General features: G+C 41.2%; 1 protein-coding gene across 1 annotated transcript; it reads right to left on the reverse strand.

Moving 5' to 3' along the window:
• Positions 1-29517: 29517 nt before the first annotated feature.
• Positions 29518-81188, reverse strand: LOC127652528 (heparan sulfate glucosamine 3-O-sulfotransferase 2-like). The gene is made up of 2 exons (XM_052138703.1): positions 80154-81188; positions 29518-30850 (listed from the first exon to the last, which is right to left on the reverse strand). The coding sequence occupies exons 1-2, from the start codon at positions 80687-80689 to the stop codon at positions 30232-30234; spliced, it is 1155 nt and encodes a 384-aa protein (XP_051994663.1). The 5' UTR covers positions 80690-81188; the 3' UTR covers positions 29518-30231.
• Positions 81189-144179: the final 62991 nt, after the last annotated feature.

A 144179-nucleotide genomic window follows, 5' to 3' on the forward strand; every position in this document is an offset into this window, starting at 1 on the left:
TTTATGACAGCTGAGGTTGACATGCACATTACGGTTCACACTACTGTTGCAATCAAGGAAATGGGGGATAACTAATGGCAGGATTTCTTGTGCACTTAGTGGTTTTACCCTCCCACATGCGGAGTGCATGGCTCTGAGTGATTTTTCAAGTGATAAGTCTGTTACTCTGTGAGATAAGCATTTTCAGTCAGTGGGAAAGTGTGATCATTGAATCTTGATATGGTCACAAAATGCCCAGGGCTGTTAAATATGAGGCTATTAGCTTGAATGATGTATATGAATGTTGGTTCTTGTGGCTATGTGGGTGGAAGGCCCTATTTTTACCCTATTCCAAATGGCAGGAGCCTGTTATTGCAACTGGTGTTCTAGCACACGTTTATTTTTGTATGTTTGGATTGCCACTGATTATTTCTGTCTGGGTCACAGGTCAGGGTCATTCTGTTAATGGCAATGTGGTTTTCCGGCTCTGACTAGCTGACTCATAATTTCATAAAGATTTTGCATCTCGTAAGTTACGTTAAAATACGTTGATATTCAAATTCATCACATGATCAACATGATATTCAACATGATCGTAAGGCACATGTTGTTTCTGAGAGTTCCGGTACAGGGAACTATCAGACATTTTTCAACATATTTACCTTCCCCTGTGGTGCTACCAGAAGTGAGTTGCATTAGCAGCATGGGAGACCCAGGTTCTAATCCTGTACTGAAACCAGGAATTCAACATGTTCACATAATCAGTGGCAGGCATTCGGAGAAACAGAACAAAACTGACGCAGTGTTGAAGTGAACTACGAAATGGAGACATACTTATGTATGGATTTATGAATGATTTACACACAAATGTGAAAAGTGTTCTGCTCATGTTATAGGAATTAGGCCCACTGTGTGAAAATACTTACAGATACGAACAAAACCACCCTAGTTTTTACAGATGGTCAGATGGATGAAACTTGTTGATCCCAAATGGAGAATTTCAAGTGCTGAATAGCAAAAGTGCACAAATACACAAATTTAGTAAAACAAAACGTAGTGTAAAAGCAATTACAGAAGAAAGTGTAAACCATGACAGAGTGCAAAAAACTGTCCTGAGCAAAGTTGTTATGCCTGGCTTGTATAACAGCCTAGAGCTCTTTTTCAGATGTGAAAATTTTTTCTAATAAAAAGTTTGGAATATCATGTCAAAAGTTTAGCAGAGGCTAATACTGAGCTGCAAGTCTTAATTCCCTCTGCAGGAATGCACTCTGCCACAATAGTGTGATCAATGTCCTTTATTGTAAGCAATTATTCTGTGATTGAATTATTTCAGTCATTTCGGTGAAGCTGGGGTGATGAAGAAATGTGTCAACAAGCTGGTGGGTGCAATGCATTGTTATCCAAATTCGCCTGGGCACATTTGCAATTAAGCGATCTGCTAATATGTCATTCATGCTTTTTAATGCATTCAAAATGTCATGAGAGTTCCATTCTGAAGCCGTCCCAAGGAGCCGGTGATCTGGTGTATTAGATTTGTAATGTAATTGAAACAGAAACATAATCAAAGTTTCATCACAGCATTTGTTTATCTAATCATCAGCGAAATTAACCGCTAATGGAATTGCAGTGTATCACTAGATACAATGGTAATGGCCTCTATTAAAAAGCTATCACATGCATTTTGTGTAAATAAATAGATTTATTCCTAAGTCTTACCAAATCGCTTATCACTTTTGTGTAAGTATCGCTGGAAGGAGTTCAGAATTTAAATTTATAAATAGAATAATGCTAATAACCGTAGCAGCAGCTAATTTAAACAGGAAGGAGAGCAGCCTGCATCAAAACATTTAGTGTCAAACGCCCCAGCTCCTCCTAATGTGACTTATATCAGCATGTTTTGTCGTTTTAAATAATTAATGCGGCCATTAGGTCAGAGTACACAGACTAAATAGTGAAGAGAGATGCACTCAAGGATGCGTGCTATTATTTTTTCACCACTACAAGCATTTGCAATCTTAAATCTTAGCTATGCTAGATAACCAGTGTGAAAACGTCATGGTTACTGTCGTAACCTCGAGACGTTGTGTCGGTGTAGTGACACTAGGGGTCGCTATTGAGAGCCCCGAAAACCTTCCATTCTTTGAGAAAAGGCCAATGAGAATTGATGAGTAGAATTTGCATGCCACTCCCCTGGACATATGGGTATAAAAGGAGCTGGAATGCAATTCCATTCAGGTTTTGTGCTGATTTCAGCGGCTAGTACAGTGTTGTGGCAAGAGGGACACAACGTCTCATTCTCTCCATCAGGGAATGGAGGTTATGACAGTAACCATGATGTTCCCCTTCTGTCACTCACTCGACGTTGTGTCGATGACACTAGGGGTCCCTATAGAAAAATGCCACAACAGCTGAACCGTTTTACGTGAGCTGATGCAAGCAGGCTGCTGCGTGCGTAATAGCAGGTGCATCAGACTGCATGTAACCTCCCCCAATGCCCCAAAAGACATCATGTAGTTCCCCACATCCCTGAGGGGGGAAGCGATGTATCTAGCATGGGAGCAGGCCATGCCAGCCGCTGCCTTTTCTCTCTATGTTTTCTCTCCACATAGTATTAGATTCAGCTGGGGCCATCTAACACTCATAGGGATTGGGGAAGATGTTATTTTCCTTTCCTATACTTTCAGGGGAAAAACACCCTGCGGAGACAACATCCTGCCCAAAAGGGGAGGTCAACATCTAGCAACAAGGGCACAGCAGCCGCACATGGATGAGGCACGGTGGTAGGTCCCACCACTCTACAAACACAGCGACTGGGGCAGACAGAGCTCTGCCCAATGGAGACGCGGGTCTGCCGACAGGGAGAACATACATCACAAGGGGTTACCGGAGTAATCGGCACCTGTGGTGAACCTATCCCAATACAGGGCATATTAGACCCCGTAGTGGGACTGACTGCAAACTCCTAGCGAACCATAGGGCTAGGGAGGACACCCAGGGTCCACGACTCTGTGAACTCGAATTGGTGTAAAAGCACACGTTTTCACCTCAAGGGAGGGCTGTTCCATATTACTGAACTCTACCTGTTCGTACCTGAAAGAACACAGTATGAAACCGGCTCAACCCGGAGACTGTAAAACCTCGCAAATGTATTGGGTGTTGCTCAGCCCGCTGCTCTGCAGATGTCTGCTAGAGAGGTTCCATTGGCCAGTGCCCACGAGGACGCCACACTCCTTGTTGAGTGTACTCGAAGATGGAGGGCATGGCCTGGGTCTGGTATGCAATGGCATCCACTATCCTGTGGGCAAGCCTCTGTTTAGAGACACCGTTCCCTTTCTGCTGTCCAACAAAGTAGACAAAGAGCTGCTCAGAGCATCTAAAGCTCTTCATGCTTGCAGGTTCACCACCTGATCCCTGAAGTGGGTCATGGGAACTTTGGGCACATAGCCCGGTTGGGATCTCAGGATCACATGAGAATCTGCTTGACCAAACTCCAGACAAGAGTCACTGATAGAGAACGCTTGTAGTTCCCCCACCCTCTTGATGGAGGTGAGCGTAATCAGGAGGGCCGTCTTTAAGGTTATGGCTTTCAGCTTGACTGACTCTAGGGCTCAAATGGGGCTCTCCGAAGGCCCAAGAGGACCACAGAGATATCCCATTAGGGGAAGAGGCATGGTCTGGGAGGATTCAGCCTCCGGGTGCCTCTGAGGAACCTGATTATTAAGTCGTGTTTCCCTAGGGACTGCGGCTATAGCGGCTACATATACCTTCAAGGTGGAGAGGTACAGATGCCCCTCTAGCCTCTCCTGCTGGAAGGAAAGCACTGACCTGACTGCGCATCTCTGGAGGCTTGGGAAAAATACCAATTTGCAAACAAATGCCATTTCAGGGCATAAAGCTGCCTGGTAGAGAACCAAGTCTGGGTGGGACAGTATGGGGCCACGAGGGTGACTTGTTCCTCGTCCTCCCTGACTTTGCACAGGCATGTGCAAGAAGGCTCACTGGGGGTAATGAGCATTTGTGCAACCCCGGGGCCAGCTGTGTGCCAGCGCATCTGTCCCGAGGTGTGCTCCTGTCAGGGAATACCAGAGTGGACAATTGGAGGATCAGCTGGACCACCTCTCCACTTTCCGCTGAGCGTTGCCTCTTTCCGCTGTGGCCTGGAACTGCCCAGGATATGAGTGGCCTGCAGCGACCTCAGCCGCTGCTGACTCCAGAGTGCCCGCTACACGCGGCGCCCCAGCCCAATTTGCAGGCATCTGTGATGACCACAACACATCTGGTCACTTGCTGTAGGGGAACTCCTGCCTGTAGAAACGCAAGGTCTGTCCAAGGGCTGAATAAGTGGCGGCAGAGCGGCGTGATAGCTACGCGATGTGTGCCATGGCACCATGCCCATTTCGGGACTCAAGTATGAAGCCAGTGCTGAAGTGGTCTCATATGCATCAACCCGAGCTGCGTGACTGCCGCTGAGGAAGCCATATGCCCCAGGAGCCTCTGAAAGGGTTTCAGTGGACCCGCTGTCCTCTGCCTGAATTACACGCTTGTGAGGCGCTATCATTGAGACTGAGTCTAAATCCTTGCCAATATAAGAGATGCTCTGAACCGGGGAGAGCTTGCTCTTTTCCCAGTTGGCTGAGGTGCCTGAGCACCAAATCCCTGTGCGCGCACAGCAACTCTCGAGCGTGTGATATAATCAGCCAGTTGTCGAGGTAGTTGAGTATGTGGATGCCCACTTCCCTTAACGGAGCAAGAGCTGCCTCTGCGACTTTCCTGATGACGCGAGTTGACAGGGACAGGCCAAAGGGTAGGACCTTGTACTGATAAGCCTGGTCGTCGAAGGCAAACCGTAGGAAGGGTCCGTGTCGAGGTAAAACCGATACGTGAAAGTAAGCATCCTTCATGTCTACCTTGATGCCGAACACACTTCAAAATGTGTTTCTGCATCAGCATTTTGAACGGGAGCCTGTGTAAGGCCCGGTTCAGAACTCGCAGGTCCAAGATTGGCGTAAGGTCTGTAATGAAGTAAGGGCTGTAGAATCTTTTCCCCATCTCGGCTGGAGGGACAGGCTTTATCGCACCCATGCGAAGAAGGGTCGCGATCTCTGCACGCAAAGTGATTCAGCGAACTGAATCATGTAGCCAAGCCGGATGGTCCTGGTCAGCTACTGCGATGGGCTGGAAAGTGTTAGCCATGCGTCCAAGCTCCAGGCGAGGGGCACTAAGGGGACGATCGCGTCTGACATACCTGGGGGTGGGGCCTCACGGCGGGGGGAGCAGGCGACATCGCCTCGGAGAGTGTTGTTTCGACCCGTGGTGGCTATGCTGAGGGGGAACTCAAAGCACTTACCTTGCTCTGCGAAATCGGCATGGTGCGGGTTAGCGACTGAGGAGGAGGGCCTCTTGGGCTGTCCTTGAGACTCGTCAAAAACGGTAGGCATTCGCTGGGCCCTGGCTGTGGGTGCTCGGTACCGCAGCCCGTCCCGGGTGTGGTGAACAATAGAAAAAAGGAAACAAAAGATTTATTTTTATTTCTTACCATGTTTATCCATATAAACCATCATGTACAAGTCAGAGATGTGGCATAGTAGGTAGTGCATATGCTGCACAATATCTTTTGCAGTTTTGCTCACGTACAGGCAGGTTCAGATCCAACCTGTGTTATGTCATTATCCAATATTCCCACTCTATCCCTTCACTTTCCTTCACTGTCATATAACAAATGGTAAAATATGAATTAAAATTAACATCATGCTCATGCTAAGAAATATTGATGGTTAGCGGACCAGTTGAATGAAACTGCTTTAAGTGGTCATATCATAAGGAATTACATTTCCATTGATCTTTTAATATAATAGAGCTCATTGTACTGTCAACATACTTTCAGCACTTAAAACCTCCTTCACGGCGAGAATAGAATATTTATAAAAACAACTTACACAACTTGCTGATATCAGACAGATAAATATATTTGAACATATGCACACATTACCGCCTCATTTACACAGTGTCCTAACCAAGATTTTAGAGACACAATCATACACATTCATAGGGCAAAGTTACAGTAACACTTTACTATAACAGTACATGAATAATCATGAATTAATACCTGAATTAATAGCTACTTCTTAATAAATTTATGAAGAGTTAAGGAATGGACTAATCAGGAACTAATAAAGAGCTAACATTAACTACAGCATGAGTCATCTGAAATCATGCATAAATAACAGCTACCTTAATGACAAGTTAGTACATGTTTGATAGTTAATGCATTAATTAACATTAGGGAATAAATCACTATAAGAAAGAATGTGAAGTATTTCAACCTAAAAAATGAAACTTGCATATTTAATGTTCTCATAATTTAATTATTTTATACATTTAGCTGTCTGCAATTTTGCCACAAACACCATTGAATGATGCAGAATAATTCCGCCATTTTTTAACTGGACATAATTGTCACGAACGCCGGTGAAGGCGCCTCCCCGATCGGCCACCGGAGATCTGACTCACCTGAGTTCTAACAATTTCCTGCAGTTCTACTATCTGGTTTGATTAGCACACAGCTGTTCTCCATTTAGTCCCTCTCTATTTATACCACGCTCAGTCATTGAAACACTGCGAAGTCTTGTTTGCCCCGGCTACATTTCTGAGCGTTTCCAGTCATTATACTTGATCTCCTGTTTACCGAACCTAGTTCTGCCTAACCCGACCAGGCTTGTTTGCCACCTGCCTACTTAGAACCTACGCCTGTCTCCCTCGTACTGAAGTCTGCTGCCTGCCCTGACTTTCTGCCTGTTTACGTTTACTCTGCCTGCCTGCCTTCGTTGGCCCTGTTTGCCCATTGCCTGACTCTTGCCTGTTACACCTGAGTACCTCAATAAAGAAGCTGCTAATGGATCCCAACTTACCTGAGTCCTTGTTACAGTAATAATAATAATTATTTTGTATTTATTTAGAAAAACACAAACAATAATGATCACCAATAATTTGACCTCAACCCATTTTTTGTTATTCTCCATCCCTTTCATTTCATACTCAACCACTCAATGCACTTGCCAACCATTCCATAGAAATAGGAAGGTTGTCTTTATGTTGCTGGATCAATATTTGTTTTTGTTATTGGCTGGCACCTTGCCACTTTTCCTATGGTAATTCTGACATTTTTAATCTTAAATTATTGGTTGTTTTGTTGGACTGAATTAAGGATTTAATTCAGAGTGTTCATTATATACATTTTGATGACGTTATGGGAAGTATTTGAATACATTTTGTTATTTGAACTTATTAAGTGCTAACATTAGCATTTTTAACATTTCCGATTTGACATCAGGAGAGATAGAGACAAAACACACCTTATAAATCATTTAAAGGCTAAGGTATTCAATGAAACAACAAGGGTGGTGCTTGAACTGAAAATTTGACTGAATATCTATGGACGAAAAAAATATTCAGATTATCATAAGATTATAAACACATACATTAATATTTATGAATAATTGGAGTCTTTTTTATTTTTATTTGGGCAGTTCTCTGAAAAATTTGACCAATTTTTTGCAATTAGTCCATAGTATGTGTGAATAGTGAGTTTTTAAATTTGAGTGTTAAAAATTGCAGGCGGCAGCCCAAAAATGCACCAGAGATTAAGGGATTAAATTATTTGTTAATGCAGCATAATGTCATGACTTTACTTGAAGGGGCACATCATTACTAACTCATTATTAACTACCCATGAATCCATGACTTGTTAATGCATCATCATGTCTTTACTTAGAGGGGCAAATCATTATTATCTCATTGTTAACTACTCATGAACTATCATGAACTGATGGCTTGTTAATGAATCATCATGTCATGACTTTACTTGGTGGAGCTCATCATTATAAACTTACTATCAAGTACACATGTACTACACTAGTATTCATCCCAGTTAAATAACATATTGTTTAGCATAATTCAGTTTGTTTGTCATGATGTAAAAGCTGAGATGCAAACATGGCCTGCATTTGGAAGACAAGAGATCTGAGTGGTAGGAACCACAGTGGTAGGGTGATTGTGAAGGGAAAGGAATGGAGAATCACACAGAACGGTTTGAGATCAGTTATTACTATTATTAATAATTATTGGCAGCAATCATTAAAGGTAAAGTTCACCTAAAACTGAAACTTCTCTTATCATTTACTTCACTCCTGCAATTCCAGATGTGTTTGACATCTTCTGCAGAATGAATAATATCTCAGCTCTTTGGGTATCTCGAAAAATATCTCAGCTCTTTGGGTCCATTGAATTGTTACCAAAATATTGACGCTCCACAAAGCACATAAATGCAGCAGAAAGGTAATCCATTCGACTCCAGTGGTTTAATCCATGTCTCCTGAAGTTGTAAAATCACTTTTCGGTGAGATCAGACCAAAATATTACTCCTTTTTCACAATAAATTTCCTTGGCCATCATGATTTCAAACTCGATTACACTTGCACCATCTAGCCTCTAACCGAGCTTGAAATCATGATTATGCCTAGAGACTGCAATGGCAAGATGTACAGTGAAAAATGTGTTACATTTTGGTTTATTTAAATTTTTCGCAGCCAAAACCGATAGCAGCACTTCAGAGGACATGTATTTTTATGCTGTTTTATGTGCTGTTTGGAACTTAAAAAACATGGTCCCCATTCACTTGCATCATGCATTGTATGGGCCTACAGAGCTGAGATATTCTTCAAAAATCTTAATTGTGTTCTGCAGACAAAATAAATTCATACACAGCTGGAATGGTATGAGGGTGGGTAAATTATGGGAGAACTATTCCTTTATGTTAAACATTTAATAAGGATGATCCAAAGATAAATTATGCAGAATAATCCTGCGTCATCCAGTGATGTTTGTAGTGAAACTGAAGACATCAAATGTTCAATATATTTTTTATTTATGTCCAGGTTGAAGTTCTTTACATTATTTCATAAAAAGCCTGTTTGATTTAGTTTATTAATGTTAGTTTATGCATTAACTATCAAAAATGTAATAACATGTAATTAAGGTGATTGTTATTAAAGCATGAATTCAAATGACTTGTGCTGTTGTTCTTGATTAGTTCCTAATCATTCTATTACTTAACTCATCATTAATATATACTGACGTAACTATTCATTTAGGTATTAATTCATGATTTATCATGTACTGTTATTATAAAGTGTTACCAAAGTTATTCTATGAGTCACATCCTAATTTAGTGTATAACAATTGTTTACGCTGCACTCCTGTTGTTATTTCACTGAACTCAGTATGTCTGGCAACTGTCCTCTATTCTGAATCATCTGAAGAGATGGTTTTAGCAAAACAGTCAGTAGGTGGGACAACCTTGGCCAAGATAAATTCTGAATTACTGAAAAAAAAAAAAAACGTACTAAAATAAGTGGACATCAGTGAAATTAAAATATAATAATAATAATCATAATAATAAAAATGATAATACATATTACAATAGTACAACTCCTATTATGTTATAGTATTGCATTGGTGAATACTACAGCAATCCATTTTGGTAACATATGATACAATTGTAGTAACAAAGTTCCATTTCCATTTTTATTCTAAGCTCATTGATGAGGGTCTTGACAATGTTTTTACAGGTGAAATTTGAGATGGGGCCAACAGTTCTTTGGAAAATCCACAAACATCCACAAATGTGACAAAGGCTCTCTGTGGAGCAGGGGGTGCTAATTATGCTCTCTGCAGTGACACTGATAACACAATCACATTGCAGTTGTAAGAAAAGCCTGCATCAAGCTCCCGAGTATAAATGTGGCAAGTATAAATGTTCTTAGAAGCCGTAAGATCAGTTGTCTTGTATGATCAAAAAACTACAGCGCAGGACTGATTCACTTTGAAGCTAACAACCCTTCTGTTGAAGCCTCGTGACTCAAGTCCAATGCGTTTTTCATAAAGCAGAAAAAAGACCTCCTGCTACGAAATGGTGTTTAGAGGTGAGGGGTCCTTTGGATCATATTCATGTTTTACCTCCTGCTTTAAAAGTGCTTTTGTCTGATTGTTGAAGACTGTGGTCAGGATTTGTTATTTGCAACGAAATGGATGTTTTAAAGAAATAAAAAAGTATTCAATTAGTCATGCCGAAATCTCCAAACCCTATTTATATATTAGATCTGTTGCTCTATACTGTAGGTATAGGAATACATTGCAAGGTAAGAATTTGGAATTGGTTCGTGGTATAATGGCTCATCCAATTGGTTGCAGTACAATGATAACCTTTTTAGCATTCAGAGTGTCTGCAAACTGCGGAATGGCAATGTCAGCACTCTAACATGAGACACAATGCTAAGCAATATCACTCTCAGGTACTATCGGTACTTTTTGGCAGGCTGGATCAAGCAATCCCAAAAGCAGTACAATGTGTTACAGTTTCCCAGACAGCTTTAGCCTTCTTGTATGAAATATTTGCAGAATAAAGCCCCACCGAACCTGCCGAGCCAGAGGAATGGAAGCAGGTGATATAGAGGAAATTTCAGCCATGATTTCAGATGAACTAAAATTCCATTTGCAGTGACAGCAGCCACACTGCATTGCAAGTGGTGGCCCATATCTCTCCATAGACTGTCAGTGGACTCATGTCAGCAGCTCTTTACGGTTTTGCCGGTGACCTTTACATGATGAAGCACTGAGAGTCTCAAGGCTGACATGTCTCTCAGTCTTACCAATGTGTGGCAGGAAGTTGTTATGACCCTCCCCGGTGCAAGGATGCATGCCAGAAAACGGGCATCACAAAGGCCACTATTTATCTTTGTTACACCTTTTCAGATTAGAAATGGTTCCAATTCCGCATGAACATAACATCTCTGCCTCTTAAGCCAAGCGCACTACAAGACTGAAGATTGCCGCCCTTTCATGTTTGAAGTCCCTGACCATTGCCAACTCCCTCTTCTAGTGTGTGAATAGGTGTAGATAAGAATACAAAATAAGAATACAACACTTTTACTTTTGTTCATACACCACCCACTTGCTGGACTTTTCTAACATAAATTAAACTGAAAATGTGTGTAGCGATACTCCTGTTCAACTAGTCAGATCACCCAGTTCACCACATTGTTATTGCACAGTTCTTGAGTCAAAGGTTTGACTGCAAACCCTTCCTATATGGTCTTTGAAGACATATTATTAAGAATCAACTTGAGAAGCTATCTGCGTGAATTTGTGTGAGGATGGAAGTTTGGTATTGCAACTACAGCCAATGATCTAAGAATTAGTACACCTATTCTGTGATTAGTCAATTATTATACAGATTAAGCAACAGTGCAAACACACCCACAAAATCACTGCTGAACTGCAATTCCAATCTAGGGAAGGAGGCAGCAGACCACCTTGATCTATCCACTATTGTGATCTAGACACCTGAATCATCACTTGTACATGCCGGAAGCGTGCTTGACTACACCACATATCTGGATATTTGCCAGGTAACATTCCCTTTCATTTATTTGATCAAGAAATCAAGAAATTCCACAATTTGAGTCCCGGCTCACTCAGGGCATTTCTGTGTGGAGTTTGCATGTTCACTCCATGTTCCTGTCTGTTTCCTTTCCTCCGGGTTCACCGGTTTTTCCCACAGTCCAAATACATGCAGATTAAGTGAATTGGAAACTCTAAATCGCCTGTAGGTGAGAGCGAGAGTGTGAATGTGTACATCTGTGTGTGTTAGCCCTGTGATGGCTTGGTCACCTGTCCAGGGTGTTTCCCTGCCTTCGGCCAGAGACAGCTATGATAGGCTCAAGCCCTACCCGTGACCCTACATAGGACAAGTGGCTACATAAGATGGATGGATGGATAATCGATTAAAAATGTACACATACATCTTTTAAGTAAAATTAATTTTACCACCTGCTTTCATCTAGCACAATGTAAATTGCACCGGGCAATTTTTGTGAGTGAAGGGCAATATAAAATTTGGTTTATTTAAATAAAGGAGGCGTGTTTGTGCAGAAAGGAATTAAAATTAGTTAAATTAAATACTCAAGATGCAGCTCAAATCCAGTGCTGATTGCAACTGCTTAAACTAGTTTGAGGGAGGTTAGTGAATATGATGCAGGATTTTATGCTGAAATACCATGTGCAAAAGTGGCGCAAATGTTTAGTGGATTCGCCTCTGAGTATTTTATCGTTTAAGGATTGGCCCCATTAATTCCCATTATACAGTAAGTGTCTCTTTTGGTTTTTTATTTATTTTTTAAGAAGGGATGAGTCAATATAATTTTTTGTGTTAATCAACATTATGCTGTTGGTTGGGCTCAACTTGTATTGAACCTGGAATATTCCTTTTAAGTTGAATTTTCTTCCCACTTTTGTGCAGTGGTAAATGTGAAATGAATAACATATCAACCAAAACCTCACAGCTTTCTAAAGCATAAGCTCTTCCTCTGAACCTTAAAGCACTTCCAAGGAGTTTTAGCCTACAATATATTTTTTTGTTGTACTCCTTACTGTCTGAAGTGTCCTTGAAGTAAAGGAGTGGGGAAAGAAAATAGGATACGGGATCTTTACAATATGGATATTCTGTATTCTTAGACATTATATGAGCCTTGCAGTCACTGGACCAGTTTCTATAAGTTCCTCTGATTAAATGCATCTATGTGAACAACACTCTAGCACTAGATATTTCAGCTGAGAGGCCTGTTTATTTCTATATTTCTGTTTATAACTTATTTATCCTGCTTTTCATATTTCAGTGGTTGCTGGCAAAACTGACGTCTGCTTTGCTTTCAAGCCCCTTGAAATGCTCAGATCATTTTTGAATGCTTCATTAATGGAACAGTGTTGATCAAGTTTATCTGTGAGGGCGCACTTTGATCTTCCTTTAATTTTCATGATGCACACATTGTTGACACACATGACACACAATAGCCTGATATGCTTTCAAGTTATTTTTACATCCCTAGTAATTAAAAATTTCCTCTTCTAAGACTGCTTGTTTGTATTCAACCCTGTCAGCAGAAAGTGACAACACCTCTTTTGAGTGTTTACAAGCCTTCTTTAGATAACAAAGCAGCTAGATTTTAGGTAAAACTGTGTGTGAACAAAACGTTATGGTCTCTTCAAGTAATGATCAGGTCTTATTTTACTCATAATACGAAACCACTATTCTTAAAAACTATTGGAAATTTTAAAGGAACCCAATGCTTGAAAATGCTGATTCTCTTCTGGGTTTTAGGGTCGCAAACTTCTTTATAATAGGCTAAAATAATCTCCTTTGTAAACTGATATACATTGCAGGAGATACAGATTTACAGCAAACTGTGATGTAGCTCTATAAAAACAAAGCCTAAAATGACCTTGTGTGGAAGTCAACAGTGCTGAAGGGCTGAGACCAGATCTGAGGGCCAGCCTGTATGTCTCTTGCTGTATCGACCTCTCCTTGGGCCCTTTGTGTGGATCCCCTGCAACATAGCCAGGACTCTAGTGTCCCCACAGGGGTTATTTTTCAAAGACTTCACAAGAGCGATATGGACTTCCTTGCCCAGCATGCCACTAGCAGTGTATCTCAAATGTTTCCCTCTCTATCAACAAGGCAATTACTCTGAATGATTCCTCTTTGCGTTATCTGATACATTTACTGTGTGACACTTTCAAACATAGGATGTCAATTTATAAAGGAAAATTGCTCAATCGAAGAAAACAGGTCTTTCGGCAACATTTAATCTCACCTTTTAAAGGCAACGCTATACAATGTTCACCACCCATTTTACCTCTTGAACTCACTGCCGTATTTCCAAGTGAAATAGTATATTCAGTGAGACAGAAAGTAAGGCAATAATTGATTTTATCCATTGGAAATTGATTGAATCATGAAAAGTGGCCTCTAAGGCATCTGGTTGGATGGGAGGGGTTAAAAAGTATAGCGGGTCACACACCGCACATCCCTAACATTTGTGCCCCCATTAAAGTTTTGCTCCCTTCAATGTTTTGCTGCTGAATCAATAGTGCTATACATTACATATGGTGCATACTCTGTTTTTGCTTCACAGTTTACATATACTGCATTATTGGTAGTCCAAAACAGTGAATTTAATAACTGTACAAAGTTACATACCTAAATGTTTGCAATTAAAGAATGAACAAAGTGGTGATGAGAATGCAGGTTGGTGTATGATTACTGTTTATTGTGTTATGGTGAAAACCAGTGCAAACTAAAAGAATAAAAAGGGTGACATTTATTAATTAGACATTTATTGAACATCCAAGGCATTATTCAAACTGTCCAACCAATAAAAAGACAAACTTGTTATTGATTAAGTGCCTATACACTATATATCTTCTTGCCTAGGCTATAGTCAATTGTAGATTTTTTTTTTCTTCAAATGAACTATTATGGGTCTGTCACAAAACTTAGTGAGCTGCCTTGCTGTTGTCTGCCTACATAAGCAGCTCTCTTCTATGGCAGCATACTAACTGAAATGGAGCCTCATAATGGAACGATTTGGAATGCTCTACAAAGGCGGCAGCTCCGCACACCATTCAAATAGCGCTCCTCACGTGGATCGCACAGGAGACTTACCTCACAACTGATTTAAATACAGGTGACACAAGAGAAACGAGAGGTGAAAAAAAAGAAGAAGAATCACTATTCTTCTAGGTTTACTGATGCTGTATGAATAAAAACTTGGTCACATTATAAAAGTGCCTTTATAAAATGTACTATAAGGCCTCATACAGATATGCATCATGGATCTGTTCCTTTTGTATTCAGCTTGATTAGATTTTTGTCAATTGTTTTCAAATATTTAAGAATTGTGGATGCTGTTACACACAATCATGCATAATGGTCAAAGAGATAACCAGCCAGGAAGTTACTTCTCAACATACTCTATAAAATATTTTCTTGTTGTTTTAGCATCTAGCTTTAGCATTTAGAGTAGTTTAATGAAAACATTTTTGAGGTTGAGGGTTTCATAATATCCACATGTGCTTAAGTTCAGCAGTTAGCTCATTTGGTGCATCTTCAGCATTCTGCTCACTGGAATGTGAAGGACGCAAAGTGTATATGGCTGTTTGAGGGTGTGAATTTGTGAAAATGAATATCTCTCTCCACAGGAATGTTCATAATGCAGGCCTAGTCGCTGTAGCTCATTTACATCTGAGAATATCATCTGCACAGACTCTCACCCTTGCACTGGACCCAAGAATTAGCTAATGTGCTGGCATTATAATCATTGTTGTGTAATGACTTGATGCATCATTCCACGCAGAGCTGTCTGCGATCTCGCCCACGGTAATAGCTTCATGAGAATGTATTTAATGCTGAACTGAGAGCACGGTAAATGGCATGGAATTGCTCCAATTATGTAAAGCGCAAAGACTTATGAAAGAGACACAATCAACGTATAAGGCCTTTTAAAGTACACAAGTCAAGTAAACACACTGAGAAAATAGAACAGGCAGTGCTTTGAGATTAATACAGCCAGACCTTCATTTTAGTGTCTAGTTTGGTGAGCGTCCCGAATGTGGAGTCTTGACAGAAAACATTCACACCTTCATTCATCAAGCAGTTTTTGCTCAGAGCATCTCGAATTCCTCTCTACTTTCCCGTCATAGAAATGTTCTAACTTACCATAGATGTTCCTGAGGGATTTTATCGTGCATTGACTACAATGGAATGCAAATGACAAACACAAGCATGAATCTGGGACAAGATGGCCATGACCTGCCGAGGTCTCCTCTCTGAGCTGGGTGTCTGGGGATTCAGAATCCTCCACTCTCGGAGCTTAATTAGCCCAACTCTGTTGCCTGGAGAAGTGTTCAGCGGTTGACCTTTCTTAAAGGTAAGCGACCAGCGCGTGTTCAACAGGCCACAGGAAAATCAGCTCGAAGGAGGTTTCTGACAAGCCAAACTCGGAGAGGAGGAGGAGATTGCAGAGACACCTAGACAGCATCTTGTTTAAAAATTCCCTGAAAAAGAAACTTTGTTACTGCTTCTTATCATCAACGATAGCAGACATCTAATGGTGAGCAGAATCTGCCTCGATCAGGAGTGGGTTTAATAACAAGCAAACCCCACTTAAAAGGCCAGCTTAAGCCTATGGTAAAGGTAGTGGATCAGCATAGCCATGTGTTTGACCTGCAAAACTTTGCATGTGAAGCTGGTTGACCAGTGTGGTTTTTATGGTAATACTGGTTAACAAGTCTTCCATGTTTTTGTCAAAAAGCCTTGTTGCAACACCAGCACAGCAGTATCCTGTCTTGTAGACTGGTAATCAAAACACAACATATTTTGGTGACCAGCTATTCTGTTTTTTTGGAGAAAAAAAAAATAAAACAAAAAAACCCATGCACAAATATAAGCAAATTGTAGCCATACATACAGGGTACAGCTTACCCAACTACACATTTTTACTTGCTGATTAGTTGTCCAGAAAAGAAGTCCACTACTCGACTAGTCGGCAGATCTACCTTACCAACAGTAAATAACCCACTGTACAATTTGCAACATTGGCAGTCTTTTCTATTTAAAAGGCCGCAGGGAGCAGGATGGCAGACAAGGCAAGATCATTGATTATAAATAAACCAATACAGAACTTCAATACTGAAAAGCATCAATAAAAATGCATTAGTGTAATTAAAAATAGATTATTTTACCCAATATTTTTGTTAGTTGTATGTTTTTACGCTTGTTAGATTAATGTGTCATTAGCTTAGCAACATGCTAAAACTCTATTCTGATCGGTTGTGAATCAAGTCTATTGTGCGGAGTGCTATTTCTGTGGCATGCATTTAATGTCTATGTAGTTCCAAAATTAGTAGTCTGTTATAAGTTTTGGAATGGGATTATGGTCAATGCAAATTTGGTTGTTTATTGTGCAGTTTAACGAACAATGTTCAGAATTCAGTGTATCGTAGAAATAAGTTATGAAATATATGCACATGGGCTTGTGTGTGTGATTTTCATTCTCTTGCTGCAATGATATATTGAGACCTTGACTTCATCAATGTTGCTAAATGTGTGCGCTGCAGCTCTAATAGCTTGGTTTTCATTAGTGTGGCACAGGAGCTGTCAGGTTTAGTATGTCAAGCATAAAGAATCAGAAAAGCTTTTTTAAGGTCTTACAATTACACACACTCATCAGCCATTTCTACCACTGCTTTTAAACCAAACCACTCCTGTCATAGGTTTCTTTATATCCATTTTCTTTAGAAAAATTACTGACGAAAATGTTCAATGACAAAAAGGCAATAATTTGTTTATTAAAACTTGCTGTTGACGAAAATATGACAAGAAGAAAATAATACAGTAAGATGATTACACTAACAAAGTTTTTACAAGAAGAAAAATCTAGAAAGAATATGGCTAATTCAAATAATCCAATAATAGTATAGTATGTTAGAGATTTCCCCGCTTGACCTGGGCAGCATGGCCCAAAAGCATCCTAAGCCTTTTTAGATCGTAGAAACCATTGGTGCAGTTGTCTCTACGATCAACTTAAGCTTGCAATGCTTTTAGGAAACGCAGCCCTGGTTGGTTGGTCAGGTTAATTAGCTCACTACAAAACATTCTATAAATATGAAGATAATCAACTACATCTACAACATAAACATAATATAGCAATATTTTAGTTTTTTGTCAATTTGCACATTATCGACAGCAAGATTTATTTTTGTTAACTAACATTACTTTATATGCCATTTAAGTTAAATGGGCTAGAATTAAAATGACATGACTACATTTAAAGGGCATTTTTTTCAAAAGATAAAATTTATGACTAGAACAAAAGACTGTAAAAATAAAATTGTTATGACATAAACCCCACTTTTTCAAAATTGTGTGGGAGAGCTGATGGCTCCTATGAATTTAATGCCATCCTTGCCCTGAAGCAGGAAAAGGTTTGCTCACGTGATCTTCCTGCAAATAATAAGAAATCCTTTGAGGGTGGGACATGCCTGTCATCCTATAAATCATCCATAGGCAAGTATTCCTCTCTTGGAGTGTAGCCAGGCATCGTTCTCATTATCCTGTGTGGGCTTGCCTCTCTGAGAAGAGAGCTGAGGTGAGGTGCTTTGATAAAAATACTTCATAAAGTCGCTGTTGCCATTAACGGCTCTCGTTCGCATGTGAATATGATGAGGAGAGCACGGAAAAAAACACTGTGATTTTAATGGCAATAAAAACTGATTTAAAGCCACATGAAAACATGATGAGCATTTTTATAAGTGTCATGTACTTTTACAGGGAGGGTACCATTTTCCAGGTCTTTGCTTTGCACATCAGTTTGCTGTGCACACTGCAGAGCAGAGGTGATTACTTTAGAAAATTAGATCTAATCACTTAAAATGCTGAGGGAACCATTCTGGGGCCATACGAGTGGTCGAAGAGTTTGCTTTGTTTATCCCCATTGGATTTTGTTTAATGAGATTTAATGTTATGAGATACTTTTTATGTTCAAGCATATATTATAAAAACCCTATTAAAAATCTGTCTATACTGACTATCACCCCTGGAATCGCAAGTTCGAATCCAGGGTGTGCTGAATGATTCCAGCCAGGCTTTCAAAGCAACCAATTGGCCTGGTTGCTAGGGTGGGTAGAGTCATGTGGGCTACCTTCCTCATGGTCACTATAAGGTGGTTCTCGCTTTCAGTGGGGTACATGATAAGTTGTGCGTGGATGCCACAGTGTATAGCGTGAAGCTTGTATCGTTCGAAATTCCAGCATCTCCAACTCCATTGTTGCAATGCACAGCATTCCTTCCAGTCACCATCTCCATCTCTTACAGGCTTGTTGCGTAAACGAAAATGGTACACAGTAGACGCTGTAACATTCACCTTGTCTCGTTTTGCCCTTACCTCTTCTGTGCCCATTTCGTCCCGTATTTAACTCCACAGTCCCTTTGTTAGCGTGCACGTTCCCTGTTATTAGTTTCACCTGCACCCGCGCCCTCTGGCTCTCGCGCTCGCTCACATTCATCAGAGTATTAGTTTCACCCGCACTCGTCCCAATCACCTGGTTATTCGTTTCACCTGCACCGCTCGGTTTTTCCCCTATATATATCACAACCCTTTCGTTTCACTCTTGTTGGTTATTGTTTAGTTTACCCCTTCGCTTTGCCAGCACTAGTTTTCCCCTAGCTTCCCCTGTCTTTTCCTCTCGCTAGTCTCGTCTAGTTGTTTACCGATTTCCCGGCTTCGACCTAACGCTCCCCCCGACTACTCTTCCGTGGATTTGCGCTCTGTTCTATTTTGATTCCCCGGCTTCGACCTCACGCCCCCCCTTGACTCCTCTTCACTGGATTTGCCCTTTTGTACTGTTGCCTGCTTTGTGGAATAAAGCAGTTTACTCCGACATTGTGACTGTCTCGTCTTGTGTGTGTGCGTGACAGACGCCCTGCTGGAGATAATGGACAAGCTGGACCAGGAGAGGGAAATTGCCATGCAGCTGGACAAGGAAGTCTACAGATTTGCTGTAGTTATGGCTGACATTCTGGCGAAAGTGGACCCAAAGAAGAAGTCTTATGTGAAGTTCAAGGTGCTTTTTGAGGCTTTTGAGGGACGACAAAGTATAGACTCTTTATCCGACACTTTTTACATACTTTTTAAAAGTTTTTTTTATATGGAAAGTTTATTAGTTATAATAAGAATGAATTTAAATAGGATTTAAAAATGATTGGTTAGATTTGTTTTGTACATACTATTGGAAGTGGAATAAAACCAAAAGCTGAAGTTTTCATTCATCAGTGTCTTCACAAATATACACAGACACTACACTTCACTGATGGATTGATTTTTCTTAGAGGCATAAATATGGCATTTATTTTCATAGATCTTCCAACCAAAAATATGGCATTTATGCCTCTAATGCTTAGAGGCATAAATGCCATATTTTTGGTTGGAAGATCTATGAAAAGTAGCTAGTTTTAAACATATCAGATCGCCCAACAACTAAATTGATGCATCAATAGAATAATTTTGACAGTTCATTGAATTGACATTCAAGTAATTGCAGTAAGAAACTCTTTTTTCATTTTAATGACCATCAATTTAATATTGTGCATGCAGCCCTGTTACTGTATGAGCTGTAATACTGGTTAACAAAGGAAGTCTTGCTTGTTAAGATAGTCAACAAGCTTAACTTTTGACAACTTTCTTTATCTACAACTTTCAAAACAGCCTTTCTACAACATATCATAAGGAAACTAATTTATTGCATGAAATATTTTGAAAAAACTAAATATTTTTCTTTAATATATACTTGTGAGACCACATCGCTATACGCAATGCATAATTTAAATGAATTTAACCTGTTAACCTGCACCAGTGCGCAGTCGCACCGAAGAGTCCCCCTCCCCCCAGTTTAATGTTTATGAATAGATTTAACGTGAAAGAACATCATTAATCTTGGCAAACTATATATAATTTTAAAGGTGTAAGCCTCAAGCATCGATGATAGAGCTCTGTTTTTCGATGAAAAGCTTATAACGAATGTATTTCTTGCATTTATGTAAGCAGTACAGATCAAAACACACGTAATCAAAAACGGAGTACATACCAGTAGTGTCGTAATAACGAGCCACACACGCATCCACTGCTAAAAGTTCCAGATTGGATGGAAAGGTGAGGGTCCACTGAATAACATCCCATAGAGCATTTTTAGTCCAAAGAAACAATAACGTTGTAACATTGATGGTTATTCCTTTGTTTACATCGAGTTTCTTCAGGGTGAAGTATCATACTTGTCGGTTATGCAATAAAATTATGCATAAAAACAGACTCCCGGTAGCCGAACGTTATATGGGTGTGTTACTTAGAGTGTAATGAACAAATTAAGACCGCACACACACACACAAATACAAAGATAGGCAATATATAGGTCAAAATATCCAAACACTGCGGTCAGTTTTTTTGACGTCATGATATGCTGATCCTATTGTTTTGTCTTTACAACGAAAGCCAATTAAATAATTGAAATGATATGACTGATAGAAAATGTAGCCAAGCAGTGCACGATTCCAACGATACCCGGGAAGTTTAAATTCCTCGCGAATTTAACAAGATGTTTTTTTATTTATTTGAATCAGCCACTCTAACCTGCGAATTAGGCTGTGACCACACCCCCGTCATTTGACAACAAACAAGCCATAGTAAAAAGACGGCTCCCCAGTCAACATCTGTTTTCGCGTCTTACTTACTGGACGGATTATCTCATCAAATGGATCGTCAAAATAAGTTTTTTTTCTGCTGAAGATGTTTTATTTGAGATCACTCGAAGCAGCGATGACGAAATTGAGGAGAGCGAAGGCAGCGACGAGGGTGATATACTTGAGGACGGAAAAGATGGTCCAATTTTACATCGGTGAGTTGGTATGTAACATGCACACATTATACGTGTGTGTGAGTGAGAGAGAGAGCGTGTGTGTGTGTGTGTGTGTGTGTTTGTTTGTTTTCCCATTTGATTTATATGGTAAATGCATTGTGGTCTGAAATGACCAAATATAAAACCAAATGGCTTGTCTGATGGCTGGCCATCAGTGTGATTGTTGGTTCTATGTCTGACCATCCATATGAATGCTGTCTGTATCACTGGCCATCACCAGCCATTGAATGTTGAATGGGCTGACTATCGGTATGAATAGTGTATATGACTAAAATAGCTTGCAGTACCCTTCATAACATTTGATCATTAGGTTGCTTTTTGAGGTATCCAAGGAGGCTTCTTGGTACCTGGACATAGTCTTGGAAAAAATATTGCAGAAATCTCATTTTTCATAATATCTTCCTCAAATGTGAAATATAAACTGATGAGACTTGTGGCTTTCAATCAATTGCCTAACTGGATTCATCCAGGTTTGTTTTCATTGATTTTTCCATAAAATAATGAAATGTTACTTGCAGTACAAATTATCTTCAAGACACTTTAAATTTTATAAATTTTTGTCTGTGTAAGTTTTTTCAACTTTTACATTTGGGTAATAAACTCCAAAGTGTCTTCTTTTTAAATATGTCTAAATTGTGCATGTAGAGCAAATTGTTCAGTAACTACAATTATTTTAGTTTGGGGATGTCATTTCTGGGAATGTGCCTCAGGCAGGGGGAGGTAGAAAGGGAACCAACATAGTCTTGGAAAAAAGCTTGCAGGAACCCCATTTTTCATTATATCTTCCTCAAATTTGAAATATAAACTGATGAGACTTGTGGCTTTCAATCCTTTACGTAATTGGATTCCTCCAGGTCTATTTTTATATATTTGTACATGAAATAATAAAACATTTTTTGAAGTTCACATTATTTATGAGGCACTTCAACTTTTATAACTTTTTATTTGTTTGAGCATTATCAACTCTGATTTGTTGTTAGTAGAGTGCCAAGTGTCTTCTTTCCAAAGAGACCTTAATTGTGCCTGTGGTACACTGTTCTCAGGAGCTATATTTATTTTAATTCAGGTATGTCATTTTCAGCTGTGAGCCCCTGAGTGGGGGTGCAGGTTAACAGGTTAAACCCACTATTCTCAGTTCAAGAGGCTCAATGCTGTCAGTAAAGGATTAAACATTTGATGCAGAGTTACATGACAAAACAACACAGCGTCAAACAGATTAGCACAGATATTCCTTAGAAATGCTATATTTACTGTGCATTATCACATGGCTTTATATGGAGTTGAAAATAAGGTGCATTTCGAACAGTTCTGAGACCAGTGCAGACAGACACCACACTGGAGGTTAAGTTATTCACTAAATAAGGAGCCAGGGAGGATCCAGCTCTCTATGCAGCAAAGTGCATTCACTTCTAAAATCCGACCAAAAGTTCAGTTTCAGACTGCAGATGATGTTTGGACCACTCAGCAGGTTTGGCAGGCCTGGGACAACAGTAATAAATACATAGATTCAGAATTTATAATATATAATTAACATGGTTGGCAAGGAATTGGATGATGCTATTTGTGTGGAATGTACACTGGCTATTACTTTACATCTGAAATTAGCATACATAATTCTTATGTAATGTCTGTTATGTCTCAAAAACATGAATAACCAACACTCCTGTAAACACATACAATTTGATGAAATCAGACTTAATATAGCTTGGTTTTATTTAAAATTCACAAATGAATATTTTGGCATACATTTTTAGGAAAATTATTTGCTTCTTTTTTGTTGTTGTTACATGTTTATAAGGTGCTACTAGTTACAAATCAAAATGGGAAATGGAAATTGCACACAGAATTCACGCTCGGGTCTCAGAAAGATATGGGTAATATAAGTTTAATAATAACTATAAACCAACATTTGGACTAAAAGTGGGACTCACTGCTTTTTAAAGAGGTTCAAGCCCTATTTTTTGTATCTTATTCATGGAATGTGAAATTCACAAGGCTTATAAAAGGACCCAAATAAAGGGTTCCATTTCACCATTTGAATGAGGTTGCAAACATCCTTGGTTTTGAGGCAATAAATGTGACCACATTCAGTGCAAAACCAGCAATTTCTTTTCTTTTAACAATGATGGACTAATACTACATTAAGACAGACAGTTCTGGCATGCTGTTCAGTAGGTGAGACAGTGTGGTGACACTCATAGCCCTCTGATGGCCTCGCTCGTTCTACATGCCAGTATGAGCTCTAAATGTTAAAACTGCTGCAGGACACAAAACCGTCTCTGACTTGACAGCTGTGACAGGGGGTTGGCCAATCAAACAAAGATGGAATACTAATTGAGAGGCTTTTCACAGAAAATTGTGGTGCTTTTGCACAGACATATCTAACAAACAGTTTTGCTTTACAGGAGATGACTTCTTTTATGTGTCATTCACAAAAATCTTACTTGAACAGATATTATAGAAACCCCACTTTCCCCTCGGTGCACTGACTTTTGAACAGCTCTCAGCTGATATTTCCGTCCAATGACATCTGGGCAATTTTTACTTTTTTCTTTTGACTTGGGAGATTGTTTTTTTCCATACAGTAGTACATCACAGACAAATTGCTTTTCCACTATGAATTGTATGGCCTATCTGGGCCAGTTCCCTTTTTGCCAAGTCTTTTGTAGAGTTGGGTGAATTATTCGTTTTTTATACCTGACAATACTGTTTTGATCCTCTAAAGCCAAGAATCAATATTTTTTACATTAATATTTAGGCTATAGAAACTTTATTGTGTATGTGAAAATTGTATTCAGCTTCACCATAAATGTGTTATAAACAAGCCACAAGCAAACTTGTTTTATATCCTCTGTATACAGCTAGACTTCAAGGATTTTTTTCTAATGATAAATACATTGAAATTTAGGTAGGCCACGATATTACCTCACACATTTTTTTGTGACACAGATGTGCCTATAACCTACACTACTCTATGGCTCTATAATGAAGTAAAGCAGAATGTTCAGCTCTTTTTGTGCAAAGATGAATATAATATGAGAAATAAGCAAGTAAATTACTCACAGATCACAATATATAAAATATTTGAATGGCAATACACTAAACATTAAGAGTCAATCACATTATTCTTATATCACGACTCAGATATACTCAGTATATAGCCAGGTCCCTGCTGATTCCCACCACTAGTATTTTGTACCGTAATATTGAAATACACTATTTTGAAATGGAGCGTCTTCTTTTTCATGATGGTTGTTGAGCTGAATTGTGAAATTTAGCAGATGGATGATGACTCTAGCATCTCAAATGTTACCTCAAGTGTGGAGCAATATGCTTTCTTTTGCTCATTAACACTTCTATTTTTGATTAATGTAATGGTTCAACACATTGCTGCAATCCACCTCTTTACCCTTATTGAGCTACTGTTCCTGTCTCTATCAGCATAACATGTCTAACATCTGTTGTGTTATCCCAGAATACGAGGTTATATCAGTCAATTACAGCTACTTGCCATTTAAAGTTTGATATCTTAAAGCTTGATGTGGATTGTCAAATTGGTTTTCATTAAAGCAGTTATGGTGAGACTAATCTTTCACAGTATCTTACATTGTGTTGGAGGTGTGAACATTATGACAATAATCAGCTGGAGTGCACACATTTTTTTTTTGCAACATTTTCTGACATTTGTCCAGTTTTGCTTCTTAGGCAAATGTGTGGTTGGAAAGGATTGATAGTCACAATCACACATCTGAATAAAATCTAATTTAAAAGAGTTGTCTTCAATTGTCCTCCAATCTGGTGAACTATGTGTTCTTGTGTGCTATTTTAGGAAGTATACATTTGGTAAGTGATTTAGTTGTGTCTGCTAGGCCAACAGTCTAGTAAAAATGTAGTCAAGGATTTGTATATTTAAGTTCATTTTTCATGTTGAGTAAATACTATTTTAAACAATTGTACATTAAGTTGTTTGGCAATATTCATTTGTTATCATTATAATTTAGAATCGTAGAAGACTGATATATCAACCAGGGGTGTTTCCCATACAATGAAGTAACCCACTGCATAACCACCATAGGATGATGCATTGAAATGGGCTAGTCACGACAGTTTCCCAAAAACTATGAAGAACATCCATCGTTCAAACCACATTAGTTCAGCAACATAGAGATGTAGTTGATGATGTTACAAAGAGGGTGGAGTAATAACTTCTGAAAAATGTCATTATAATAGCTCATTTACACATACACCAGTAAGAAATGTTAATGCGAAAAAGCTGCTGAAGACACAAAATCGGCATGCACCGTGTAAATGGAAAGATGCATTGCTCTGCAATAGTGGGGTTTCCCTCTACAACAGTCTCCGAGGTTCCCCGACACACTTGAACACATACGCACATGTGCACTCTTCAAATGGATGTGTTCCATCAGAAGTGATCTTCCCTATGCCCTATTCCTTTCATAGTCTTTACCATACAATGTGGAGTGGAGGGCTGAAATTTCTTTCAAAGCTATTTTAAAGCATACCTATTAGGATTGTTCTCACTCTGAAGTGCCCTTCGGAGGCTGATTTATCCCATTTGGAAAGTAGCCAAAAAAGCTATTTGTATGTTAACACGGACACATAAGCTGTGTTCTCCAACAGAAATTGCTTGTGTTAAAGTGCTTTATCTTAACAGCCTTTTATCCCGAAAGACGTTCCAGAACAGCCCTTTTTGCAAATCCCAGAAATAAGACATATCTTAAATGCATGTAAACATGTTCAAAATCTTGACAGAATTAAAGATATATTTGGAATAAAAGATATAGAAGCCTAAGTGAAGTGAAATGATGCCCTGATATATTAACTGAGAATTTCTTCTTCGTTCTTCATTCAGATGTAAAAAGAAGTTCTCAACAGCCGAGCAACTGTTAATTATCTGCAAACATTCAGACATCTGCCATACTGCTGAGGGAGGCATTACATTTTTAGATTTAAATATGAGGATGCTCAGTAAAACCTTAACAAATGTGACATGAAAATGTGTTATCAATGACTTTATGCCTCATTCTATGAGTCGAAATCACATGAGGTCAGTAAAAGAAGCAGTTTTACCCAACTCGATCATGATTTAAAGTAATATGTATATGCAGTAGAAAATTGTTTAGTTTTTCTTGTTTAGATTCTAAATTCAAGACTCCAGTGATCTAACATCTAATGACAATGATCCTACTGACAGTTTATAAAAGTGTGTATATATTCAGAATAAAGACAAAAGAATGGTGATTGAGCCATATTTTGGCTTTTGTTGCAGACGGCATATCTGAACAGTGAATGGGCACTTGAGAGAATTTTAATAGATTGTATTCGTTTTGTAAAAAATGCATTACATGTTCTTGGAAAATATCTCTATGCAAATGATCGTACTGCTGGTGTGTTCATGTTGAATACTGACTGAAAAACTTAAACAAAGCAGTAGGTGGAGCTCCAGGTCACACCTGCCGATGAAATGGCCCAGCGGCAGTAAGAAGGTGTTTAGCAAAGGTTCGAAGTTTTCCTATAATTTCGCCCAGGCGAGCTGTTAGAAACTACCAAAACAAATGCAAAAACACCTTTTTGGCCAGATTTTGCTCTAAATGATGTCATGTGTGTTTCGGGAAACACCAAATCGTTGAACTAAGATTTTATTCGAAACAATTGCTAATATTTTAGTGAATACTAGATAGATATTGTGTAAATAGCATTTATATCATTTCAGCATATGCTGTATGTATTGCTACTGTATAATAAAATTGAATTAGTCCATATCCTGCTCTCAAGTTATCGAGTTATCTGCATCGACCACTAATATAGAATATATTGCATCATATGTGGCCTCAGCCACCCTGATCTCTAGACACTCTAGATAGCATCCATTACATGTGATGCTTTCATATGTCTTTCAGAACCCACAACAATAGCATCCTAATGCACTTTCACACTCTCCAGCCATCCCCGAGGCAGTGAGAACATGACAAGGTATTCCTGACTTTGTTGACATTACTTATTTAAGCCGAAGTACAAGATGCTTCTGATCAGCTCAAAGGTCATGGCATTTTCAGCACTGTCTGTTTATTTTGTGGTATTTACTTTGAAGGTTAAACTGGCCTCTACCTGTAATTGTGCTGTTGCCTCCCTCATGATCATACAAAATCAATGATAGACCTTTTCAGAGCACAATGATGTGTTTTAAAAGACTAATGTTTGATTCAGCTTTCTGACAGGTGGATTTAAGCACTGCTTCCATCAAAGTGATGCAAATACTACATAATAAAGGACATCACTGTTGCACATAAAAGATAAACTGCCATTAGATAAGAAAACCCAATACATGTGCTCAATGATTGATTTTAACAAAGGGACTGCAGCTTTAAACATTTTTACAGCTATTTTTAAGGGGCTATATATATGCAACACTTTTGTGTCCATTTATAATTTCATTTAAGGTTTCTTGCACCAAAAGCAGTTCCATGTATCTTTAAGACCTTTATATGTGAATTACTTCTGTTAACACTGGCTAACCTTTTTGCATGTGAAAACAAGCAGCATAGTTTACACTTTCATTCATGAGAGCAGGCCAAGTTGCTAAATACTGAGTACAGGCATTAATTTGTAAATGTGGATGGTTATACAGTATGTTTATAGTTCTGATTATAGTGCTCATAGTTCTGATGTCAATATCATTATGATTTCTGAATGACCCTACAACTTAATATGTGTAAATGGTGAACTTGGGGAGGAAGCTTTGCATTGTGAATGTTAGAGTATGCCTAGAACATCAAACTCAAAAATATGGATACAATTGTGTTATTTCAGGATTAGTCGTTTACTTATGACACCTCAAATGCTGAAAAATTTAAGTGTACATTAAACCCAACATATTTTACAACTGTTTACAATGATAGTTAGCCTGCTGATGTCAGGTAGTTTAAAAGGATGGAAAATTCATGCACAACCAAAACTGCATGTTTCAGTAGACTATCTTTCAAACTACGTCCTTAATTATCCTTTATGTTTTGTACCCTTTGAGTAAACAATGTTTGCAGATCAATATGTCTGAAGATTGGCTGTTCTTGAGGGGCCTGGGTAGCTCAGCGATTAAAGACGCTGACTACCACTCCTGGAGTCGCAAGTTCGAATCCAGGGCATGCTGAGTGACTCCAGCCAGGTCTCCTAGGCTAACAAATTGGCCCAGTTGCTAGGGAGGGTAGAGTCACATTGGGCTAACCTCCTCGTGGTTGCTATAATGTGGTTCTCGCTCTCGGTGGGCACTTGGTGGGTTGTGTGTGGATGCCGTGGAGAATAGCGTGAAGCCTCCACACGCGCTATGTCTCTACAACAAACCACTTGATAATATGCGCAGATTGACGTCTCAGACGTGGAGGCAACTGAGAGTCGTTCTCCACCACCCGGATTGAGGCATGTCACTACGCCACCACGAGGACTTAGAGCGTATTGGGAATTCCAAATTGGGGAGAAAAGGGGAGGAAAATGTATAAAAGATTGGCTGTTCTTCTCGGAGAAACAAAACATCATGTACTGCAATGAGGATGAAAGTGAATGTGGTTTCTTTGGATTTGTTTAATTTGTTTTCCTGTTTTACATTTTGTGAGATAAACGTAATGACACACCCCAGCAGTCACTGTATTCTTTACGGTTTTCCATTTCATATCAAGATGACTGACTTGGTTGAGGTTTTAAATAATAACAGGAGGACAGTGAATGAAATAAACAGTGTGTATACCAAACACTCTACAAGACTGGATGAAATATTCTTGGTTATACATTTATTTAATGGCCTTGAACAAGTTCGAGATGTATTAAAACATTTCACGTGAAAGGCAAAGTCTCTTGAGCTGCAGTACATACAACTTTGTATTTTAGAATGTTTAAGAGCATTTTTAATATATTAGGAGCATCAGGTCTTAATTGACCCTTCACCAAGCCCGCCTTAAAAATGTTAGTGACCAATACTTACTAAGCAACTGTTGCTGGCTGCAATATTACTAGACAAGCTTTTGCACTTTTCTAATGTAAGTCTATGTAAGTCACATATGCTGGGATAGTTTTAACTGAAATAAAAAAAGAAATGACCCAAAAAAATATGGTAAACGGTATACAAAAATGTGTATTGTAGAAACATAAATTAATAATTGTATCAGTTGTAATCACTTTCATATGAGGCCTTTCTCCTTTCAGTTTACAATAGTCTTGTTTCCATCCAAGTTACAAAATTAAGTTATGTAAAAGAAATTGGAGCAAAATAGAAATTAAAATGAAAGTTGAAGCCACTGTGACTATTATTTAATGTAAAAAAGTTGCGTGCAGACAAAACACTCTAATGAAGCATTCAGTGGCAGATGTCATATAGTTTATGTTTGTTACACAGTTTTGGGCATGTAATAGTAGCCCATCATTTTGATTACAGGTTTTGGCACTCTCAATTACGAAAGCAACATCTGAGATGCCTTGAGAATATTTTGAAGATGTTCTCTGAACTAATTATGTGTTCACATGGCTTGTTGAGGCAAAGTCATATGACTTTTTTGATGTGCATCTATATTCCTGTAAAATTGCTATACATAGGAATGTATTCAGCAAATGTGTTTCCCTCGTACTTTTTGCACATGTCTTCTTATCGTATAAAAATGTAAGCAAGCATGTTTTCCTTAAGACTGCACTGTTCGTGGACATCTCCAATTCATTCCAATGGGATATACTGTAAAGCTGATCTGCACAAGCAACAATAACCAAGTGGGTTGGAGCTTAGCAAAGGGTCAATTGGTCTGATGTTTTCCATGTCTTTTCGTCCCACTAACAAATGGACAAACTGATTTTATTCAATGGCTCACACGTCATTCACCAAAGGCCTTCACTTTAGTCCCATCTGAAGTCATGACCCACCATTTCATAAAATTTCTCATTGAATGGCCTATAAAATTCTCTAAGCTGCTCAATGACCTCCTGGTCTATCTGCACGTGAGTTCTGCCCTTAGATTTGCCCAGGCAGCGAGGCTGGCTGCTGCTCTCTGGCTTCTTTAGGCATGGGAAGCCTTTTGTTCGGTTAAAGTAGAAGTGCTTGTCTGTGATGATGCGTTTGAGCCCCAGGAAGTCCTGCACACGGCCGAGCTCTCCGGCCGGATCCGTGATAAGGCGCTCCCCGCTAACAAAATGGATTTGCGAGAGACGGAAAAATTGCAGCCAGTTCTCCAGGTGTAGGATGTACATTCCTATGCGGATGGCGTTCCATGAGGTGTCCACGATGCCTACGCTCTTGTTCTTGAAAGCTAGTTCCTCAAAGGAGGGGATGTCGGGGTTCTTTGACAGGGTCTGCGTGTAGTCGGAGATTGCCCTCGTGATGGGGTTTCGCACCACAACGATCAGTTTTGTTTCATGGGACATGTTTGAGATGCGCCGTGGTGCCTCCCGTGTCACAAAGTAACTTGGTGTTTTCTCCATGGTTATTTGGCTGTCCAGAGTCCGTGGCATAAGGCCTCTGAAAAAGAAAAATGGATAGATTAATGAAATTGTAAAAAATATTTTAATTGAAAAGCGAATAACGAATAACAAACGAAAAACTATTAATCATTAACATGAAGGAACTATTTGAAATGTATGTAATGCCCCTATAACCAGCAATGTATATCTATAATGTAAATAGGTAGCTGACATGAAATAATTTTGGAGAGTTGTCTTGCGCTTTGAAATGCCATACCCTGAACCATTTAAACCAGTGAAGGCAAAAGGTGATTGAAAATGGTGAAAACTTGAAATACATGATGAAACAAGATATACACTTTCCTTCGTTGATAAGTAATAGGTCAATGACACAAATTATATCACTATAATTTGAAAATGTTTGTTTGTACACTTTTTGACAAGTACATTTTCATGACTTTTCATTAGGGCTGGGTATTGATAAAGATTTCCAAATTTGATTTGATTCCAATTCTCAAGCTCTCAATCGATTTGATTCCTATTCATATGATTATATTTCAGTTCTAATGCCCATTTTGCTTACATATGAAATGCAAAAGTATTCATTTTACAATTTTTTTTTTTATCCATATACTGAATTTCATCAATAAATGTAATTTATAAAGTCTTGATGTCTGAATTTCAAAAAAATTCCTAAAAAAGTGCAAGATGTGGTCTTCTGCTGTTGTAGCCCATATGCCTCAATGTTTGACGTGTTGTGCATTCTGAGATGCTATTCCGCTCTCTTCAATTACGCAGAGTGGTTATCTGAGTTACAGTAGCCATTCTGTCAGCTCAAACCAGTCTGACCATTCTCTGTTGACCTCTCTCATCAACAAGGTGTTTTGAGCACTGCTGCTCACTGGATGTTTTTTTTTTTTTTTGCACCATTAGAGTAAACTCTAAAAACTGTTGTGTTTGAAAATCCCAGAATATCAGCAGTTACAAACATACTCAAACCAGCCCTTCTGGCAACAATCATCCAACAATCATGCCACAGTCAAAATAAAAAAAAAATTCCCCATTCTGATGGTTGACGTGAACATTAACTGAAGCGCCTAATCCGTACCTACATGATTTTATTCATTGCACTGCTGCCACATGATTAGCTGATTAGATATTTGCATGAATATGTAGTTGTACAGGTGTTCCTAATAAAGTGGTCGGTGAGTGTAAATACTGCGTATGCAGTATACAGTGCATCAGAAAGTATTCAGACACCTTGACGTTTCACATTTTGTTATGTTGCAGCCTTTTGCTAAAATGCTTTAAATAATTTCAGAAAAAAAAAAATGAAATATCACATTGATATAAGTATTCAGACCCTTTGCTCTAACACTTGAAATTTTGCTCAGGTGCATACCGTTTCTCTGGATCATCTTTGAGATGTTTCTACACTTTGACTGGAGTCCACTTGTGGCAAATTCAATTGATTGGACATGATATGGAAAGGCACACACCTGTCTATATAAGGTCTCACAGCTGAAAATGGATATGAGGAACTGTCTGCAGAGCTCAGAGACAGGATTGTGTTGAGGCACAGATCTGGGGCACAGACCATTTTTTTTTTTTCGGTTGCATTGAAGGGTCCAAAGGTCACAGTGGCCTCCATAATTCTTAAATGGAAGAAGTTTGGAACAACAAGGACTCTTCCTAGAGCTGGCCCCCCGGCCAAACTGAGCAATCGGGGGAGAAGAGAGGTGACCAAGAACCCGATATCACTCTGATTTAGCTCCAGAGATCATGTTTGGAGAAGGGAGAAACTTGTGGAAGGAGAACCATCACTGCAACACTGATCTGGACTTAATGGCAGAGTTGCCAGATGGAAGCCTCTCCTCAGTGCAAGATACATAAAAACCTAAAGGACTCTCAGACTGTGAGAAACAAGATTCTCTGCTCTGATGAAATAAAAATGAAATGAAGATTGAATTCTGAAGATTGAGAGCCTCAATTCCAAGCATCATATCTTGTCACTTGAGCAACACCACAACGGTGAAGCATGGTGGTGATAGCGTCATGCTGTGGGGGTATTTTTCAGTGGCAGGACTGGGGGACTGGTCAGGATTGAAGGAAATCTGAACACAGCAAAATATAAAGATATCCTTAATGAAAACCTGGTCCAGAGCGCTCAGGTCCTCAGACTGGAACGAAGGTTCATCTTCCAACAGGACAACGACCCTAAGCACACAGCCAAGACAACGCAAGATTGGCTTATAGGGACAACTTTGAGAATGCCAGAGCCCGGACTTGAACCCAATCGAACATCAGAGACCTGAAAATGGCTGTCCTAGCATAATGGTTCCTATTCAATTCAACTGCAAGTTATCAAAAATCAGGTTTTTGCTTTGTCATTATGGTGTATGGAGTATAGATTGATGTCGGAAAAAAAAGAATTTAAAGGATTTTAGCATAAGGCTGCAACATCAAATTTGACAAAAATGAATGGGTCTGGATACTTTCTGAATGCATTGTATATATTATTACTTTTTCATTGTTTACATGTAGAATAGGGACAGTTCAGCGAGCGTCTCATCTAGACATGTTTTGGTTGACATATATTTATTTAAAGCTTATTCACTGCATCATATGCATCATCACTACATTATGTGTGATTATAATTAAATTTTTTTTGTTTTATTTTTGATACACAACTGACTGAAAAGAAAATTATACTAAAAGAGATATTATTCAATGACAAATTGGCTGCGTGGAAATGTAAGCGCAGCGAAGTTCTAGCGGGAAGACTAGCAGCTGTACATCATCGCACCATTAGCTAGGTAATTCCAAGCCAATCGCATGTAAGCCATTCCTTTATAAGTCTGCTCACAATCTATCACATTGCTGTTTCAGTGTGCTAACACTGCAACCTCCACCACCCCACCACCACCAGTTGAGCCCTGTCCTGCACGGGGTAGTCATATCCTGCCACATATCTCCGGCAGGATATGACGGTTCCAAGTACAACTCCCTTGGACCGCCAGACGGGGCCAACGCCAAAGAGAGACATTACTTTTCTGCTTTACATTCATCAAATAAATGGCATCTTAAACCTCACTCAAGCATGCGTGTCTTCCAGATAGAAATGTCTTTCTCATTAAATGGAATGAGTTAAATTAAACTTTTCTCTCTACATGCAGTAAAAGAATCTCCATGCTGGACTTCTTTGCTACTATACTACTCAATTGCTGGTGAATGAAATCTGAACATTTACCAGCCAGTGGCTAATCACAGACATTTTTAGTGTAATTTGGTTGCATACGCGAGTCATTTACCTGCATTATAGAGTATTGCGCATAGATCGATATTGGGATTTAAGAATCAATATTATGATCGTTCTAATAAATATTGCGATGCACCCGAAAATCTATATTTTTACCCAGCCCTATTTTCCATGACCTTTCATTCATATGAGGTTGCTAGATTTTTACAAAAACTTTTATTCAGACCAATTCATTAATGACTAATTTGACAGATTCACTAAAAAAAGAAAAACTCAGAACAATGATTAATTTACAAATAGAAAATTACTATGGCATGTGAGCAAGTTTTACACTAGGCTACAAAAGCTCTACACAAGAAATATCTAGCCAATGTAATATTTTTATAGAGCAGAGCAAATCTAATACAATTTGGACTTTTAAGATTGTTTTTTATTTATTTACATAACTTTTCCAAGCCTGGAAAACACAATAATATATAAACATCATAATATGAATAGTTTGCTAGTTCCAGGTTTTCAATGATCGTGGGAAGCCTGGTTCTATCAAAAATATCCAAAAGTCTAGTTTTATAATATAATACGTTTTTTCACAAACGCTGTACTCTATTGAAATACTGTATTTAGAGGAACCTTTCCAGTTCTAATAAAAAAAAAAAAGATTGGACCATTTAGTATAAAAGTATTTTATTTATTATTATTATGAAACTATAAAGCAACATTGCTATTTCTTTTTCACATCCTGTGAAGTGAGATTGATCCAAAAAAATGTGTAGGTCATTGTACTATAAAAATATACTGTAAGTTTCAGAACTGTACATTTCCTTAATAGAAATTAATTTGGAATTAGTGGAGCTTGTGACGTCATGATAACCAAATACATCTCCATATGCAAAGACAATTTTTCCGTCATTGCAAACTTGTCCCCGCCCACTGGTTCTCAGTCAGTCACACAGTTTAAGTGGAGAGGGATGGTGTCACATATTCCCTGTTGTCTTTTGTTTTGTGCTTTTCCTGTGTTAGTTTTGTAGTCCTTGTAGTTTTATTCCTTGATTGATTCTCCCTGATTATTTCTCATTCCCAGATTGTTTCCCCAGGTGTTCCTCCTTTTCCCTTGTATATTTAAGCCCTTGTTTCCCCCGGTTAGTTCCTCAGTTTTTGCATGTTTTGTCGTGTTCTGTGCCTGGTTTCCTGCATTTTGTGATATTCTGAGTTACTTTGTTCATCTTTTGTTTGCATTAAAGCTGCACTTAGATCCTCATTCTTTGCCTGCCTCGTCACAGATGGGGCCTGTCATGGGAGATTAATTCTAAATGGACTTACACTGGACACCTTCATGTGCCTGTCTGGATTTAAATGTTTTTCAACATAAACATTACTGTACAGACAAATGTCTTTGACCATTTAAACATATCTCGGACCACTTTTAAAAGGCGTGTTACAACTCTGAATAGGAGAAGCTCTCTGTCATGGATGCGCTCTTTCTCCCATCTGCGCTAATTTTAGTTGTTGGTGTATGAAAACATGATGTGGATGTGGATGTGTCTTTAGTGTATTTTAGAATGGATTGTATGTTCGGCTCATACCAATATGATTCAATATTTGCAAAGGAACTGTTATAAAGGATGGAGCAGTTCAAACACTTGGACGTGATCGCAAAAACCGTCAGTATACAGTTTCATTCATGAATATTTCATATGTTATGACTCTGAGATAGTTTATAGTGCTGACATCCTGTTACACCGGGAGTGTTCGTTGATGTGACGCAAGGGCTTGAGGCTGTCTACACTGGGACACAAATTTTCTAAACTGTTTATTTGTGTTGTTGGCAGTAGTAGTGCCACCGCGTGCAGTGCAAAATGGAACGGCCCATCTGTTTACTTTCGCCGCAATCCGCTGCAACGGTAGACAGCAACATTGATTATAATGGGTTCTATTGCTTTTGAAGTGACTCTCGCATCTGGTGTAGACATGGTTTGAGTGTTAACTGTTATGCTTGAGATGAACAGTTTAATATATTCGGATGCAATGTGTTGGATGTGTGTTATGTGTAAACCCTGACATGTTGTTGAGCTGGTTCATTCTCTTCTGATTGAGTTTCAAAAATGGAAATGGTTCTATTCGAGGGACTACACATGTTAGCCAATCATAACAGTGGGCATTTACGTTGAAGTTTTAAAGAGGCGCTTATACCCAAACCGAGCGTTTCAGACAGCGGGCCAAAAACTATGGAGGACAAAACCTAAAATAATAAATAAATACATCAATAAATAAATGTAATAACAAGAAAATAAATAAAGGAATACATGTTTTGATAAAACAAATATAATTAGTTTTTAATTAAAGTTTTTTCTGAATTTATTTTTGTTTATTTTATTTATTAATTAATTTATTTTCTCTTTTTATTTGAATTCTTTAAAACTTTTTTAATTCTTTCATTTTCTTTATTATTATTTATTTATGCATTCATTTATTTTTATATTTATTTATTCCCACCTGTATTTATTTCCATATTTAAATATTCCTACATGTATTTATTTTTATATTTATTCTTACATTTCTGTCTCTTGTATGATAATTATGTGGGCTGGTCCTGCTTACCATTGGTTTATTGTAGATTGAAGCGTGTGCTCGATTACTCTTGACCTGTTTTTACATGGCGTTAGGTCATAGCCATATCCTATAAACTATAGCTATTTGTGGGGCTAAAAACCTAAGAGCATAAGTCAATCCAAGATTTATTGGTTATACTACAATCACAAAATAAATGGGGAGCTGTTTCTTCAACAAAACCACAAAATGAGCAAGTTTCATAAATTATATGATTTAACATTATGCTTTTGTTTTTTTGTTTTTCTGTGTATATAACTTCATATTTTGATGTCCGCAAATCCATAATATTGATTTCTGTTGTTATGATTGTTCAATGAAAAAGATACAACCATGCTTCATTTCCCTTATCGTTTATGTATGTTTGTATATATAAGTTCTGCAATAAAAAAAAATCTATAGCTGACGCTTCACATATATCTAGAGAGTTGTGCAACTTAGCGAATGAAGTCGATAACCATGCATCAAATGACTATGTTTCATGAGTAGAGGTGCGTATTGATGGTTTAGGAGAGCTGTAGGCCACATCCTGGATTGTTAGACACTCTACAAAACGTTTCCCTGCATATTCTAAATCTGTGCGAGTCAGGGAGTGCTAAGGTGGGAAGTCCATCTTATTTGCTTTCGAGAAGTACTACTGAGCTCTCAACCAATGATGCACTGGAGCTACGCAAGGACCGCCTCCCTCATTTCCATGTTGCACACAGAAAAGTAAAAATAAATACATGTATAAATAAATAAATATATATGGGAATATATAAATATGGAAATAAATATATGTGGGAATAAATAAATATAAAAAATAAATGAACACATAAATACATTTTTTTAAAACAATACAAAATAAATGAATAAATAAAAAAAAGTTAAAAATAAATATAGAAAATAATAAAGGAATAAAGTCATACAATAATAAATTCAGGACTACATTTAATTAAAAACTAATTATATTTGTTTTATCAAGACATTTATTCATTTTTTTTTTTTTTTTTATTATTACATTTATTTATTTATTTATTTTTGCAGGTTTGGGCCTCCACAAAAAACAGGGTGGAAAATTAAAATGTATTACTAAATTATGTCTGTTTTAATGCAAAAAATTTTTTTTTATCAGTGGACCTCAGGGAAGATAATAAAACTATATAAAAAGACCAATTCATGACCCCTTTAATACTTTCAGCCAATATTTCTAGTCTCTTATCTCCTGGGTGAGCTGAAGGGTGTGGGGAAATCTCAAATCTCAGCCACATCCTTTTCTCTTGTTCATAAATCACTATCACCTGCATTACATATGCACTGTAGAGAGAAAGGCATCAACAAATCTGGGACATGTGAAATAGGTCATTATTTTCACAACTTTCTTGAAGAAAACCTAATGTCCAACTTTAGAGTTGTTATGACTTGAACTGATGAACTACTTAATGAGATATGCGTTCTGCAGGGTTGGGAGGGTTACTTTTGAAATGCAATCCACTACAGATTAAAGAATACATGCAGTAAAATTAAAATGTTATCGTATTCCGTTAGATTACTCAAGGTCAGTAACCGAATATATAATTTCTTTACTAGTAAAAAGAAATTCTGGTCTAACGTGAATTTTCTTGGTAAAGAAATTTGATCATGTCTGGTAACTTGTGCATGTAAAATGGCTAGAAATAGCATTTTAGCTTAGCGTAAAGCTGACAATTTACACAAGGTTTATTTCTATTTCTTCTACTCCAAACTTACTTCAAACGTACTTCTCTGTCTGCTCGTATGAATGTAACACATCATAAGAAAGTGTTTCACCGCTGTTCAAATGCACTTTGGATTGCATCATTTATATGTATTAATGTTGCCCCTCTTCTCATCGTTTTCTGTACTCTCTCCACCATTCCCTGGTGAAAAAATTATACTTTATTGTATTTGAAATATATTCTTTTTTTCAATTGTATATTGCAAATATACTAACAAAAACTGAACTATCTTTAAATATATTTAAAGTATTAACATCATGCTTTTACCAATTTTCACAATACAACTTTTAACACACGTTAAAATAATTGTACTTTAGTATGTTTTCTAAAAATATATTTTAGAAAAATATACTTGAAGTGAAAATTCTGTTTATTTTTTAAAAGTGTATTTATTTGCACTTTACTTAATCAGGCGCAAGTGTAACAATGAGCATTTCAGCAAGAAAAAATAACAATGCGTAGTTTGTGTGTGGCCACTGTTTTTTTTTTCAGCGGTCTTTTAATTTAAAAGCATGGTTCGTGTAACTGTTACTTATAGCTGTTTAAATTATAGCCGTTTATCCTGCAATTTTTTGGTACTTATAGTAATAGTAGTTTGGAGGCAGAACTATTCTAGGCGCTAGTGTTCTGCCCGTAACTAATTAAGAAAACACCTGTTGAGGGAAGCGCCAAAAAAGACGACAGAAAATAAATCAGCGACAGGAACACAAAATAATAAACATGTAAGCAGACAAACCTAGAAGAAAGAAAACGATGATAAAAATAAAGGAAGATTTAGCCCCTCATAAGAGACAGGCAACATTTGAGGTCTTTAAACCATGACCTCGTGCTTCATGTCTGTCATTGGAGGGAGCTACAGTTGGTACATTTTGTTATGTTTACAATTATAAAACCATGTGAGATTTAAATAAACACTGTCTGTTAATGAAGTTATATGAATTTATTGTAATGGCCTTGAAAACAAGTGCATTCAGCATTGGGTAAAAAAGTCCCCCAAGAAATTCAGCCTTCAGTATGCAGGTAACACATTTAAAATACTGTCTTGTGTAAGACGATATAATGTTTAAAGTATATTGTACAAATAATAGCTAAGTAATAACAGTTTGTTATTGAAGACAAAGTGTGCAATTTGTAGTATTTGGAATAAGCCAAAGGTGTTACTGAGCATATACCTTTTACTCAAATATAACACACTGGTATATTGCTTGTACGTTTCGAAGACACTCGCAATTCATTTGTATAGTACTTGTAACACAAATAAAGTACACTTTAATATCACTAATCAAGCATGTATTTACCCTTCACAGGCATATACTTAAAGTATACTAAGTATACTTGAAGTTGTTCCAATTTAGCACACAAAAGTACACTAAATACACTTAAAGTTATGCTTTACTACAATTTAATTACAACAAAAATATGCTTAGTACAAAATTAGTTGTTCGAAAATAGCACACTTCAAGTTAACTAATCATTAACACTTGAAGCATACTGATAATTAGTCTGGCTTCAAGTATACTTAGCATATTTTTCATATTGGTTGTAATAATAAAAGTGGCAAAAAACAACAACAATATATATATATATATATATATATATATATATATATATATATATATATATATATATATATATACAAAAGCTCAAACGTCTGTAGTTCCATAGACATTTGCTAAGAATAAATTAAATAACCTGGTGTGCACTTGTGTGATATAAATATTAGTTAATTAATGAGAGCTTTGCTACATTTACTAAACCCTCAAATCTTTTATCCTGAGACAGTATTAAAACCATAACTATAATTTATTTTATTTTTTAAAGTGATTGTATCAGTGTCCATCCATTGAATTGAGAATTACTGCTATAAGACAGGATTAGTGAGGGTTTAAAAATGTAAATCTTAGTTAAACACTGAAATAAAGATTAAATATTATATTGACCATCTTATTGTTTGGAGCACTGGGGTCAGAGTATAACCTCACGTTTCCACCAGTTGTGACTCATCCCCAATTCATAATGGGCTTTCGTAAACAGGAGTTGCTATACTTTACATCCACAGTCCTGGAAATATTGATCCATTTAGCTTGATTTATAAATGTGTGCTGCTGGCCGGGGTGTCTCTGTTAGCCTTAGCAGTTCAGGGTCAGAAGCAGCCATTAATCTTACATATGGAGCAATAGAACTTCTCCCCACTAAACAACTTTACTATGTGTTTGAATGCATACACCAATAATAGCCTCGTACTGATTCAATGCATGCTTAAGTTACATAATCAAACATGTATTTCTTTCTGGACATCCATGAAAAAGGCACCCTTCAAAATTTGTCCCGACGCTGTCAAATTAAAGCTGGTTTACAGTGGAATTTTTGTCTTCATTTTTCTCTCAAATATTATTATCCCATGCATCAGTAAGGGAGAATTTATGGTTTATTCAACTAAACTCAAGTGCATCATAATACCCCCAATGAATAGTGATTTCATGTAAATATATTTGCCTGTAATCAACAGAAATAACAGTAAAATTATTATTAATTTGCATGGAGAAATGCATTTGAATAGACCTTCTTAATAAGAAAGCAAACCCTGCAAGTGTTTGTTTTGCAACAAGGATCGGCTTGCTATACATTATCCTGCCTATTACACACCTACTTCACATATAAAGTCAGGAGCTTCAGTTAATTTTCACATCAACCATCAGAATTGAAAATAAAAATTAGCTCAGTGATTTCGACCGTGGCATGGTTGTTGTTGCCAGAAGGGCTGGTTTGAATGTTTTTGTAACTGCTGATCTCCTGGGATTTTCACGCACAACAGTCTCTAAAATTTCCAGCACAAAATGACCAGCCAACATCGTGAAAGTGTGAACGAGTACTAGTCAGGTGAAATCACTCTATCATTCTGATTGGATTATAAGTGCAGACTGTTTGCTATAAAAGGAGGGAATAATTGCTTCAAATAATTGTGTTCTTGTTAGCAATGTTTACCCCTAAAGAAAGATGTGCAGCCATCATCGCCTTGCATCAAAATGGCCTCACATGCAAGGAAATTGCTGCAAAGAATATTGCACCTGAAAGAACCATTTACTGGATCATCATGAACTTCAAGGAGAGAGGTTCAACTGCAGTGAAGAAGGCTTCAGGACTTCCCAGAATGTCCAGCAAGCGACTGGACCATCTCCTCCTGAGGAATCAGCTACGGAATTGTGTCATCACCAGTGCAGAGCTTGCTCAATATTGACAGCAGGTTGGTGTGAATACATCTGCACACAAAGTGAGGTGAAGACTTTTGGATAATGGCCTGGTGTCATGAAGGCCAACAAAGAAGCCACTTCTCTCCAAGAAAAACATCAAGGACAGGCTGAAATTCTGCAGGAATGACAAGGATTGGACAGCAGAAAACTGGTGCAAAGATATTTTCTCTGATGAAGCTCCCTTCCGACTGTTCGGAATATAGTCTGGAGAAATAATGGTGAGCGCTACCATGAGTGCTGTGTCATGCCAACAGCGAAGCATCCTGCGACCATCCATGTGTGGGGTTGCTTTTCATCCAAGGGAGTGGGCTCTCTCACAATTCTGCCCAAAACACTGCCATGAATAAAGAATGGTATCAAAATGTCCAGGAAGAGCAACTTCTCCCAACGATCCAGGAGCAATCTGTTGATGATCCATGCATTTTCCAGTATGATGGAGCACCATGTCACAAGGCAAGAGTGATAATGAAGTGGCTTGGAGATCATTACATTGAAAATTTGGATTTGTGGCCAAGCAACTCACCGGATCTTAATCCCATAGAGAACCTGTGGTCAATCCTCAAAAAGGCGAGTGGACAAGCAGAAGCCCACAAATTGTGATCAACTCTGAGCACTAATAAGGCAAGAATGGATCGCCATCAGTCAAGATTTGACCCATAAGTTGATATCCAGCATGCCAGAGTGAATTGCAGAGGTTATGAAGAACAAGGGTCAACAGTGTAAATATCGATTCTTTGCATAAATTGAGTGTTTTTGCCAATAAAAGCCTTTAAAACATATGACACGCTTATCATTGTTTTCCAGTATACCATAGAAGCATGTGAAAAGATTATCTACAAATACTGAAGCAGCAAACTTTGCAAAAACATTTATGTCACTGCCAATACTTTTGGCCACAGCTGTATATTGTCCACATGATCGTTCATTTATACACTGTTACCATGGACAAAACTCATTATTCAGGAATATATTTGTATATAGAAACACTTCGGTCCAAGCTCCATTTTATTTATTCCTGCACCCATCTCTGCACTCACAGTTCTCAAATTAATTGTGTTTGCAAGAATCAAAAGATTCCAAGAATCTTCCAGTCTGCCTGTTATCACATTATGGATATGCCTCTCATCTGCTGTTCTGAGACGGGGGCTGGCAAGTGCTCTGTTGCTTACATAAGTGTCTGGTCTTTCAGAATAAAATCATTTTAGTGTGAAGAGTGAAGGCTAACTTCGCCGAAAGCAGGAATAGAAAGGTGCTAATTGCATAGTGGTGCACAAAAACATACTATGGGATTTATAGTGAGAAATAGACAGTGAAATAGCCATAAGTGGAATAAGTTCCAGGCCCTTTGTAAAACATCTTTAAAAAGCTTTTATTTTTGTGACTAATTCAAAGATAACAATTTTTAAACTGGTGGTTGATGGCAGAAAATTAAGTATGCAAAATCAGTAAAAGCAGAGGCTTGTTAGGGCACAGTAAAGGTAAAAACTTTTTTTTTTTTATTCAGCCAATCTGACTGGAAACAGGTCATGTTTAAAAGGTGCTGGTTTAGTACAATGAGCACTTATTGTAACACTTGGGACATTTGTCCTAGCGACCTCTAGTGGCAGCTAAGGCAAATGTCCCAAGTGTTAAACTTACATTTACATTTATGCATTTGGTAGACGCTTTTATCCAAAGTGACTTACAGTGCATTTATTACAGGTACAATTCTTCCGGAGCAACCTGGAGTTAAGTGCCTTGCTCAAGGTCACAATGGTGGTGGCTGTGGGGATCGAACAGCAACCTTCTGACTACCAATTATATGCTTTAGCCCACTATGCCACCACCACTCCACTTATTAGGATCATTGTTGGGTAAATTACTCAAGGTAAGTATTCCACTACAAATTACTTATCTAAAAATGTAATCAGATTATTTTAATGATTACTTAATTACTTAAAAGTAATAACATTACTAATTTCTAAATGTCTAGATGTATTAACCACTTTATCAGAAACACATGCACACCTACTTAATCATGCAATTATCTAATCAGCCAATCATGTGCAGCAGTGCAATGAATACAATTATTCAGATGGGTCAGGAGCTTCAGTTAATGCTCACATAAACCATCAGAATGGGGAAAACATTGTGATCTCAGTGATTTCGAACATGGCATAATTGCTATTGCCAGACGTGCTGGTTTGACTATTTCTGTAACTGCTGATACCTGGGATTTTCATGCAAAACAGTCTCTAGAATTTACTTTGAATGGTGCCAAAAACAAAAAACATTCAGTGAACGGCAGTTCTGTGGATGGAAATGCCTTGATGAGAGAGTTCAACAGAAAATGGCCAGACCTACAACAGCAGAAGACAACATCTAGCACTTTATTAGGATCACAGTGTTCCTAATAAAGTGTTCAGTGAGTGTATTTCCTCATTCATTATCACAATTTTAAATGTATTACACATTCTACTTCAGCACAAGTAATGTACTTAAAAGTACTTTAATTAATTTAATTCAAAGTCGGAAACTGTAATCTGATTACAAGAAGTTAAAATGTAATGCATTACACTACTTTTTTAACTAAAAAGAAATTCGATCACAGTAACTAGTTACTTTGTAATCGGATACATCCAATACTGATTAGGATGAAGTAATGCCTAAGTTTTACAGGTTAGTGACATTAATTCCTTTTCACAAATTCAATGGTTCAGTCCAGGAGCATTTAAGGTAAATGGATTTGGTGTGCTGTCTATAATGGAGGGGCTCGAGCACAGAACTAGGCTTGAGCTCAATGATCTTGAACTTGCTGGGACACTGTATTAGACACGATTTTAATAAAATCAACATGCATGCCAAAACTGTAAACATATTTCTCACTGTATAATTCCTCTGCAATCACATAATTAATATGCTTATCATGGTGCAGCACAGGAAACATTTTATCTTCTCCCATTGAATTAACTTTGAAATCTGTCTCTTGCAGAATTAAAGAGAATTAATTCCTAATTTAATTTCTATCATAAACAAGACATAAAACAATTACTGCCTGTTTAGTTCCCATTGGGACCGTTCCTCTGTAACATTTACACCAGCATTCTTTACAAGCCATGCCTTTATTAGATCTTTGTATGTGTTGAAATAGGTCTACATAATAGAGGATATCCTGATGTCTGGTATCACTGGCTTTCACTTTTAATGCAGATTGACATTCAAATTCATCAGGGGGCTTAGTCACTACTTATTGTCGACACATCCACCATGTCAATGTAATGAGAAATGGCATCAGGCAAAGGTCTGATATTATGTCTGAAAGTTAAAGTTCTGTTGATTGTCTGCCAGCTCACTATGTATTCCTGTTATCTTTTTTGGTGAAGCTTTCAGAGAGCTGGGCAGCTCTTATGATATGTCTGGGATGTGCTGACAAGATCGTGATATCTCTAGAGAACTGGCTCAGCTAGTGTCTCACAAATATCACCTGCTGAACGTTATCCCCTCAAATTAAATGTCTCCTACATACCTTTTGTGAGCCCAAGCATGTTTTTTCTAGGACCACATTGTGAGCCAGATGATAAATGCAAAAATCAAAAACTTCAGACTAAAATTCCTGATGAGTCTGCATGCCGTGCTAAGTGCAAACCAATATGCCATTCCTACTGAGGACATTGATTCTGATTAAAAGGCTTTTGGCCAACCTGCATGCTGAGATGACTTTCCTGAGCACTGCACCTTTATTGTACCATACATTGTGAAATGTTTCACTAACAGATGCACATTTGCAATACAGCTGAAAAAGAAAGCAGTGATGTAACATTTCCTAGAAATATCCAGTGTCATTTTGGTACAGACAACATTAAATGCATTTTTTCATTCTTTCCTCAATATATGTGAGTTCTTTCTTTCTTCCTTTAGTTCTATGTAATGCAATTGCCTTGGTTTTATCTATGTTTATAAGCCTTGTGATCTGCCTCAGGAGGCAGCATTTTAAGCCACTCCTGATGCAAATGCAAAGACAGGTACCTTAATTATACTTTAATTTGATCAAATTAAGGATATCATCATATGTATCATTTCTGAGGAATGATGATATTTACAATAAGTGTAAATAACGTCAAAAAGATTCTTCTTTGCACTAAGTGCAAATAATGTTAGATGCTATTTGCAATCCTTATTAAATACTAACATATAGTAAAGGGGCATCACTTCAGTGTATTTATTGTGTTTATTTAGAGTCCCACAGACACCCTACACCAACCCCTAAACTTAACCCAAACATTCCCTTACAAAAATTAACCATGGTTTAATACAGTAACCAAAGTATCACCATGTTATTTTGAAGCAAAATCACAGTAATCACAACATTAAATGTGGTTACAACTGTATATTAACACCATATTACTGCAGTAATACCATGGTTAATTGCAATAATAATATGGCTTCTGACAAAAAAGAACAAAACATAGTTACTACAACATTACTTTAATAAAAACCATGGTTAATTTGACCTGGATCAACCTTTCTCTCAACTCTCCGAGCTTCACTATGACCAAATCACTGCAAGGAAATCAATCTTCGTATTCAATTTGATGTATTACTAGAAGTAGAATTAAAGGAAATATTAAGATTGGAGACAAGAAACAGGATGGGAAAAAGTTGGAAAAAAGGTGAATTAGAACCCTGGTCATCCACAAGAAAAGAAGCACAGCGATACTGTCGTTAGCACCTACACCATTGCAGCACCTCAAGGAGGTGCAGTTTTTCCTCAATTTGTATGTTTTTACCAGACTATTGGAGTGCAAATAGCCATGCTGTTTGGCAGGTAATACTTACACCTAGTGCAAATAGTAACCTGTTAAAAAATACATATAATCCCTTCAATACTGAAAAGTTAAATATTCTAAAACTATATAAAACTGTTTTCCCCAAAATATGTGTGTGCTGTCCTTGTTAGAGTATTGCCAAAGTCCCTGTAGCTCTCTTCACAACAACGCAAGACACAGGTCGGTTCCTTGAAACAGGCGTTTATTAATTGGGCACGTATCTGATGCATCCACTCGTTGCTCACACTTTAGACACCCTTCGTTCACGCCGTGAGAACTACATTTGCAAATAAACATAATACAAAACACATCAACAAGTTATACAATACATGCATGAAGTAAACAAAATACAAAATGAGCGCTTAGCGCCATTATGGACACTTTCATTCACGTCTACATGTAAAACAAATACCTCGTTGGCTGCTTGTCATGAAAAGAGGTCCTTGAGTCTCTAAAGTTTCCGAAAGTCCCTTTTTAATGTCTGCTTAACTTCAGACATCATTAATTATGAGCTTACGTCCAATATTTCCTCGTGAAGCGTCTGCTTATACGCAATCCATCGGGAACTTTTCTTTTTACTTCCGCTAAATGCAGTGACGCCTTATTTAAATGTATCTGTTAACAATGAATTTATTATACATCAAATAACCTCAGATTTGAACCCCAAACATCAAGTAGATTATTACATGAAATTATGGAATGAATTATGAATCAATTATCAATTGTGCATTATAAACAAAATATTTATGCAACAGCATTTACAGTCCCTTTAAAGCCATACACACATGCAGCGACTTTATTGCTTGATGTCCCTAGTCTCTGTACTGTGATGTCACTAGTTGGTGTACCTACTGCTGTCACTCTCACATTATTGGTGGACTGCACCTCTGGCCATGGCTTTTGAAAATATGATCACAGATGAGAAATTTTGCTAGTAAAATTATGATTTCATTGTTGCTAAAAATGCCCATTTTGCATGGAAGAGTGTTTTTATATGAACTGCAGCAGTGCTCATTGCATCATATAATTAATAACATGAACAAACAAACTATCAATGTACAAATCAATCTCACTGAGACTACGGACAGTTTCTTTTCCATGTATGTGGTTACAGACGAATCATATAGACCAGTGAAATCACTCACAGAAACTCAAAAAGAGACAGATGTGTGAGCTCCACTGACACATCTTCACTCCTATTGGTTGTCGCTCCCGAAAGTCGCTCCTAATTGTCTTTAAGTTAAACTTTTCTCAACTTTGTCGTGTCATTCATTACATCCACATCTATTTGCTAGAGGTAACTGTTGCTTGTGTTGCATAAAGTTGCCAGCTCTCATTGACAATGAATGAGATAAAGTCCCTTTGTCACTGGAAGTTGCTGTATGTGTGTAAGGGGCTTAAGGCAGAGGTGTCCAAAAAAATAAAGGATAAAAAAATAAATAGGCTGTAGCGGGCCGTATCATTGTAAAAATAATTAAAAAAAGGCATGGATGCTCCTACTAGATTGCCACTATTGCATCATCTTTATATTGCATGCTCAATATTATCCAAGTTTTAACCATGCTTTGTGTTATTAAAGGATATTACTCTCACCAAGAACACTTGTAATGGAAATTGTTGTTTCTTTATTATTTTTTCATAGGCTTACAGTGTAACATTTTATACAAACTACTTTACTGCATAAGATTTTTTCTTTTTTAACGTCTATTCAGTGTCACTGCAAAGCACAAACAGAGCTGCTACTGAGCAATGTTGTGTGTAACGCATCACAATAATTATAACCTGATTACATTTTCAGAGCTATGAAGTAAATCAAGAAATCAACTTATTTGCAAAGAAATTAATTTTTAATCCAAGTATAGTTTCTGTTCTGTTGTTGTTTGTGTTACAAATAGAATTTTAAATTGATCAAAATGATTGTGATCCCTTTCATTTGGTTGACGCACATGTGCTAAACTGTAAGCGGAGCGAGCACAGTACAGGCACAGATGTTTATAGAGTGCAACAGTGCCCATCCACTTTTTCAGCTGTCTGGGTTCCTGAAGCATTTTTCTCATAAATTTCTTCCATAAACTTTTCATAAAATCCTCCATTAAAGAGTTGTAAAACATGAACCAAACCAACCACTTCCGAGGTAAATCACAGCATTACATTGCAACTTTGTTTTAAGGTGAAAAAGTATTTGTAAACCCAACAAAAAGACAAAGGCTGAAGTCTGTGTACTAACCGTCTTTCATAAGGGCATGGATTAAAATCCCATGAAGCATTAAAAATTATTTAATCGAATATAAACTATGGAAAAATATAAAACCTATTCATTTTAAGTTGTTTATTATAAGTATAGAGACAATGTATTTTAAGTTAAATTATCCTGATATAAACAAGTATAAGTTGTTTGAGAGTGCAGCGAGAACCAGACTGGTGCACTCTGTTGAGCACTCTTAATGTCCTCAATCTCAAGTGGCACTGGGAAGCCCATGAATAATTTTTCTTGTTTCAATTAAAAATCAAAATGAACCATCCATCCATCCATCCATCCATCCATCCATCCATCTTCTATAGATGCTTGTCCTATGCAGGGTCGCGTTTCAAAACTAACCAATTCAATACAATTAAATAAACTTCCCAGCGCTACAGAGGACATTCTTGGAGCGTGTGCTTGGCTCACGTTCATGTTTGTAACACCTCTAGCAACCATGTGGGACACTATTTTCTATGAACACAAGTACAGCACATATCTACTTGAAGAGGGAAACACAAAATCTCAAACGGTTGGTCAAGATTAAGAGCAAATTATATATTTCTTATTATTACAAATTATATATATCAGCAATAAAATCTGTTAACAATTGTATCATAAACTGGGCTTCTTCATCACACAGTTTTTCAGGCTGGTCCAGCTAATGTGCACATACATTCTCGATGAAGACTCACAGGTGATGTCTTTATCAAAAAGTGATTGGCTTTTTAACTGTAAGGTGGGACTTTCATTCCTAGAGACACTATATTCAGCATTGGGGTTTGTCCCATTCATTAGTAGGTCTATACCAGTTACCCATCTCATTCTGTGCAGTCTCTGGTATTGTGTGGCTCCTCTTTCGTCACCTGAATTGAAATCAACTGCATGTCGAGGCTGCCCTGAAGTTCATGTGTGGAGCGCTATTTGTATTGTGCACTGAGTTGCTGCCTATGTAGAGCGTTCCAAATTTGTCATTGATGAGGCATTTCAGTTAGGTAGGATGTTGCCATAGAAAGAAGTTGCCTTCTTAGGCATGAGGCCTCTTGGTTTTGGAACAGACCCATGTTCCAAAACCATGCAGCGAGCACATCTCACTGCCTACTGCCGACATAGGCAGCTAAATCCAAGGGCAGCATCTGAAATGTCATGGAACCTTATAAATGACTGATTTGGTATGCACCACACAAAAAAAGCTCAGCAGGGGAGACTTATTAATAAGCACACACAAATATTGGGAAAAACAATACATTTTTAATTACACTGAACTATTTGTTGATACTTTTTAGTACTGAATGAAATCGAAGTTTATTTATAATCAATATTTCTCTTTCCTTGTCCACCATCTTGGATTTATTTTTATTTCATATTTCAATACATTCTGGAATTGCATTTACTGGAAATGACACATGTGATGCTGCCTTAGAATTTGGCTAAAATTAGGTATATTAAAAGGCAGCATAAATTTGCTGACCTTTTTGTTACAGCCTCTGGGCACATCTAAAATTAACTTAAATTGTTGCTTTCATTGGCAGCTCATTAACTTTTGGAACAGATCATGGGAAAGTGACTTTGACTGACTTTGCAGTGCTCCATGTTGCAGCATATACTGTGTATATATACATATACAATTGCTACCATTATACACTATTCTGATGCGTCCTCATGAGGATTTTTTTAAAGTTCTGAGAGCTTTGATTGTTGCAAGCCACAATGTATTATACCATGTTCTTTTCATCTTGTACTCCTGAACTTTTGCTTCAATTTGGAACTTGTAAGAATTCAAGACCACCACTTGAACATCACAAATGCCTTTCTAAAGTCTTATGAAAAGGTCAGTTTAGATGCTCGATCAATATGATATACTAAATGCCCTCCTGACGCTGTTTGAGCAAGGGTGGGAATAAAGTTCATGTTTTCCCCTAGTGTGTGCTCTGTGTTTTTATGCTCGTTAGTACACTTGACCTGTCTAACAATTCTGTACATATAAAATCCCAGGATTAATTAAGGCTTTTTGTGATTCATACTTTAATGCACTCTTTTGTGTGGTAGTATTTTAGTAAATTAATGTGTGACGGCTTATTCAGTTTGCTTTCAGCTTATTCTTTTAAACATACTGTCCACTCTGTCTATAGCACCCACTATACAAATCTAATGACTCATTCTCAGGGTATTAAGTTTAACCTGGGCATATTTAGATAATATAGATTATATGTTGACTGTGTTGTCTCAAATGCCCAAAACAAATTTCAATAAAGCCTAAATCCAATCTAATCTAATCTAATCTAATCTAATCTAATCTAATCTAATCTAATGCAATATGCTCAGAGACTCATACTGCATTAGCTAAAGTCTTGTTCAAACTAGCATACGTAATTTCTGTCTGGGCTGTTGTGTTGGTTTCTCTATATAGTTGAATCTAAGTCTCATTTTGCTAATTAAACTGCCTTAGGATGAGACAGTTGATTGGACAGTAATGTTGGTGCTGATTTGATTGGTATTTAAATTGGAAAGCATCAATCACTATGGCAAAGCTGCAGGGACATACACAGCGATTTAGACAGTGAGGCTCATTTCCTGTCTGAGTTCAGATTCTTGCCATCGCTGACACTTATTGAGCCCAGTTCGTTCAACAATATCCTGAACACAGGTCTTCCGAGGGATGAGGCAAGCATCAGTGGATTCATAGTTTATTCTGGAGTTTGGCTGGACAACACAAGATTTTTAAGTGCTATCAATGAGGAATTGTCACTGTTGTTAAAATTGATAACTTTGAAGCCCGTCTCTCAGAAATTGTGTGGAAGTATGCTTTTTTACATGATTTGCAACACGGACTCTACAAAGACAGTGCGGCCACTACATATGATTGGAGAGATTTGAGTTTTTAAAAGTGAAAGGGGTAGTGACAATTTTAATAAAGCAAAGAAGCAGCACAGCGCTAAAAGCGGTGGTCCACAGAGAGAAAAACCTGCATTATTGGCTTTACTTGTGGCTGGAACAGAACGTTAAACACTGTGACATCACCCTAAACTAAATAATTATTTAACAATGTCGCACATAGTTTAAACGGCAGCTTTGTTCACCTAGGGTGCTTTAGTTCGTCCAGGAGAAAAAAGTTTGGCTTCTTCCAAAGTATAAACCAGACTTTAGGGGCCCTTCCACCCTAAATGTTTTTGCATTAATTTGCACTGTTTTTTAATCAGTCTTCTATGTAAACATGCGCTAGATGGAGGCCTTTGACAGTTGCGCCTGAAGGTGATTTGTGCCACGTTAATGGAACTTCAACCTTTAAAAACACATCTCAAGACACCTGCATTCTGTTCAATTTGTTGTGCTGCAATACAATTACTAATTCGTTCTTAACGGCCCTTAAAATCTTTAAAAAAATAAAAATTGTTTTTTTGCATCGGCATATATGCTCAATAAGAGTTGATCAGACTTGTATATGTGGCATGACATTTATATCTGTTGCAGTGTGCTTCCTATGAATCTCGTTGTGTCCATGGGTAAAGGTTTTTCTCGTGTTTGTATTGAATAAATAATCAATAGACTACTCTTGCATTAAGCAGAGTAAAGAATGGTTGTGTATGATATATAAAATCACTTTATTGTCACTCAACCATATACACAAGTGCAACAGTGGGACAAAGTCTTGGGTACAGTTCTGAGCAACATAGTAGTCATGACAGTGATGAGACATATACCAGTTTACAATAAACATCAGATTTACACATCACAATTAACATACCTAATATACACATAATTACATACACAGCACAATATACAAATAATAGTAAGTCATGGCATCCGCTCATGTTATTTCTTCCTGCATTGCATGTCACATGTTTAAAACAGCCTCTTCAGTCAGCAGTGAGGGATTCACATGCGATAAATGTAAGGAATTAGTCGGGCTGACGGAGAAGATTAATGAGTTAGAGACACGCATCCAAATGTTAGTGGAGGTCAGTGAGAAAGAGAAGCCAGTAGATACTGTTTCGGATGCGGGCAGCACAGAGAGCAACACACACACTCTGATTCCATCTGTAGAGCTCCGCAACATGGCGTTTGAGTGACATCTTGGCACCATACTCGCTCAGCAAAGCGACACCACTCTCCCGTTCCTGTTAGGGTTTCCAATTGATTCTCCTCACTCAGTGATGCACCCACTGAGAATCATGTTGAAAGTGCCCTTGTTATTGGTGATTCTATTGAAAGGAATGTGGAAATAGAGACTACAGTCACTATTGTTAAATGCATTTCGGGTACCAGAGCATTTGACATCAGATCAAATTTACAAGTGCTGTCTAATGCTAAATGTAGATATTCTAAAATTCTTATTCATGTCAGCACTAATGATGTCCAGCTTCGCCAGCCGGAAAACACTAGAGGCAGGCCCGGACTGGCCATCGGGAGCACCGGGACAATTCCCGCTGGCCTGGCGACTAAGTTGGCCTGCTGCCAGCCAGCGGTTTTTTTAAAAAATTTAAAATTATTATTATTTTATATTACTACCTTTACCAGTGATCATTTTTGAATTCGTCATTCAATAAAATTATTATTAATATTAATATTAATAACAATAATAAAAAAAAAATCATGAATCTGTTGATTGAATCTGTCTTGACTGGCAAGGCTACGATTCGACTTTACGCCTCAGACAAACAGTTAAACAGAACATGCGAGCAGCACCCATCTAACGTTACATTCGTGGAGAAATCAAAACAAATGAGTGCGCACAGAAAACTCACAGAAAAAATGTACTGAGGTAAAAATTCAAATTGTTGTTTTTTTTATTTATAACATATGATTTAGTTTAACATAACACAACTAAGGGAGCTGTTTTGCAGAATATTATCACGATTTAAAATGTTACATTGAATTTATTGTTCAATAAACAAGTAGCATAGTTAATATTTATTATTAAGTTACTTACATTTTAGACACAAACCATATTAACTGTTTTTGTTCTATTTCACCGACTAAAATAGTTCCAAAGGAAAGCTACAGCAGTGTTTTGTTACTGAATGATTCAGCGTTTTGAACGAATCTTTTGTATGAATGACTCACTAATTAAGACGGTCACTTGCCGCCACCTATTGGCGGTTTAGTTTAATGTTTAAGTATTGCATTTTTTTTTATATTCAAACATTTATTTAAAACATCAATCTCATAACATTATTTATTGCAGTTGTAATTGCAGTGCACAGGACGTTATGTGCAGACCCATTTGATATTAGGACTGCTTTACTTCTAGGTTGGTTGTTTATGTTTTTATGTTATGGTCATACTGTGAAATAAATGTAATTTAGGGGGGAAAAAAAACAAGGTTGTCCATGTTTCTAAATTTTATTTGGGTGCATAGGATGGCCTGGATGGGTGTAGGATTTCCCGGCCTGAAATTGTGTCCCAGTCCGGCCCTGACTAGAGGTAATGTTACAGAGGTGTGTGAATTAACAAAAACTATGTCAGACACTGTAATATGCTCTGGCCCCCTCCCATATCGTCATGGTGATGAGGTTTATAGTTGATTAGTGTCACTAAATAGATGGATGTATGAGTGGTGTCTGAAGAATAATATAGGATTTATAGACAATTGGAAGAGTTTTTGGTGTAGACCTGACCTGCTAAAGAGAGACAGACTCCATCCCTCCAGGGAAGGTTCTGCTCTCCTCTCTAGTAATTTGGCTCATAGTCTTAATAATGATAGTATTTGACTAACTGGCACCCAGGTCAGGAAGCAGACAAACTGGTTAATCTGAACATCTGCTAGCTAACTTGAGATGGCACACAGGTCACATAAACTACAACACATAGAAACTGTATCACCTAGATATCTCATAGAGACTGTGTCTTTTCCCCAAACTACCAAACACAAAAACACAAACTTGAACAAAACAAACAAATTAAAGATAAACATCATATAAAGATAGGCCAACAAAACATTAGATCTCTTTCTACAAAGCACTAATTGTAAATGAAATTATTACAGATCATAGTTTGGATGCACTCTGTTTGACTGAAACCTGGCTTAAAACAGATGAATATATTAGTTTAAATTAATCTACTCCCCCAGGTTATTATTATAAACATGAGACTCATCTGAAGGGTCAAGGAGGTGTTGCTAAAATTAAAAGTGAAGTATTTGGTGTTACTCAGAGGACAGGATATAAATGTAAGTCTTTTGAACTAAAAATGCTTAATTTGACACATTCAAATATAAATAAAAAAAAACTCTATATCCCCCAGGCCTTTCCATGGTGAATTTGCTAATATTTTATCAGATCTTGTAGTAACTGAACAGTCACAGAGATAATGAAAATGACACATTGGGATTAGTATTTATTGATATTCTCAACTCTCTTGGAGTCAGACAAAATGTAAAAGGACCAACTCATCGCCATAATTACACGCTAGATTTAATTCTGTCATATGGAGTTGATGTTGATACAATAGAAATTCTGCCGCAGAGCGATGACATCTCAGATCATTACCTTGTATCTTGTATGCTGCAATCAGCAAATGTTACTCAATCTACAGTACGCTATCGTTCAGGTAGAACTATTCTTTCGACCACTAAAATAGCTTCATTAATAATCTTCCAGATCTATCTCATACACTCAGTAAACCCCAAAGCCTAGAAGAACTAGATGAAATAACATAAAATATAAATACAGTCATATCTAGCACTCTTGATAGTGTAGCCCCCATTCGATTAAAGAAAAAACCCTTGCACTATGGTAAAATGATCTCACTCATGCTCTCAAGAGAGCAGATCTGAAAATGGAGCGCAAGTGGAAGAATTATTTTAGAGGTATTTTGTGGTCATGGAAGGATAGAGTCTGTAGCTACAGACAGGCACTAAAAGCTGCCAGGTCAGCATATTTTTAGTAAACTCATAGAAAATAACCACAACAATCCTAGGTGTTTATTCAGTACTGTGGTTAAATTGGTTATGAATAAAGCCTCAACAGAAACAGATATTACGTTGCAGCACATGTGTCACGATTCCCTTGTTGTCTGCCCTGTGTTTTCTGTTTCACTCCTCACTGATCACATTCCATGTCATGTTTTCCTTGTTGTCTGCCCCGTGTTTCACTTGTCTGTCTAAAAACTACACATCCCACAATTCCCTGATCTCATCACTGCCATCATTGCATCATTGTTCTCACCTGTGTCTCGTTTTGTCATCATCATGTCTCCTGTGTATTTAAACTAGGGATGTCCCGATACCACTTTTTCCACTTCCGATCAGATTCCGATATCGGAAATCTCAGTATTGGCCGATACCGATCCCGATCCGATACAGTGTTGTTTTTTTACATAATCAGTTTATAATATCTTTACAGTATTGTGTGGAAATAATTGGGTGTACTCTTTAATAGGCCATGTAAAGAAACACAAACTGTTAACTACACATTATTTCAATATAAATGTATAGCTTAAGAAACACTTTATTATTAACTAGCATACTGGCACTCCCTGAGTTCTGATTACACGCACCTGCATATCATTAGTGGCTAATCAATGACTGCATAAATAAATACCCCGCTTTCGCACCCGCTCATCACACACACACACACACACACACTCACACACTCACACTCACACACTCACACACTCACACACACACACACTTTCTCACTCTGTGCCTGTTCTCATCGATAGTATTTCTGAGACTCCAGAACTTTCTACTATGTCAATCATGTGTCTTCATTATTGCCTGCATGTATCATAAAATTGTTTTGAGTTATCTCTTTCATCATATCTATACACTGTCTGGATATTACTTACCTGCTGTTTGCCACTCTGCTTAACTGAATTTACTCACAATGTTTACATCACTGTTTCAATCCTCTGCTCAATAAACCCTGCTACTGAGTTCATATCTCTGCCTCTCCGTGAGTCTCCCGTGACAGCTTTAACTTTTAAACCCTCACCCTTTTTATTCACAGTTTAATTCGCTTCTTATTTAAATTCTGGTTAAATGCACCTCCAGTGCCTTTCTAAGTCCATATTATAAGTGAACCGAACTGCTGAGCATCTACATCTGAGATGTTCGTTTGTAGCGCACAAATATTGTGCACGGGTGAAGGCTATAAATAGCCATGCGCGTGTGTGTAAAAGCACCATTCACTACCACGCTGAAGCTGCGCGTGCAAGAGCATATATGTTTACTTATTAAACACAGCCTATTGCAATTCACAGAGCTATCACGTGGCTTCAAGTGGCTTTGAATAAAATGCACTAGTCATATGAACCGCTTTAATGGTGTTTTAACAGTTCTTTATGTCATTTTTAAGCTTGACAGTAACGAACATGACTAACACAGAGTATCGGATTTGGGTCGGGCTCGTCGGACCGATACCTGATCCGTCTAAAAACGTCAGTATCGAAGCGATACCGATCTAGGTATCGGATCGGGACATCCCTAATTTAAACCCTGCTGTTTCTTCATTCCCCTGTCGATTGTTGATGTGTATGGATGTTTGTTCTTCGCCCGGTTCAACCTGTTCTCCCCGTTCGTGGTCCCTTGATGTTTTTGTGCTTTGGGATGTATTTTCCCATCGTGGATGTTTCGTTTGTTCCTGTTTTGTCTGTTTTCACGTTTAATAAAAACCAACTGCATTTAGAGCCTCACCCTCGTCTGCCTTTACCTACTCATCGTAACAACATGAGTAATGACTTCATGAATTTCGTTACTGATAAAATTGAAATAATCAGAAATAATGCAATCATCTGTCATAGCACCTCAGAAAAACATGTCTCATAATTCTCCTCATGTGCAACTTCAATCCTTTGCTGTCATAGGTCATGAAGAGCTAACAAAACTCGAAAATCAAAACATCAAAAGCCACAACATGTTTGTTAGATCCAATACCAACCAAGCTCTTAAAAGAGGTATTCCCTGTAATCTCCGAACCTCTTCTTGATATTATTAACTCCTCATTGTCCTTAGGACATATCCCAAGAAATTTTAAAATGGCAGATATCAAACCGCTTATTAAGGATCCACTACTTGATCCTGGAGAACTGGCTAATTATAGACTGATTTCAAATCTCCCGTTTATGTTGAAAATGCTAGGTAGGTAGTATCCTCTCGAGTATGTTAATTTCTACAGAGAAATAGTATAAATTAACAATTTATATGAGCAAAATATGATCATATAGCTGCTGAAAAAAATACTGAATATTTTCTAGTATAATACTGGGTAGCAGGGGTCGATTTGAGCAACGTCTTAGTCTGACGAGAATGCTGACTCTCATTCTCCTTTTCTACGTGCTCGCGGTCGGGCTGCTCAGACAAAAGGCTCCACTGTTGTGTTTGTAAACAAAGGGTCGGCACTGAGGTATTTTAAGTCCGGTTTTCGGTGTGCTATTGCAGAACCAATGTCCAAAAGTGTTTGTCTATCATAGACAATAAGGCAGACATCATCTAAGACAAAAATATAAGAATTGTAGAAAAAACAAACAAAAAACTGCAAACTGATTAATCGCATTTAATCGCATATACAAATATTTGCTGAGAAAGCCCCTATAAATATAATTCAATATATAATGATTAAATAATGATACATAGTTATCTTTAAATATTAAAATATTCAGATAATTAAAATGCATTACATTCTTGTGGCAGAAGTTAATCATTGATAAGACAATACAAAAAGCGGCTTTAGAATTCAATGTATTGTTTACTACCACATTATTGAACATAAACCAATCATTGGCATACAGTTCACAGCAATCCATTTCACAAGTTAATTTGTCAATCAGTTAGAGATTTATTATGGGGGCTTGTTTAATGACCCGTCAATGAACACCTGCATCAGACATGCTTGTGTAGCGTCTTGGATGCGTTGCATCATAAACATAATATTTTTGGTCACTGTGTCAAGTTAAATATAGTTTAATACTTAGAACACATATTGAGATCCCTTAGTTTGGATTTGCACTCCATCAAGTGTTTTGAACGCAAGAACGTAACGCATGTCTTTGCTGCTCAAGGGTGTTTTTATTCACTGTATAAACTGCACATTGCCACACAGCTGAAGTTTCACTAACAAGTAAACAGGTGGTACTACAAGCTTGCATTTCTCAGGAATCTTCCATATTACGTTCCGGGGGGCATTGCGATTAATGGTGTTAATTTTTTTAATGCGTTATTTTTAGTCAAATTAATCGCACTGAATTAACGCATTAAATCGACAGTCCTAATATATACAGTAAGTACTTAATATGTATACATATATTAGCATATAAAATTATTTATATATATATATATATGTATATATATATATATATATATATATATATATATATATATATATATAAGTACACATGTGTGTGTGTGTGTGTGTGTGTGTGTGTGTGTGTGTGTGTGTGTGTGTGTGTAATTGTCGTTATACTGTATACTTAATTTGTTATGCACTTATTATTTATTTTATAATTTTTTCAGATCAAATCCATGGTAACATGATGAGCACAAAAGTGGTTGAAAGCCTTTTTGAAGCCAATGTGTGTAGTGGGTAGTGCATTAGTCTTAGGAAGCCAGACTTTTGACAATCAGCATAAAGTTTGTCCAGTTTGCAGCTTTTTTTGGCATAGAGCTTCCCATTTTAACAAGAAGAAACTGTCAGACCAACATGTTTTTTAGGTGGCATTTAGTTGGTTTATCTGAAATTGTCAAGTATCCTGGTTTTAACCCTGTTCCTCACACAATGCTACCTTATAACCTCAAAACACTTACTATAGTGCATGATGCATTTGAACGTTTGTATTACCAACTACATTTAGAAGCTTGTTTGAGTGGTTTTTAATTACGCAGAAGGTCAACTGATGGAGCATTGCATTTGCAAAGGACCGGAGCACATGAGTTGATGCTTTTTGAAAGCAACAAAGAAGCACCAATATATAAAGTGTCTGCTTCAGCAATTGCAGTTTTCATCTCACATTTGCTTCTTTATGACACTATTGGCTAGGTTTAGGTTTAAGGCTTAGTTTAGGGAGGTAGGTTTTGTTGATTTAAAACTCAATAGAGCATTAACCTTACAAACCTCATCTTTTTGGGAGAACATTTAACTCACTTTTAGCACCACACAGAGGAGATACTTACCTTGAAGCGCTCCATGTCACTTCCAGGAATAACTTAACTGAAAAATATTAATGTAAGTGTTGAAATTGTGAATTGTTTACCAGTCACACCATCATGTGCAGGAATAAATAAAATCCAATAATCCCTGAGCCAGTGAACAGGGGCCGGTTGCACCAGCTATATATACGTCACAATTTAGTCTAGATGTGGTGTAAATGGGCACTAAGTCACAATTTACACACTACTAAATATTTGTATTAGTTTTTATTTATTTATTGTCCCTTAATAATTTTACATACAGTTATTGAATATTGTTATTTACATAAGCTAAATATATTATTAATGACATCTTGTTTTATTAATGTATCGTATTTTAATGGAGAGTTAATTTATTACAGCTGACAGTTACAACAGTTAGGAACAAACAAGGTTTGAACAACTTCAAATTTAAATTCACGGCTTTTAAACACTTCTGTGTACAAATTTGAAGGCTGTTTATTGGATCAACACAAGTAAACTTAATATTATACAACTACACATTACTTTACGGTGAGCTTACGACCTACTAGTTAAGTCTTGCCTTAGGAACAGGTGGTGCAACCAAATGAAGCACTGACTTAGTTACAAACTAAATAGTAGTTACTAAGCCCTTAGTGTGAACTTTACATCTCAATTTAAGTGAGACTTTACACACAGCTTGATCAACCCTGCCCAGATCTCTTACTAATGGCCTTTTAAAACGGAATGGCTTTATTCTGCCTCCACCCTAATGCGGATCATGAATATTTCAAAGTCTAAAAATTTCTTCTGGTTGGATGTCAGACCATTAATGACCAGTCAGCAACAGGCACTGGCCTCAGAGAAAGTCTATTAAGAGGTAACCATGAGCCATCCACACATACATCATACTGTGGGTGTAGGTGAACAGAGCTGACAGTAACGGGACTAAAACCAGCATTAAATGAATTATAACTCTATCAATATGACACCTTAAAAAGCCATTATCATGTCTGCAATACATTCACCCTACTCCCTCATTTCTAATGAATGATTTATACATGCTAAATACTGCTAGACATTTGTCAACATAACATATAGTGTATTTGCAAGCAACACACTTGCTCTCGTAGATTTGTCATTCTATGTCTTAGCCATTATTGCAACATATGAAATTAAACAATAACGATCTGTTGTTATTATTGATCTGGCCAGAAAGATCGAGAACAATTAGACCATCGACTACACCAAAATAGACTGCAAGGCTGCTACATGATAAATTAACTTTACCTTACACCTCACTGGGAACCTGTGTATTTTAATTCAGAACAGTACTCTGGCATAGTTGTATAACACACAGAGATGCTGAAAGACTATATGATGCAGGGACTATAAAAAGATGAAAGGTCCAAGACTTGTCAATCTCCAAACCCATTTGTTTTGAAACTGAAACATCTTATGCGCCTCAGCAGCGCAATGGTATTTTTGGTCTTGTTTACTTCACATACGTTTCCTGGGAGGAGAAGAGCTCAAATAGGTTATATCTCCTGTATGATGGCTTCAATTCAGTATGCGGTGGTCCATAATGCACAATATCACATAGAAATGGAGTGAAATCTGACAATATACTGTATTATACCAGAATATTCTATGTCTTTATTATTGTAACCTAATCAATATTCATATATAAAGTGATCTCATAAGTATTTATTTGTATGTAAACTGTGCCTCAATCACACGTATAATTTTGTACGCTTGCAAAGACACCGAAACTTACAATATCAATGTATCTTTTATGTTTTCAATACTTTGGAGATATACAAATGTTTACAAATAATTTGGCATTTGAAGAATCAGATGTTCTTGAACAATTGTGACAGCACACACACACAATTCAGGAAATTAGTGAAAAACATGTTAATATTACACTGTAACATCAATTCCAATTATATTTCATACTTGTTGAGGATTGATGATAATTAAATTTCAGCCATAAAAAGAGTGGAAATGATTATGTGTTTATTTGTCCCATCTGGATATCATATATACAGAAATATGCCATTAAAAAGTTATGTCCCTGACAAAGAAAGGGATTGTGTCTAGGGCTGGGCATTGATACAGATTTCCCAATTAGATTCGATTACAATTCATAAGCCCTTGATTTGATATACACTCTTGGAATAAAAAGTAATTTTGGGTTCTATATAGAACCCTAGGGTTCTTTACTCAGCTCCAAAGAAACCTTTATGCCAAAAAAGTTCTATTAACAAACATTTACCTAAAAAAGAATCCTTTTTGCACAAAAAGGTTCTTTGGGTTGACAGTTGCTTAATATGAGTATGTATGTTATTTATTTTTATGCTTAAATTACATTATTAAAAATGTTGTTTATAAATAGTTTTGAATACTACACTACACTACATTACTTTGCATTTGCATTTCATACTGTGAAACAAAACGTCCCCTTCTGTCACTCATTCGATATTATGTCGATGTAGTTACACTAGAGGTCGCTCCTGGGAGCCCCAGACATCTTTGATATTTGATAAAAGGCCAGTGAAAATTGGTGAGTGGAATTTTCATGCCACTCCTCGGGACATACGGGTATATAAGGAGCTGGAATGCAACCACTCATTCATAATTCTTCAACAGAGTCGAGTGGTTGTATTCACTCAGCTGAATTACTCTACCGATCAATTAAGTCCAGTGAAGCTGTTGGATTTATGTCGCATTACAGCGGCTTCCCTGGGTTTTTCAACAGCCTAAAAGAGTGTACTCTTCCTCTAAAATAGTATATTTCCTTTCTAAAAGAGTGGCACTCATGGAGAGTGTCTTTTTAAAGATGCCTTTTCCATTTGTGTATTATTCTCATTGAGAGAGCATTATGATGGCAACATTGCTGTTGTGACTTTCCCCAGGGAAAGCCCCCCAGTGGCTCCGCACTGCGGTCCTTCTACCTATGGGTTCGAGGCCACGTCAGTAAGCACTGGGATCGATTTGGGGATTTCAATGGGAGCCGCTGTGCCGGGAAACCCCCGCGGACCTCCCATTTCCCAGCACACTCATTTGTCCCTGCAAGTTATGCGTTGGGACCGCCGGCTCGTCTCAGGGCAAGTCCGCGATCTCTTTTGTGGATCGCGAAGCGGATGAGCTTTCGATTACAACATCGGAGAGCAGGTTGGTTCAGTCTGATGCCATGCGCAGCTGACAGCCATGCTTGCCTGGGCTGCTTCAAGCGTCGGGATGGAGTGGAATCCTCCACTCCCCCCTGAACCCTTGCAACTTGATGATTGGTACAGGGGCCTCGAGAGTCGTTCACAGCCACGCCACACCCCCATACCTTTCTTCCCGGCAGTGCATGATGAGCTCATGCGATCGCAGCGGGCACCTTTTACTGCCTAGACCATCCACTCTCACTTCTCTCAACGGTGGGGCTGCCAGAGAGTGCTCAGCGACTCCCCAGGTGGTTAGCGTGATCACGGTGCACCAATGCCCGGCTGATGGAGCCGTCTGAGACTCCTGTCCAGGGTCTGTAGGTTTATGTCATCACTGATGACTAGGGCCGGCAGTGCTGCTGGACAGGCCACTTCCGCCCTGCACTCCAAGGCTCTCCTGCAAGTGCACCAAGCTAAGGCACTCAAAGAACTGCACAAGGGTAGCTCTGACTCGAGATTGATGCAGGAGCTGTGCTCAGTGACCAATCTCACCCTCAGAGCGAGGAAGGTCATGGCGTAGTATCTCGGAAAGTCGATGTCCACTCTCGTGGTCCAGGAGCGGCACTTTTGGCTCAACTAGGTCAAGTCAAGAGAGGCTGACAAGGTACGTTTCCTTGATGCCCCGTCTCCCAGGTTGGCCTATTTGGCGACACTGTAGAGGATTTCACTCAGCAATCCTTAGCAAACCATACAAAACATCCTGCCCGGCATGACTCAATATCCGCAACTCGTCTGCTCGTCGCCATGGGTGTCCCCCTGCAGCAGCAGCACTGGCTACGCAACAGTCTGCCCAAGTAGACCAGCCTTGGTACGGGGTGGCATCTGCTTTCACCCGCAGAAAGCAGATGCCACCCATCTCATGGCCAGACGCCAAGAACCCAAGAAAGGCTTCAAAGCATCCACGAGATGTGCAGTCCAGAAAGATGGAGACCCACTACACAAGAGCTGGTAAGAACACCACTCTTGTCCCCAGTGGAGGGCCGGGTGGAGGATCTCTGTTTACCTTTTCTTATCATATGGAGCCAGGTAAGTGCTTTGATGTCCCTGGACTCGGCACGGCCACAAGTGGCACCTCAGGTTCCGCCCGTTGTGAGGCCCCGCCTGCTGATACGTCCGACACGATTTTTCCCTTGGTCCCCCTCGCACGGAGCTTGGGGGGCATGGCTCGTGCTCCCCCACCCGTCGCGGTGGCTGTTCAGGACTGTCCGACTAAGCTATGCGATTCAGTTCACCAGGGCCCGCCCAGGTTCAACGGCGTCCACTTTACTGCGGTGAGAGGCGAGAACGCACCCGCCTTCACACTGAGATCACCTCCCTCCTACTTAAGGATGTGATAGAGCCTGTTCCTCAGCCGAGATGAAGAACGTGAGTGATCAAAATGCGCAAGCATCCTATTTCAAATTTTAACTGTCATGGAATGTTGGTTGAGCTGAAAGTTTGAGGGCTACTTAAGCCTGGTAAGTAAGAGAAATAAATTCATTTGTTTGAAAATATTATTTAGTATTTATAAATAATCGTCATTTATAACTTACACATTTATTTCAGAAAGCACAAATATTCAAAGTCGACAAAGTTGTTCAGGCCTGCGATATTCTCTGTCAGGAGGTAAATAATTTGTCAAAGATTATAATAGTGTGAATGTGTCAATTATACAAAGTCAGAGAAAGGAAGTGAGGGAAATATTTCAATATCTGAACTTGTGAGTATTTGGTGTATGTAGTTTTATTGTCATGTAGCCTACGAAAATATGATGATTATGTTTTTTTTTTTTTTATATTGAAGTTACCATATTAATTGAACATGGGTTTTTAGCAAGACCTTCAACTCAGAGCACTTCTGAAGTTCTGACCACCAACATCATCAGAGCCATGAGAAGTGAAAGTCAAAGGGGACATTTGACTTCAAAACAATGGTATAACAATGTCATAAAGGTACATATTTGTATATATTTTTCATTATTTTGTATTGCATTTTAATGATAATAAATAATGGTTAATTTCTGTTTGCAGTGGCTCCTGAGTACAGCATTACTAGTTTGAACATCTTCATACAGATAAAATGTAATGTTTTCAAATGTAATTTAGAGAAATAGCAATTTTTTGTTTTTATTTACTCTGCATACTGACAGCTGGTCTATTAAATGTTTCACATAGTTACAGGGATTAGCACATCCATCCTTAACCTGATCTTTCATATGGTGTCCAGACCCCTCAGAGAGTGCAGAGAGTTGGTATAAAATTGATGACATGGAGGTGGCTGAAGTGAAGTCATCCAAAAGTATCCGATAGACCTCACTCATTATGTTTCATTATAACCACACTGTAGGAAAACCCCCAGTGGCAACAAAATTATTCTGTATCTACTCCAGCGCTAAAATTGTTGAACAGCTTTTAATTTTTTTTAAATTATGGTTAAAAAGTTAATGTATAGTTCATGTTTAAGGATTTAAAGGAATGGTTCAACCAAAATTTTTTATTTAAAGTTAAAATGATCAACTTGTTATTCACTTCAAAAGACATTCATTGATCGATGAGTCACCTGGATTACTTTTATGCTGCCTAAAGATGACTTTTGGCCATCAAATTGCTAGCACACCTGTACTTCTATTATAAGGACTAAACAGAGCTATATCTTCTAAAAATCTTAATTGTGTTCTGCTGAAGAAAGACAATCATACAAATCTGTGATGGCATCGGGGTATTTTCATTTTTGGATGAACTATTCCTTTGTTGTTTATGATTTTTATATAAAAAAATGTACTACTAATGAACTTTTAGCTCATTATTACAAAACCTGTGGATTCATTCAGTCAGTTCTCATAACTATTGCATTGTGAATTGTGTTAATTATTGCTTGTGTTGTTGAAAATACAAACTATTAAAAATGCTTTACTTAATAATACTTAATAATAATGTCATTTATATGGTTACTTCACTTTCTTAGTTATATATTATATGAACTATTACATTTGCATATCCATTAAATTATTTTCTGGTAATAAAACAAAAAAAGAACATTTAAAATGAAATGAAACATAAACCAAAAGTTACGGTTGCATTTTGGGAACCTTTTTACCTGGCTCAAATAACCCTTTAGTTCTTTTGATAGACCCCTTAAAAAGGGTTCTATATAGAACATTTTAGGGGTTCCAAATTTGAAGTGAACTTTTCTTCTAAGAGTGTATATTCATGTGGGTATTTTTCAGTTATAATATCCATTTTAATATGAAAGAAATGATCTCTCAGCTAATGTTGTTAATTATATGGGACCTTCTAACTAGTTACATTATGAGAATATTCATTTTAAAACAATATTTTTATTTGTTTTTCATAATTTTGGTCTCATTTTAGCCTTTTAAAAGCATCATGACATGCCTTTTTTATTATTTTAATATGTTCCTTGAGGTTCATATATAATATAAGTACATTTTTGGCACAAAAAAACAATCATATATTTTTGAAAACATGATAATTTCACTCTCATTCCGACCCCCTGCCAGAAGCAGTTTTGGTGCAGCTTCTCTTTAAAGACAATAAACGCCCACTGTTTGGACTGGCTTTCTGCTCTTGACTGACCTACTCTCTACTTTCCATTGCACTGCTCACCGCTGTTGGTCAGGGTTACGGAAGTGATTAAAGGTAAAGTAGGTGTTGATGTGTTGTTGTGGAGGTGGGCAGATGCAAATGTTCACCACAGTGTGACATCACATTGTGGAGGAAGTAGAGAACGAGTAGTTTTTTCAGCTTGGTTTCAACAAATCTTCTTTTTGCAGTGAGGATGTTTTGAGATCTGAAACTTACAGTATGTTTTTATAGTACAATGACTTCTTATATGTCAAAAGATAAAGGAAAATTTATATAACCCCTTTAAAAATCCATCAATAAATATGATATATTACATGTATTATGTTTTGTTGCATGTTAAAGTTTAATGGGTTTACAAGCATTTACATCAATTTGTAGACCACATGCCAAAAATTGGTACTGTTTCCTTAAGAAAACCAAAATGTGTCTGTAAATGAGCGCATATTAATGAGAGAGGACTCTAATGGACTCTTTACCTCATCCATGTTATTTGTGACTAAAATTAAATGTTTATTTTTAGTTGTTTTTGATCAACAACTGGCTAAAAGGACAAAGGATATTAAAAGAGATATTATTTAATGATAAATGGATTGCATGGATCTCAACTTTGGACATATTACACATAACTAGTGAAATAAAAACTTTAACTCTCAACTAGGGCTGGGTGATAAAACAATCTCCATATTTATCGCATTAAAAAATTCCATGAGATTGATGATAAGCTTTTGAGTAATTTTCAATATTTAGCTTGTGTTCTACATCTAGAAGATCAAGTGCGTGTCACACTTTCGGCTTTCTCAGACTGTATGAAGTTGCTAACGTTAACTGATTTGCTAAAGATTAGGCTACGGCAGTCACCGCGGCCTGGATCCGGACATCGGATTGATTCCATCCGGACCGCACAGATATCATGACAACGGTTGTGTCCTCTCATCTTCTCTAGTGTTCAGCATAACAAAACAATAGTGCTGTATACACCAGATCTGATCTTTAAGCAAAGTATTCTTGAATGCTTAATTTATGCCCGGTCCTGCTCAGCATGCATTGCCTCTTTTCCTTGCATGTGAGTAGATGAGGCGCCGCATAAGTTAATGTGGTTCCAGAGCACCTTTAGATAGCATTTTTTCATTCTAAATTTAGCTTTATTAATCAGCATGTTACAAGCTTTTATTAATGAACAAAATAGTTATCTCTATTCTAACTTTATCAAAATTAATCAAACGTCATCATCTCTGGCAACAACAGTACAATTACTAGTTTGTAGCCTAGTCTTTCTCAATTTCTCACAAATTTAAAAATGGTCTATTCTTTTCTTCTGCCAACTTGGAAATTCAAAAAAATTGCAAATGTGAATGTATATTGTTTTAAATATCGATTTCGAACTATATGAAACAAAATTGAGAAAGAAAACTCCCCCCAGACATACGGGTATAAAAGAAGCTGGAATGCTGCCAATCATTCAGGTTTTGTGCTGAGCTGAGACAAGATCCCTGCCATTTCACCGGATTGTATAGGGTTGTGGCAAGAAGGAAACAACGTCTCAATCCCTCCATCAGGGAACGGAGGTTACAACAGTAACCGAGACATTCCCCTTCTGTCACTCACTCGACATTGTGTCGATGTAGTGACAACTAGGGGTCCCTATAGAAAAACACCACAACAGACTACATTCATCTCTAGGAGACTGAATGCGTCTCCTTCCTGAGCGGTACGATGGCTGCGTGGTCCCATGGTGTTCATACTTGCGTGCTATTGTTTGTACAGATGAACATGGCACCTTCAGGCATTTGGAAATTGCTCTCAAGGATAAACCAAACTTGTGGAGGTCCACAATTTTTTTTTTTCTGTTGTCCTGGCTGATTTCTTTTGATTTCCTTATTATGTCAAGCATAAATGCACTGAGTTTGAAGGTAGGCCTTAAAATACATCTACAGGTACTCCTCCAATTCAGTACACCTCCTATCAAAAGCTAATTGGCTAATTGTCTAAAGGCTTGACAAGATATTCTGGAATTTTCCAAGCTGCTAAAGGCACAGTTAACTTTGTGTATGTAAACTTCTGACCCATTGGAAATGTGATATAGTTAGTTAAAAGTAAAACAATCTGTCTGTAAACAATTATTGGAAATTACGTATGTCATGCACAAAGTAGATGTCCTAAACGACTTGCCTAAACTATAGTTTGATCATTTGAAATCTGTGGAGTGGTTAAAAAATGTGTTTTAATGGCTGTGTATGTAAACTTCTGACTTCAACAGTATATAAATACACATTTTTAATGGGATAAATATCAGATATGTGTATATATATATATATATATGTATATATATATATGTATATATATATATATATATATATATATATATATATATATATACACAAACACTGATTAGCCACAACATTAAACCACCTGCCTAAAATTGTGTAGGTCTCCCTCGTACCAACACCGCCAACCTTATTCTTCTCACCACAAATGCACTGAGTAGTTATCTGAGTTACCATAGACTTAGTCAGCTTGAACTAATCTGGCCATTCTCTGTTGACCTCTCTCATCAACAAGGCATTTCCATCAACAAAACTGCCGTTTACTGGATTTTTTTTTGTTTTTGGCACCATTCTAAATAAATTTTAGAAATCCCAGGAGATCAGCAGTTACAGAAATACTCAAACCAGCCCGTCTGGCTGTCACTTTTAAATGTGTTTTTTGTTCATGTTTTGTTTTCATGCCTTTTATTTTGAAATTAATTTACTTCCTGTCACTGTTTCTAGTCATGTATCCTTGTCATGTGTTCCCCTCATTTGTTCCTGTCATGTGAGTATCTGTTTTCATGTGTCTTGTTATCTTTTTATCAGTTTTGTATTTTCATTGGATGTCTTGTTTACTATTTTATCTAGTCTGTGTATTTACTGTGTATTCTCTAATTCTTTGTGGAGTATTGTTGGTGTAATGTTGTTTGTAACAGTCAAGTCGTTTATGTTTGTTTTGAATCAACGAGTTTCCACATCTTGAAAATAAATTGTACTTGGGTTCTTCACATCATCTCATCTTCATCTAGCTCCTGTTTACCTGCCTAGAATGTTACACTGGCACCAACAATCATGCCATAGCCCAAATCGCTTAAATATATTTTTCCCCATTCTGACGGCTGATGCGAACATTAACTGAAGTTCCTGTCCATATCTGCATGATTTTATGCACTGCTGCCACACGATTGGTTGATTAGATATTGGATGGATGATTGTTGGTGCCAGATGGGCTGGTTTGAGTTTTTATATAACTTCTGATCTATTGAGATTTTCACACCCAACAATCTCTAGAATTTACTTTGAATGGTGTCAAAAACATAAATTATCCAGTGAAGGGCAGTAATGCCTTGTTGATGAGAGAGGTCAACAGAGAATGGCCAGACTGGTTCGAACTGGCAAAGTCTACGGTAACTCGGATAACCATTCTGTACAATTGTGGCGAGTCACCCGCCACAGAAATAACCCACTATGATATCCACATTTGGCAGGTTGGTGGGCGCTAATTTTAAACTCTGAAGAAAAGGGAGTTAAATTTCATTAACCAAAAATGACATCACAAATACACACACAATTAGTTGAAGGGAATCAAGCAATAATATTAACAAGAAACATAAATGCCAAGGAACTAAAACCTGCATAAAATGAATAATAGTTAAATGGGACAGAAGTAATGCAACAGTTATTACATCTAATATTTATCCTTGGACATGTCCATGTTGTCATTTCTGTGAGAGAAACACTATGGGAATGTGTGGTCATGGAACTTGTGTCACTCTCATACATGTGTGCTTTTCACTGATACATGTGACTCTGCGAGTGCTGAATGTCCTGCGTAATTAAAAGAAATTCCACTGATCATGCAAGCTATACTTTTTCCAATTCCGATATCGGAAATCTCAGTAGCGGCGATACCGATCCCGATACCAGTGTTGTTTTTTTGCATAATAATTTTTTTATATTTGTATATTATTGTGTGGAACTAATTGGGTGTGTGCTCTTTAATATGTAAAGAAACATTAACCTTTAACTACACATTATTTCAATAAATAATATAAATGTATATCTTATCAAGAAAAACTTTATCGTTAACTAGTATGCTGGAAAATGTAGCAGCAAAATTCCAGTATGAGTCATCAATAGAAAGGTTTTTGCATATATGTTTCAACTTGCTTCTGGACATTAAAGGATTCAGATTTATTTTTTGTTCAATTCAGTTGTAAGATATCAGTACACTTTACAATCACATAGTTATTTTTTAACTTAATACTTAATACAACTTAAATATTATTATCATTTGTAAACAAATGGAAAAAAGAAATGAAAAAGAAAAGGCATTCTAAATGCATATTATAAGTAAACCGAACTATTGAGCATCAACATCTGAGATGTTGTTTGTGAGTAGCGCTCAAATATCAGCGTGTGTGTGTGTAAACAGATTCACTGACGTGCTGGAGCTGCACATAAATTTTATATATTTACTTAGAGCTATTGCAATTCTTCAAGTGGCTTTGAATAAAATGCACGAGTCATATGAACTAAATTAATTGTGTTTTTATGGTTCTTTTCTATAAGTTTTTGAGCTTGACAGTAACGAACGTGACTAACACACAGTCTCGGATTTGGATCGAACTCGTCGGACCGATACCAGATCCATTTAAAAACGTCAGTATGGGAGCCGATACTAATCCAGGTATCGGATCGGTGCATCCCTACATGCAACACCACATATTTAAATGCTTATCTGTTCTGCCGTTGCTAATAAAATAATAGTATGAATAGATCTTCCCCAAGATACAGGCTAAATCAGCGTGAATGTTTTAAAACATGATGTATTTATTTTTTCCACAAATCATCCCGCGTGAAGAAGATGACTGCCATCATCTCCCATTAGGTGTGAGCTTGTGAATATACATTGACTTTTCCTATGTTTTAACATGGGAAATGGTTATATTTACATGCCGAAGCCTGGAAAAAATGTAAATTAAAATTGATACCATATCTCTGGTGCCTATATTTGCACTGTAACTTCTCTTGGACCTTTTCACATCAAAACACTGTGTACTCTATGATGTTGAGGGGAATAAAACATATTACTGAAGTTATTAAAAATAACAATAAAAAAATTAAGTAATTGAATGCATTAGAATTCCTCTCCCTCGCTACAGATATTTATTTTCTTCAGGCGAGACTCTAAACATGCATATTCTCCTTAACAAAACTGCTAATACTTCAAGTTGAATGGGGAATGTTTATTAATAGAAAATGTAAGTGATTTAACAGATGCATCTAATTAATCTGGGAAGTCTTTGATTGGGCCACTCCTGAACATGACCTTTTTGAGACTTTTAGTGTATTTTCTGGGTCTTCATCCTATTGGAAGATTAATCGACTTTCAAATCTCATTGCTGCAGCAGACTGCATCACGTTTTCCTCTACAATTTTTCTTTACTCATTGCCAATCATTTCCCCCATCTTTATGAAATCCCTGCCATTAAGAAGCATCCACAAAGTACAGTGCTACCATTGCTTTACTTTTGCTAAGGTGCTCTTTAGTGTAATTTATTTTTTGTTAAAGTATGTTCACACCAAACATGTTTTTGCGTCCATCTGTATTGCCTTTCAATCGTTTTTCTATGTTAACATGTTCAAGATGGACATCTTTGATCTTTGCGCCATGTCTCGCTGATTTTTCAGCATCTCACACAGAAGCTCTACACTTTTTTAGATGCCGTGTCATACTAAAAAAAGAACATCAACTTTACGAAATGTATCTTGAGACACCAGCGTTTGGTTCTTTTCTCTGTGCTTCATTTAGTGTATATCAAAATTAATCTGGATACATTTGAAAACTGTGTTTTGGTTTTCTAAATGCTCTCCATCCACACTACTGTTTTCAAGCTTTTTCCAAAAGTTGCTCGTCCATAATAAAATGTATGAAAACTCTTAAATCCCCTTACTGGGAATGTGAAAAAATGCTGTTCCATATATAGTCTGAAATGCAATTGTCTTCAAGTTCTGTCAACTGACAGCAATTCATAGTAAACTTTCCATTGCCTTTAAAGGAATGCAATGTTAACGTTTTCAAAGGGAATATCAGGCACATCTGAACAGCTACAACATGGACTGCCATCTTGATTGTTTTCGGTTGAATGGATCACATGACTGTGTCACATAACAACAAATACATCATCGTTTTCAGATATCTCCATTTTCCATAGAAAATTTACAATGCATAGAAGACGTTTTCAGATTTATCCACTTGGACACCACATTTTCTGGTGTCAAAAACAGCATCTCAGTGTGGATGGAAGGCCAAAATGTAGAGAAAAAGATGAATTTTCAAACTAAAACATATTAGTTTGGACACAGCCTTAGCCTTACTTAAATGCAAGAGTGTGTTCGGTCTACACAGCTACTGTAGGTTCTCATCAAACATGCGTTTAGTATTGAGGGTTTGGTTTTATGAGACCAAAGGGTCTTTCTCCAAAGTTAAGTTAAGAAAGCATATGAGATGATGTTAATTTTTAATTAGGTAATGTTAATCTCTAAATAAGCTTTCTTCTTTCTTTGCAAGGCAGATTTATATAAAGTGTGTCCTTGGTATTCATGGTGTAGTGTTTTCCAAGAATGCACTACCAAAGCAAGGATGCTCCCACACATAGTTTTTTTGAATGTGAAACACCTTATTTGCATGCAGGTGGCCTCCAATCATGTAAATATCTGAATTCAAGAAAAAGCAAGAGGTAATTTAGATGTGTAAAAGCAAGGGTCTGGATACTTGTATGTCTGATTATTTTACTTTTATTGTGCTTTTATAGTGTAACACAATAAAATGTAAAAAACGTCCAAGGAGGTGCATGTGTTTTATAGGCACAGTATATGCACAATTTAATTTGCATTACACAGGGCCAGTGGAATGCCATAATGTATGATAATATATGATGACCACTTCTCTTCTAAGTGAATCTGAGCGCTCAACTTCAGCTCCTCAGCGGCTCTGTGGTTTGTCTCCAGAGTGACTCAGAGCATTCAACATTCATCCTTAATCTAGTCAGTCCCATAATAGACTCCCATCAGTAGACACTCTCTCTCAGAGTAGCTCATATTTACTTACAGCTCTTGCTTGTGGCACTTATGTCTAATTTACACTAAAATCTCAAAATCAAAACATCTCAGTAGCTTGATGCTCTCTGCTGGTACACATCCAAGAATGAATTGTGTAGGTAATTAATGCTACAGAAAGTTCTACAACTCTATGAACCATGCTGGCATTAGCAATTCCCATTAGTGATGCCGGGGAATAGCAGGGTCTCTCATGCACACTAAGGAATGTGCAGTTTTCCCTGTTAAATAAGCTCTGTCCAATTTTCTGTCTTTGTCAACCTTTCTGACTGTTGTGTTTCGCTGCTCCTTTCCCCTCCGAGCCAATTAATGGTGGACCATGAGGAATTTCTTGGCTCAAGCACATTTTAAAAGGCTTCTCATACAATGTGAGGACTTCTTAGAAAATCTATTTGAAGAGCTCCCAACGTTTGGAAAATGTATATAATTCAGATGCACTTTTATGTTCGGATGGTGTGCAGAGCATTTGTTTGATATTACGTTCCAATGGAAAATGGAACCAATGACCATAGACCATTTGGGAAATGGACAGTGTTACAATGTGATATGGCATCAGCTGGCTCACAAGTGTCCTCTCATAATGGCAAACAGTTTTGCCTAAAACAAATGAGGCCATAAAGATGTCTTTCCATACTAAAAAAATAACATATTGAGCATTGCTACATTTGTATTACTCCCTCTCATAAGCTTTAGGGGAGTATCAGTGCAAACAAAACTCAACAATTAAAATTGCAGTGAAACCTTTCCTGGGCTTTATCAGCTATGGTTGTAGTCTTATTATTTCAAGCAAGGATTTTGCTAAAGATACAATCTAAACAATGCAATCTAAATTTAAAGAAATGGACCCTGCCAAGACAAATATTGAAATAAAATTAAAAACAAGACTCTAAAACATTATTACAAGGCTTCATAAGGAACTTTTAACTTAATCAGCCAATTCATCTTTCTCTTATCTGCCCATTATTGCAGGCTTTATTGGTCCTCTTATTGCAAGATGTCAGTTGCTAAAATAAAATGGCTTTCAGTGAGGATTAGGGGGACTGTTTCAGTGTCTTGGCCTCTGTGGCATTTTACTTAACCTGTCCACAAACAGTATTGATGTGTTTCTGAGTGTGAGAAAAGAAGTGCAGTGTGTGAATGTGTATTTGTGTGTGACTGTGTGCATGTGTGCACATGTTATAGCCATGATTTACACTAATCAGCCACAACATTTAAACCACCTCTAGACACTGTTGTGCATGAAAATCCCAGGAAATCAGTAGAATCTCCATTCTGATGGTTGATGTGAACATTAACTGAAGCTCCTGACCTGTATTTGCATGATTTTATGCACTGCAATGCTGCCACATGATTGGCTGCCTAGAATATCACATGCATGACTTTTGGTTTGAGTATTTCTGTATCTGCTGATCATCTGGGATTTTCACACAACGGTCTCTAGAATTTACTCTCAATGGTGACAAAAACAAAAAACATCCAGTGAGTGGCAGTTCTGTTGATGGAAATGCCTTGTTGATGAGAGAGGTCAACAGAGAATGGCCAGAATGATTCGAACTGACAAAGTCTACGGTAACTCAGAGAACCGCTCAGTGCAATTGTGGTGAGGCACAAGGGGGACCTACACAATATTAGACAGGTGGTTTTAATGTGGCTTATCGGTGTGTGTGTGTGTGTATATATATATATCTATATATATATATATATATAGATATATATATATATATATATATATATATATATATATATATATATATATATATATATATATATACACACTGTTGATGTTAGCTGAGTCTGTCAAAACTTAAAATATGTTCCATTACAAGTACTTGCCGTGTTGTTTTATGAATTAATTATCTAAATAGCTATAACCGAACTGTTACAGGGATCTTTTTTTCTGTATCACAATCCGTGTATCTCACTGTAGTCAGGGCAAAAAAGAACATATACCTGTATATACCCTAAGAAATTGCTTAAATGCAGACATTTGTTTGTTTTTAGCAGTCATATGGCACAGTAGAACATCTTTGAACTCTTTTTGTTTTATCCTGGCTCTTTTTTTCTCCCCATGTCCAAATACAAGGGACTAACATCGATCTGCACATCTCACAAACACATCAGCTTCAATTGATATAAGCACAGTAGGCTGTGGATGAGTAGATTTGCCCCTGAACGAAAACACAAACACAGAAGAAGTGTGTTTTGTTGTAGTTTCGAGATGACAAGCAGACGGAACAATCTACAACACCTGCTAATGGCTAAAGGGCTGCTCGCACACAGCTCTGTACTGTTGGCTTCTATGGATATTCCCCCTCACATTTGGACATGGCCCATGGTGAGTCCTCTCTTTCGTTCTCTGTCCTGTCTCTGCTGGGTTGTGATGTGTGTGTGTAATTACTGAACCTGAGCTGTAGGCAGACACCATGATGGAAGAGGGATGGAGGATATAGCCTCCAAGAGACCCCTACTCCACAGCCATATCCACCACACAGAATCGACACTGACTTCTAGCACACTTAAACGGCTCCCCAATGGGTATTTGAATGGCAGCCAATCAGTAGAAAGGAAAGAAGAGAGGAAGGAGTTGATTTTAATCTGCCCACCGATCAATATGATCCATGCCTTTCTTTGACAGGGTGTATGGAAGGTTTACACTTGAAAGGGATCCATTGCCCTTTATCTGCATATTTGCCCCTTGAAACTTAACACTGCAATCACTCTGTGTCATTCTCCTCTGGGTTTCTAGCCATAATGCTGTCTTAGTATGAGTTACTGCTAACATATCCTTGTCAGCTGTTCAAACTTTCCTCTGTTGTTTTGAAGTCAGCACAAATAGCCATTTTTTTTTCCCTGTTGATGTTACCTTTTGACATTTTAACCATTAGTCACAGTACTTTTAAGCTTTGCTAATGTTATATTTAGAGTTGGGGTACTCGAGTTCAGACTCGGACACAAGTCCAAGTCACGAGTCCAATTTTTTCAGATTTTTTTGTGAGTCCATCTGAGTCATGACATTTGTGATGCAATGAAAAAACAAAAAAACAAATAACAAAACAGAAATTAATGAACACATCTCTGTCTGCATGCAGCTGTATTCGCCACTGAAGTCGTGGACGTAGCCAGAGTTTCTGCACTGTGTTTAAGCAAACACACACACACATAAGCACTTGCACAGGCACACACATCAGTCAACCAATACGCTTCAATGTTACTACAGAGACTACGGTATAACATTGACTACCGCGGTGGCTGGCACGATGAAAACATAAAGATGGGTATATATTCAATGTAATAGAAACTAAACAAGGCAGTTTCACATGACACAGGACCTGATAACTGGTAAAATTGCATGTGCCATTTGTGCAGCCAAGACGGTGCTCGCATTGCGCTTTCATTGTGGTTAAAAACTTAAAATCAAGTACTTTGTTGAGTCAATTCACCCACATCACGTCTCTCACAGTTTACCAAAAACAGTATATAGAAATAAAAATACATAAAAAAATAGAAGTCTTTTAGGTGTAATATATCTGCATATTTAGGAGTCTGTATTCTCTTGTGGTCCACGCAGTGTTGTCAGCTTGATCTGGTCCAAATTAGCTTGACGAATTAGCTGTGTAAGCTTTTAAATAGTTTGAGGGAAAAAGTGTTATTGCTAAATCAGACAGCAACTCTAAACGGATAAACAGCACCTATTCATTATTGATTGATTATTTTCGAAGCATTGACAAGTTGCTTAAAATACATTATTTTACAGCATTTGGCCACCATCACAACATTCAACCATGCACAATACAATATTAGGATATTTTTGGGCAGTGAAATGTTTTTATGTGTTTATAATTTAATTAAAGACTATAAAATAAATGTATTATTCAATGACAGAGTTTGTGTATGAAGCTAAACTTCATGTTACAAGATTGTGATGCAAAATTAGTTGATTGTGATGTTTTTATTTTAAATGTTTATTTTATGTTATTTTACTGTAAACCACCAGGTATCATGCGTGTCTTTTTTCAGGCTACATCTCTGACACTTCTGAAGGACAATTCTGTTAAATTTCTGACTCAAAATTATTATTCTTCATGTTTTTGCAGTTAAAGAAGAGCTCAATGAAATTTTCTTAAAGATTGGACTGATTGTACACCAATGCGGTTGCCGATCAAGCAAATATTCATTTTCTTTTTTTTTTATCTTCTGCGGCAACTGCTGAAAGACACACGTGGATGCATTAGGGATTTAGATACACGGACAGCATGCAGAAATGCCCTGTATTGTGCTGTTTCACGCAAATTAACTAGAAAATCATGTCGGTGACAACATGGCCCTAATATTATCAGTGGGCTTTTCCAGTGTTTTTGGATGTAGCATTTGCAGTCAAATTGTGAGACATGACTTCTCATCGAGTGCTAATTATTACTGTGTTGACTGCTGTATTTTCCTAAATCAGTTCTGCCTAGATAGACAAAAAATATTCAGAAAGAAATTTCAGTATAGACTATTATTTCTTTAGATAGATCTAATTTTAAATAAAACTAAGTGAAATTGAATTGACAAATTGAAAAATTAGTCGAAATAAAAACTAAATTAAATTTGGAAACATAATAACCTTGGTTGTAATGAATAACACAGCTTTCACTTTCTTTAGTCTATGTTTGAGTGGAGGGGAAAGCAACAAATAAATGAAATGTCAACAGAATGCAATAAGAAGTGTGTTGAAGGACAGACATGACCTAAAGCATATGCTTTCATTCTGAAACCACTTTGAAGTCTGTTCAGCATGATACTAATCATAAAATGTAGTTATGAAATGCAACAGAGGTGTTTTTGCTACATTAATATTAACAAACTGTTTGTCTTATAGTTGTGAAGTTTAAAATAAGCTTAAAATATTGATGTTGAGTTTACGGTTACAATTTTTATTTATATTCATGAACAGATTAATTTGGACTCAGACTCTGCCTTTAATGGAATTGGTCTTGGGTCCGACTCAGCCCCTTTTGGACTCGGACTCGATTGTTTAAAGACTCAGACTTGACTCGGACTCGACTAAGACTAATTACTATCTGCATTTAAATTTGCTTTTATATTTTGGTTAGTTCTTAAATTTATAATTTGATTCTCATTAGTTGTCTATGTACCATGGTGGCATTTCTGATGGATTAGCTTCATTTTTTAATCAAAAGTTCACTATTTTACTTTTTTTGGTTTAATGCAAAAGCACTGGTACACTGAGTTTGTACAACTTGAGTTTGGAAAATTACTGGAGACTGTTTCGTTGTGCAAATTCAGTATCAGCTTTAATGATTGGACGTAATCTGATTATACTGTAATTAGTTCCTGAACTCAAATAACTTTTTAAGTTAAAAGTAGTGTAACGATACAATTTATATTAATTTGATTGCAGTAACAGACTTTCAATCAAGTTTTAAGTACATCACTTGGGTTACATATACAGTATGTCTAAAATAATATTATTTCATAAGTTTGTAGGTACATATACTCACTGAGCACTTTATTAGGAAGACCTGTACATCTACTTATGCATGCTTTTATCTAATCACCCAATTGTGTGGCAGCAGTGCAATCTATAAAATAATGCAGATAGTCGGGAGCTTTAGTTAATGTTCATTTTAATCATCAGAATGGGGAAAAAATTTGATTTCATTGATTTCAACCATGGCACCAGATGGGCTGGTTTGAGTATTTATGTAACTACTGATCTCCTGGGATTTTCACACATAAAAGTCTCTAGAGTTTTTATTTTATTTGGAATTTTTTTTTGCCACAAACAAATAAACATCCAGTGAGCAATAGTTCTGCAGACTCAAAAGCATTGAGTCAACGGAGAACGGCCAGACATTTTCGAGCTGACAGAAAGGCTACGGTAACTCAGATCTGTACAACTGTAGTGAGCCGAATAGCATCCCAGAAGGCACAACAAGTTGAACCATGAGGCGGATGGACTACAACAGCAGAAGATGTCAGGAACTTTATTAGGACCATAGTGTTCCTAATAAAGTACTCAGTGAATGTACATCTGCCTGTATTTCTGTGAAAGCAGAAGGGACAGGAATAATGAAAAAGGATTATTTTTATTTATTTAATTATTATTAAAAACATTATTTTTAATTTGTTAAGCTGGGGGAAAAAAATTTCTGTATTTATTATTTTATTTAGAAAGTAATTTAAAAGTCAAGAAATTTGTTATGAAGTAATCAGTAATCCGATTACAATTTGAGAGAATTAATTAGTAATATGTAGTGGATTACCATTACCCAATTTATTCAACACTGGTGATAGGCTATATCATAGTTATCCTAAAAGTTTTATTTGTAAAATAACATAATGAATTTGGTCCTGCATAATGAAATTATGAATCCAGCTTCACAGAAAATAAAGAAATGCCAATGCGAAAGGCTACAAGAAAAACCTACCTGTACCAGTCCAAGCCCTTGTCATAGTTTCTATCAAAGAAATGTGGCTCCGTCCCAAGTGCTCGGACATCTGGATGAATCCGGATGAACTCCAGTACCGCCCTGGTTCCTCCTTTCTTAACGCCAACTATAAGTGCATTCGGTAACTTCTTGTTCCCGTATTTTGGCGAATTCGTATTATTAATTTGCTTGTGATCCACCGTGTCTAAATTTCGCGCTTGTGTATTCTGTTTGCTTTGGTTTCCAGTAAGGTTTGATAAGAGACCCACAGCTCTCCTCTCTTCAGAGATAACTCTCGCCTTCGTTGATAGAGTGCAATAATGAGACTTCTGTAAAAGTTTTTTACTCCCTATGTTTTTCAGATGGACGCAGCGATGCTCCTCCAATCTCTGGTTAGGCATGATTGTACCGGAACAGAATAGGATGCTGTAGCATAGATACATGAACGACAAAGTGACTGTGAATATAAAAATAAATCTTCTGCTTAATCTGTTTGAGGATGGCACGATTCGGCTGGACAGGAACCTATATGCCATATCTCCATGGATGAGAAGACGTCATGTTTTTCTCTGTAAGTTTCTTTCTTTCTTTGTAACGCTTGCTTGCAGGCTCGCGCTCCCCATCAAGACGCGGCAAACTCCGACGGCACGAACTGTCATTTGGCAAAATTATAGTTGTTGATATTTACGACCAAACACATACGACTACGTTTGAGAATAGCACGTCTTAATAAGAAGATAAAGTTCCAAGATAAAACAAATAAAATAGTTAATTAATATAAAGCAATTCCGCTGCCCCTTTAGTTTCGGCGTCGCGCACTTTTGTACGTGAAATATTCTCAGTGCTCCTCACTTCAGAAGCGGACTTTGTGTTGATATAATATATAGAATATTCGAGTAATCCCTTTGTTCGACCTGATAATGTGACAACATCCTATTCAATGTAATCCGTGTTTGAAATCTGGTATTCCAGGTCTAAAAGGCACATTTTGCCCCCAAGTTCCCAAAGCGAAGCCGAGCAGCGCTCGCCCGCGTCAGCCCGTTCAGCTCATGATTGTCTCTTTCTAAAGTTCTCAAGAATGCCTTTGCGGCAGTGAAGTGTTCGAGATCAGTATTTAAAGACGACGTCTGACGTCACGTCATATTTTCATATTACTCTTGCGTTTGTCTTTTTAAAGGAGCACTCCACAACTGCTGCTACTATCAAACTATGTACCATAATTTTGCTTAAATTCTCTTTTCGCGCTTCTTTATGAACGAATTGGGTGCAACAAGACAATTTGTAAATTCGGCTTTAGTAATTTATGTTCAGTTTTACAAACCAAGACTACAGAAAAAGTGTACAGTCACACCTCTCTCTCTCTCTCTCTCTCTCTCTCTCTCTCTCTCTCTCTCTCTCTCTCTCTCTCTCTCTCTATCGCTCTCTAAATACATGGTTTATTATACGATTTTTTTATACAAATGGTGCTATGAGTAGCCTATGCAATTTTCACAATATTGATGAAGATTTATATAAAAAATTAATTAAAAGGAATATGCACACAATGATATTACAGTTCTCTTACGAGAGGTTCTCTCGTATTGCGTAAGCTAGCTTACGCTACGGGAAAGATTGATCTTTTCTGAGATATTGAAGCCAAAAAATTATCCTTAATTTTGTATCCATTGTCAACGCAGTGCAGCAGCTGCATACCTTGAGCGGGCTAGCTAGCGAGCTCATTGGTTGCTCTGCGGCAACTGCTGCAGCCTATAGACGAACTTGAGTGAACTCGCGTCCAATGAGAGGCGCCCGAGCCATCACTGTATCAAAGCCCGCCAGAATGGGCGTGGCTAGAGTGCATATAAGCGTAAGTTCGTAGGCTGGAACCCTGATTTTCATCTATTCAGCTGAAGCTCTTCGCGATCTCTGAACTGCAGAAGCCGCGCGCCGCTCGAGGGGCATCTAGCAAGCTTGGACAGCGTCGAAGAAGCCAGCCGTCTTCGCCACCTTCAGCCGTCCTGCGAAGCTACGCCATCCGGCGACGTATCCTTTTAGAGCAAGCTAGTTCCTCAGCGTAACTTCACAAAAAGAGCAACGAGCGTCTTTTAAAGATGCCTCGCACCACCTGCGCCTCATGCCGCCCCTCTCAGCGCCGGAGACCGCCACCTCATCTGCGCTCTCTGCCTGGGACTGGAACATGCAGAGCTCGCCCTCGCTGACGGCAGATGCAACCTCTGCGAGGAGCTTCCGATGTCGACCCTGCGGGCTCGACTCGAAGCACTCAAGACCGAAGCCGCCGCGCCTTTCGCTTCGCCACAGAGAAAGAAGCGCCGCTCCCAAAGGCTGCCGGAACCGGTGTTAGAAGCGACTACCTCGCCGGAGCCTCTCCTCGAGCCTCGCTCACCCTCCCCCGCTCGGACGCGCAGTTGCCGCCGAGCGGCCGCGACTGCTGCCATCTCGGATGACGAGGTGGAGGATAAGGGCTGCTGTTCCATCATGGCTTCGACAGCGAGGAGTGGTCAGGCTCCCAAGCCTCCTCCTCGCCCAGGAATCCAGCAGGACCCGCGCCGAGTCGAAGAAGAACTAACGCACCTCCTCACACAGGCCGTCGACCGCCTCGGGCTCGAGTGGTCACCGCCCTCTGAGCAGGCTCCCAACAGACTCGACGGCTGCTTTCTTCAGAGCCATCGCCACGCGGCGCCCGCGGCCCGGGCCGCTCCCTTCCTGCCGGAACTCCACGGCGAGCTCTCTAAATCGTGGAACGCGCCTCTCTCGGCCAGGAACCGATCCCATGTCTCCACCTCTCTCGCTTTGGTGGACGGCGCCACCGAGAGGGGCTACTCTTCCATCCCCCCGGTCGAGGATTCGGTAGCAGCACACCTTTGCCCACCCTCCGCGAGATCTAAGCCAGTGCTCCCGTAAAAGGCATGCAGAACTACTTCCGCCTGTGTTGGCCGCACCTATGCCGCCGCCGGCCAAGCCGCATCTGCTCTGCATTCCATGGCCGTCTTACAGATCCTCCAAGCGGACCTAATTCGAGAGTGGGATGAGAAAGGCAGGCACCCAGAGGCTGTTTCAGATCTAAGGAGCGCGACGGATCTCGCCCTTCGCGCCACCAAAGCTGCAGCTCAAGCCCTAGGGAAGTGCATGGCCGCGCTGACTGTGACCGTGAGACACCTATGGCTAACGATAGCCGACATGGGAGAAGCTGAACGCTCCACGTTCCTCAACGCGCCGCTCTCTCCGTCCGGTCTCTTCGGTTCCACGGTGAGTGGCATTGTTGACCGCTTCTCAGAAGTCCAGAAAGCCACCCAAGCCATGAATCTCTTCCTGCCTCGTCGCGCTAGCTCCTCTGCAGGCCGCCCACGTGACCAGCCTCCTGCACGAGCCTCTTCACAGCGCCCAGCTCAGCAAAGCCAGACTTCTCAGCGTCGACAGGGCGGTCGCCCTAGATCGCGCTCAGACAGCTGCCGCAGACCGCCGCCCCCCCGCGGGCCTCGGCCTAAGATTGCGCTGAAACCTGAGCAACCGAAGTCCTCCTAGCTTTGTTGAGGAAACGACGGCTCAGTCCCGCCACGGCCGGACCACCGTCAAAGCTTCGCCCCCTGTCAGTCCCCTTCTCTCAGGCTACTGAAGTGGTGGATTCAGCAGCCAACAAGCTGCCCGCTTGCCTGCACTCAAATGCCGTTTTCACGGCGACCCAAAGAAAACTTGTAAAAAGCAAACATGCCTTATGTGTAGAAAATGTGCCCACAATCCAGTGTTCACCCCTACACACAAGCATTACACTTCCCGTGTCCCTATCAGAGCCCACTCACATAAAGCGGGCACAGCCAGCTCGAGTGTTAGAGTCAACAAACGCGCCCACGAGTCCGTGCGTGCGCCCCTTCTCTGCCCGCTCTGTCACACGGCCAGCAAACACCTCTCTGTATGTAAGTCCCATGCCCGTGACTATGCTCGCGCATCACTTAACAGATGTGACTCTTTCCCCATTCACCTCAATTGGGAAGTCACTCACAGAACAGCCTGTCCCTGCTGTCTGCGAGCAGTCATGCATAAGCACAGTAAGCGCTCACACATTCTGTTCAGCTCGCTGTGTGCGGCAATCAGGGCTGACTTGGCCATTCACCCTCTAGCGCTACGCTTCAAAGCGTGGAAAGCTATCCCAGGGATATCCAAATGGGTGTTAAGCACAATAAAACAGGGCTATTTGCTACAGTTCGATCGCCGCCTCCCGCTTCAGAGCTGGCTCGAAACTGCTGTGAACACGGAAGCAGCCTGCATGCTTCGCTCAGAAATAGCAAACCTTCTGTGCAAAAGGGCCATAGAGAGAGTGCCACCTTCTCTGAGTGAGTCGGGGTTTTACAGCCGTTATTTTCTTGTCCCCAAGAAAGACGGCGGCCTCAGACCAATATTAGATCTCAGGGTTTTGAACAAGGTGCTCGCAAAAAGACCGCTCAAAATGCTTACAATCAGGAAACTCCTCGCGCATGTGCGCCAGGGGACTGGTTTATTTCTCTCGATCTGAAAGATGCCTACTTTCAGATTCAGATAAATCCCCGACACAGGCCATTCTTGAGATTCGCCTCGACGGCCAGGTTTATCAATACACCGCCCTTCCGCTCGGCCTGTCTTTAGCACCTCGTACTTTCACGAAGCGCATGGATGCGGCGCCGCACCCCTCGCGGAGTCAGGGCTTGCGAATTCTGAACTATTTGGACGATTGGCTGATTTTGGCACAGTCACATACGGAGCTTCTGTCTCACAGGACAGTTCTCCTCAGTCATCTGAACAGTTTGGGTCTTGCAGTCAATTGGACCAAGAGCTCACTACAGCCCAGTCAGGCAACTTCCTTCCTTGGAATAGAACTAGACTCCATGGCGATGACGGCTCGCTTATCTACACAGCGCGCGTGCCGTGTTCAGCGACTAGCCGCGTCCTTTCAGATGAACAGCCTCACGCCTCTGAAAAAAATTTCAGAGAATGCCAGGTTACATGGCCTCAGCCGCAGCAGTACTTCAGCTGGGTTTACTGTGCATGCACCCGCTTCAGCATTGGCTAAACACCCGCGCGTCTCGCCGGGCTTGGGCCACGGGTCGCCAGCCGATCAGAGTGACTCAGACCTGTATCTCAGCTCTGCAGCCCTGGGCAGCGGCCGAATGGTATCAGCGGGGAGTGACGATGGGAGCTGTATCTCGCCGAAAAGTCATCTCGACAGACGCGTCCAACACGGGTTGGGGCGTGGTCTGCGAGGGCTCTCCGGTTTTTGGCCTATGGTTAGTTCAGGAAAAGCTCCTTCACATAAATTGCCTGGAAATGATAGCGGTCGAGTACGCGCTCGTGCGCTTCCTCCCGGTCATTCAGGGTCACCACGTCCTGGTCCGTTCGGACAACAGATCTGTGGTATCCTATCTAAACCGTCAGGGCGGTGTCAGATCCAGGAACCTCTTCCATCTGACAAAACGCATACTGAGTTGGTCCCAGTGCCACCTGCACTCGCTGAGGGCGACGCGACGTGCCAGGCCACCTGAACGACGGCCCAGACAGACTGTCCAGAGACAATATTTCCCCAGGGAATGGTCCCTGCACGCTCAAACAGTCCAGAAGTTATGGAGCATATTCGGCAGAGCAGAGATAGACCTCTTTGCGCCAGAAGAGAACTCTCACTGCCCAGTATTTTTCTCGAAAGCGAGGACGCCGCTGGCCCAGGACTGGCCCAACCGCCCGCTTTACGCCTTCCTCCCGCCTCGCTATTGCCACAGGTAATGCAGAGGATCAGGGAAACGCGTCACTCGGTGCTCCTCATAGCCCCGCGCTGGGAGAATCAGACATGGTTCCTGGAGCTTACGCAGCTGTCACTGACAGCCCCGTGGCCCATTCCAGTGAGAGCAGATCTCCTCTCTCAAGCTCGCGGCACGATCTGGCATCCCCAACCAGAGCGCTGGGCGCTGCATGCGTGGGTGATCAACGACTACCCGTCGCTTTGCCAGAAGGAGTAATAAACACTATCATACACGCTAGAGCCCCTTCCACGAGAATACTCTATGCGTCCAAATGGTCTGTGTTTTCAAAATGGTGCATCGACAGAGACCTGGACCCACGGACATGTGGGGTGTCGTCGCTGCTCGTGTTTTTATAAGAGCTGCTGGATAAGGGCAGATCCCCATCCACGCTCAAAGTGTACGTGGCGGCCGTCACGGCGTTCGCTGAACCCCTGCACAGCCAGTCACTGGGAAAAAACGAGCTGGTCATCCGCTTCCTCGGGGGAGCTAGAAGGATGAACCCCCCGCGCCCCCCATCGGTTCCTATCTGGGATCTTTCTGTAGTTCTCGAAGCTATGAAAGCCCCCCCTTTCGAACCTCTTCAATCTGTGGATTTGAAATACCTTTCACTCAAAACCGTTTTTCTAACTGCCCTGTCATCAGTTAAACGTGTGGGAGACCTTCACGCGCTGTCTGTCAGCGATGCGTGTCTTGAGTTTGGACCAAGTGACTCCAAGGTCATTTTAAAGCCTAGACACGGCTATGTCCCCAAGGTGATCGGTACTCCTTTCAGAGCACAAATCATTTCCCTATCGGCGCTGCCAGCATCCGATAGCGAACGCGACGCCAATCTCCTTTGCCCAGTCAGAGCACTGAGATTGTATACTGCGCGCTCCGCCTCTTTCAGATGCTCTGAGCAGCTTCTCGTTTCGTTCGGAGGGCGCACCAAAGGTTTCGCTGCCTCGAAACAGACACTGTCTAGATGGATAGTGGACGCTATTGCTGCCGCGTATGCGTCAAAAGACCTACCATGCCCGTTAGGCATTAGGGCTCACTCCACTAGAGGCATGGCCTCCTCGTGGGCATGGTCCAGCGGGATTTCCATTCACGACATATGTGTGGCAGCGGGCTGGGCTTCCCCCTCCACCTTTGTCAGATTTTACAATCTGGAAGTGCCCGCCCTGCAGGCAAAACTACTAGCGGTTTAATACGCTACAGCTCCCCTGGTGAGCTGCACTGACGGGACACATTCCACACAGACCGGCACCGCCGCTTATGTATTACACACACACTGGCCCGCACTCTTGCCGGCCAAATATTATTCCCCCACTCACAAGGGCTCCCCCGGGTCCCCCCACCCCCCCGGGGCTCATGCAGTGGATGCTTGGCGCGCATGGCGTTGACAATGGGTTCCCGTAGCGTAAGCTAGCTTACGCAATACGAGAGAACCTCTCGTAAGAGAACGAATCGGTTACCTAACGTAATCTCGGTTCTCTGTAGATGAGGGAACGAGTATTGCATAGCCGGCCGTGCTCGCGCCACGAGCGACTTTCGCTTCATTCAATGAAAACCAGGGTTCCAGCCTACGAACTTACGCTTATATGCACTCTAGCCACGCCCATTCTGGCGGGCTTTGATACAGTGACGGCGCGGGCGCCTCTCATTGGACGCGAGTTCACTCAAGTTCGTCTATAGGCTGCAGCAGTTGCCGCAGAGCAACCAATGAGCTCGCTAGCTAGCCCGCTTAAGGTATGCAGCTGCTGCACTGCGTTGACAATGGATACAAAATTAAGGATAATTTTTTGGCTTCAATATCTCAGAAAAGATGAATCTTTCCCGTAGCGTAAGCTAGCTTACGCAATACTCGTTCCCTCATCTAGAGAGAACCGAGGTTACCTTAGGTAACCGATTCGTTTTTCTCAATCACTTTGGCTAAATTCTGGAATTAAAATTATTATTATCTTTATTTTCAAAACAATAAGTTCATATCTCTGAACAATTAGTTCCTTGTTCACACCAGATTTTATTTTATTATTCATTTAAGCAAATTGCACGTGTTTTGGCACGTACAATTGTCTACAATTTGCACAATAACTAAATGCACATGGCTTGCTAATCAAAACTGATGAGTTGATTCTCAGTGAAATTGTCGAACTCTTCACAACTTCTAAACATTATTTCATCATGTGAGACATCACATGCAAAATTATCCATTCAATTATCAGAATCTGTCAGACATAGGCCTACATATATATTCAATAAATATCTATGACATGGAATATTTGTGATGTCTGCTAAATCTCTGGAAAGACCAACAAGAGCGACAGGATTTCCACCAAGATGTGAACTTGTAGTGTTATGTACTGTGAGGAGGTAAAATTTATAGTTTTTACAGAACTAATGTAGGTTTTTTCCATTGTTGATTTTTTTTAATATATATTTTTGTATGGATGTCATTTTGTGGCAATTTTCTGTTCACCATATATGACTTTACATGTAAGAAATTTGTAAAAATGGACATGCAAATGTGAATTTTCTGTTTACCTGTTACATTGTTACAAAGATAAATGTACTGTATACATAGAAATGTGTATATCCTTTTCTGTGTACTACAGTATTGCACAGTATTAACATTTCCCAGAAAATTTTACCTACTGTTGAAATTGAAATCTAAAAAACTCAGTGTAATAAACAATAGATGTTCATTTAACACATGTTGACCCTTTAGGCCAACATGCCACTCAGCACTACTAGAGAAAACAAACTTTTGTGTAATTTGACTTTTGACTCAGAACTTCATTGAATTAAGATACAGTATTTGCAGCAACTTCCTCTTGTTACAACTTGCTGCAGTGTCTTCAATATGTACTGTATACAGCTGACTTAGCATCTGTAATTAAGTTGTGTTTAAAACTCCCTCTCTCAACATGTTTTGGTTTGGACAAATTGGCCTCTATTGGAAAGATAAATGAGGTCAAAGATTGTTGGAAGATGCAGTAACTTTTGTTTAATATCTCCTAAATACAATTATCAAGACAAACAGTCCCTTAATCACCATTCCCAAATCTGATGTGAAGAGCTTTATTTTGAATGTGTTTGTCCAGAAGAACTTAAATGCTGACATGTCTCATTTATCTTGTGCTGACACAGTATCAAACAGGCTTTTGTTTGCACATGAGAAATCCCTCTGATTAGAATCATTCACTTGGAGCTTAAAGGATTTTAATGTCTGTCTTGTGTGTATGATGGCTTTGGGTGATAAACAGCATCTTATAATTAAAGTCTGTAAGTAGTAGGTAAGTAGCCACAACTTCTGATTATACAGGCCAACAAACTAAATACATTTTCAATTGTCATCTCAAAGTCTTAGTTGTGTAGTATACATAGATTGCACAAGAGTACAAGATTTGCTGACTGAAACAATCTCGTTTTGTGTTTGTCTGACATTTCCCACAAAACACTGAATGGGCAGAATATATTTATATAAATGTTGACACAATGGAATGAGTGCTGTACACCAAAAGAACATGAAATCGTTAGGATTATCAGTCATTCAGTTAAAAAATGTTTCTAACAAAATTTGTATATGATTTATTAATTTTTAATTGTGTTTTCGAAATAAAATTCCCCCTGTGGCATGGCATACAGGAAAGTAAGCAATGGGACTATTCTGTTCAGTCAGTGAAAGGGTGAGGTTTACAGACAAAGTGAGAGACTATCTAACTCTTAAGACAATTTTCCCAATTAGCAGGGCACCAGAGAGTCTGTCTTGCTAATCAGTCACCCTTGCTGTGACTCTGAATCCACTTTTAATGAAATGCGATCAGAGACCATGGATCAATTGGGTCAACAGCATTACCCAAGATGACATTGATAGAATTAAGAACTGAGCTTCATTAACCTATTCAATTCTATTCATAGAGTCTCATTCTTGATATCTCTAAACACTATCAGGAACATTCCCTGCAATAAATGTTATTTACTCTAGAGTTTAGTGCTGTAAGATATGATCTGTAATAACCCAGGTCAAAGAGCGGTCAGCCTATAAGGAGTTGTTTAATTTTTTTTTGGGCAATTTCAAACTATGTTGGATGTAATATTTCCAGAGGAGTGCAGCGCCATTTCAAAATCATTCTCAATTACCTGGTTATATCCTGGAATGACACACTTGGGGTTTGTTTTCATTTATCCTATTTGATGTGTTTTTGTAACTGTTCTTTGTATACTACAATTAATGTTTCAATAAAACCACCACACTTTCCTTATTGCTTTGCCTGCCTTATTTCCTTGCTCTCTATGAAGCTAAAATTGAAAAGAAATTCAGATCATTGAAATTGGAAATATTTTTAATGCATTTAAAGAATTGAAATCCTCTCATCTGAGCCTTTGGTCTCTGTCCATGGTGCTGAATACTTCTACTTTTCAATAACATGTGGCCAGTGTTAGGTAGGTTACTCCATTAAATTTATGAATTACTTCTCTAAAATTTTAATCAGATAATTTAGATGATTACTTCATTGAAAAAGGTAATCACATTACTTATTACTTTACTTTTAAGTTACTTTCTAAAACACTTTACACAGAAACTGTTTTGTTTTTCAGCTCATGAATTCAAAATAATGTTTATAGTTGCCTGATTACAAGATTTTAAAATGTAATGTGTTTCACTATCTTGTGAGTATAATTAATTAGATTGCAGTTTCTAATTACTTTGTAATCAGATTACACCCAGCACTGGCAGCAGCATATGGAGCTTCCTTTATAAACATACTAGCCTTTCAGTCAAACTGTGTTCATTGTATAGAGGTTGTTAAAATATTTGTCTAAAGTAACAAAAAACAATAACCTAATCATTACAATAACCTAATAAATGTGTTGTAGTTTAGAGTGACTTCTCAAAGGAAATCATAAACAAATTAAAAACTTAAAAACGGACAGACAAACTGGTAAACCATCTGCACATAATTTACTCATGCAGTTGTTCTTTCGTTCAGGAAAAAGGGGTTTAATTCTTTATGGATATGTGACAACATTAATATCTTGGGAAAAAGACACCCAGGAAAGGCCATTGAACAGCGGGTTACTTCTTCCCCTGCCAATGATCGAATCAGCTAATTGTTACTGACATTTTCCTTGTGTTGTTGTTCAAATCAGAACTGTTTTGATCATTCGATCACTAACGTTGCACACAAATGGGGGGACATAAGTTAGAAATGTCACCCTTTTGGACAACAGCCCAGTGTCTTGCCTGAGCTTTCTCTGGAACCTGGTAATTGTCACCCAGTCTGTATTGGCAGTAGTCAGCAGGAAACCCAGCAGGCAATGATATTTACAAACTGTCACATCCAGAAACCTGCCAACATACACCCTAATGTTTAGACCAATGTGTAGTTTACAGACAGAGGAGAAATGGTATAGTTTCTGCCTAGACCACATTTCCACTTCAATTACAGACAATGTAGGGTAGATTACTTCTGAAATGTAATCTTGTAAAAATTATACTACCTTAAAATTAACTAAAATTGTAATAAATGATGTGATCTTTAGGGATGTCTCAATACCGGTATCGGAATCGGGTCCGATACTGCACTAATGTACTTGTACTCGTACTCATACACATGCTCCTAAAACAAAAACCCATACTGTCTGGTGTATGAATGTCATTACGCAAACATTAAGTGTACAAAAATATAATTTAAAATCAATATATGTCCTAAAGTTATTATTAAACCGTAAAGACTGCGATGTTATGAACTACATAATCTGTCTGCATGTTTTGTGTGCTTCAAAGTGAATGTGTGAAGCCAGCTGAAAACACCACATCATGAACATGTTATGTTGAAAATAATTGTTCTATTTAATTTCATAAAATGTTTAATTAATTAATTTATTAAGACACCATTTTGATGAAAAAAAAAACGAATGAAACTCTTAAATACAGAATTCTGAAAAAAAAAAATACAGAAAAACCTAATATTTTTGAATAAATGAAAAAGATTATACAGATTTCATGAGGCCCTTCGTGTTAACATGCAGAGATGCCTTTTGATAATTTTGTGGAAGCTAAACATTACTTTTTTGATAATGTACTTTGGTAACAGTTGCTAAAACATAATAAACATGATTTCCTCTCACAAAATTGTATTTGGAAACACGCCGGCGGAGCCCTTTGTCTGGGCTGCTTGGCCGCGGAAACGCAGAAGCAAAAGGGGAAAAAGAGCCGGCGTTCTCATCAGAGTAAGACGTTGTGCAAATCGACCCCCGCTACCCAGTATACTACTGGCAAATGTTTAGTCTCTGGACAACAAGCTTTGCGAGCTGAGAGCGCGGATCTCTTTCCAATGAGAGACGAGAGATTGCTGTGTTATCTGTCTTACAGAAACCTGGATGTCTACGGAGAATCCAGACTCGGCCATCGAAATCACAGGCTTCTCCGTGCACCGAGCGGACAGAGCGAAAGACCTCTCAGGTAAAAGCAGAGGTGGTGGTGTATGTTTTATGATCAACAAATCATGGTGTGATCAGAGGAACGTACATTTCATGAAGTCTTTCTGCTCTCCTGATCTGGAATATCTCATGCTTCTGTGTCGACCATTCTGGCTACCATGGGAATTCACAGCGGTCATCATCACAGCTGTGTACATCCCCCCACAAGCCGACACAGACCGGGCACTCAGGGAACTGTATGGGAGTATAAGTGAGCAGGAAACCGCGCACCCTGAGGCTGCGTTCATTGTTGCCGGGGACTTCAACAAAGCAAATTTTAAAACAATAGCACCAAAATACCACCAACACATAAACTTCAACACAGGAGGGGACCGGGTTTTAGATCATTGTTACTCTTCTTTCCGGTATGGCTACAAATCCCTCCCCCGCCCCCCATTTGGCAAATCGGACCACTCTTCTGTTCTACTTCTGCCGCCTACAGGCAGAAACTGAAACGGGAAGCACCCACCCTCAGAACGATCCAGTGCTGGTCGGACCAATCAGACTCTGCGCTACAAGACTGTTTTGATCACGCGGACTGGGAGATGTTCCGGTCCGCCTCTGATGACGTCATCAAGGTTTACGCTGACAGCGTAACGTGTTTCATCAGGAAGTGCGTAGAGGATGTTGTTCCGACCAAAACAATACGGATATACCCCAACCAGAAACCATAGGTTAACGCCGATGTTCGCGCGGCACTCACTGCGCGGACATCCGCTTTTAATTCTTCTAACACGGAGGAGCGTAAACAAGCCAGTTATGCCCTCCGTAACACTATCAGTGCAGCCAAACGCCAGTACAGGCACAAACTTGAAGGTCAGTTCAACACCACAAGTATGTGGCAGGGAATTAACATCATCACGGACTACAAACGGAATAAAGACTCCGCCGTGAACACCGCTGCATTTCTCCCGGACGAACTTAATACATTTTATGCTCGTTTCGAGGACAATAACACCGCCCTCGCGGAGAGAGCACTCGCGGCTGACGCTACAGAGGTTGGTTCACTCTCTGTCTCTGTTGTGGATGTAACCCAATCCTTCCGAGGGGTGAACATACGTAAGGCCGCGGGTCCAGACGGCATTGCGGGTCGTGACATCAGAGCATACGCGAATCAACTGGCAGGTGTTTTTACGGACATTTTCAATCTGTCCCTCTCCCTGTCTGTAGTCCCCACATGCTTCAAAACATCAACCATTGTGCCTTTACCGAAGCAAGCACAATCACTTGCTTAAATGACTGGCGTCCTGTTGCTTTGACCCCCATCATCAGAAAATGCTTTGAGAGGTTAATCAGATATTACATCTGCTCTGTTCTGCCCACCTTTTTGGACCCATTGCAGTTTGCCTACCGCAACAAACGCTCCACTGATGATGCCATTGCATCTACACTACACACTGCTCTCTCCCACCTGGAAAAAAGGAACACATATGTTAGAATGCTGTTTGTAGACTACAGCTCAGCATTCAACACCATAGTGCCCTCCAAGCTTGATGAGAAACTCCGGGCTCTGGGCTTAAACAGCTCGCTGTGCAGCTGGATCCTGGATTTCCTGTCAGGCAGACGTCAGGTGGTTAGAATGGGCAGCAACACCTCCTCATCACTGACTCTCAACACTGGAGCCCCGCAGGGCTGTGTTCTCAGCCCACTCCTGGATTCCCTGTACACACATGACTGTGTGGCAACACATAGCTCCAATGCCATCATTAAGTTTGCTGACGATACAATGGTGGTAGGTCTGATCACTGACAATGATGAAAGAGCCTACAGAGAGGAGGTGCACACTCTGACACGCTGGTGTCAGGAGCACAACCTCTCCCTCAACGTCAGTAAAACCAAGGAGCTTGTAGTGGACTTCAGGAAGAAAGACGGAGAACACAGCCCCATCACCATTAATGGAGCACCGGTGGAGAGAGTCAGCAGCTTCAAGTTCCTCGGTGTCTACATTACTGAGGAACTCACATGGTCCGTCCACACTGAGGCCATTGTGAAGAAGGCTCACCAGCGCCTCTTCTTCCTGAGACGGCTGAGAAGTTTGGAATGAACCACCACATCCTCACACGGTTCTACACCAGAACTGCAGAGAGCATCCTGACTGGCTGCATCACTGCCTGGTACGGCAATAGCACCGCCCACAACTGCAAAGCCCTGCAAAGGGTGGTGCGAACTGCCAGAAACATCATCGGAGGTGAGCTTCCCTCCCTCCAGGACATATATACCAGGCGGTGTGTGAAAAAAGCTTGGAGAATCATCAGAGACTCCAGCCACCCGAGTCATGGTCTGTTCTCACTGCTACCATCAGGCAGGCGGTATCGCAGCATCAGGACCCGCACCAGCTGACTACATGACAGCTTCTTCCCCCAAGCAGTCACACTGTTGAACAATTGATCTCTCATGATCAATAATTTGCACTGCACTTAATTAAACTATAATCTCACACTGGACTGTCAACATATTCTCCTCAATACAACTACTTTATATATATATATATATATATATATATATATATATATATATATATATATATATATATATACTCACCTAAAGGATTATTAGGAACACCATACTAATACTGTGTTTGACCCCTTTCGCCTTCAGAACTGCCTTAATTCTACGTGACATTGATTCAACAAGGTGCTGAAAGCATTCTTTAGAAATGTTGGCCCATATTGATAGGATAGCATCTTGCAGTTGATGGAGATTTGTGGGATGCACATCCAGGGCACGAAGCTCCCATTCCACCACATCCCAAAGATGCTCTATTGGGTTGAGATCTGGTGACTGTGGGGGCCATTTTAGTACAGTGAACTCATTGTCATGTTCAAGAAACCAATTTGAAATGATTCGAGCTTTGTGACATGGTGCATTATCCTGCTGGAAGTAGCCATCAGAGGATGGGTACATGATGGCCATAAAGGGATGGACATGGTCAGAAACAATGCTCTGGTAGGCCGTGGCATTTAAACGAGATTGGCACTAAGGGGCCTAAAGTGTGCCAAGAAAACATCCCCCACACCATTACACCACCACCACCAGCCTGCACAGTGGTAACAAGGCACGATGGATCCATGTTCTCATTCTGTTTACGCCAAAATCTGACTCTACCATCTGAATGTCTCAATAGAAATCGAGACTCATCAGACCAGGCAACATTTTTCCAGTCTTCAACTGTCCAATTTTGGTGAGCTCTTGCAAATTGTAGCCTCTTTTTCCTATTTGTAGTGGAGATGAGTGGTACCCGGTGGGGTCTTCTGCTCTTGTAGCCCATCCGCCTCAAGGTTGTGCGTGTTGTGGCTTCACAAATGCTTTGCTGCATACCTCGGTTGTAATGAATGGTTATTTCAGGCAAAGTTGCTCTTCTATCAGCTTGAATCAGTCGGCCCATTCTCCTCTGACCTCTAGCATCAACAAGGCATTTTCGCCCACAGGACTGCCGCGATACTGGATGTTTTTCCTTTTCACACCATTCTTTGTAAACCCTAGAAATGGTTGTGCGTGAAAATCCCAGTAACTGAGCAGATTGTGAAATACTCAGACCGGCCCGTCTGGCACCAACAACCACGCCACGCTCAAAATTGCTTAAATCACCTTTCTTTCCCATTCTGACATTCAGTTTGGAGTTCAGGAGATTGTCTTGACCAGGATCACAACCCTAAATGCATTGAAGCAACTGCCATGTGATTGGTTGATTAGATAATTGCATTAATGAGAAATTGAACAGGTGTTCCTAATAATCCTTTAGGTGAGTGTGTATATATATATATATATATAATGTATACTCTTTACTTATTGTATTGTATATTGTGTATTCTATATTGTGTGTATTGTTTACTGTACATTGTATATAATTATAGTGTTGTGTAATTATGTGTACATTTGATATGTAAATTGTGTTGTGTAAGTATGTTGTTTACTGTAATTGGTATATGTCTCGTCACTGTCATGACTGCTATGTTGCTCGGACCTGCACACAAGAATTTCACCTACTGTTGCACTTGTGTACATGGTAGTGTGACAATAAAGTGATTTGATTTGATTTGATACCAAAACATTCCTGTAAAAACGCCATTACTGAGCAGATTGTGCAGTGAACTGAGTCCCACACTGCTAGTCACCATGGGCATCCTCCTGCGGCGACTGCACTGGCCCCGCCCCCACGTCGAGCCCCCCCGCAGGAAGCAGACACCACCCGTCTCACGGCCGGCCACCAAGAAGAAGGCTTTGAAGCGCCCCTGAGATGGGCAACCCAGTGACGAGGAGACCCGCTGTTCCAGAGCTGGTGAACAGACCACTCCATCCCCAAGTGGAGGACTGAGAGGAGAATCTTTTGTTTCATTTTCATTTAATTTCACCGCAGCTGCGGTATCCTTATTTCCTGTTCACATATCCGGTGTGCACAGCAGTCATTACGACCACTGTCCACCATTCCATTTTGGCAGATCCGGCGCTCCATTTGCAGCCCCCCTGCCCTTGCACGCCCAGCTGTGGTACAAACATGCCCACACCCGGACGGTTTTGACGGACTGCGGGAACAATGTAACTCCTCCCCCCTCCCCGACCGATACTCTGGAGGGTATCAGGAGCCAGGTAAGTGCTTCGATGTCGCTCGACTCAGCACGGCCACAGGGCTTAAACCCCTTCAACGTGGCACCTCAGGCTCCGCCCTGCCGCGAGGCCCTACCTGCCAGTACGTCCAACGATATTGTCCCCTTGGTACACCTTGCCCGGAGCTTGGACGCGTGGCTTGCACTCTACAACCCGTCGCAATGACAGACCCCGACCATTAGATTGCTAACTTAATCTAATTTAATAGAAAAAGCATGTTGAAAATGTGTTTAAAATGTGATACAACAGGGTTTTGCGGTATATCTCTTAATCATCATTATTTTAAATCCATGCCCACCACATTAACAAAACAAGCTTTGACAATACTGGCATCAATTTTACAAGTTATGCCTATTTTTAAAGTGTGAACAGCTAGTTGTTTTACATATGCAGCTTGCTCTGTCATTATAAAGATCTCATAGTATTATATCACAAGCTATTATGATGACATTTTACTAGAACCTCCTGAGACAGCAAACATCAATATAGTGTTTGGTGTATAAAAACAGGATAATAATTGATTTAATTAAAAAACATAATATTGTATTTGATGTGCTGAATTGTAATGTCATACATTTCTATAGAGCAAGAAGAGGAAGATTCATTGCCAAACTCACTAATATTTGGTATCACTGAAAATCCCAAGGTGTTCTCTAAACATGCTATATCTGCATGTTTGCCCTACATTATAAACAAATAACTTGCCTTAGGTGGTTGGGGAAAATAACATATTTTATATTTTATTTTCAAACACAAAAGTGTGTAAAACAGTATTGATTAAACAAGATATGTAAAGTTTGTCGAGACAAACTTTAATCTTGGTTTGACTTAAAAAAAACTTAAAGTCTGAAAGTTTAAAATAGTTTTAAATGCTTGTAAGTTACACATTTTTACAGGTTTTACAGTCAGAAAAAGCACAAGCATTCCAAAACAAACTCATCTCATTTGAACATTCTGTCAATGTAACGTAGTCTTGGGGATTTGTGGCCACTTTGAAAGCAAAAATTACACCTTCGCAGGGCACTTTGTTGGGAGTAATAATAATGGTAGCCAAGCTTTAGTGTCGTTCCAAATAGAATTTCCAATCAAATAAAATTACCTCTATTTTTGGGTCCCATACCTTTCAGCCCTCCAAAGCTCTTACAGTGGAGGGTGATGTCTTTGAATGGAATAGGGTATAGGGATGATCACTTCTAAATAGAACACACTCCATAATTCAGATGAGTATGTACATATATAATAGAGCGAGGCAGAGCTGTCTGAACCCTTTGCTGAGTTTGTTGGATGTAGCTTAAAAAAGTGAAAGTTTGTAATATGCAGTTCCATCAAATAGCCTTTAAACATAAGCAATAAAGCAGTGATAATACACACAACACATAATCAGATTATAGTGGTTATGACAGGTATTGTATTTTTTAATTAGTTTAAATCAAATCAGTTTAATAAATTATTTTAATCACAAAAAATGATGTGTACACTGCATTGCAATCATCTACATATACATGATTGGAGATCATTTTAATCACATTTTAGCTTTTTAAAAATGTACAAATTCTTCCTTCTAGCAATAATATGATGTCAGGAAATCGCATATGGTATCACAATGATGCCACTGTGTAAAATGTTGTGTCAGCAACAGATTTTAACTAAATATATTCACAAGATTGGAACCTACATATGAAAATCGAATTACATATCAAACATTTAACTTGTACTATGAAAAAAAAATTGCCTTAGCTGTCTATTGTGACCTGCATGATTTACCTCAGTGGGCGTCAAAAAATAATTATTAATATTTTATACTAATACTAATACTAGGTTAATATTAGGTTTATGGAGGAGGGCTCTGCCTGGGTTTTACCCAAACCATCTGTAGATGCTGTAGGAACCTATTTGTTAAATTCTTCAATATTTAAAGTGTTTGATGAAGTTAAAATATTTCAGAATGTATTATTGTCCCTTTAACTATATGCACGTTTACACATTTATCACACATTTTGTTACATACTTGTTTTGTATTCATAATTTGCAGTTTTTACAAGTACTTACATTGAGTTTACATTATGTATAACAAGCGCTAAAATGGTATAGTGCCTCTTTAGGAACAGCGCCTGCTCAGCAAACGTGTTTCATTTGTGCGTGTTTTTTTGTTGTTGTTTTTTTTTACCACATCTGGCCTATGTGTGATTAGAATTAATCTGACTGTAAATAACAGAAAGAGTATAAAAGAGACTTAAATCAATGAAAAACGGAGTGCATGGTTCTCAAATTTAAAAGATAATTCAATCTTATATATAATTGGCCCGGTGGGGCCCTAAAAGAAAATCGGTCCCAGGGCCCCCACAAGTCATAACCCGCCCCTGCCTGTGACGTAGCTCCTTTTTGTGTGTCTCTTAAGCACCATTTTCTTATATATTGGCGTGATACTATAGAGCTTTGGAATATCATGACTATCATTGTTTCTGCTACTGACAGAGTGTCAAATTGAATTACGAATCCGAACTTTAATTAATATTAAGTACCAATTTACCGTGCTTTCAATAAACATCAGTTAATTCAGAAATCAGTAGGTTGAAAATTACACAAAAATAGGAAAGCATATTTGTGGCATGGTGGGGCGTGGTCATGTGTCGGTCTGCGGGAGAGAGAGAGAGTTGTAAGGCTCGTCACCTGGTTCATAACTGTCTTTAACACCTGTCTCTCATTATAGTGATGGTGGAGGGAGACTTAAAAGGCACGCCAGAGCTCAGAGAGGAAGAGAGAGTACCCAGGAAGCTCACAGGGCCGCACAGAGAGAGCTACTTTAAGTAGTTTTGTAAACTTTATGTTTGGATGGTTACCATGAAGTGTAACTAAATATAGTAATTAAAATGACTGACCTTGAACCTGTTTCGTTGTCTCCTGACTCCTCCATTGCCCACAAACTTATATCCTTTTCACAGTGGTGCCAAAACCTGGCTGTGGAGGAGAACGCAGTAATGGAGTACTCACCGCTGGGCAAAGTCTTCAAGACACCAAGCCCTCATGGACGTACACCTGGAGCAGGAACAATGCTTCCAAGTCTTGCTCCAGGCACAAGCTGAGGACCAGTAGGTGCTCCGAAGCCTGATCGCCAGGGAGGGGGCTGGCGCTGCGACCTCTCTGGAGCCTACTCCACCGGTGGCCCTCATGAAGATGGGGCCGAATGATGATCCAGAGGCCTTCCTTGATAAATTATTTGTGCCACACGAACAAAGCTAGAACATAAAGCAAGCATCTGGGCATTAAGATGGGTTAAAGCTTGCGCATTAGGATCAGTTGTCTTTACTGATAGGACGGATGACTAATCTAAGCGGCTCTGATTGGCCATTGCCGTTTCACTGCTCAACAGACATATTAGTGATTGGTTACAATACTCAACCGCTGCAAAAGCATGTTGTAAATAGAAACCATTGATGCAACAGGAGCAGAATTTAAGTGAACGCTGTAATCGTCAGTTTTATAATCATAATTTCTAAAATAAGTCTTTTTGAATGTTTTTAAAATGAAGGATAAACAGTGAACTTGAAACCCTATTAGCTTAAGTGAAATGGAACTGAGCTATTGTTTGGAGATAAAAAAACAAATATGACAAATAAATAAATAAAAAACAAACATCCATTTTCACTGATAACACTTCAGTGCCATTGTAAATGGCTTGTAGGCAGTGAGGGCGGTATTGGCTTTGATGGATAGTTTAATGACACATACAACAACACATAGGATCCTTTATCTTAGAACGTCATCTTGAAATTGCCAGTCATTTATCTAGTCTGGCTTGTCTCACTACGAGACAGCTGAACACTTCACTGTAAAATATTATTAGAGTGTCATAAAGCTTTCCTCATAAATTACAAATGCGCCACCCACGCACTTGATATGAAGAACAATTTTAGGTCAATTTGCCAATAATACTGTATTCTCAGGTGACGCACAGTCTAATGTTTGGTCCATTAATCGCTTATTTAATGAAATATAGAATCCTCCTTTGATAGTTCGCATTTATAATGTAAGTGCAGGAATTTGATTTGAGTAGGTGATCATTAACTGGGCTGGCAACTCAAGACTGGCATTTGGTTATTTGCTCTGATTGGCAGAATTCCCAGATGTGTGTCTTAAATACTGTGGAAGATGGAGACTTCATTTTATAGCTTGTTGTGTGCATAACAACACATGTGACTCCTATTTCATTTTGCTCTGTATGTATAAACGATTTCAAGGATGTAAACAATAAAAAAGGAACTGGAACGCACATGTCTGGCCCAGTAGCAGCATTTTTATAGCCCAGATAAAAAGTTAAATTGAATACCTGTCAAAATAAAATGACTTTTAGAGTCTAGCTAAAACAGAACAAAATATATTCTTAAAAAACTTCAAATAAACAATGAGGCATCATTAACAGATCCTTTAAGTAAGGCTCATTAACACATTTCCTCAAAGAACATCAAAGGTTTACCTAAAGTGACTTATTCAGTCATGTTGTTGATACTGAGCGCACTTACACGAGAAAGGCGATGGTTTAGATTCCCCTTCTGTCGCTCTCTCCACGTTGTGTCAGAGAAGCGACACTAGGGGTCTCTCTTGAGCGCCAATATTCAAATCTGAAATATGAAAAAAGGCCAATGAGAGTTGGCAACCAGTATTTGCATGTCCCGCCCCCGGACATACGGGTATTTAAGCGGCGCAAATACGGGAGTTCATTCAGAAAATTTCTTCGGAGCCGATGGTCATGTCTGCAACTGCGGCATACTACACACCGAGTTCCTGTCATCTCTCTGCTGCATAACTGTTGGATTGCACGGCACACAACAGCGGCTTTCTCCTGTTTGCACGGCTGTGCATTCCTGCCCCTGGGCGCATCGACAGTGCAGAATTAAAAAGCTCTCACAAGTTTTTTTTCACAAAAGAGTGACTTTTATTAAAAGAGTAAATTTCACTAAAAGAGCAAAACACAGCGGCGTTGAACGTCCTTTTAAGGACGCGTCTTTATAAAGATGCCCTTCCGCCCCTGTGTTGTGCTTGGATGCGGTAGAGTGCTCTCCGCTTCAGACGGCCACAGGCATTGTCTCGTGTGTCTGGGTAGCGATCACACCGAGGCTGCGTTTGTGGATGGTTCATGTTCTCACTGTGAGAACATGACCATGGCAACGTTGCGGTCGCGGCTTGCTTACAACCGTGAGCAAGCCACTCCAGCCACCCCGTGTTGCTCCTTCTTCCCACGGGATGGCAGCGGGTGCAACTCGCCTCACAGCCAGTCAGCCGACCCTCTTACGATGGAAGCCGATGAGCTCGCCGCGGCATCAGAGGGCGCGGCATCTGATGCAGAGGACTCCCCTGGGCTGCCGCCTTCGGGCTTGCATGCCCAGGCTGAGGCTGACGCACAGATGTCCGACATGCTTTCCCGGGCAGCCAACAGCGTGGGCTTGGATTGGAACCCTCCATCCTCCCCACAGCCATCACGGCTGGATGACTGGTTCCTGGGGTCTGCGCGCCGCTCACAGCCTCGCCCTCCCCTGGTTCCGTTTTTCCCGGAAGTGCATGACGAGCTGACGTCTTCGTGGAGAGCACTCCTCTCCACTCGTCACACCGCCACAGGCTCGTCCGCCCTCGCCACCCTCGACGGCGGAGCGCCACGCGGTACGCTGGCGATTCCCCAGGTGGATAGGGCGGTTGCGATCCATCTATGCCCGTACCCTACCACCTGGCGAGGTCGCCTGCACTCCTTCCCGACCTGTACAGCAACCTCCGCTGACAGCGAAGGCCTACAGCGCCACAGGACGTGCCGCTTCCGCCCTGCATGCAATGGCTCTCCTGCAGGTCCACCAAGCCAAGGCACTTCGCAACATGCACGGGGGTGGCCCTGATCCTGACACGCTGCAGGAACTGTGCTCAGCGACCGACCTCACCCTGAGAGCGACGAAGGTCACAGCGCAAGCGCTCGGGCAGGCGATGGCCACGCTAGTGGTCCAGGAACGTCAACTGTGGCTGAACATGGTCGAGATGCGTGAAGCCTACAAGACTCGCTCCCAGTTCGGCCTCTTCGGCGACACCGTCGAGGACTTTGCCCAGCAGTTATCCACGGTAAAGAAGCAGACGTAGGCCATCTCTCACATCATGCCTCGCCGCAAGCCTGCCGCCATGGCCCATGCCCCGTCTGCTCGCCGAGGGCGTTCTCACGGCACTCTGCTTTCAGGCCTCAACAGTCCCGGCTCCATGGACGCGGTGTCCCCGCCTTCAGCCCCACGACTGTTCCCCGGCCGGCTGGTTCAGATGAGTCCAGAGGACGCCAGCATCAGACCTCCTCCTCAGTCATGAACCCACCCCCTGCCGGGTGCGCGGAGCAAGGTAAGTGCTTTGAGTTCATTCTCAGCACCAGAGCCTCGGGACGCCACGTTGCCTCCCGACGCCACGTTACCTGTTCCGCACCGCTGCGAAGCCCCGCCAGGTACGTCCAAAAAACCTGTCCCTTTGGTGCCCCTAGCACGGAGTTTAGAGGCGTGGCTTTCACTGCCCAACCCGTCACGCTGGCTGCACCGGACCATTCGACTCGGTTACGCAATTCAGTTTGCCAGGTCTCCACCCCCCTTTGTTGGCGTACATTTTTCCGCAGTACACGGCCAACATGCCCATTCCCTGCGCGAAGAAATCGCCTCCCTTCTATTAAAGGACGCGATAGAGCCTGTCCCTCCAACCGGACCTTGTCCAAACTCCCGTTCAAAATGCTCACCCAGAAACAAATTCTATCTGGCGTCCGGCATCTAGATTGGTTCGCAGCGGTAGACCTGAAGGACGCGTACTTCCACGTCTCAATTTGCCCTCGACATCAACCCTTCCTATGGTTCGCGTTCGACGGCCAGGTGTATCAGTACAAAGTCCTCCCCTTCGGCCTGTCTCTGTCCCCTCGCGTCTTCACGAAGGTTGCAGAGGCAGCTCTTGCCCCGCTCCGAGTAGCCGGCATACGCATACTCAATTACCTCGACAACTGGCTCATACTGGCTCACTCTCGAGAGTTACTATGCACACACAGAGACCAGGTGCTCAGGCACCTCAGCCGTTTGGGGCTTCAGGTCAACTGGGAAAAGAGCAAGAGAACTCCCTCGGGGCAGATGCGTTGGCACACAGCTGGCCCACAGGGCTGCGCAAGTACGCATTTCCCACAGTGAGCCTTCTTGCACAGGTGCTATGCAAGGTCAGGGAGGACGAGGAGCAAGTCATTCTGGTAGCCCCCTACTGGCCTACCCGTACTTGGTTTTCGGACCTCACGCTCCTCACGACAGCCCCTCCCTGGCGAATTCCCTTGAGGAAGGACCTTCTTTCTCAGGGTCGGGGCACGCTCTGGCACCCGCTCCCAGACCTCTGGAACCTCCACGTCTGGCCCCTGGACGGGATGCGGAAGATCTAGCCGGTCTACCATCTGCCATCGTAGATGTAATCAATCAAGCCAGAGCCCCCTCTACCAGGCATCTTTACGCCCTAAAGTGGCATCTGTTCGTGGACTGGTGTTCTTCCCGAGCCGAAGACCCACAGAAGTGCGCAGTTAGGTCAGTGCTCGTGTTTCTTCAGGAGAGGCTGGAGAGGAGGCTGTCCCCCTGCACCCTCAAGGTGTATGTCGCCGCTATCGCGGCCCACCACAACATGGTAGACGGAAAGTCTCTTGGTAAGCACGACTTAATCGTCAGGTTCCTAAAAGGTGCCCAGAGGATTGCTCCCTCCCGGCCTAAACTGTTCCCCTCCTGGGATCTCTCGGTCGTCCTTACGGGACTCCAGAGACCCCCCTTCGAGCCGCTTGACTCAGTTGGACTCAGGGCCCTCTCTCTCAAGACCGCCCTGCTGATCACGCTCGCTTCCATCAAGAGGGTCGTGGACCTGCATGCGTTCTCTGTTAGCGACGCTTGCCTGGAGTTCGGTCCGGCAGACACTTTCATGATCCTAAGTTCGTGACCGGGCTATGTGCCCAAGGTTCCTACCACACCCTTCAGGGATCAGGTAGTGAACCTGCAAGCGCTGCCCCGGGAGGAGGCAGATCCAGCCCTTCCACTGCTGTGTCCAGTACGTGCCTTACGTATCTACCTGGACCACACACAGAGCACTAGACGCTCTGAGCAGCTCTTCTTCTGCTTTGGGGGACAGCAGAAAGGGAATGCTGTCTCCAAGCAGAGACTCGCCCACTGAGTTGTCGATGCCATTTCCCTGGCTTATCACACCCAGGCCATGCCCCCCCCTTTGCGGGTCCGAGCCCACTCCACCAGGAGTGTTGCGTCCTCATAGGCACTGGCTAGGGGCAGTGCCCTAGCAGACATTTGTAGAGCAGCGGGCTGGGCAACACCTAACACTTTCACGAGATTCTACAATCTCCGAGTTGAGTCAGTATCGTCCCGTGTTCTCTCAGGTACCGAGCCCGTAGAACTCGGTGGCATGCCCACGATCTGACCAGGTGAATCACTTGCATCTAGCGCCCTTCCCCCTAACCAGGGGAAACAGTGCGCCTTCATTCCCAGGAGATCTCAGGTTTGGGACACTGGTTGATTCCTCCCTAGCCCTCGTGGGTTGCAGTTCAGCGGAGGAACTCGCTGACCCAAGCCACTGCGGGTACCGCAAGCTACCCTGCACTGGTATAGGTGGTATAGGCCACTGGTATAGGCCTCCTTCGGACTCCCCCTGTGTGTAACACCACGGTTCTGTCCCCTCTGGCGAGTGGACTCCCGTGCTTCCCTTAGGCAGCCACGGCTGCCTCGGTTGCCGTGCTGTATGTTCCCCCCTGTATAGGCTGGATCCACCACCGCACCGACTTCACATAGGCCCTAAGTCAGGCCTCTGATGGTTTTGCCACTTAAACTTGCCTCCCCTCTCGGGTAGGCGTGGCCTCCGCAGGGTCTTTTCCGCCCTGAATAAGGGCTAAGACCCCCTTCCCTCAATGCGTGTAAGGGCCCCGGCCTAAGTTGCTCTATGCGAGAAACATAGAGAGAAAAGAGGCCCGGCCAGGCTTGGCCTGTTCCCAGGTTGGCGGCCAGCACCTTGTTCCCCTTCCAGGGTAACGATAAGGAATCCTGATGGCTTAAATGGGGCACTGGGGAAGAGTACGTGCAGCCTGATACAGTTGGTCATCCTGCACGTAAGAATACCTGCTCGCTCCTGTATCAGCAGTTCACGTACACGGCTCAGCGCGTGACGCTTTTATAAGTGGACCCCTAGTGTCGCCTCTCTGACACAACGTGGAGAGAGCGACAGAAGGGGAACGTCTAGGTTACGTATGTAACCTCCATTCCCCGATGGAGGGAACGAGACGTTGTGTCTCCCCTGCCACGTCGCTGAGCCGAGCCACTGTTGTGGCCAGACCATTTCCGGCTCCTCAGAAAAATCCTGAATGAACTCCCGTATTTGCGCCGCTTAAATACCCGTATGTCCGGGGGCGGGACATGCAAATACTGGTTGCCAACTCTCATTGGCCTTTTTTCATAGTTCAGAGGTGAATATTGGCGCTCAAGAGAGACCCCTATTGTCGCTTCTCTGACACAACGTCTCGTTCCCTCCATCGGGGAACAGAGGTTACATACGTAACCTAGACGTTATCACAATTATTTCCTCAGCTGCAAGGTCAGGAACATTGGATCACTCCTGTTATAATCAATGTTTACACTGCAAGTGCATGACTTCATTCATTATAATGGGAGCGATCTATAGTCACTTTTAGAGCCTGTAAAGAAATACTCTGACTTAACTATCCAGCTAAGTTCTACCTATCAAACATACTATTAGTTAGGGCAACTTAGGACATTAAAGAAACCTTTCTACGGACTCTGAAAAACACCAAAAGAAAGATGCCCAGGGTCCCTGCTTATCTTTGTGAACGTGCGTTAGGCATGCTGCATGGAGGCATGAGGACTGCAGATGTGGCCAGGGCAATAAATTGCAAGACAGCAATACAGGGAGACAGGAAGGACAGCTGATAGTCCTCACAGTGGCAGACCACGTGTAACAACACCTGTACAGAAACGGTACATCCGAATATCACACCAGCAGGACAGGTACAGGATGGCAAGAACAATTGCCTGAGTTACACCAGGAATGCACAATCCCTCCATCAGTGCTCAGACTGTCTGCAATAGGCTGAGAGAGGCTGGACTGAGGGCATGTAGGCCTGTTGTAAGACAGGTCCTTCCCAGACATCACCTGCAACAACGTCGCCTATGGGCACAAACCCACCATCGCTGGACCAGACAGGACTGGCAAAAAGTGCTCTTCATTGACGAGTCGTGGTTTTGTCTCTCCAGGGGTGATGGTCGGACACGCATTTATCATCGAAGGAATGAGCATTACACCGAGGCCTGTACTCTGAAGCGGGATCGATTTGGAGTTTGAGGGTCTGTCATGGTCTGACAGACTCTCACAGCTCTGTGCATTAGAGGGAAGACATCTGTCATGTGGTACCCTTCCTGCAAGCTCATCCTGACCCTCCAGCATGATAATGCCACCAGCCATACAGCTCATTCTGTGTTTGATTTCCTGCAAGATGGGCATGTCAGTGTTCTGCCATGGCCAGTGAAGAGCCCGGATCTCATTCCAATTGAGCACTTCTGGGACCTGTTAGATCAGAGGGTAAGGGCTAGGGCCATTCCCCCCAGAAATGTCTGGGAACTTACAAGTGCCTTGGTTAAAGAGTGGGGTAACATGTCACAGCAAGTATTGGCAAATCTGGTGTAGTCCACGAGAAGGAGATGCACTGCTGTACTTAATGCAGCTGGTTGCCACACTGACGGTTTCTTTTGATTTTTACATTATTCCATTTCTGTTAGTCACATGTCAGTGAAACTCAGTTTAATTCTTAGTTGTTGAATATTTTTATGTTCATACACATATTTACACATGTTAAGTTTGCTGAAAATTAAAGCAATGGAAAGAGAGAGGATGTTTCTTTTTTGGCTGAGATTATATTATTTATGTTTGATTATTAATTTTTTCTTACAGTCTCAATAAAAAGAGTATCACTAGGCAGGTATAATGAAAGTTCCAACACCCTCTCGATGGCCTCCTTTTTTAGTGCTCTCATGTTCATTTATGGCATATGCTTCTATGACACTCTGTGAAGTGCATGCAAACAGGGTGCTTTCAGCCCCAAACCAAAGTGTCATCCACTCTACTAAATTGAATCCAAACAAAATGGCAGGGAAATGAGAATCGCCTCTCATTGATGTCATCTATCACAGAGCCACAGTCAGCCAGACTGAAAATGATTCTTATATTGATATGTACCTGGCCCTGTGCAAATAAAACAAACTTGGTTTTCTTTGGAGGCTGAGGTCGTGGATAATGATTTGAAACATGTAGTCCAAGTTTGCAGATGGTGTATGAATACATTCAGTTCTTTAAACATCTTTTTGTATTTGCAATGAAAGTCCATTATTAATGTTTATTGATCATTTTATGTTGGTTTCACTAGATCAATTTTTTGTTGTTGTTGAAGTGAGCATTTCCTAGAGGTTTTTAATGTGGAAAACATGAAAATTAGGTCAAATGTGTAATTTTTATTAAATTAAAATGATTTCCCTCATACCAACTTAAAATGCATAGACAGTAATAAGTAAGCCATTTGTAGGTTGATTCCCCTGATAAGTGTAACACTGTGGCAAAACTAAAACATTGCTCTGCTTGTTTGAGCATCCAGACCAGCCCAACGTGCTCTAGGAACATTCGCTCAACCATGCATGGCATGACTTTGGGGTGAGACTTGTTCTGTCTGACCAATGACAGATGAAGTAGTGTTTGGGAAAGCTGTTTAAAAACAATCATAATTTTTTAGAGCTGTCAGAATTAATGTGTTAATGTATGTGGTTAATAAAAAAGTATAACTTATTAATTAATCTTAATCACGATTTAAGTATTAACCATTAATAAAACATAAACCAGCATTAGCACTTGTTGAAATTCATTATACTGACACACACTTCACAACACAAACATACACACACACCAGAGCCCTTCTACCAAGGTGAGCCTACAAGCTTAGCATAAAATGGCATAAGGTGCCAGTCCCATAAAAATGTCATGGACTGTACTGTAATAACATTAGATTATTGTAATTAGTCACATGAAAAGTCAGTCACATGACACACAAAATCCAATGGCATTTCAATGATTACTTCAATATACAGCATCAGAGTGACATTTCAGTACTCGGTCACGAGAGTTTAAAGAACAATATATAAACCCTTATTGATTTTCCAGATTAACATTCAGATTCCAACAATACTAACGTTATTATCACAAAAATGTTACATTTTAATGGCAGTATCAAACTGAATCTTTGTGAGGTACACTGCTATATTCCTTTTTTGAACAAGAGCACAAACTCACATTCAGGCAAGCTACAAATAGAAACTGCACTGCCAACAGTTTGTGTTCAATGAGTTTTGACTGGATTCTTTCCTTAGTTTGTGATCTGCAATCAGGCTGCAGACTTTCTTACAGAAACAATCGCTGAATACTAACAAGGAAACACATAAAGCCAAACAACTTTACGATCATTCCTCATGTTAAGAATACATTCAGCTTTATTGTTTATAGGAATATTTCGGGTTAAATATAACAACACTGCAAAAAATAAAAGAATTCGACTTACTAAAAACAAACAATTTATGTTAAATTGCTGCCTTACATTTTTAAGGGAAATGAAATGGGTTCAAAGTTTACAACCTACAGTAATAAGAATATTGCTACTTTTCAACAACTTTGATATTCATTTACACCCACAATTGAAATATCTATCATCATTTTCTCACCCTTACGCCATCCCAGATGCGTATGACTTTCTTCAGCAGAACACAAATTATGATTTTTAAAGAATTTCTAGGCTCTTTTGGTACATACAATGCAAGTAAATGGGTTCCAATATTTTGAAGTTCCAAAAATCACATAAGTCAGCATAAAAGTAACACATATGACTCCAGTGGTTAAATATTTTTTTTCAGAAGTTATAATTTATGTATGTGTGAGAAACAGATCAATATTTTAGTCACATTCTTCTTGTGTTTCTGGTGATTCAAACTCTATATGTATATGCCCCCTACTAGGCAGGGGGACACATTTCTAGCAAAGATTACATTAAATATGTATGTGTTTCTCACCTATAATATCCCTTCTGAAGATGTGAATTTAACCACTGGAGTCTTATGGATTACTTTTATACTGCCTTTATGTGCTTGGAACCCATTCACTTGCATTGTGTGGACCAAAAGAGCTGAAATATTCTTCTAAAAACCTTACTTTGTGTTCTGCAGAAGAAAGAAAATCATGCACATCTGGGATGGCATGAGGGTGAGTAATTGATGAGAGAATTTTTATTTTTGGGTGAACTGTCCATTTAATTACTAATAAAGATAATTGTGTTAAAACACCAAATTAAGGAAAACAATTACAAAAAATATTGTGAAAATTTAAAGGGATGTAAACAAAGATGTGGTTATAACAACATGATCACACAGGAAATGTACATGTTGCTTCTGAGTGGCCACAAAGACCATTACATTTTTGGTTTGACCACTTTTGCCTTCAAAACAACACCAATTGTTCTAGGTACACATAGTTGTATTGTTCTATGTTGTGTGTATTGTTTACTGTACATTGTATATTATTATTGTGTTGTGTAATTATGTGTACATTTGATATGTAAATTGTGTTGTGTAAATCAATGTAGATTTTTATTGTAAATTGGTATATGTCTCATCACTGTCATGACTGCTCTGTTGCTCGGAACTGCACACAAGATTTTCACCCACTGGTGCACTTGTGCATATGGTCATGTGACAATAAAGTGATTTGATTTGATTGATTGACCTAGACACAGTTTTTCTTAGTTGTTGGCAGATAGGATGTTCCAAGCTTCTTGAAGAATTCGCCACAGTTCTTCTATCTATTTAGGCTGTCTCAATTGCTTCTGTCTCTTCATGAAGACTCCCAGACTGACTCAATGTTCTTCTTTTTCTATTTATATTCTATTTGCAAAAGAATGTTTGTAAGACTAGCATTTATAATTCGTATTGACACTATAGTTGAAGATATAAATAACCACCTTAAGACAAATGTTTTTGTGAAACATCTTATGTACCTTAGACTTTTGCACAGTACTGTATGTTAAAAATACCAAAAATTATAAATATGAGATAACATTGCAGCGTAGATTGCTACATCAAAAAAGCAGGTTAACATTAGTGGTGAGATTGTGGAGAACAGTCAGAAATACTACTTAAAAACACAGATACCACACAAGATTTTATAGGCTAACTCTGTTCTAAGTACATTGACAATATATCTTGTTTAAAGGCTGGTGCTCAGGTACCAGCGCTATCAGAAGGCCATGGTGCTAATTGTCTTCCTAAATGCTTTCAAATGCTCTTGCTTTGCGAGATTTAATCTCCTTTATTAGGTAAGTTGTCCATGGTGATTCTGCAACTTTCGGTATTGGCTATGTAAATCACTGCTATTTGTGTCATTGACCCCAGCCAACAACAGAGGCACTTGTCTTTGAAATAGGTTGACATGGCCCATTGATCACAATTATAAAAGGTTATTTGCTCTAAGCCCTGGTCAAAACAGTGTTTTAAAATGAGGGCTTGAGAGTGGAATCCATATTGCATTCAGGAGGTGATTAACATGGTGCAAAAACCCCAGTGGACTAATGAGGGAGACTCACAAACTTGCCTCAAGTTAAAGTAATCGGACTGCAGTGTTGTGTTCAGTCACCTTTGCTGATAGAACCTGGTGTTCAGTACCAGTCACGTTTAATGCGTTTCTTAATGGTCGGTAAATCCATCTCATCATAGAGGAAATGTTGTAGGGGAAACTGGGGCTATAGTTGACAGGGCTATAAGGTTTTGATTCAAAAGTCTAATTACAGCGTGCTTTCTCTAGCAGGGGTTCCGCATGTTGGTTTCAAAAGCCTAGTTATCCTACTGTAGTGAACACAATAAAACCACTGTAGCATACATTATGCGAAGAGTCAACTATGAAGGTTGATTTTAACCAAAAGGTTGGTTTGTGTTTTCAGGACATTGATTTTAACCAAAACGTTGGTTTGTGTTTTCAGGACATAGGACATTTAATAAATATGTCGAGTTAGGGCAAGTTGTCATATTATTATTGTATGAATTAGTGACAATTTACCAAATGTAGTGTTATGACATGCTCCAAAATTCATTGAACTGTACCGTTTTTCATGGGTTATGATAATAGAAATGCTTTTGGGGGCAAGACTTCAAAGTATGTTTGATATATTTGCCAATACAGAAATTAACTTTAAAAATGTTCCTAATCTGAGAAATATTCAGTAGAGTAAAAAGTGGCAAGTGACAACTATTCCTAATCTCCCCAATATACTGTACAATACTTTAATGAATATGTTCTATAGTGTTTGTGAGTGCCACTAACTGATCTCATTAGGTTTCAGTAGTGCACCCTAGGGTTGAAAAACTGACTGAAAGTTAATCCACTATTAAAATCAGGCACACTTTTCTCATGCGATTATCTAATCAGCCAATCGTGTTGCAGCAGTACAATGCATAAAATCATGATGACATTGGTAAGGAGCTTCAGTATCAACCATCAGAATGGGGAAAAAAATGCTGATCTCCTGGGATTTTCATTTTTTGTCTTTCGCAAGGCCACGCAAGACGGTTTAAACTGTAATGAGTTGTGTATGTTATGTGCTGAAGTACTGCTTATAGCCACTAGAGGTCCCCTGCGCTCACAACATCTCTGACTGAGTGGAGCGCTGATAAGGGACGGGCTGAATAAAGTGAATAGGCGGCAACACTTCAGCACAGCAACATCGCATACACAACACATTACAGTTTAAATCGTCTTGCATCGCCTTGCTGGACAGCAAAAGCATGAAATGCATTTAATAAGTCCTGATTTAATTATCTCACCCTCTGTGCAAAACAAGCTGAATTCCATTATATAAGCTATGCTGATGAAAGTGGTTAGGAAATGTTTTCAACTGCCATAGCTCACTCTGCTTGCCCTGCAATGTTAAGTTGATAGTGTAACGGGAGCCAGCTAATAGATAGCTGTGCAATGTGTATAATCCTCACTCTCCTGAGCCTCCTTGTTAGAGCGCATGCCTCCCATGCAGGAGATGACGGTTCAAGTCCTGTAAGGAGCGGGTAGAACAGGAGCATCACACTAGAGTTACAAACAGCACATTAATATTGACCGGTGATTAAAACTGACCGGAACTACCTGTGCATTCACGGTTTGAATTTTTCAAACCGTCAATATTTTCTTTCTTCAACACTTTCCAGCCAGTCAGAATCAAGTATTCGAAAAGACTATGGTATAAATCTACATAATACCTAAAAGAAATGTGTGGACCTCCGTGAACATTTTAAGGTGATGACGCAAACAAATGGTACAATCAGATTTTTACATTATTTTACGTAAATTTACAGTTTAAACTAATTCACAAAAATGAATCAAACTCCACCAACTCAACGCCGTTTTTGAGTTTTCAATTAGAGACACTGTTCAAAGATCTTTGTATTAACGTTTTCATGCAGTACTTGTACGTTTTGAGACAAGGAAGGATCGCATAACTAATCGAATGTTCGTATTGTTGCTTAATCTCATGTTGTTAATATCACTAGCAAAATCATGACAAATATATTGTGAATATTTGATATATCACCTAGTTCTTCTAATTTTCCCACTCTTTTTAACAAATGTGTTGCTGATTATGCATTGGGCAGCTGTTTACCAATTTGGTTCGGAAAAAAATGTGCAATTACAGTTTTTGTGACAATGAAAAGTGAACGTGTTTACCTAAAGAGAGGTGCCTGAAATCTCTGAACCAAAATTACCATAGTAGTTCACGCAGAGCTGCAGAGACTGAGCGATATTAATGGCAGGCTTTGCAGTCAGTGGGCTCAGTAATATCTCTTTCTTCCTGAGCAAACAGAACAGCACTTTTTGGTCTTTTACTGTCACAAACACCCTGGCAAAAAATGTAAAAGAGATCAGTGAAGCACTAAAGCACATGCATAATTCATACGCAATGGAGAAATTTTAGAGTTCTCAGAGGTTTGGCTGGATTCATTATTGATGGGAGAATCTCACTTAGTCCCCTCTTCATATTCAGCACTCATTTACTTTCAACAGAGAAGATGCTTTGCTGTTATTCCTTTCAATATCAGCTCTCAATTAACGATCTTACCCGGATTTGGACCTGAATTTAAACCAAAAGGCTTACAGCAGCAAGAAAAGGAAGATTGAGCAAAAATAGTGAGCTGCTTCACATTTCTGATTCTTTTCTTATCCTCATTGTGCTCTCAGACTCAGTGTCACAAAGTACCGTACAGACTGTGATGTTCCTCATCACAGGATAATGTAATGTAATAAGGATAATGATGACGATAAGAGTATTGCCATAAATGTACCAGCATTTAACAGAAAGGAGGAGGCTGGGGGAAAGACGCATAAATATTTGATCACACATGATGACTGTGGCAAATACTGATGGAGGTGTTCTCAGTTTTCTGCATAGTTTGTCTGGTCATGGAGAATCAATGCTATATTCATACAATTCAGCAGTTTGGCCCTGATTCAGTCCTAGACAGGTGGTGTCTGCCGGATGAGATAGCTCACATGAGATATGTAAAAAACATCTCTTTTGACTAAAATTCCTTTTACTACCTGCTTTCATCTTGCGTTACTTTGTAATAGTGCAAAGTAAATTGCGTCTGACCATTTGTGTGAATGAAGTACAATCTCTAATGAGCCTAATTTACATAGAAAGCTGGCATATTTGCATGGACAAGAAGGACAATTTCCTCCAAAATTTAAATACTCAAGATCAGGGCTATTCCAGTGCTGATTGTGTCTGCTTAAACTAGATTTTGAGTAGTTAGTGAATAAGACTTTTTTCACAGCTTTTTACATTGAAATGCCATCTGCAAAAGTGGCGTTGCTGTTAAGTGAATTCAGCTCTTTGACACAAACTAGATTTGACACAACTTTAAAGTATATTTCTATAATAATTTATTTTGGATGGACAAAAATTCTGATTACAAAGTCTACAATAATTTTTCCACAAACATTTTGTGTGTTTTCTATGTTGCTGGCTACACTAGACTAGTTCACATACTAATGAAGGACAGGCACTCTTTCGATTTTTTATAGATACACTGATAATTTCTCAAAAACAGCACTGTCTGAATCATAATAATCTCTTGATCAATTGCTCCTAAAACATCCAATTTAAATGAAATTGCTAGACATGTTGACAGTTCATAAATTCAGCTTAAGTGCCTTACAGCAAGCTTGCCCTGTATGTCTGTGTACTTAGTGAACTGCAGTCTGATCAGCATCACTAGGCAGGAGACACTATTCAGAAACAGTCAAATAAGACCTTAAGGGCTCTCCTGATGCCTCCTCTGAAGGACGTAATGCCCCTCTGGGTATCACTGCACTATAGTATCACATACTAATCAAAATATCATTTAACCTGAGGATAACAATAAAAACAACACATGTGTTCTGCTTCAGACAAGTCAAGTCAAAACACACAGTCACGGTCCTGTCAACTTGTCAGGTTGGAGTTTTGTCTGATGGGACCCTGACATCATTACCATCTTGTGTTTCGTGTCCTCTGACTTGTCAACTGGTTGGGTTTTTGTCTGACGGGACTGTGACATCATTGTTCCCCATTTGTTTTGTTCCAAGCATGTTGACGTTTTCTTTCTCATGTGTTTAAGGTGCCGCTTGCACGCAAAATCAGCGTTCCCATGGGTAACTAACCTCACTCTCTCTGCGAAGCTGGTCCTGTTTGTCTATCTGTTGATTGCCCAGTTGTCGGGTGTGTGGATGCCTTCCAATTCGCTGCGTGTCAGCTGGGATTCCACGGAGGATACCTCATTTTTGCCCACATTTTGGGAGCTAGATCGCCCTACCTGGCTGGGTGTCGTTCTGCACCTCACTTAGCTTCAATGGAGGATTCCTCAAATCTATTCCTGATTCCACAACGTATACACTCTTTCTATGGACACACTCTTCACGGATTACCCCTGGTGTGGCCACAGCACACGTGCTTCTGTCATCTCTCCCTGCTGCTGCAGCTGGGTCTGGGATCCTCAACATCCACAGTGACTGCTCTCATTTATTGTAAATAAATCTTTTGAATTGGTCCTCTGCATTTGGGTCTGTTTATCTTGCTATCGCTTGTTACACACACATCGTTTCAAAGCAGCTTTACAGAAAATCCTGTTTTAACAGACAATTAATCAGTAATATCTATAAAGTCTTAGGGTCATCATTGTGTAGTTTGATTAAATATGATTGTAAATTGTGTATAAAAATAAATAATAATTGTAATTAGGACCCCAGTGAGCAAGCAGAAGGCAACTTCTAGCAAGGAACACAAAACTCCATAAGATGTTGGTTATGCCGGGAAATGGAGGCGGCTGGAGCAGTGGCACAAACAAAAGAATCTGGTAGACGGACAGTATGGGAGACATGGTGGTGCTCATAAAGGAAATGCAAGGTAATGCCAACAGAGACTGAGAATGTTTGCTGCCATGATTGGACGATTGGAATGACTACATAGATGCATGAATGCTCCATTTTAAGACTAATACAAATCTACAGAAGAGCTAAAACAACTCACTTCTTTTCACCATTTTCCTTTGCTGTAAACATCGTGCACTTCAGCATTTTTCACTTCTCACTGGAGCTTACGCTACGCCTACGTTATAAGCCGGAACTCGACTCTCTTGTGAACATGCAGACGGCCATTACCGGAAGCCTGTGATTATAGTTTATAAAGTTATAAATATGGATATTTTTCTTACAAAAACTTCAGAAGGACTTTATTAACCCCCTGGAGCCGTATGTATTACTTTTTTGATGGATGGATGCGCTTTTTTGGGCATCAAAATCTAAGGTACCATATACTCCCATTATAAAGCTTGGAAGAGCCAGGATATTTTTTAATATAACTCTGATTATGTTTGGCTGAAAGAAGAAAGTCATATACACCTAGGATGGCTTGAGGGTGAGTAAAATATGGGATCATTTTAATTTTTGGGTGAACTAACCCTTTAATGGAGAACAATAACCTAGGGAGAAACTAGGCTCACTGAGGGGGCTAAACAGCATGAATATAATGCCAATATTAGTTATTTGTGTGCAGTGCTATTTGTTGTTTAAAATTGTAAACTAAGTAAGTGTTAAGGTCCAGTGTTTAAACAAAGATTTTGTATGAACTGTAAGATTAATTACTTATTTATCTGATGTCCATCAGAACTGCAGAAGTGCACATAGATGCATTTTCCTTTGTAAGCTGGCTGTTGTAGGCTTTTGTTGGCAATTAAATGATAGTCTAGATATTCCATCTCAAGAGTGTAGTCCGTCGATAGACAAAGTTGATGCAGGCAGAGATCAATGAGGTGAAACACAGTTAATGTTATTCAGTCATGTTGTTGATACTGAGTGCGCTTACACGAGAAAGGCGATAGTTTAGATTCCCCTTCTGTCGCTCTCTCCACGTTGTGTCAGAGAAGCGACACTAGGGGTCTCTCTTGAGCGCCGATATTCACCTCTGGACTATGAAAAAAGGCCAATGACAGTTGGCAACCAGTATTTGCATGTCCCGGCCCCGGACATACGGCTATTTAAGCGGCGCAAATACGGGAGTTCATTCAGAAAATTTCTTCGAGCCGATGGTGCGTGTCTGCAACTGCTGCGTGTACACACCGAGTTCCTGTTATCCCTCTGCTGCATGCTGTTGGATTCTACGGCGCACAACAGCGGCTTTCTCCTGTTTGCACGGCTGTGCATTCCTGCCCCTGGTCGCATTGACAGTGCAGATTTAAAAACTCTCACGAGTTTTTTCCCTAAAAGAGTGATATTATTTAAAAGAGTAATTTCCTCTAAAAGAGCAAAACACAGTGGCGTTGAACATCCTTTTAAGGACGCGTCTTTATAAAGATGCCCTTCCACCCCTGTGTTGTTTCTGGATGCGGTAGAGTGCTCTCCGCTTCCGACGGCACAGGCGCTGTCTCGTGTGTCTGGGTAGCAATCACACCGAGGCTGCGTTTGTGGATGGTTCATGTTCTCACTGCGAGAACATGACCATGACAACGTTGCGGTCGCGGCTTGCTTACAACCGTGAGCAAGCCACTCCAGCCGCCCCCCGTGTCGCTTCTTCTTCCCACGGGATTGAGGACGATGCGGCTGGCGATGGAGGCAATTTGGGGATGGCAGCGGGTGCATCTCCGCCGGGTACGCCCCCTCGGACCACCCGCGCCCCGACACGCTCGTTGATTCCCATCCGTGCTCGAGGTAGCGGTGACTCGCCTGACAGCCAGTCGGCCGACCCTCTTGCGATGGAAGCCGATGAGCTCGCCGCGGCATTGGAGGGCGGGTTATCTGATGCTGAGGACTCCCCTGGGCTGCCGCTTTCGGGCCTGCACGCCCAGGCTGAGGCCGACGCACAGATGACGAACATGCTTTCCCAGGCAGCCGACAGCGTGGGTTTGGACTGGAACCCTCCATCCTCCCCACAACCATCACGGCTCGACGACTGGTTCCTGGGGTCTGGGTGCCGCTCGCAGCCTCGCCCCCCCCGGTCCCGTTTTTCCTGGAAGTGCATGACGAGCTGACGTCTTCGTGGAGAGCACCCCTCTCCACTCGTCACATCGCCACAGGCTCGTCCGCCCTCGCCACCCTCGATGGCGGAGCGCGCCATGGGTACGAGGCGATTCCCCAGGTGGATAGGGCAGTTGCGATACATCTATGCCCCGGTACCCCTACCACCTGGCAAGGTCGCCCCATACTCCCTTCCCGGACCTGTAGAGCAACCTCCTCGCTGAGAGCGAAGGCCTACAGCGCCACCGGACGCGCCGCTTCCGCCCTGCATGCCATGGCTCTCCTGCAGGTCCACCAAGCCAAGGCACTACGCGACATGCATGGGGCTGGCCCTGATCCCGACACGCTGCAGGAACTGCGCTCAGCGACCGACCTCGCCCTGAGAGCGACGAAGGTCACAGCGCAAGCACTCGGGCAGGCGATGGCCACGCTAGTGGTCCAGGAACGTCAACTGTGGCTGAACATGGTCGAGATGCGTGAAGCTGACAAGACTCGCTTCCTCAACGCCCCTGTCTCCCAGTTCGGCCTCTTCGGCGACACCGTCGAGGACTTTGCCCAGCAGTTCTCCATGGTGAAGAAGCAGACGGAGGCCATCTCTCACATCATGCTTAGCCGCAAGCCTGCCGCAACGGCCCTTGCCCCATCTACTCGCCGAGGGCGTCCTCCCGCGGCCAGAAGGCAAGCCCCTGCTCCTCCTCAACCCGGGCCCAGCTCTCAGCCCCAGCGTCGAGCAAACCGCGGGAAGCGCACGCCCCCTGTCTCACGGACCCCTCGAGGACCCGGAAGGCTCCCAGGCGCTCCTGAGACAACACACCCAGAGCCCAAGGCGTTAGCTCCGGAGGTGGTAAGACCGCTCCATCCCCGGTGGAGGGCGGGAGGAGAAATCTTTGTTTTTCATTTGCCGCACCCCTAACACGGGCTGCGGTACCCAAATTCTCAATAAAAGAGCTATTTCCTTTGTCTCTGTGGCACATGGCCGCAAATGCCGTTCTCCACGACACTCTGCTTTCAGGCCTCAACAGTCCCGGCTCCACGGACGCGGTGTCCCGCCTTCAGCGCCCACGACTGTTCCCGGCCGGCCAGTTCAGAGCGAGTCCAGAGGACGCCAACATCAGACCTCCTCCTCAATCACAAACCCGCCCCCTGCCGGGTGCGCGTGAGCAAGGTAAGTGCTTTGAGTTCATTCTCAGCACCAGAGCCTCGGGGCGCCACGTTACCTCCCGACGCCGCGTTAGCTGTTCCGTACCGCTCGCGAAGCCCGCTGGGTACATCCAAAAACCCGTCCCCTTGGTGCCCCTAGCACGGAGTTTAGAGGCGTGGCTTTCACTGCCCAACCCGTCACGCTGGCTGCACGGACCATTCGACTTCGATTACGCAATTCAGTTTGCCAGGTCTCCGCCCCCCTTCGTGGGCGTACATTTTTCCGCAGTACACGGCCAACATGCCCTCTCCCTGCGTGAAGAAATCGCCTCCCTTCTATTAAAGGACGCGATAGGGCCTGTCCCTCCAACCGAAACGAAGAAGAGTTTCTACAGCCCTTACTTCGTTGTACCCAAGAAAGGCGGCGGCTTACAACCGATCTTGGACCTGCGAGTTTTCAATCGGACCTTGTCCAAACTCCCGTTCAAAATGCTCACCCAGAAACAAATTCTATCTGGCGTCCGGCATCTAGATTGGTTCGCAGCGGTAGACCTGAAGGACGCGTACTTCCACGTCTCAATTCGCCCTCAACACCGCCCCTTCCTAAGGTTCGCGTTGGATGGCCAGGCTTATCAGTACAAAGTCCTTCCCTTCGGCCTGTCTCTGTCCCCTCGCGTCTTCACGAAAGTCGCAGAGGCACCTCTTGCTCCGCTCCGAGAAGCCGGCATACGCATACTCAATTACCTCGATGACTGGCTCATACTGGCCCACTCCCGAGAGTTACTATGCGCACACAGAGACCAGGTGCTCAGCCACCTCAGCCGTTTGGGGTTTCAGGTCAACTGGGAAAAGAGCAAGCTCTCCCCGGTCCAGAGCATCTCTTTTCTCGGTCTGGAGTTAGACTCAGTCCCAATGACAGCACGTCTCTCCAACGAGCGTGCTCAGTCAGTGCTGAAATGCCTCGCTTCCTTCAAGCCAGGCGCCATGGTCCCGCTAAAATGTTTCCAACAGCTCCTGGGGCATATGGCATCCTCCGCGGCGGCCACGCCGCTGGGGTTGATGCATATGAGACCACTTCAGCACTGGCTCCGGACTCGAGTCCCGAGACGAGCATGGCGCCGTGGCACGCACAACAAAAAAGTTACTTCTGCCTGCCGCCAAACCTTCAAACCCTGGACAGACCTCTGCTTCCTAAGAGCAGGAGTACCCTTGCAGCAGGTGTCCCGACGCGTTCTGGTCACAACCGACGCCTCCAAATTGGGTTGGGGCGCCATATGCAACGGGCGCGCAGCCGCAGGCCGGTGAAACCAAGGCCCGTTGCACTGGCACATCAACTGCCTAGAGCTGCTGGCTGTTTTTCTGGCCCTGAAGAAGTTTCTCCCGTTAATTCGGAACAAACACGTCCTAGTCAGGACAGACAGCACCACGGTCGTAGCCTACATAAACTGCCAAGGCGGAGTACGCTCCCTCCACATGTCACAGCTCGCCCGTCGTCTCCTCCTTTGGAGTCAGCAGCGACTCAAGTCACTGCGCACCACTCACATCCCCGGAAAACTCAATGTGATAGCAGACGCGCTGTCAAGACAAATCTTGCCTGGCGGAGAGTGGAGGCTCCACCCCCAGTCGGCCCAGCTGATTTGGGACCGGTTCGGCAAGGCTCAGGTAGACCTGTTTGCCTCCCAAGAAACCTCCCACTGCCCACGCTGGTATGCCCGGACAGAGGCTCCCCTCGGGGCAGACGCGTTGGCACACAGCTGGCCTGCGGGGCTGCGCAAGTACGCATTTCCCCCAGTGAGCCTTCTTGCACAGGTGCTATGCAAGGTCAGGGAGGACGAGGAGCAAGTCATTCTGGTAGCCGCTTACTGGCCTACCCGGACTTGGTTTTTGGACCTCACGCTCCTCACAACAGCCCCTCCCTGGCGGATTCCCCTGAGGAAGGACCTTCTTTCTCAGGGACGGGGCACGCTCTGGCACCCGCACCCAGACCTCTGGAACCTCCACGTCTGGCCCTTGGACGGGATGCGGAAGATCTAGCCGGCCTACCACCGACCGTCATAGATACAATCAATCAAGCCAGAGCCCCTCTACCAGGCATCTCTACGCTCTAAAGTGGCGTCTGTTCGCGGACTGGTGTTCTTCCCGAGACGAAGACCCACAGAAGTGCGCAGTTAGGTCAGTGCTCGTGTTTCTTCAGGAGAGGCTGGAGAGGAGGCTGTCCTCCTCCACCCTCAAGGTGTATGTCGCCGCTATCGCTGCCCACCACTGACTACGGTAGACGGCAAGTCTCTTGGTAAGCACGACTTAATCGTCAGGTTCCTAAAAGGTGCCTGGAGGATAACTCCCTCCCGGCCTAACCTGTTCCCCTCCTGGGATCTCTCGGTCGTCCTTACGGGCCTCCAGAGACCCCCCTTCGAGCCGCTTGACTCAACTGGACTCAGGGCCCTCTCTCTCAAGACTGCCCTACTGATCGCGCTCGCTTCCATCAAGAGGGTCGGGGACCTGCATGCGTTTTCTGTTAGCGACGCTTGCCTGGAGTTCGGTCCGGCAGATACTTTCATGATCCTAAGACCGCGACCGGGCTATGTGCCCAAGGTTCCTACCATGCCCTTCAGGGATCAGGTAGTGAACCTGCAAGCGCTGCCCCGGGAGGAGGCAGACCCAGCCCTTTCACTGCTGTGTCCAGTACGTGCTTTACATATTTATCTGGACCGCACACAGAGCACCAGATGCTCTAAGCAGCTCTTCGTCTGCTTTGGGGGACAGCAGAAAGGGAATGCTGTCTCCAAGCAGAGACTCGCCCACTGGGTTGTCGACGCCATTTCCCTGGCTTATCACACCCAGGCCGTGCCCCCCCTTGCGGGTCCGAGCTCACTCCACCAGGAGTGTTGCGTCCTCATGGGCACTGGCTAGGGGCACTGCCCTAGAAGACATTTGCATAGCAGCGGGCTGGGCAACACCTAACACTTTTGCGAGATTCTACAATCTCCGAGTTGAGTCAGTATCGTCCCGTGTTCTCTCAGGTACCGAGCCCATAGAACTCGGTGGCACGCCCACGATCTGACCAGGTGAATCGCTTGCACCTAGCGCCCTTCCCCCTAACCAGGGGAAACAGTGCGCCTTCATTCCCAGGAGATCTCAGGTTTGGGCCCTAAGCAGGCCTCTGATGGTTTTGGCACTTAAACTTGCCTCCCCTCTCGGGTAGGCGTGGCCTCCGCAGGGTCTTCTCTGCCCTGGATAAGGGCTAAGACCCCCTTCCCTCAATGCGTGTAAGGGCCCCGGCCTAAGTTGCTCTATGCGAGAAACATAGAGAGAAAGAGGCCCGGCCAGGCTTGGCCCATTCCCAGGTTGGCGGCCAGCACCTTGTTCCCCTTCAGGGTAACGATAAGGAATCCTGATGGCTTAAATGGGGCATTGGGGAAGGGTACATGCAGCCTGATACAGTTGGTCATCCTGCACGTAAGAATACCTGCTCGCTCCTGTATCAGCAGTTCACGTACACGGCTCAGCGCATGGCGCTTTTCTAAGTGGACCCCTATTGTCGCTTCTCTGACACAACGTGGAGAGAGCGACAGAAGAGAACGTCTAGGTTACGTATGTAACCTCCATTCCCTGATGGAGGAACGAGGCGTTGTGTCTCCCCTGCCACGTCGCTGAGCCGAGCCACTGTTGTGGCGGACCATTTCCGGCTCCTCAGAAAAATCCTGAATGAACTCCCGTATTTGCGCCGCTTAAATACCCGTATGTCCGGGGTGGGACATGCAAATACTGGTTGCCAACTCTCATTGGCCTTTTTTCATAGTCCAGAGGTGAATATCGGCGCTCAAGAGAGACCCCTAGTGTCGCTTCTCTGACACAACGTCTCGTTCCCTCCATCAGGGAACGGAGGTTACATACGTAACCTAGACGTTATTTTGGTGAGGTTCGATAGGGTCCATTCTAAGTCCAAGTTTCAGTTAGTGTCCTCAGTCTCTAACCCGCCACCTGCTTTGAGTCTTTTCTCAGCACCCAAGCCTCGGGACCTTCTTTTGCCTCCTGACGCATTATTACCTGCTCCCCCCGCCGCGAAGCCCTGCACAGTACGTCAATAACAATCGTCCCGTTAATGCCCCTTGCACGGAGTTTGGATGCATGGCTCTCACTTCTCAATCCGTCGCGCTGGTTGGCCAGGACCATCCGACTCGACTACGTGATTCAGTTCGCCCGGCTCCCGCCTCGTTTCAGCGGTATTCACTCCACTCTTGTTCGCGGCCAACAAGCCAGTGTCTTACGAGCAGAGATCTCCACACTGCTCCTCAAAGATGCGATAGAGCCCATCCCTCCAGCCGAGATGAAGAAGGGTTTCTATTGCCCTTACTTCATTGTACCCAAGAAAAGCGGTGGGTTGAGACCAATCTTGGATCATTCACTCTTTTATCTCTTCACGGCTTGATTATTGTAATTCTCTTTTTACCTGTTTTAACAAATCTTCTCTGAACCGTCTTCAATTGGTGCAAAACGCTGCAGCCAGGCTAATTACACGAACTAACAGAACGGCTCACATTACTCCCATCTTATTTAATCTTCACTGGCTTCCAGTAAAATATAGAATTGAGTTTAAAATTTTAGTCTTAACTTTTAGAGCACTACATGGACAGACCCCACAATATATTGCCGACATGCTGACCTCATATTCTTCCGGCCGCACTCTTACGTTCTTCAGGTCAAAACCTCCTGATGGTCCCCAAAACACGCCTTAAAACTTCGGGAGAGCTCATTTTTTGCAGTAGCTCCTAAACTGTGGAATTCCCTGCACTCGTCGATGCTAGCGTGGCCGTTTCCGTTGACTCTTTTAAAAAACAGCTAAAGACAGTACTTTTTAGACAAGCTTTCAGTTGACTGAGCTATGTTGTTTGTATGTTTTATGTTTTATTTTATTTCTGTATGATGTGTCTAAATTGTTATTATTTTGTTAAACTTGCTATGTAAAGCACTTTGTGATTTTATCTGTGATAGGTGCTATATAAATAAATTTTACTTACCTGCGAGTTCTCAACCGGGCTTTGTACAGACTCCCGTTCAAAATGCTCACGCAGAAACAGATTCTCACCTGCGTTCAATAGCTAGATTGGTTCGCGGCGGTAGACCCGAAGGACGCGTACTTCCACGTCTCCATTCTGCCGCGACACCGACCCTTCTTACTTTTCGTGTTCAACGGCCAGGCGTATGAGTACAAGGTCCTCCCCTTTGGCCTGTCCCTGTCCTTTCACATCTTCACGAAGGTCGCAGAGGCCGCTCTTACCCCCCTAAGGGAAGTGGGCTTCCGCATACTCAACTACCTCGATGACTGGCTCATCCTGGCCCACTCTTGATAGTTACTATGCGCCCACAGGGACCAGGTGCTCAGGCACCTCAGCCGTCTAGGGCTTCAGGTCAACTGGGAAAAGAGCAACCTCTACCCGGTTCAGAGCATCTCTTTTTTTCGGCATGGAGTTAGACTCAGTCTCAATGACAGTGTGGCTCACCAACGAGCGCGCTAAGTCAGTGCTCAGGTGCCTTGCTCGCTTCGAGCCCAGCACAGCGGTTCCTCTAAAACAATTCCAGAGGCTTCTGGGGCATATGGCATCCTCCACCGCTCAGACTGTTGCATATTAGACTGCTACAGCACTGGCTACAGACTCAAGTCCTGAGATGGGCATGGCCCCACGGCACACACCGTGTGAAAATCACCCCTTCCTGCCATCAGACTTTCAACCCTTGGACAGACCTCTGCTTTCTGCGGACCGGAGTCCCCCTCCAGCAGGTGTCCAGACGTGTCATGGTAACCACAGACGCCTCTCGACAGGGTTGGGGCCCCGTGTGCAACGGGCACTGCCGCTGGCCCCTGGAAAGGACCCCGGCAGCATTGGCACATCAATTGCCTAGAGTTGTTGGCTGTAATTCTTTCCCTACGGAAGTTTCTCCAACTAATCCAAGGAAAGCACATCTTGATCTGTTCAGACAGCACAGTGATGGTAGCGTACATAAATCGCCAGGGCGGCATGCGCTCTCGTAATATGTCACAACTTGCCCGCCATCTCCTCCTTTGGTGACTCAAGTCGCTGCTCGCCACTCACATCTCTGGCAACCACAACACGACGGCGGACGCGCTGTCGTGACAGGTTTCACTAAGCAGAGAGTGGAGGCTCCACACCCAGGTGATCCAGCTCATATGGGACAGATTTGGCAAGGCACAGATAGATTTATTTGCCTCCCAAGACAACTCCCACTGCCCGCTCTGGTACTCCCTGACAGGAGCCCTTCTCAGGACAGACGCGCTGGCACACAGCTGGCCCTGGGGGCTGCGCAAGTATGCATTTCCCCCAGTGAGCCTTCTTGCATCGGGAGGATGAGGAACAGATCATCCAGGTGGCCTCCTACTGGCCCACCCGCACCTAGTTCTAGGATCTCACGCTCCTCGCGACAGCCCCTCACTGGAAAATTCCCCTGAGGAAGGACCTTCTTTCTCAGGGACGGGGCAACCTCTGGGATCCGCACCCGGACCTCTGGAACCTCCACATCTGGCCCCTGGACGAGATGCAGCAGACCACCTGCTGTCGTAGACATGATCAACCAAGCCAGAGCTCCCTCCACCAGGCAACTCTATGCCCTAAAGTGGCGCTTGTTCGGGAATTGGTGTTCTTCCCAAGCCGAAGACCCACAGAGATTCGCAGTTCGGTCAGTGCTTCTATTCCCGCAGGAGAGGCTGGAGGGGAGGTTGTCACCCTCCACCTTGAAGGTGTATGTAGCTGCTATCACAGCCCACCATGACGCAGTAGATGGCAAGTCCCTTGGTAAGCACGACTTGATTATCAGGTTCCTGAAAGGCGTCCGTAGACTGAATCCTCCCCGTCCTAGCCTGTTCCCCTCTTGGGATCTCTCAGTGGTCCTCTCGGGTCTTCAGAGACCCCCCTTTGAGCCGCTTGATTCAGTCGAGCTCAAGGCCCTCTCCCTGAAGAAGGCCCTCCTGATTGCATTCTCTGTCAGTGACACCTGCCTGGAGTTCGGTCCGGCACTTTCTCATGTTATCCTGAGACCCCGACCGGGCTACGTGCCCAAGGTTCCTACAACCCCTTTCAGGGACCAGGTCGTGAACCTGCAAGTGCTGCTTCGGGAGGAGGCAAACCCAGCCCTTTCATTGCTGTGTCCTGTGCGTGCTTTGCATACCTATTTGGACCGCACGTAGAGCTTTAGATGTTCTAAGCAGCTCTTTGTCTGCTTTGGCGGACAATGGAAAGGGAACGCCGTCTCCAAACGAGGTTATCCCACTGGGTCGTTGATGCTATTGCCTTAGCCTATCACACCCAGCCCATGCCCGCCCCCTTGTGGGTTCGAGCACACTCTACTAGAAGTGTGGCATCCTCGTGGGCACTGAGCCATGGCACCTCCCTAGCAGACATCTGCAGAGCAGCGGGCTGGGAAACACCAAATACCTTTGTCAGGTTTTACAATCTGAGGGTTGAGTTGGTCTCGTCCCGTGTTTTGTCAGGTCCGAGCCAGTAGAACTTGTAACATGGCACAACTGACCGGGTGTTCCGCTTGCAGCTTGCGCCCTCCACCAAATTGATCCAGTGCACCTTCTGTCCCAGGTCAGCCACTGAGCGTCGCTGCCTGGATGTTTCTCCCTAGCCCTCTGGCCCACGAATTCAGTGGAGCAATACCACTACGAGTCTCAAATGCTCTGTACTGGGGTCGGGGTCCAGGGGCATATTTTCCATGGTACGGTCCCCCTTGTCAGTGGACCCGCATTTCCCCCCGGCCGCAGTGCTTGTAAAGTCCCCCCTCATTAGGCTGGACCCTCATGGTGTATTTGCCACGCAGTACCTCCCCCTAGAACTGGGCAGGGCATGGCCTCCGCAGTGTCTTTTTGACTGAGGGAAAAGGCTAGTGCTGTGGCAGGAGGGACACAATGTCTCGTTGAGGGAACGAGACATTGTGTCCCTCCTGCCATAGCACTAGACCTAGCACTGTAAATGGCCATGCTTCATGTTTGGCTCCTCAGTGCAAAATCCTGACTGGCATTCGCTGCCCCATTTCCCTTTATACCCATATGTCCGGGGCGGGGCATGCAAATTCTGTTTGGCAACTTGACATTGGCCTTTTCTCAGGTTCAGAGGTACGATTTGGCGTCCAAGGAAGACTCTTGTGTCACTTCATTCGACACAATGTCTCGTTCCCTCCCTCGGGGAACGGAGGTTACGACAGTAACCATGACGTTCTACAAACATTGTAAATTCGATTTTCAAAGGACAGATTGGTGTCAGATATAACACTAAGTTCTTCACTGTTGAAGATGATGTAACTGTACAACCATCCAGAGTCAAATTATATTTTAGCAGCTTATTTTTAAGGTTTTTGATCCAATAATTAGTCAGTACTATTGTGCTGCGACGGAATATCTTGTTCAGTCGATGGTTTATTCCTAACCAATTTATCCACCATACTGAATAAACACCTAGGATTGTCGTGGTTATTTTCTATGAGTTTGCTTTAATATTCTGACCTGGCAGCTTTTAGTGCCTGTCTGTAGCTACAGACACTATCCTTCCATGCACTGTGAAATACTTTTTTGTATTCTTCCACCTTCACGCAATTTTCCAAGCTGCTCTCTTGAGAGCATGAGTGTGATCATTGTACCATGGTGTGGGGCTTCTTTCTTAAATTTTCTTTAACCGAAGGGGGACGACACTATAAAGAGTGCTAAAGAAGATGGAATTTATATTTTCTGTTATTACATCTGTTCTTCTAGACTATTTTTGGCTTACTGAGTAAGTGAGACTGTCTTTAGTGGTTGAAAGAATAGTTCTACCTGAACGATAGCGTGGTGTAGATTGTGTGACATTAGCTGATCGCAGCAAACAAGAGACGATGTAATGATGTGAATTAAGTATAGCATATGATTGTGGCAATGAGTCCTGTCATATTTTGTCTGCATACAAGAGTTGACAAAATATGTCGTTTGTAAAGCAGGAAGAAATAACATAAGCAAATGCCATGAATTACTGAAATTGTTTGATGTTGTTGTTATGATTATTCTTGAGCGGCAAACATTTATGTGGTTCGATGGGTTTCCTGATCAGCAGAGGTTTGATATTGATGCAATAATCTGTGTAAAACACAGTGGAGTAAACAAATCCATGCAGTCAAGATGCAAGATGTAGGCAAGCTGAGAAAAAGGAAAGAAAGAAAAAAAGAGAGAAAACGGGTGTGTGCGGTAAAATACACGCAGTTGAACAGTAGAAAAGCAGACAAATTAAGCACGTGGTAAAAATATCAAAGGATAAAATGATGAACATATATGAAGAATAAGCAATGCTAAGCTGGCTAGCAAGCTACAAACACAGATTCATGCAGCATGCTGGCAGCAACTGGAACAGAAAGTGGACTCCTTACTGTTGTAGTTTACTAAAGGAGTGCCAAGCCAGTAGATCACAACAAAACTCACATGCCATACAATTCCACACCACACCATACCATCAACTATACAATGCCATACCATAAAACACACCATATCATGCCATCATATATAACACCATTCAACACCATAACATATTATTAAGTGTGTAAAATAAATATTGTATCGTATGATGCAACGTTTTCGATTCGGTGGCATATTTATTGTGCAATACATAAATAAATGCATAATTGGTAGTGTGATCAAAACCAAGCAATGCAACATTGAAAGCTGAGAAACCAACCAACAGAGCAACTAGTCTACATAGGTGTGTTGAGAGTTTGAAGATCGATGGCAAACGGCAAGTATATTGTAGCATTACAGCTTGTCGAATTTACCAGACAAAGGTGTCATGTCCCGGCACTACAGTAGATAAAACATGTCATTTTCTGTTTATGAGCTAAAATTTGTGGATTTGCCAGGAAGAAACAGGAGCAGCATGTTGTAATTAACAGTCAGCTTCTCCCAGCCGACACGGAGTGTGATCTCATGCACAGCAAGACGCTCATCAGGGGTGGATCTAGAAATGTTTTCAAGGGGAGGCATGCAGACTATGAGGGGTGGAAACACCAAAGCAAGTGCCTATGGGTAGTTCTTATGGATAAAGGTACCAAGCTTAATTGCAACAAGTACTAGTTCTTTAATTGGAGTCATTAACTAATTATAAATATCCATGAATTTGCAATACAACTTCATTTCCACAGGAACGACACAAAGTAACCATTTTGCTCCTGATTTTCCAACGAAAAAAAAAAAGGCTCCAGAGTACCAAGACATTGTCTATTAAAGGCATCAACAAATTCTAAATGTTCCTTAGCTTGACATAAAACTGGAAATCTGGAATAAACTTCACCACATTATGCAGGCCAAATTGTTTTATTTTGTTAAGTGTACCCATGAATGGAGAATGTATGCACACCCAGTGTTATTCTGCTAATAAAGTCCTGTAGACCTATCAACTTCGTAACAGCTGGAATAAGCCATTTTAAATGGAACATTAACACAAAATTAGTTCTAATTAAAAAATAAAACTCTAGGAAAACTGTACTTTGGGTGGCAGTGCTGCGAAACTCATGAATATTGATTATGTTATGCACAATAAAATATTTTTTAATCACATATTTTAATAAACAGTCATTCTCAATGACCGATTCAAGCACTCAAATATATAGCTCACATTATATGGTAATTTTATCTCTACATCTGCCATTATCAGTCTTGGGATTTTGTTTGGGGCAGCTCTGGCTCAGGTGGTAGAGCAGGTTGTCCACTAATAACAGAGTTGGTGGTTTGATTCCCGATGGCAGGCTAGCACCTTGCACGGCAACTCTGCGGTGAATTAGATGCAGTGTAAAGTGCTTTGAATACTGCTAAGGTTAAAAAGGTGCTATATAAGTGCAGACCATTTACCATTTAGTCAGTAGATGAACACATAGATCAGCTATTTAAATCAAGAACATGACTGATTGGTCTAGTGGTTACTTTTTGTGTCCAGTTTTTAGAGGTTCTGGTTTCTAATTCTCCCAAATATAACTTTTTTTGTAATAAACCAAGATTGCATGAGACTTATTATTCTCTGCTTTTGAAGTCAAAATGTAAACATGTGTGAGCACAACACTTGCATACATTGGATAGAGTTTACATGCAAAGTAAAAACAGTAGAAGAGGGCAAAAAATTACTTTTAAAAATACATGGCATTTCAGCCCTCCTGAGGGCCTTCATCAGACATACTATTGAATGAATGAACATTAGATTTATATAGTGCTTTTCTGACTACACTCAAAGCACTTTACACAGTGAACAGGGAACTCTCTTCAACCACCACCAGTATGCAGCATCCACCTGGATGATGTGACGGAAGCCATAGAGCGCCAGTACACTCACCACACACCAGCTATTGGTGGAGAGGAGAGAGTAGAGTTATAGAGCCAATTAATAGATGAGGATTATTAGGAGGTCCTAATTGATAAGGGCCAATGGGGGGAATTTGGCCAAAACACTGGGGTTACACCCCTACTCTTTTCAAGAAGTGTCCTGGGATTTTTAATGATCACAGTGAGTCAGGACTTCAGTTTAATGTCTCATCTGAAGGATGGTGCCTTTTTTACAGTATAGTATCCCTATCAATTTACTGGGGCATTAGGACCCACACAGACCACAGGGTGAGCACCCTGCTGGCCTCCCTAATACCTCTTCCACCAGCAACCTTAGTTTTCTTAATATTTAATATTTAATAGTTTAGTAATATTTAATGTCATGTACCATACAGTACAGTACCATATCATATCAAATCATATCATCTAACATACAATACAGTAACAGTTCAAGAACAGGCAAGGAGGAGGCAGGAACCAGCTGAACAAACACTGTAAAGTTTAATCAGAAATTTAACTTAAAACCAACATGAACACAGAGACATATACAACGGGACCACATGCGTCTCTCTCTCTCTCTCTCTCGAACTGGTGCCTCCATCTCGTCTTTATCCCCAACCCGGCTGATTAGCTTGTTCCAGGGCCAGCCATGTGTCTTCACAGCCTGGCCCCGCCCTCCTCCTCATCACAAATACCATAAATCACACCATACCACACCATCCCAAACATACTATTGTAGTTCAAAATATTATTTCGGACAGGAGCAGGTTCATCTAATCTCTCAATCATCACTACAGTATATAAGGCTCGCATTCCTCTCTCCAGCGTCAATTCATCCACCATCCGTCCTCCACACCATCTCCACATTATTTTTACACTCTCTTTGTTTACATTATTTTTATTATTATCTTCACATAGTCCGAGAAGAATCTTAGAGCGCGAGTTGAGTCTCATGTTCAAGGTTCTCCATTGCGGACAACAAGCCAAACAAGTTACCTAAAGATTAAATGAACATGTGAACTCGTGAATATTATATTATCTACCATACTCTATCATACCATTGCATGCCGTGCACAATACCATACCATACTATACCATACCATACCGTACCATGACATATCATATCATCTTCCATACAATACCATACCATATACCACACCCAGGGTTGGGGAGTAACATGTAACAGCATTACGTATTTAAAATACAAAATATAAGTAACAGCATTCCACTAGAGTTACATTTTAAATCAATGGTTATTAGAATATAGTTACATTTAAAAAGTATTTTGATTACTGAAGAGATTATTTTGCATTTCATTGTCATTTGTTTCATATTTAGTCTTTTCAGATGGAAATATTTATACATATAAATTATGCAATCCAAATTGCATTTGAACGGCGGTGAAACACTTTCTTATGATGTGTTACATTCATACGAGCAGACAGAGAAGTAAGTTTGAAGTAAGTTTCAAGTAAGTTTGCAGCAAAAGAAATAGAAATAAACCTTGTGTAAATTATCAGCTTTACACTAAGCTAAAATGCTATTTCTAGCCATTTTACATGATCATTTTACCAGGCCCGTTCACATTTTTTTATCGAGAAAATTCACATTGGATAATAATGACATTTTTATTAGGGCAAAAATTGTATTCTTGATAATCATCTTTGAATTGTTTTCCTGTAAAAATATCTAAAAATCCTTAAAACAAGATCAATTTGATTTATCTTGTTTTAGAAACAACGCTGCTTAAGATATTTTGGTTTTTCAGAGAATGTATTTTTAACGTGTATTTTGTCCAACTGTACTGCAGAGTGTTTATAGTCAAAACAAGTGAAAAAAATCTACCAAGTAATCCAACGTATTTAGAATACATTACATTACTGACCTTGAGAAATCTAATGGAATAGGTTAGAAAATGACATTTTACAACATGTATTCTGTAATCTGTAGTGGAATACATTTCAAAAGTAACCCTCTCAAAGTAACCCTGACCACACATCATATATAATACTACTCAACACCATACCATGTTAGTCAAGCCATTTTTATTTGTGTAGCACTGTAAAAGGTTTGTTGTCTGAGCAATTAAGTTCTCAGGAGGCAGCAAACTATTAACGTATGTATTTTTATTACTCTTCAGCGTCGTTCATAAAACTTAAACAAAAAAGGCACTTAGTGGCCAAGTACGTGCGCGTACACGCACAAGTAAATGCTTCTTATCGAGTGCACACGCAGGTACAGACTCTCTCTCTCTGGTCTCTTTCCACCACTCTGATGCCTCGTGCAGATTTTTATGTCTCCCTCCACCATTACTACAACAAGAAACAGGTGTTAGAGATAATGATAACCCAGGTGTCCAGCCTTTCCGCAGACAGACACACGACCACACCCCCATCATCAAAAGTGCTTTTCACAACACAAATCGTTTCAAAGCAGCTTAAAGAAAATCCTGCATTAACAGATAACAAAACTGTTATATACTGTATAAGTCTTTAGGGTCATCATTGTGTGGTTTGATTAAATATGTTTATAAAAATAAATCATTAAATTATAATTGTATTTAGAAAACTTAAGGCAACTGTGTCAAGAAACACAAAACTCCATAAGATGCTGGGAGAAACCAGGTTCACTGTGGGGGCCAGTTCAACTCTGGCTAAACAGCATTAATATATTGCCAATATTAATTAATTATGTGCAGAAAAAGTCATTGTTTAAAACTAAGTAACCTAAGTGTTATGGGCCAGTGTTTAAACAAAAATGTTGTATGAACTGTATGATTAAATACTAATGTCTTTGAAGTTCATCCTGGATTACTGCAGAAGTTCGCATAGATGCGTTTTCACTCAGAGACGTAGCAGTGCAGTCCGACACCAAGCTGGAATGGAGCTGAATCTGTCCAGATCTGGTAAACTCAGGATATAAATCCTGTGGTTGAGACATGGAAACAAATAGAATAATATAAGTGTAGATGCCATTCAGTTGTTTGCATAGTTATAGATCATGATAAATGTTTCTGGTTCCATTTACATTTACATTTATGCATTTGGCAGACGCTTTTATACAAAGCGACTTACAGAGCCCTTATTGCAGGGACCTAAACCATGCTAATAAACCTATTCAAGAGAATGTTGTGATCTATGGTGTCGAAGGCAACACTAATAGCTAAAAGCACTAGAAGAGAAACGCAGCTGAGGTCAGACGATAAGAGCAAGTAATTTGCAACTCTGGAAAGTACTGTGATGGAGCCTAAATCCTGACTGCACTTGTTCTTATATACTATTTATCTGTACAAATGAACATAGTTGGGAGGACACTACCTTTTCTAGTATTTCTGACATAAATGGGAGATTTGAAATCGGTCTATAATTAGCCTATTCTCCAGGATAAAGCTGTGGCTTCTTAATAAGTGTAACCCGCACAAGAAGAGACAGTCACAATGTAAGTCAAAACTGCGTTTTATTGCAGGCAGGCAAAAGTACAGAAAAAGGGCAAATCCAGTGAAGAATAGTCAAAGGGAGCGTGAGGTCGAAAGCCGGGGAATCAAGAGGAAAATGACGAGACTAGTGGGAGCAAAAGACAGGGGAACAAGGGGAGCTGGCAAGCTAAGAGGTAAACGAGAGGAGTACAAAACTAGACGAGACTAGCGGGGGGCAAAGATACGGGAAACTAAACACAATAACCAACACCCGTGCAGCGAAAGGGTGGTGATATATATAGGGGCGAGTGCAGGTGTAAACCATGACAGGTGATGAGACGAGTGCAGGTGAAACTAATGTGCAGGAGTGCAGATGACACGAGTGCAGGTGGTCATAATGTTCTGGGGATTGGAAGCGCGTGAGAAACTCGAGGAAGGGAGATTGCCTATTAGCATGTGAGTGAGTAGGAGCAAAGTGGGCGTGAGGGCTCGAGCGAGCAAAAAGAGCGTGAAAAGCTCGAGGGGGCGGAGTGAGGGAGTGTGCGTGTGTGTGCTAGACGATGCGGGGAGAAGCAGAGGAGCGGGGTTCGTGACAGTACTCCCCTCTGAATAGGACGGCTCCTGACGGCCGCGGGAGGCGGTGCAGGATGATCGGGGGACAGACAAAGGGAAGTGAGACAGTCCATGGGCAGTTCAAGGTAAGGTCAGGGGGAACATAGTGGACAGGCGGGTGGTCGGGAGATCTAGGGGGCAGCCATAGGGCAGAGACTGGGTCAGGGGGTCTGGAAGGTGACCACCGGACAGGAACAGGGTCAGGAGGCCAGGGAAGAGGCCACAGGACAGGGAGAGTGTCAGGGGGCCACCGGATAGGGTCAGGGGGCCAGGGAAGAGCCGTGAAAGGCGGAGCCATGGAGGACTTGGGAGACGGAGCCTTGGAAGACGGAGCCTTGGAAGACGGAGCCTCGAGAGACTCGGCAGGCGGGGTACTGAGAGGCTGAGGAGGCGGCACCATGGGGAGCCCAAGAGACAGGGCAGAGGGAGGTGGTGCCACAGGAGGCTCTAGAGGCGGAGGCCTGGAAGGCTCTGGAGGTGGAGCCGAAGGAGGCTTTAGGGGCGAAGGCCTGGAAGGCTCAGGAGGCGGAGCCAATGACGGTGGCGCCGTGGGCGGCTCCAGCGAGGTAGGCCTGGAAGGCTCTGGAGGTGGAGCCGAAGGAAGCTTTAGGGGCGAAGGCCTGGAAGGCTCAGGAGGTGGAGCCGATGACGGTGGCCCCGTGGGAGGCTCTAGTGAGGTAGGCCTGGAAGGCTCTGGAGGTGGAGCCAAGGGAGGTGGCACCGTGGGAGGTCCCCGAGGCGATGACCTGGCAGGCTCTGTAGTCTCGGGGGGTAGAGCCGTAGCAGGCTCGAGGGGCGGAGCTCTAGAAAGCTCTGGAGTCTTTAGGATCAGAGCCGTGAGAGGCTCGGGAGGTGGAGCCGTGGGAGGCTCTGGAGGGGGAGCCGTAGGAGGCCCGAGAGGCGGAGCCGTAGAAAGCTCTGGAGTCTTTGGGAGCAGAGCCGTGAGAGGCTCGGGAGGTGGAGCCGTGGGAGGCTCTAGAGGGGGAGCCGTAGGAGGCCCAGGAGGCGGAGCCGTAGGAGACTCGGGAGGCGGAGCCGTAGGAGGCTCGAGAGGCGGAGCCGTAGGAGGCTTGAGAGGTGGAGCCGTAGGAAGCTCTGGAGTCTCTGGGAGTAGAGCCGTGAGAGGCTCAGGGAAAAAGGTTGTGGAAGACTCAAGAGGCTCTAGAGGTGGGGCCCTGGAAGGCTCAAGAGGCTCGAGGGGGGGAGCCATAAAAGACTCGAGAGACAAAGCCCTGAGAGGCTTGGAAGGGGGTGGAGCCCTGAAAGACTCGAGAGGAGAAGCCCTGAGAGGCTTGAGGGGGGAGGAGCCCTGAGAGACTCGAGGCGAAGCCGTGAGAGGCTTGAGGGGTGGAGCCATGAAAGACTCGAGGGACGGAGCCCTGAGAGGCTTGAGGGGAGGAGGAGCCCTGAAAGACTCGAGAGGGGAAGCCCTGAGAGGCTTGAGAGGGGGAGGAGCCCTGAGAGACTCGAGAGGCAAAGCCGTGAGATGCTTGAGGGGTGGAGCCATGAAAGACTCGTGAGGAGAAGCCCTGGGAGGCTTGAGGGGAGGAGGAGCCCTGAAAGACTCGAGAGGGGAAGCCCTGAGAGGCTTGAGAGGGGGAGGAGCCCTGAGAGACTCGAGAGGCAGCCGTGAGAGGCTTGAGGGGTGGAGCCATGAAAGACTTCGTGAGGAGAAGCCCTAGGAGGCTTGAGAGGGGAGGAGCCCTGAGAGACTCGAGAGGCGAGCCGTGAGAGGCTTGAGGGGTGGAGCCATGAAAGACTCGAGGGGCGGAGCCCTGAGAGGCTCGAGGGGAGGAGGAGCCCTGAGAGGCTCGAGGGGAGGAGGAGCCCTGAAAGACTCGAGAGGCGAAGCCGTGAGAGGCTTGAGGGATGGAGCCATGAAAGACTCGTGAGGCGAAGCCCTGAGAGGCTTGGAAGGAGGGGGAGGAGCCCTGAGAGACTCGAGAGGCAAAGCCGTGAGAGGCTTGAGGGGTGGAGCCATGAAAGACTTGTGAGGCGAAGCCGTGAGAGGCTTGAGGGGTGGAGCCATGAAAGACTCGTGAGTAGAAGCCCTGGGAGGCTTGAGGGGTGGAGCCATGAAAGACTCGAGGGACGGAGCCCTGAGAGGCTCGAGGGGAGGAGGAGCCCTGAAAGACTCGAGAGGGGAAGCCCTGAGAGGCTTGAGAGGGGGAGGAGCCCTGAAAGACTCGAGAGGAGGAGCCCTGGGGGGCTTGAGAGGCGGAGCCCGGGGGGGCTCGAGAGGAGGAGCCCGCGAGGGCTCTGAGGGGCGAGCAGAGGCTGGCAGAGCCGTGGAAGACTCTGGGGGCGGAGCAGAACCCGGCAGAGCCGTGGAAGACTCTGAGGGAACCTCTGCGGTCTTGAGCACAAGACGAGACTGGGGAGAAGGGGCCCTCTTCCTTCTCTTACGTCTTCGGCCAACAGGGGACGTGGCCATGGGGACAGTCGAGGTTACAGGCGCTGGCTCTGGGGTGGTCGAGGCTACAGGCGCTGGCTCGCTGACCGTGGCAGGCATGGGCGTTGACTCCTGGCCGTGCCAGGCTTCAAGGCTGGGGCCGTGACAGTCTTCGAGACGGGGGCCGTGGTAGGCCTCAAGACGGGGGCCGTGGTGTGGAGCGCTGGTTCAGTGTCTGCCTCCCCCACAGTAAACGAGGAACCAGCGTACAGTAGGGCGAGGTCAATAAACTGAGCCAGGTTGAGAGAGCAGCGACCACCAGGCATGAATGATGAGGTTGGCTCATTCAGTCCAAATTGAAAAATGGTTTTCAGAGCCACCTCATTAAAATTCACCTGGTTGGCCAGGGCACAAAAATCCACAACATAAACCTCCAAGGGTTGACTCCCCTGACGCAACCCCACGAGTCGGGCCGCTGGCTCCATAATGTCGAGGGTGGGGTTATGAGTTACACAACCGCTGCCTCGCATAAAAAACCCTTGGTCAGTGTCCGAAGAGCCATAAAACCTCTCCGGGGGTGGAGAGTGCACGGCGCTCAGAAATGCACTGGAGGCATAAACGGGCTCAGGGGCAGACACAGGTGAAATAGGGTGAAACAAATCAGAAAAAGAACATACCTGCTGCCCCTGGGCCGCGAGCGCTCGGTCCTGCCTCCAAACTGTAGCTCCTCGCGCCGAATGTGACGTGCACCTCCGCTCTAGTGAGCTGCGCGAATCCTCAGCGCGGGGCATTGTGACTGTCTTCGGTAACGGTTGGTTATTTTGTAACCCGCACAAGAAGCGACAGTCACAATGTAAGTCAAAACTGCGTTTTATTGCAGGCAGGCAAAAGTACAGAAAAAGGGCAAATCCAGTGAAGAGTAGTCAAAGGGAGCGTGAGGTCGAAAGCCGGGGAATCAAGAGGAAAATGACGAGACTAGTGGGAGCAAAAGACAGGGGAACAAGGGGAGTTGGCAAGCTAAGAGGTAAACGAGAGGAGTACAAAACTAGACGAGACTAGCGGGGGGCAAAGATACGGGAAACTAAACACAATAACTAACACCCGTGCAGCGAAAGGGTGGTGATATATATAGGGGCGAGTGCAGGTGTAAACCATGACAGGTGATGAGACGAGTGCAGGTGAAACTAATGTGCAGGAGTGCAGATGACGCGAGTGCAGGTGGTCATAATGTTCTGGGGATTGGAAGCGCGTGAGAAACTCGAGGAAGGGAGATTGCCTACGAGCATGTGAGCGAGTAGGAGCAAAGTGGGCGTGAGGGCTCGAGCGAGCAAAAAGAGCGTGAAAAGCTCGAGGGGGCGGAGTGAGGGAGTGTGTGTGTGTGTGCTAGACGATGCGGGGAGAAGCAGAGGAGCGGGGTTCGTGACAGTAAGTGGTTTGATAACTGACATTTTAAAGTTTCATGGGACATGTCCTAAACATAGCGAGGAGTAAATGAAATTAAGTAGAGGTTCTGAGATTACAGGGAATATCTCTTTTAAGAGCATAGTTGGTATTGGATCTAACATACATGTTGTGGCTTTTGATGTTTCACTAAGTTTTGTTAGCTCTGAAGATGCTAGTGAGGAAAATTATGAGACACTGTTTTCTGAGGTACTGTGACAGACAATTGCATAATTCCAATTTTATTTCTGATGATTTAAATTTTATCAGTAAAAAATTCATGGAGTCATTACTATTGTGCTATGACAGAACATCTGGTTCATTCAAGGTTTTATTCCTAACCAATTTGGTTATTTTCTATGAGTTTAATAAAATATGCTGAACTGACAGCTTTTAGTGCCTGTCTGTAACTACAGACTCTATCATTCCATGCACCACAAAATACCTCCAATTTTGTATTATTTCACTTTCACTCTATTTTCCTTGCTGCTCTCTTGAGAGCATGAGTGTGATCATTGAACCAAGGTGCAGGGCTTTTTTCTTGAATTTTCTTTAAGCTATCTTTAGTGGTCGAAATAATTGTTCTACCTGAACGCTAACGTGGTGTAGATTGAGTAACATTAGCTAATCGCAGCATACAAGAGACAAGGTAATGATCTGAGATATCATCGCACTGCAGCAGATTTCTATAGTATCAACTTCAACTCCATATGCCAGAATAAAATCTAGCATATGATTGTGGTGATGAGATGGTCCTGTTACATTTTTTCTGGCTCCAAGAGAGTTAAGAATATCAATAAATGCATTTTCATTATCTATGTGAATGTTGAAGTCATCAGTAATAAAAGCTCTATCCACAGTAACTACTAGATCTGATAGAAAATTTGCTAATTAACCAAGGTAATCAGAATATGTCCCAGGTGATCTATATACCGTAGCAAGGGCAAAAGACGACAGGGATTTTTTATTTGTATCAGACAGTGTCACATTAAGCATTATTAGATCAACAGACTTAAACTTATATCCTGTCCTCTGAACAACACCAAAACTTCACTGTAAATTGCAGCAACACCTCCTCCTCGACCCTTCAGACTAGGCTCATGTTTATAACAATAAGGTGATTGTAGAATGAGGGGAGTATATTCATTTAAACTAATATATTCATCGGGTTTAAGCCAGGTTTCAGTCAAAAAGAGCGCATCCAAACTATGATCTGTAATAATGTAATTTACAATTAGTGCTTGAAAGAGATCTAATGTTTAGTAGCCCTACCTCTATATAATGTTTATCTTCAGTTTTTTGGTTATTTTCAAGTTTTACATTTACAATGTTTTTTTTTCTAAATGATTTAGTGAGGGGTTGGTGTTTGGTAGAACAGAACAAGTCTCTATGTGATATCTAGGTGATACAGTCACTATGTGTTGTAGTTTATGTGACCTGTGTGATGTCTCAAGGCAGCTTGCAGATGTTCAGATTAGCCAGTTTGTCTGCTACCTGACCTTGGCCCAAATTAGTCAAATACTATCACTATTAACACTATGTGCCAAATTACTAGAGAGTGGAACTTTCCCTGGAGGGAGGAGTCCGTGTCTCTTTAGCAGGTCAGGTCTACCCCAAAAAATCTTCCAACTGTCTATAAATCCTATGCTATTCTCCAGACACCACTCAGACATCCAACCATTCAGTGACACTAATCTACTCTACACCACATCACCACGATGTGCAGGGAGGGGGCCAGAGCATATTACAGTGACTGACATCGTTTTTGCAAGTTCCTCTTTAACATTATCTCTATTGATGTCTGACTGGAGAAGCCGGAAATCGTTAGTGCCAACATGAATAACATTTACATTTTACATTTACATTTATGCATTTGGCAGATGCTTTTATCCAAAGCGACTTACAGAGCCCTTATTACAGGGACAATCCCCCCGGAGCAATTGGAGTTAAGTGCCTTGCTCAAGGACACAATGGTGGTGGCTGTGGGGATCGAACCAGCGACCTTCTGATTACAAGTTATGCGCTTAGCCCACTACGCCACCACCACTCCGTTTTATCAAATCTATGTTTTATCAAATCTATGTTTAGCATTAGACAGCACTTTAAATTGTATCTGATGTCAGATGCCTGAGTCCCCGAAATGCATTTAACAATCGTGACTGGAGTCTCTATTTTCCCGTTCCTTACAATAGAATCTCCTATAACAAGGGTGCTTTCAACATGATTCTCAGTGGGTGCACTGTTCTACCCACATCTGAAACAGTATCTACTGACTTCTCTTTCTCATCGACCTCCACTAGCATTCGGATGCATGTCTCTAACTCAATAACCTTTTTTGTCAGCCTGACTAACTCCTTACATTTATCACATGTAGATCCCTCACTGCTACAGAAGAAGCTATAGTAAACATGTGGCAGATGCCATGAATTACTGCATTTGTTTGTTGTTGTTATTGTTGTTCTTGAGTGGCGAGGGTTTTAGTTGCTGTTGGGGAGGGTCCTGATCAGCAGATGTTTGAGATTGATCCAATACTCTGTGTAATACACAGAACAATTGAATGCATGCAGTCGAAATGTGATATTTAGAAGTGGAAAAAAGAAAAGAAAATGAGTGCGAGCGGTAATATACAAGTAGTTGAAACAGTAGAAAGTGAGGAAAAAATTAAGCATGTGGTGAAAAGTAAAAGGATAAAACAATGAGCGCAGAGAAATAAGCAATGCTAAGCAGGCTATCAAGCTACAAACAAACAGACATGTGCAGTGTGCCAGCAGCAACCGGAACAGGAGATTACTATATCATAATATTTCATGTCATATACCATACCATATCATGCCATATTTAAGCAATATTACACGAGCAAGAGTGCGATATGGCCCTACATCAACACTGCTGTGATTCAGCCGCAGGTAATTAAAGCAGTGGATGTGTGCGTTTGTCTGAGTGTGTGCGTGCGTGAGTGTGTGTGTGAGAGAGAGAGAGAAAGAGATGGAGCGTGTGCGATCACCTGTTGCCAAACTCAATCAGAGATGCTTACAGCTTTCTGAAGGTCAGTTTTCTCAGTGGAATATAGACGTCCAAGCGGGGTATTCCTCTCTATTTCGGGGTAGCCGGTGCACAAATGTCATTCACTATAGAAACAGCGATGTCCTCCTAAACAGTCATTCACTATAGAAACAGCGAGTATGTAACTCCTAACACATATGCACTACACTTACACTTTAGTTTAGAACAGCACGAACACAAGCAGAGTGATACACACAGTGAAGCATCTGAGTGCTGATGCTGTCACACCATCAGTACTAACGGAACATCTCTCATCCAATCAGATTCGAGGACCGGAACTATTTGTATTGATTGTATACATATGACCATACAATGCCATCATATATAATACTGTTCAACACCATACCATACTATATCATATACTATATACCATAGCATAGCATGCCATCATGCATGACGTCATAATATTTCATGTCATATATCATACCTTACCATGCCATAGTACCATATACAATACCGTACCATTGTTGAGGATAGATTCTAATGAAACAAAATTATTTTATTAAGGCTCCAGTTTTGTAACATTTATATTTCATTGTATGTAAATGTATGTTCATTTGAGTAAATTTTCTTATTATGTCATAGACACACACATTTTTTTAGTTTATGCATTGCATACATTTGTAAGCTTTTAAGTACTCTAAAGATTACATGAAACATTTACTACTTAATACACCTTTCTGTTCTTATGTGCATGTTATCAGTGCAGGCTATTTTCAGGGGGATTTGTAAATTGTATTTGAAAATTAATTTTTCGTCTAATGTCACCAAGACCGCTTATTTATTTATTTTTAATCCCTTTTTCTCCAAGCACCTGTCTCCATTCTAGAATGTTACGGTCACTTTTCACAATCCAATCAATTCCTGATGGATAAAATCAAGTAATTACATATTCTTTTCACTAGGAGGAATGTATGTTACATTCCAGATGTAAAATGTCTTGTGTTGACTTTAATTTATCTACTTATGGTTATCATGATCTACCACCATCTGAATTCAAGAATAAAAGCCATTGAAAGTGATGGAATTTTGAAAGATCAACTGTTATAATCAGTTATGATGGCAGACTTCCAGTCCATATTTACTGTAAAAAGCACATTATATTGACATGTTTTAAACTAGGCCTACTGACATCCAAATTTCATGTCTCTTCTAAACTGCTTTATTTAAAATAAGTTGCTTTTGACCATTAAACAGTTAATGCGTTGTTCTTTATTGTAAAAAAAATAAATAAAGGCAATATTCAGATTAATAGTTTTTGATCCACAGGCCCATTCTGTGTTGCTGCCCCTGCACAAATGAGACCTGTTGAGCAGTTGACACCTTTGACAGTTCGACAAACTGAATGGATCTAAATGGGTACAACTGCGACGACCTGCAGAATTTATGACAAGATTAGCAGAATAACACAGTAAGTGATGAAAATGAAGCATTACCATTATTTTACCCCAGCATAAATACCATATAATAAAATCTGTCTAATACAAAATAAAAAATAAATAACAGAATTTCCTTTCACTGCCCCGATAAAGCCTTTTAAATCTACAATAAATGGTTTCAAATAAGATTCTTATGGAGCTTGTAATGCAGGAAGGCTATTTAAAGGTAACTCCACAGATCCACATTGCTCATTTTACTGTCTACCATTGAAAATAAATAATTAAATAATAATAATAATCTTTGATACTTGCACAACAACTTGCCTTTGGATCTGGCATACTTTACTGGGACTTTACAGCATAGCTCTTACACTGGAACCAGACACCTGCATGGGCTATTTCAAATTTAATTATAAAATGCTGTTTTTAGCGCTGAGTAGCGCAATGTGAACTACTCCAGGCAAATGGTGCTAAGTTTTAATAATAAGGTGCAATAATGGGCCTAACTGATGTGTTAATGCTGAAATTAAAGACAATGATTTAATTTAAATATGGCACATCGCTATTTAAGCACATTTAATGCCTGGTTAAACTAGATTGCTGATGGTTAGTGAATAATCTGCAGTTTTCTGTACTAAAATACCACACACACAAAGTACTACAACAGTTTTACAAATTCATCCCCACAAGCTATTAATGTCAGATGTCTGACATTACACAACAGTAAGAGGTACAGTATTGGGCAAATGCCCAGGTTG

The sequence above is a fragment of the Xyrauchen texanus genome, chromosome 12 (assembly GCF_025860055.1).
Source record: "Xyrauchen texanus isolate HMW12.3.18 chromosome 12, RBS_HiC_50CHRs, whole genome shotgun sequence".
Taxonomy (NCBI): Eukaryota; Metazoa; Chordata; class Actinopteri; order Cypriniformes; family Catostomidae; genus Xyrauchen; species Xyrauchen texanus.

What these genes read in the sequence shown, in the direction of transcription:
- LOC127652528 (XM_052138703.1), bottom strand. Translation starts at nt 80,689, where the DNA reads ATGGCATATAGGTTCCTGTCCAGCCGAATCGTGCCATCCTCAAACAGA. An exon ending in AAGGGCTTGGACTGGTACAG is followed by an intron (nt 30,851 to 80,153) that starts GTAGGTTTTTCT and finishes TTTCTTTTTCAG; the next exon opens with AGGCCTTATGCCACGGACTC.